At 43.2% G+C, this 144,179-nt stretch overlaps 2 protein-coding genes and 1 pseudogene across 2 annotated transcripts; all 3 read left to right on the top strand.

The window, feature by feature from the left end:
- The first annotated feature begins 12,328 nt into the window (after nt 1-12,328).
- On the top strand, nt 12,329-22,306 carry LOC117047548 (cytochrome P450 2J2-like). Its single transcript, XM_033150825.1, has 7 exons — nt 12,329-12,477; nt 12,678-12,838; nt 16,191-16,368; nt 18,588-18,734; nt 20,024-20,211; nt 20,659-20,800; nt 22,085-22,306. The coding sequence occupies exons 1-7, from the start codon at nt 12,387-12,389 to the stop codon at nt 22,270-22,272; spliced, it is 1,095 nt and encodes a 364-aa protein (XP_033006716.1). The 5' UTR covers nt 12,329-12,386; the 3' UTR covers nt 22,273-22,306.
- A 26,103-nt stretch (nt 22,307-48,409) lies between these two features.
- LOC117047553 lies at nt 48,410-127,855 on the top strand (annotated as a pseudogene).
- Nucleotides 127,856-128,956: 1,101 nt separating this feature from the next.
- On the top strand, nt 128,957-143,672 carry LOC117046393 (the record flags this gene model as incomplete). The annotated part of the gene is made up of 6 exons (XM_033148194.1): nt 128,957-129,307; nt 129,397-129,604; nt 129,763-129,957; nt 131,625-131,749; nt 142,821-143,200; nt 143,327-143,672. Coding segments are annotated over exons 1-6 (1,605 nt in total), but the record flags the coding sequence as incomplete, so codon positions are not given.
- Nucleotides 143,673-144,179: the final 507 nt, after the last annotated feature.

Raw genomic sequence — 144,179 nt, 5'->3', positions numbered from 1 at the left:
GCATTTCCTGCTGCCAAAGAATCCTGCAGCGTGTTAAGAGTGTTGGGAATTGTAGCTCCATGAATGGCAAACTACAGTTTCTGGGATTCAGGGGTGTGTGTGATTTAGATGCTTGGTTGTGTACACCGTTATGGGTCCCCCCCATATACATAAATGGAAACATGTTGTTCTTCAGGTCTGTCTCCACTAAGGACCGTTGTGAGAGCAACATGTCCCCCACCCACTGCACATAATGGTGCCCTTCTGGAAGGGTCTGTCCCACCTTTTAGAGCCATCATTGCAACCTTCTTGCATAGATGTAAAAGACCATTGACACGGGAGGCGGCTTTTACAAAGTTAAAGGAAGAAGAGAAAAGAAGCCTGAGCAGCTATCTCATTGCCACACCTTGAGACATTGCTTAATAGTTGGCACTAAGGTGTGGAAATTATGTAAAAGGAGATCATGTCAACAAATATCCCTCACCCAGTGGATCAAAGTAAGTATTAGGTGAGGGGTAGGCAACCTAAGGCCCGTGGGCCGGATGCGGCACAATCGCCTTCTCAATCTGGCCTGCAGATGGTCCGGGAATCAGCGTGTTTTTGCATGAGTAGAATGTGTGCTTTTATTTAAAATGCATTTCTGGGTTATTTGTGGGGCATAGGAATTCGTTCATTCCCCCCCCCCTCAAAAAAAGATAGTCCGGCCCCCCACAAGGTCTGAGGGACGGTGGACCGGCCCATGGCTGAAAAAGGTTGCTGACCCCTGTATTAGGTGTTTTTGGAACAAAATGGAATTTTATTTACATACACACAATGAGGGTTATAGTTTAATGGTTTGTCTGATAAGGCACAACACTTTCAAACAAACACTCTTTACAGAGATAGCTACGGTAAGTACTTCTTTAAAATTGCCACTGTAAACCTTCTCTGAATAGACTAATTCCTCCTCTCTACATTCACCTCAGGGAAATAATCTGGGTTGCCTTGCCTGCTAATCCCTAATTTAGCCCTAACTAGACTCTAAACTGAACCCTATCTAGGCACTTTCCAAGCCCTAAATGTTGACTTAGAGCAAAGGTCCAAAATCATTGTCCCTTCCTGGCCAATAAACACAAAGGGACTGCGGTTGGAAAGGTAAGAAAAGTTTATGGTGCATGCTCTAGTTATCTCCTGCTTGGACTACTGCAATGCACTCTACGTGGGGCTACCTTTGAAGATGACCTGGAAACTGCAATTAATCCAGAATGCGGCAGCTAGACTGGTGACTGGGAGTGGCCACTGGGACCATATAACACTGGTCCTGAGAGATCTGCATTGGCTCCCAGTACGTTTCCAAGCACAATTCAAAGTGTTGGTGATGACCTTTAAAGCCCTAAACGTCCTCGGTCCTGTATACCTGAAAGTGCGTCTCCACCCCCATCATTCAGCCCGGACACTGAGATCCAGTGCCGAGGGCGTTCTGGTGGCTACTTCATTGCGAGAAGTGAGGTTACAGGGAACCAGACAGAGGGCCTTCTCAGTTGTGGCGCCCTCCCTGTGGAATGCCCTCCCATCAGATGTCAAGGAAATAAGCAGCTACCCTATTTTTAAAAGACATCTGTTTTTAATATTTAATGCTGTATTACCCCTTCATGGATCACTTGCCCTGAATGCTCACTAGAAGGACAGATCCTGAAGTTGAGGCTCCAGTACTTTGGCCACCTCATGAGAAGAGAAGACTCCCTAGAAAAGACCCTGATGTTGGGAAAGATGGAGGGTACAAGGAGAAGGGGACGACAGAGGATGAGATGGTTGGACAGTGTTCTCGAAGCTACTAACATGAGTTTGGCCAAACTGCGAGAGGCAGTGAAGGATAGGCGTGCCTGGCGTGCTCTGGTCCATGGGGTCACGAAGAGTCGGACACGACTGAACGACTGAACAACAACAATGCTGTATTGTTTTTAACACTCGGCTTCCTGTTTCCGGCAGTGGGAAATGGCTGACTCCCATACAATCGGACCTCAGCCGTGCCGATAATTCAGGGTCAATATGGGGGTAATTGGCCCTGGCAGACTCCCCAGGGTGGGGGAGGACTGTCTCGTAGACCCGCAGAGCATCCGTGATTGCCAACTTGCAACAAAATGCAAGTGGCAGGATGCTGGGTCCCAGAGCACGACACGGTTGGCACTCTCCGAAGTCACTCTCATAAGCCGGAAATATCTGTTTGATAAAATAATTAGATTTGGACAATAAACAGACATAGTCTGGACTGAAGAAGACTGAGAAAAAAACCTGCAGAACTGCACAGTCCCAGGTGTTTAAGCTCGGACTTCAAAGAGATTCTCATCATGGTGTTTAGATTTACGGAGCTGATTGGTACGTTCTTTGTTTTCTTCTCAATATCTACAATGGTTTTTCTACGCCAAGCCTCATTAAGGAACCCATTTTTTTAAGTACAGATGGACTTCTATTTATAATTAAGTATTTAATTGCACAGCTTTGCTTAGATTTGAAAGACTTGATAAGGATAAAAGAAGAAACAAGATGGCGCTTGTGGATGTGATGCAGCACGGAAAAGGAGAATTCCTCCCTTCTTCGAGAGAAGTGGGAAATAATTGCTAGCTGACTTTATAATGACTTGAGGCAATAATTTGGGGTAACACATAGTGAATCTGTTTGCACAATTTCTTGATTATGAATGAGAGAGAAGGCTTAATGGATATCTAGCAGCTCCCCCCCCCAACAAACAATGTGGAACAAACAATGTGGAAACCATTACGTCAATAAATTTTAATTGATAGGTTTTGACAACAGCCCGGATTGAAATAACTTGTCAGTTGCTGTGTCATTAAACTTCAAAGGATAGTTTTGGACAACAGCCCGGATTGGAAGATTGGAATGAAGTCAGGAAAAGCTGCGCCGGCAAATAGACAGTGGGAAAAAATATACACATACAAATAAAGCTGTACTTGATGGATGGAAGGATTTATGATTTCTGACAAGATTGAAAATCACGTAGCCAGGGACGGAGAACTTTAAAGCATTAAGATCAGAATGTGGAAAATATGAGAACAACAGAAGAAGGCAGGAACGAAGATTGGAGATATACTTCAGAGGTCCAGACTGTGGGGAGCCTGGAAAAATTAATAATTAATAGTTTGGACTGCAATTTGGTTGTTTTTTATTTTAGTTTATTGTTTTTAATTGGATTATGAATGGATTATATGTTAATTGGCTGTTTTTATTGGGAAATTAATAAAGATGATTTTTTTAAAAAAGAAAAAACACTCAATTGGGAGCTGCCCAGAGTGGCTGGGGAAAATCAGCCAGATGGGCAGGGTATAAATTATTATTATTATTATTATTATTATTATTATTATTATTATTATTTGGAATTTTGAATGAGTGCTGTTGGCAGCATGTATAAGAAATGAAAGAAAGGGGAAATCACAAAGGAGGAGTATACACAAGTAGCCAATGGTTGCAGGGGGAAAGTCAGGCTGGCTAAAGCTCAAAATGAGCTCGGGCTTGCAAGAAAGGTTAAAAATATTTTTGAAAGCTTTATTTGCTTATGTCTGAAGTAAGAGTAAGAACAAGCAAGTGGTGGGGAACATGGAGAAATGCTATTGGGTGACAGAGAAAAGGCGGAACTACTCAACACCTACGTTGCATCTATATTTACCCGAAAGGAAAGCGATGCCCAACCTGGTGATAACAGAATAAATGATGTAAGGAGGGAGCTGCAGCCCAAGATAGGAAAATAAGTTAGTAAGGGAACACCTCACTACTTTAAATGAATACAAATCTCCAGGGCCTGATGAGCTTCAGAGCCTTTGTCTATTATCTTTGAGAATTTTTGGAGAACAGGTGAGGTCCCTACAAACTGGAGGTGGGCAAATGTTGTCCCCATCTTCAAAAGGCGACGGGGGGGGGGAGACTCAGGTTACTACCGACTGGTGAGCTTGACATCGATATCAGGGAAGGTCTTAGAACAGATAACTCAGCAGTTGGTCTGTGAGCATTTGGAAAAAGTTGCTGTGATTACTAAGACCCAACATGGTTTCTCAAAAATAAGTCAAATAAATAAAGTAATTGAAGATTCTGCATTAAGTTTAAGAAAAAAAGATAATACAAATACAATGTGAAGAATTGGAAGTTGCTTTTATTTATGACTGTACAATATTGTTTTGTGTGATGAAATTAATTGTTTAATTTCCTTTATCCTTTTTTCTTTTATCTTTATTCCTTTTCTTATTCCTTTCTTCTTCCTTTTTTGATTTGACTTATGTATATTCACTTGTGTTTTAAATTAATAAAGATATATTTTTTAAAAAAATAAGTCATGCCAGCTCAACCTGTTTTATTTTTTTGATGGAATTACAAACTTGGTGGATCAGGTAAATGCTGTGGACATAGTGCATCTTGATTTCAGTAAGGCTTTTTACAACGTCCCACGTGATATTCTCATGAGGCAGCTGGTAAAATGTGGGTTGAACAAGGTAACTGTTAGGTGGATTTGTAGCTGGTTGATTTACTGAACCCAAAGAGTAGTCATTATTGGTTCCTCATCATTCTGGAAAAAAGTTACAAGTGAGGTGCCGCAAGGTTCTGTCCTGGGCCCGTTGTTGTTTAATGTTTTTATAAACGAATGTAGGAATTGAGTGGATACTCATCAAATTTGCAGATGAAACCAAACTGGGAGGGGTAGCTAATGCCACAGAAGACAGAATCAGAATTCTAAATGTTTGGAGAACTGGGCACAATCGAAACATTGTCACCCCAACTCACCCATCCCCCCCCCATCCCACCCACCTCCTTTCCCCCTTCTCTCCCTAATGTCTCAACAACCAAAACTGATTTGTAAAAATGTTACATGGAAAAAATACAAGAGAGACATTGCACACACTTTTGTAAATCAAGAAAACCTTTAATAAAAAGGGAAAAAATGAATTTCAATAGAGACAAACGTACACCCTTGTGTGAATTAATAAGCGTATTTTCTATCTTACTCATAATCCTGTTCTCAAAGCAAAAGTCAGTTTGATCATTTTTTATGTTTCAATGATGCAATCATTATGTCAGCAGCTACTGTATTGCATCATATTGTAGAATCCTGTCCAAGTGCTGTAGTGTATGGTGCAATCATTACATCAGCAGCTACAGCATTTCATCAGCTTTTGATCCGACCGCCGTTCAAGATGGATGTGACACCTAGGAAACGTACGAGGATCATAACTCTGCAGGAACACACAACTAAGACATATCGAGAGATTACTTCAGTGGTTTGTGTGAGTTTAGCAACTGTCAGCCGTGTCATCAAGTTGAAGCAGGAAACAGGATCGTTTTCTCCTAAACATAAAGTGTTGTTGTAAGAAGAAAACAACTGCTGGAGATGACGCTTTCTTGCTTTGACAAAGCAAAAAGGATCCCTGCAAGACGAGTGACACACTGAATGCGGATTTGAAGGAGAAAGAAACCCAAATCAGTTCCTCTACAGTTCGCAGGTGCCTTATTTCAGTTGGACGAAAAGCCAGAAGACCTGTCAATAATCAGCTTTTAACCAAAAGAAAGAAAGAAAAGCAGTATAAATGGGCTAAAAAGTACAAGGAATGGACAAAAGACCAGTAGAGAAAAGGATATGTGGGCTATATGCAAAAGTCGTCTCCGTGCAGTAGACTGTACGACTATGGAGAAGCTCATTCAGGCGCTGATTCAAGTGTGGTACAGGGATCCGAAAATCAACAGTGAATGTTTGAAACTAGTAGGCTCCATGCCAAACCGTGTTCAAATGCTACTTAAAAATAGCGGAGGTCATATAAGTTACTAATGTACGTATATGTGAGTTTTGTACATGTACATGTGAATTTTGTACAATAAACTACTAAATTCATCGCTTGTTTCAATTAATTCGCACAAGGCTGTAAGGTTCTGCATTTAGGAAGGAGGAACCAGATACACAAATATAGGATGGGGGACACCTGGCTTACTAGCAGTACATGTGAAAGGGATCTAGGGGCTTTGGTGGACCACAAGCTTAACATGAGTCAACAGTGTGATGCAGCAGCAAAAATCTAATGTTATTCTAGGCTGCATCAACAGAAGTCTAGTGTCCAGATCAAGGGAAGGAATAGTATCACTCTATTCTGCCTTACCCACAGAATCGAGAAAGAGCTATCAATCTGTCAATCCTTTCCGTGTCCGGGCCGGGTGAGCTTTCCCGAGACTCTGGCATGCTAACTAGTTATGCGACCCCCGAGCGGTCGGCGTCTATTCTGCCTTAGTCAGACCACACCTGGAGTGCTGTGTCCAATTCTGGGCGCCACAATTTAAGAAGAAGAAGAAGTTTGGATTTGATATCCCGCTTTATCACTACCCGAAAGAGTCTCAAAGCGGCTAACATTCTCCTTTCCCTTCCTCCCCCACAACAAATACTCTGTGAGGTGAGTGGGGCTGAGAGACTTCAAAGAAGTGTGACTAGCCCAAGGTCACCCAGCAGCTGCATGTGGAGGAGTGGGGACGCGAACCCAGTTCCCCAGATTACAAGTCCACCACTCTTAACCACTACACCACACTGGCTCTCAGAAGGATGTTGACAAGCTGGAACGTGTGCACAGGAGAGCAACCAAGATGATCAAGGGTCTGAAAACCAAGCCTTATGAGGAGCCCTTGAAGGTGCTGGGTATGTTTAGCCTTCAGTTCTATGTACTTTTCAAGGGAGAACAGAGTTAACCACCTCAGGACCAAGGAGGCTGCAAGAGCAGGGAGGGGGTGGAAGGGCTCAGGCTTTTCATTGCACCCATGGACAACGCTGGACTTTCAGCATCAGACGCTGCATGCTTTTCAGCACCCAATATGGGGAGCAAAAGTGGATGAGGGCTATTGCCTTCATGTCCTGCTGAGGGCTCTCCATGGACATTTGCACTAGAAAGGATTTTGGTGTGATTCAGCGGGGCTTTTTCTCATATTCATTTTTATTTCATGAACATTCAGTATGAAATTCTTTCCCAAATATATCAAAACAAAACCAACCACCCAATTTAAAAAAAAACAAACCCTTGATGTAGATCAAGTCAGGCAAAGGTTTCTGCCTGGTGCCTAAAGGTGTATGGTGAACATGGGTGGGGAAGGTCCCCCAAAATATTTTATTGGGGGGGGAGGTTGAATAGAAGTTGGTACCTACGCTTCTTACCCATCATTTCTCTAAACTATTTTAATATTAACAAACATTGACTTCCCTGTTTTGAGATAGAAGCCTTGACAAATAAAGAAGATTCAGAATCTTGGTGTAAATCAGGAATAAAAGGAGAACTAATTTTTATGAGGAGTGAAATTATTCAGGGGTGTTACTCTTCCACTTCCAAGCAGGCACCATGCATTTGGGTGAGTCCTCACTCTCCCAGATGAAGAGAGAGAGGGGGAGAGGGAGAGGGAGAGAATGTACACATACACACTTTGCTTTTCCTAAGGGTCTGGGTAAAAGTTGGATCCAGTACATATTGAGCAGAAAGAGGAAGTAGGAAAGACTATCACCCTTCCAAATTCCTCCTTCAGCTCTATGCACTCTTCAAGGGAGAAAAGAGACCAAGGAGGCAGCAAGAGGGGGGAGGGGCTGAAGGGCTCAGGCTTCCCATCGCACCCATGGGCAACACTGGACTTCCAGGATCAGACACTTCATGCTTTTCAGCACCCAATATTGGGGAGCAATAGTGGGTGAGGTCTATAGTCCTGCCTGAGAGCTTCCCATGGGCATCTGCACTAGTGAGGATTGTGGTGTTAATCTGGCAAGACTGTTCCCGCATACATTTTTATTTCATGAACATAGAATACACATTTGTGGCACAAAATCAGTCTCATACTAGCATAATTCTAATTCTAATTCATAATAAACACACTTCCTCTCATTTGAATGACCCATAAAAAATGCTTAAAGTGATGGACTCATCACAGGGCTAATTGGACAGGATGTCACAACACTTGTTGCTTAATTCTTTTTAATAATAGAGTATATAATAGAGTATATAAAGAGAGAGAGAAAGGTGCTGTTGTCTCTGAGGAAAGCAAAGAGGGCTTAGAGAGAGTTGGATGTAACCAGGCATTGTAGAAAGAATCAAGGAGAAATAGAAGACAGGGGAAAGATGGAGATATGGAAAAAATTTTATTGCTCTGCTGGTGGTTCTTCTGATTCTGCACTTCCTGAAACTGCTCTGGTCACACAGGCATTACCCTCCAGGACCTCTCCAGCTTCCTCTCCTGGGAGGTATATGGCGGACTGGGTTTAAGTTTCGTCCATATACTCTCATTAAGGTACTTGTTTCTTATTATAACTCAGTCTAATGTGTGCAATTGTTTTATCTATTTCCCCCAACCATTAAGATATTCAAGCTTAAACAATAGCCAGGGTTAAGATAGTAAATGCAATGGTCACAATTCAATACACAATTAAGGGTGATGAAACCTCTACATTTATAAATGACTGAATTTAAAATAAAACTGAATTCGATTTATATCATCCAAGGTTCAATTGCAAAAGAATTTTAATTCATGTTCAGGACACCCAGAATTTTTACAAACTACTTGCAGGTGTAATAAGGGCAAGAAAAAAAATAACTAAAAACTTAATATATAAATAAATAAGATCAAATAAAGAAGTCAGAGATTTTTGAATTAATGAAGTGAATTTGTTGATCTGAATTAGTTCATATTAGGCCATGAACGGGTAGCTGTAGCAGCTGCTATGCAGATATAGTTCAAAAGAACAGTGATGGAAGAACTTCAAGCTCTCAAATGTCAGTGGCACCTTGAATAATAATAATAATAATAATAATAATAATAATGATAATAATAATAATAATTTATACCCCACCCATCTGGCTGGGTTTCCCCAGCCACTCTGGGCGGCTTCCACCAGAATATTAAAATACAATAGTCTATTATACATTAAAAGCTTCCCTAAACAGGGCTGCCTTCAGGTGTCTTCTTCTGGTAGTTGTTTTTCTCTTTGACATTTGGTGGGAGGGCGTTCCACAGGGCGGGAGCCACTACCGAGAAGGCCCTCTGCCTGGCTCCCTGTAACTTGGTTTCTCGAGGTGAGGGAAGCACCAGAAGGCCCTCGGCACTGGACCTCAGTGTGCCAGAATGATGAGGGTGTAGACACTCCTTCAGGTATATTGGACCGAGGCCATTTAGGGCTTTAAAGGTCAGCACCAACACTTTGAATTGTGCTCGGAAATGTTTTTTTTATTTTTTTATTAAACAACAAAAACAGAATACACAATAATTTCAAAGCACACATAAAGAAAAAGATACAACCCGCACATAATTTGACGGTATTTAAAAAGAAGGACTAATCCTAAAAGGGGGTTCAGAGGACAAACGGAAAAAGGATAGAAAGAAAATAGAAAAAGGGGGAAGGGGAAGGAAAGATTAGGAAAAGGAAAAAAGAAAAAGAAAAAAAAGGTAGAAAGTCTAGATTAAGGTTACAACTTACAACATTATTACAATACAATTACATACGCTTGACTTCCGTTTACACTCTTTGTTTCTTTATCTTAACCCTTTTTCTCACACAGGTCTTGTTACATCCAATTTGGTCTTCTATTACTTTCTAATAATATGTTGATATTCAATACGTATATAGATTTCACCTTCCTATTGCCAGGAAATTTTGATGTTATTGTACTGGTTTAAGTAGTCAATAAAACCTTCCCATTCCTTTTGTGTCTTTTGATTGAATTTACCTCTCATTCTTCCCGTCATCACCGCTAACTGCATATATTCTGTCATTAAAGCTTGCCAATCATATATTGTGGGGTTATTCTCGTTCTTCCAATTTCTTGCTAAGAGAATTCTGGCCGCTGTAAGGGCATACATTGTTAACATTCTTTTCTCTGATTTAATTTCTGGAGGTAGTATTCCCAGGAGGAAGGTTTCTGGCTTCTTCTTAATAGAGATTTTCAAAAGTTTTTTTAATTCATTATGAACCTTTCCCCAGTATTCCTTGACTATGTCACATTCCCACCACATGTGGAAGTACGTTCCCAAACCACTTTTGCATTTCCAACACAAGGGTGACTGGTTTTTAAACATTTTAGATAGTTTAATTGGGCTATAGTGCCACCTATATGTCATTTTCATGACATTTTCCCTTAAATTGATACAAGCTGTGAATCTCATGTCTTCTTTCCACAGCTTCTCCCATTGTGTCATGAAAATATTGTGCCCAATATCTTGGGCCCACTTTATCATGGCACTTTTTACCAGTTCTTCTTTGGTCTCCCACTCTAATATCAGATCATACATTTTAGAGATATATTTTCCTTTGGATTGAATTAGCTGCATCTCGAATTTGGATGTTTCGTCGTCTTGCAAGGCACCACTGTATTTTCCCCATAAAGGTAAAGATAAAGGTACCCCTGACCGTTAGGTCCAGTCACAGATGACTCTGGGATTGTGGAGCTCATCTCGCTTTATTGGCCGACTGACCGGCATACAGCTTCTGGGTCATGTGGCCAGCACTGGCGAACCAGAGCAGTGCACGAAAATGCCGTTTACCTTCCTGCCGGAGCGGTACCTATTTATCTACTTGCACTTTGACGTGCTTTCGAACTGCTAGGTGGGCAGGAGCTGGGACCGAGCAACGGGAGCTCACCTGGTCGCGGGGATTCAAACCGCTGACCTTCTGTTCGGCAAGCCCTAGGCTCAGTGGCTTAGACCAAAGCACCACCTGCGTCCCCCCTTTTTCCATAATGGCCTTATTAACAACTCACTTTCCACCTTAGCAGTCTGCCTTGAAAATTTGCATCTGTCTTCTTATTAGAGGAGTATATTCTTTCTCACAATCAGAGAGTTTAGTAGTTTCGTTTCAATTTACAATTGGCATTTACACCAAAGGGACAAAGAGTTAAAAGTAATATAAAATGATAATTCTTAAGAATCAGAACATTTATCAGTTTAGAATATTTCTTAGTTGTGAACAATAAAAACATGATATTTGTTTTGTTTTGTTTTCAGCCGGTTAATAATTTCCAAGTAGACAGATCAGCTAAGTTGTAAAATCACAATCTCAAAAGTAATTAAAAGAAGGGAGGTTTAGCTAACCTAATGCTCTGAGAACTAACCTTCAGGGTTATTATGTGGTTTTTGGGCATGGTGGAGGTTCCTTGCTCTCAGTTACTCACTCCATCCAAAAGACTTATTGGTCTCCAACTCCACCATGTCAAGCAGCTTTCTTCAGAGCATCAGAGGTTAATCCCTTTGACCTCCCTATTTTCAAAAAGAGAATGTGAAAACCAAGATTCATATCTTGGCTATAGTTAATAACCACATAATCATCTCTGTCGATGGGGTGTTGACAGTAAACATTTAGTCAGCCATCTTTCTTCATGGAAGTCCCTTAACTGAACTGGGTTTGTGATTTGACTTTACTGCTAGTATTTAACATTATGAGAAAACTCAGGTGATACCTGCAAGTTCACACTTTGTTGCAGAAATTACCACTGTTGATAAAGATAAACCCAACCCCCCTGTTAGCTTTGCTAGGGATAATAGGTGAATCAAAGCAACATTTATTTCATTGGGAAATGATGAACTTTTTGCTGATAAATGCTTGCTTAGAAGAAGCTAAATGTTGACACTGTACAGCAGGGCTATCAATAGACTCGTGATATGCTCAGGTGTGGTCTGTTGTTCTGGCTGAGAAACTGATCTGCCAGGTCAGGGTGGCCAGAACCAAGATAAGTCCATTACCCTTCTACAACACCTGCCATCCATTCATCTACCAAATGAGAAGTGAAATTTGGTCGTGAAGATCTTCCGTGGAAAGATCTAAACTTGTCGACATCACACAAAAGTAAATTTATATCCTTGAAAACAGTGTGGGGGTTTGCTGGTGTTTAAAGTTATGAGAAAAGTCATGTGATATCTGCAACTTCACTCTTTGTTACATAAATGACCACTGTATCAGATACCAGTTTTCTCTTCAAAAATCAAAATGGCAGCGCTGCCGAGAAACCTCACTTTTTGCTGATACAGTACTGTAAAGTACAAGAACTTCTGGGACCACTAGATTTCCACTCTATTTGGGAAAGCCAAAGCTTTTGCATGAATCAGTGATGAAATTTCTGAATAATAAAAGGCAATAGAAAGTGAGGTTCTGATAGGCATGGTGTAAAGCAAGCAATGCTGGCCTGTTTCATAGAAATACCCATGTAATAAACTAAGACAGATTCCGCATCATCTTGTAATTTTTTGCTTTAGAGAGACCAAGCAGCTCTTACATGCAAAGGCATGAAATTCAGTAAACATTGTTTGCTCTGGGATGGCAACTTTTCACATTGATTTCTGTAATTATTTCTCATTGATTTTCCATAGGTATTGTATTATCAAATGGTCACACCTGGAGGCAACAGAGACGCTTTGGTGTAGTTACTATGCGGAAGCTGGGGCTGGGGAAGAAAGGCATGGAGCACCAAGTAGCAGAGGAGGCCCAGCAGCTCGTGGAGGTTTTTGCACGTTCAAAGGGTATGTGATTCTAGGTGATGGTGCTGTTCTGGCATATGGAGATATATTTGTGTACTACCGCTGTACATTTTAGAAAGGCATGTGCTATGTTTTTCTTGGTTCCTAATGGAGATCCCAGCAGTTTCTCTTGGTCACCATGAAATCCCACTCAGTATGAACAGGAGCAGCTGAACTAACATTAGTATAACTTTATTTTGCAGGACAACCGCTTGACCCCTCCATGCACATCAATAATTCAGTCTCCAACGTGATATGTGCTGTGGCTTTTGGGCACCGGTTTGCTCTTGAAGATGAAAGGTTCCAAAAGCTGATGGAAGCCATGGATTTTGGCCTAAAATTTTTATGTACCTTCATTCATGCTGTGAGTAGTCATTTCCATTCCTACTAAGCCAAACAGATCTCCCAAGGGCCTTAATACCACAGATCAGTATTCTGAAATCCATTCTGATAGAGGATAGAGGGTTGGAGAAGTGAGATCAGTTTAAATTAATCCCACAGCCTTATCAATTTCTCATGATTATCACTGAGATATTTTTTTTTAAAAAAGTATGTAGACTTTCTCTACCATAGGAGACTCTTTGGAGGAAAGATGGGATAAAAATGGAACAATGACCTTCAGAACAGGTCATCTAGAGCAGGGGTCAGCAAACTTTTTCAGCAGGGGACCAGTCCACTGTCCCTCAGACCTTGTGGGGGGCTGCACTATATTTTGAAAGGGGGGGGAAATGAACGAATTCCTAAGCCCCACAAATAACCCAGAGATGCATTTTAAATAAAAGGACACATTCTACTCATGTAAATACACACTGATTCCCAGACCGTCCACGACCCGGATTTAGAAGGGCCTTAGGTTCCTACCAATGGCCTAGAGCCCACCAAAGGGAACAGAAGTGAACAAAATAATCTTCTCAAAAAGGGAATTACATAATTTTGTTGCTTTTATGGAAAACTAAATGTGTCTACTCTCTACCGACTTAGCAGTGGCAATTATAATGGTGCCTATGGTGAGGCCCCTGCAGCTACCATCTTGGCTGGATTTTTTTTTAAAAATCATCTTGTCAGGGTACACCACGGTGTTGCTCATTAGTAACGACAGAGTCCTCTTACACCAAAGCTTACTTTATTGTGCATAACTATTTACAGTGCAGAGCTAGCTAAAAACATGACCGCTCAGTCACTTGCAGAATCCGGAAGTGCCCCTCTCCTGTTTCCCGCCTAGCACCAAAGCCTCGGCACCCTGAAGTGATGTCTTCTGTGTCCCCTGACCCCCCGATGCTGCTCTGGCGCCGGAAGCTGCAACTCCCCCTCTGATCGCCTCTGGCTGGCATTGCTGGGTCTCTGCCCAGTATCCCTGACCCTCGGCTCCTCCTCCTCTTCCACGGGAGAGCTCTGGCAATGGGTTTTGAGAGGAGCCAGATGACAGCAGTGGCTGGGGCTCACTGTAGCTGAGCAAGGCCTCCTCTCGAGGAGGTTCCCTACCCTGATCCTCCCTACTAGCAGGATCACCTTCCTTGCTCTCCCGCCCAGGCTCTCCTCATGAGTAGGACCTTCCCGCGGGCTCTCCTCACAAGGAGAAGGCAAATCCCTGACAATCTTTATTAATTTTCCAATAAAAACAGCCAATTAACATATAATCCAATCACAATCCAATTAAAAACAATAAACTAAAATAAAAAGCCAAATTACAGTCCAAATTATTAATTATTAATTTTTCCGGCCTCCCCACAGTCTGGACCTCTGAAGTATATCTCCAATCTTTGTTCCTGCTTTCTTCTGTTATTCTCATATTTTCCACATTCCGATCTTAACACTTTAAAATTCTCCGTCCCTGGTTATTCGATTCTCAATCATTTCAGAAATCATAAATCCTTTCATCCATCAAGTACAGCTTCATTTATATCACCTCCGTAAATCCAAACAATATGATGAGAATATCTTTGAAGTCCGAATTTAAACACCAGGGATGTTGCAGTTCTGCAGGTTTCCCCCCTTAATCTTCTTCAGTCCAGACTAGGTCTGTTTATTGTCCAAATCTAATTATTTTCTCAAACAGATATTCCCAGCTATGGGAGTGACTTTGGAGAGTGCCAGCAGTGTTGTGCTCTGGGACCCAGTGCCCCGCCACTTGCATTTTGTTGCAAATTGGCAATCTTGGGCAATCCACGGGTCATTGAGACAGTCCTCCCCCACCCTCAGGAGTCTGCCAGGGCCAATTACCCCCATATCGACCCTGAATAATTGGCACGGCTGAGGTCCAATCATATGTGAGTCAGCCATTTCCCACCGCCGGAAACAGGAAGCCGGATTTATTTTTTTAAAATGAAAGAGACTTGCAACTCAAGCACTATCCCCATTGCTAAGGAAAGCAGCTCCTTTCTGTATGACCCAACTAAACCCTATTTCCAAACTTAAGTTAAGTTCTCCACATTTCTACATCCATTTTTGATCTTTTTAAAAAAGTTCTCCTGTTGGAGACACAATTTGATCTCAGATGCTTCAACTTCATTTTGATGGACGGTTTCTAGTGTGAGCGACTCTGAGGTTAATGACTGTATACAGTAAATCTTCTTGTAAATACAACTACTGCATGCTGATTATCTAAGCCTGCAGCCTGCCAGTTCCCGACAGCTTGAAGCATCTACACTCTTTGCATCAGATGGCTGGGAGAAGCATTGAGATGACTGAAGAGAAGAGAGCAGCTGGCGGCATGGCTGGAAGGGCAGGGGTGACTGGCACTGAAGCAGATTCCTTCCAGGTACTGTGTCAGGAAATCTGGAACTTATATCACAGCCGAACATTTAGCAGGAGCTTTCAGTGAACAGAGCAAGTAGCTAGCAGAAGAACAACACAGGAGAATATCCAAGTCTCTTGTTGGACCTCCTCCCAAGTTTTCCAGAAAGATCTCGGACTATTGGACTCTCCGAATGGGGTTTCTGTGGTTTATGAAGATTAGGGAAGGGGAAGTCGTGACGATCGGGAGAGAGTGGGTTTTCTCATTAAACTTTTAGAGGGGGGAGCATGACATTGATGATAAGCGAGAACAGAGCCCTGTCTAATCTAGATGCCTAGACGGATCTAGGCATCTAGATTAGACACTATCTAGACGGATAGTGTGTTCAAGGATCCCATGTATGAGGTTGTTATTACCCAGAAGTTACTGAATTTGAAACAAGGAAAAAGATCGGTGGTGGATTATTGGACTGACTTTAACCTATGTGTCTAGCAGCTTAGATGGGAGAAGCTTCTTGCCGCAGAGTACAGGGCTGTATTAAATGAACATATATTGGACAATATAAAGAAGGCTGATCGCCGAATAATTGATGCTTTTGAATTATGGTGCTGGAGGAGACTCTTGAGAGTCCCATAAACTGCAAGAAAATCAAACCTATCCATTCTGAAGGAAATCAGCCCTGAGTGCTCACTGGAAGGACAGATCTTGAAGCTGAGGCTCCAATACTTTGGCCACCTCATGAGAAGAGAAGACACCCTGGAAAAGATCCTGGTGTTGGGAAAGATTGAGGGCACAAGGAGAAGGGGACGACAGAGGACAAGATGGTTGGACACAGTGTTCTTGAAGCTACCAACATGAGTCTGACCAAACTGCGGGAGGCAGTGGAAGACAGGAGTGCCTGGTGTGCTCTGGTCCATGGGGTTACGAAGAGTCAGACACGACTAAATGACTAAACAACAACCATCTGCTATCTTTCCTTTAGGTTTATGAAATGCTCCCATGGCTCATGAAACATCTCCCAGGACCCCACAAGAAGGCCTTGTCCTGCCTGGAGATGCTAGTTTCATTTGCAAAGGAGGAGACAGAGAAACATAAAGAGAATCAGTCTCTGCATGAGCCACAGGATCTCATTGATTACTATCTACTTCAGATGGAGAAAGTAAGTATGCTTTAAAACTGAATACTGCTCATCCAAGGAATCCCTGTTATGAGTGAATACTAATCTCTTGCCAGGGCACCAATACCCCCCCCCTAAATTTCAGCTGAAAATCCAATTGAGTCCCGTCCCCCCCATTCCCTCATAGTCATTTTAATTGCTGAAGTGGGTTGACATCCTTCCATAGGCATCTACTGAAATAGGTAGAAAAGGATAGGTATTTTCATAAGTCCAAATGCGAATGAGTATCTGCTTTGAAATTGTAGACCACTCATCCAAGGAATCATTATATTTACTGTTATAAGCGAATACTTATTTCTTGCTTGGAAACCAGTATCCCCCCCCCTTTTTTTTTTAGTCTCAGTTGAATATGGCATTGAGTTCCCTCCAAATATTTCTCATAGCCATTTAAGTTGCTAAAGTGGGTTGACATCCATCCATAAGTGTCTATAGAAATGATTAAGAAATGTGAGTGGAAAGGAGTGGAAACTTAAGTGTGTTAAGCGGTCTTGCTTTGGAGAATTCCTTCTGTACATAAATTATTTTGGATTGATGTTCATCTCACATTCAAATGTGCACTGAGAAAACAGAAAATCCCAAACAAAATACTCTTAAACTAAACTATGACTTCAAATCCCTGCCTCATCTATATACATATTCTAGAAAGGATAAAAAACATTTTCATCCTTCCCTCTTTGAACAATGCTTATCATGATGACAAACGAATGGTTAAATATGTTTAGTGGTAAGTACCATATTTCACCATAATTGTCACATTTTTATGCCAATTATTCTTTTCCAAAAAGGGGTGTGTGACGGGTATGTGGTGAAAAACCGAGATAAGACCATTATGCAAGGAGACAGCTTTTATTACCGAGCATACTTATGTTTATATTGCTCATTACTGGTTACTGTTTTTGGTGTGATTAGGATGCATGGAATAATCGTGAACAGGTAAAGGTGGTCCAAATCAGGGCAAGGCAAATTCATGCACACTGAGAATGCCCTGTGACTATTATGTGGTGAATGCTTTGGGACTGATTTTAAGGCTTGAAAAAAGGAGCTCGACTATTATGTGGTGTTGACAGTGAAATATGGTAGCACACATTTGGAATATCTGCTGCCAGAGTTTCCGTTGGATCCCCCTCTTAATGACAGTATTGGGTTATTATGCCAACCCACAGATTCTGAAATCTAGCACCAGCAACTACCACTGTAAATACAGGAGAATGTGTGTGGGTTTCTAATCATAACCAGCTATGAAGCACAGGGCCGGCCCACCCATGAGGGCACTGTGGCAGCTGCCTTGGGCAGTGGAATGCCAACAGGATGTATCTCTGGGGGTGTGCTACCTAGTCAGCTGCTAGTGGAGAAGCAAAGGGGACAACTTCTGGCAAGATTTCACCAAAATCTTCCAAGATCTCACCAAGCCCCCTGTTGTTGTTGCCACTTTGTGGGCACTGCTGTGCAACCCAGGTAAGGCAGGCGGCAGCAACAGTAGGGCAGTGGTGGCAGCACCTTCCCACTTCACCTCAGGCAGTGTAAGAGGACACCCCACCCCTCATGAAGCATATGTGGGTGGAATGGTAATAAGTGGGGGAAAGAAGATAAAGTAAGTGCTGAAGAACAGGTTGTAATGTGGGTAAATGACATTTCACTCAGGGTCTTGTGAAAGAACAATGTTAAACAACAACTGACGACCTCCTTCTACCGGTCCACAATAGAAAGTGTCCTCTCATATTGTACCACAGTGTGGTACGTTGGCTTGACAGCCACGGACAGAAATTCTCTAAAGAGGGTGGTGAACACAGCAAATGATATCAATGAGTATCCCCTGAGCCCACTAGATGACATTGCAAGGGATCGTTGCCTTAGGAGAGGGAGAAAAATTATCAGGGGTAATTCACACCCTGGCCAGCACCTCTTTAATCTTCTACCCTCAGGCAGGAGATATAGAAGTATAATCAGTCATACCAACAGGCTAAAAAACAGTTTCTATCCGTGGGCTGTTAGGCTACTGAATGGAAAATAATATAATGCAACTGACTTTTGGGGTTGGTGTGTTGTGCGACAAAAACAAAGAGTGCAATGAGATTGAGTGTTTGTGGGGGTAGGGAAGCTCGGTTAATTTCATTGTACACAGGTTGTACATTGACAATAAATGTATTATTATTATTATTATTATTATTATTATTATTATTATTAACTTTCCCCATTTTCAACACCAGAGCAAGAATGACCCAGAGTCCACCTATGATGAAGAAAATATTGCTCATTGTATTTCTGACCTATTTGTAGCAGGATCAGACACAATCACATGTTCTCTGAAATGGGCACTTCTCCTCCTGGCAAGTTATCCAGACGTCCAAGGTATCTTGAAGAAAGACCTGTGCAATGGGATCCAGGGCTTCCCTTGATCACTAGGGTGGAGCATAATTCTTTAAAGGTTTCATTTCAGAAAGAGTTAAAAGTGAATTTATGATGTTGAAGGCAAACCTTATTGAAATAAGCTAAATGTTTTTGACTTACATGTCTGGAAAGATCAGTTTTTCCCACCAATATTGTCCTACATATTTTCTGGAACCTAAAATCAAGATCAATAGAAGCAAAAATGGAAAATGCCTAGAATGCCCTCTCCCCATAGGATGTTTCCAATCTATGATTACAAGGACAGGAAGAGATGTGGGTCTGAATGTGTGGTGGAATTGGGATTGGAGTGGTTTGGGGCAGTGGATGGGACTCCATTGTGAAACTAAAGTGAGCCAATGAAAGGTTTTCTGAAGAAATGGTTTAGTGTAGCAATGGCAACGCAGTGGTGATGAGTCAGTCACTCACCTGCAGTCTAAGGCACCTCTTAGGGGTGTTGCGAGCATGATAAGCAGGGACTGGGGGAAACCATGAACCTTGCCCTAAATTAATTGAATGAGCAGAATAGTCATGTAACAAAATGTCTCTAAGACGTTTATAGTTGGACATGAGTTTAATGGCAATGATCCGCCATTTGTAATCATGGAAGCCTACAATTGTAGGGTTGGAAGGAACACCAAGGGTCTTCTAATACAACCCCCGGCAATGCAGGAATCTCAAAACATGCTTCCCCATCCAGTTTGAAACCATACCACAACCTGCTTAGCTTTTCCAATCTACTAGCAGTTTCTTGATTCAACAAATGTACAAGAATGTTCCTGATGTGAAATAAGTGATTGAGCCTCATTCCTCCCTCTCTGTGCTCCACTAGATGAGAGACATGGGTGGCGCTGTGGTCTAAACAACTGAGCTTCTTGGGCTTGCTGATTACAAGGTTGGCAGTTCGAATCCCCACAATGGGTTGATCTGCCACTGCTGTGTCCTAACTTCTGCCAATGAAGCAGTTTGAAAGCACGCCCGTGCAAGTAGATAAATAGGTATCGCTGTGGTGGGAAGGTAACTGGCATTTCCATGTGCTCTGGCAATCGTCCCAGTGTCCCGTTGCACCAGATCTAGATTGGGGAAGAAGCATATACCCTGACAAGCTCCTTGGAGAAAAAGGTGACCTATAAATGTAAGAAACTGGGACTCATTCACAAAGATTTATTGAATGTGTTCAAGGGAAATAAATGTCCATCTGAAATAAAATGCAGTATTCAAAATAAACCTTCTTTTTCCATCATTTTCTTCAGATAAAGTCCACAAGGAGATAGAAGATGCTTTAGGTTCTTCTCACTCAATCTGCTATCAGGATAAGAAGGAATTACCCTACACCAATGCTGTGATTCATGAAATACAGCGCTTTAGATCTATTGTTCTTTTTGGGATCCCTAGGCAATGTACAAAGGATGTGAAGCTGTGTGGTTTTCTCATTCCCAAGGTATAAAAGTATGATACAGCTGCACTCCTGTAGCCCAAGAGCAAAGAGCAGCAGAAGGTTGCATATTGAGAGATGCAGCCAGCCATACAGGAACTTCCTGTCTAGTCAAAAATCTGAAGGGCAAGAGCAGGAACTCCACCTGCAGACATGTTTCACCATTGGCAAGTGCCATTCCACAGGGCATTTGGGGCAGGGGAGGAGCATGTAGTGGCCAGAGGTCTCAGCCTGGCTGTGAGCTTTCATTTTAAAAGAGGTGGGGGGAAGGCCTTCCTGAGTACCTGCCTGTACAGAAAGTTTTTTAAGTTGATGAATAAAAAGCCACACCCCCCCCAACAAAATGTTTTAATTCAGATTGGCCTCTGCAACGATTAGTCCTGAGACAGTTCGGGAAAATCCAGAAATGTATTGATCTGAATGCATTCCAATTCAATTGTTTCTTATTTGCAGGGGACTATTATTTTCCCTAATCTGCGCTCTGTTCTTCTTGATCCGACACGATGGGAGACACCTGCAGAGTTCAACCCAAATCATTTCTTGGACAAGGATGGACAATTTGTGAACAGAGCAGAATATCTGCCATTTGGTGCAGGTAAATGCAGAAGACCAAGCTATATTGTGATCTGTAGATGTGCTTATTGTTTTGCTTTCAGGAAATGACATCATCATCAGCACATGAGGGAGTGGGCCAGAGCAGAAGCAGCGTCTTTCTGGCTGGAGTGGGGCAAGGCAGTGGCAAGTTAAGGGGATCTCTGGGTTGGTGGCCTGGGCTTATCTGACTCACTGCTGCACTTCAGCACGCCAACTTGTTGGTGCCTTAACACAAAGTCCTCCCCCCTTACATACAGGTGTAGGGCTAAGCCTCCACTGAATTTTAAGACCCTATCTATATTGCTCTTAAGAAAAGTTATTTAGCAGAAAAGTAAAATAATAATACTAATACTAATACTAATAATAATAATAATAAAGTTTCCCCCCACATTGTTTCCAACACTTACAGAAAGTCCCTATGCATAGTAAAGTTCACCACAGGCAGGATGGACCTCCTTTTTTCATCCCACCATCTTGCCAAATTAAATCCAAATCTCTTTTTCTTTAGGTATCCTTTCTTTAGCTTTTAATTTTCAGTGGAATTATCTCTTTTTACAATTCAGAGCCTGAGACTTTTCATCACAAGGTAGCGATGGATCCTAGCACTTACGACTTGATCTCGTCCTCTCCCCCTGCACTTTTCAGAGTGGGTGGGGGACAAGAGAGCTTACTGAGACTGCAGCCAGACCCCCCAGCACCCAAAAGAGTATTTTGGGGTTTTCCAGGGGTGAACAGAGCCAGTGTGGTGTAGTGGTTAAGAGCGGTAGACTCGTAATCTGGGGAAATCCAAACTTCTTCTTCTTCTTCTTCCTTCCCCTAAAACCATTGCAGCAATCAAATATGTCCCAGAGAACTAGCCTCACACTCAACAGCCATTCGCAAAAATCCAGAAGTCCTCCAAAGTCTAAGCTTAACCCTTATTCTGTGCACAGAAAAGTGAGCCCTCCCATCTCTCACTTGGAAGCTACCGCTTCTTCCCCTGGCTTCTAGCCCTGGGATATCCTCTTTACCCTGCCCCTCACACAGGGCACTTGATCTTCAGTTCATCCCCTTCCTGATTGTATGAGCAATAGAAGATAGGGAACTTCAAATTATAGAACAAAACATAACAAGAACAAAGAAAGGTTAGCACTGACCAGGCTGGGAAATTGACAGCAGCCTTGATAATTTCCCTATCCTAACTATTTCTAGTTTGCCAAAGTGTTATGTGGAATGTTTATAGCAACAAAACAATGAACATGGGAAAGTAAATTATTGCTCACTTGCTGCTTTGTCTCCTCCTCAGGATCTCGTGCATGTTTGGGAATGCAGCTGGCAAAGACTGAAATATTTATCTTCCTGACCAGCCTGCTGAGGGCATTCAGCTTTCAGATGCCAGAAGGAGTCAAAGAACTCAATAAAGAGCCTATAATAGGGATTACAACACATCCCCATCCTTATAAAATCTGTGCAGTTCCACGCTGCAACACATAAGAAAATAGGAAAATATTAGGGGCTGCACCCCTGCTTCCTCAGTGACCCCTTTGCCACTTCTGCCACCTGAACCCACTAGCATTTCCCCTTCCCTTCCCATCTCATCCCATGCAACTACTGAGGTCTCTTTTCACCTATGTAGCTCCATTTCTGAAGCCCTCATACAGGGAATCCATTTCAATACTGGCCTGAGTGCTGGAGGAGAGAGTACGCTTTGCACGCTCACAGGCGGTGCGGAGTCTTCGAACAGCTCACTTGTTTTCACTGATGTCCTTCTTGTGTATGTGCTTGAATTCAGCAATGAAATGGTTGACCATTCTGTTGTCAAAGTCTTCCCCACCCAAGTGGGTGTCACCTGCAGTTTACTTTACTTCATGGTCTGCCAGCATCATTCACCACAGTGAAAAGCCAGTGCTTCATATCAGACTGGATAACAGCATCATCAAATCTACGGCCGATCAGACGCTTTGCGTCAAAGACAGTGTTGGTGGGGTTCATTGCCACCTGGTTCTTGGCAGCGTCACCAATAAGCCTCTCTGTGTCAGTGAAAGCAACATAGCTGGGAGTGGTCCTGTTACCCTTGTCATTCATTTCTGAAGCCACTTCTCTCTTATCTTCTGCAGCTCTGCTTTGCATCCATTTCCCCCTTCACCCCATCTCCTCCTTTTCTTCAGGCCCTTTCATGCCCCTGCTTTCATCTTCATCCCTACCCCCATGCCTCCTTACTCCCTCCATTTTGGCAGCTTCCTTTGCAACCCCATTCTTGCCCTCACTCCCTTTTCCCCACCACCTCCCCCCTACTTTTCTCAAATCTCCCTTACACACACATTCCCTCACCTCCTCCTCTCTCCCTCTTCTGCAACCCCCTTTCAACACACACCCCATGCTGAGTTGTGTTATTGTATAAGATGAGTAGACTCCTAAGAGCAAAACTGTCAGCTTCTCCAGCTGAAGAAGGTTAAGTTCCTTTGATGGATACTGTACATGTATAGGCATTTGCTTGTTAATAAAATATATATTCTAAATCACTACATTGAACCTGGAACTTCATGTTGAAGGCAACACATGGTATCAGGAGTGAAATACATTGTGTGGGGGCACTATGGAATATATGAAGGCTTCACATGCTTTATCACAGCTAAGCAATGGAAGAGGGTGAAGTTTAAAACAGATGCTCCCCTGACTTCCACTAACCCTTTCCTTCAATGGCAGAAGTTTGAGTAAAATGGAGATGAAAGAAAACTGAGATAATGGTGGCTTTCTAGCAAACCCTAGAATAATGGAGGGATGGAGGAACACCGAACAATATATATATATATATATATATATATATATATATATATATATATATATATATATCCTTTTAACAAAGAGAAACATCAGAGATGGCTACAATACAGAAGTAACCACCAAAAAGCTAAAAAACAGAAGAATAGGGGCTTCCGGTTTTGACCGTGAACTGAGGAAGGAGTGAGGGACCAGCTCGGAAGAGAGGTCTTGAGCTTTGCAGGCATAAAGAGACTCACTAGGGCTCCGTGAGTCTCGAAACCCAAAGGGGTATAATCTTTGGGGACAGGAGGAGGACCCAGCTGCGTTTGGAGCATCTCTCCTGCTCGGAAACCAGACCTGGCAAGTATGAGGGTCTGGCAGGAGTAGGATTGTAGACAGAAATGCTGGGGGTTCATACTTACCTGCAAGGTGCTTCCACAAACTCCAACAGGGAAGCGGTGAAGCATTCCGTAATAAAAAAACTAATTATTGGATTTTTAGAGGAGAAAAGAGCTCTAAATTGGTACAATAACCTTTGTAGACAACTCTGGAAACCGGGAGAGACTGAGCTACAAACATTTCAGAAATTCTTCCTAAAGCAGTCTGCTAAAATGGCGCCTGAGTAAAAACGCTAGTGAAAGCTAGAAAGCAGATTCGTCAAACTCTACTGAAAAGGGGCGGGGGGATTGAAAAAAATGGAAAAGGTAAATTTCCTGGGGAAAAGACTTGGAGTAAGTCTACAGAAAATAGATGAATTTCGAATATAGAAATAAAAAGAGGTTTTGACTAAATAGAATAAGAACTACCGGTAGGCCCCTTTGGACGGAATCTACCTACCAGAACAACACAGGAGGTTTACCTAACTGGCTTCCAAGTGTCGCCTGAGTAAAAACACTAGTGAAAGCTAGAAAGCAGATTCATCAAACTCCATTGAAAAAGGGGGGGGGGGGACTGGAGAAAAGAAAAAGCCAAATTTCCAGGAAAAAGACTTGGAGTAAGTCTTCAGAAAACAGATGAACTTTGAACATTGAAATAAAAAAGGCTCTGATTAAACAAAATAAGAACTACCGACAGGACTCTTTGGATGGAATCTACCTACTAGAACAACACAGGAGGTTCACCTAACCGTCTTCCATGTGATATATTCCACGATATACACGGTGAAAGAATACAGGGACTCAACGGGCAAATAAAGTAAAATTGCACTGCGCTGGTTAATACATTACAGATAGTTGTAAACACGGCTGGTGTTGGAAGTGAAAAGCTCCAGAATTTTATTGATATACAGAGAAGAACTTTAACCAGTGGAAGAGGAGAAAGAACTAAATGCTAGGGTGAGAAGTAACAAGGAAAAGAACTTTTTCCATTAAGCGTGTGGGGGTTATATATTACTTCTGGCTCTAGAAACCCTGTATTCTTGTAACTAGTGTAACTAATGCAATTAACTGATTTAAGGTTAATTAAGATATATAAAGAGAACTTGAAAGCTGAGAAGGGAAGGGAACAAAGACAGAGTGTGACCTCTAGAGGGGAGCAGGTGTATAATAAGCATTAAGAGTATTTAGAGTATTATAGAGCAGATTAAAGGAGCTGAGTGCAAACATGTCTCAGAAAGGAGTTAAAGTGCCAATCTTGGGTTAAAGAAGATTATGTAATAGAGGGAGAGAGTGATTTAGCGAAAATCCTAACAAAAATAAGAGAAATAAGAAAAGAGAATTTAGAAATAAGAAAAGAAGTAAGAGAAAGTGAAAAGAACTTGGGAGAGAAGATAGTCGAGGTAGCAAATGAATTATCAGGACAAATAAAAGATTTAAAAAGCAAAATACAGACAGTTGAGGAACAGATGAAGAAGGTTCAAAAGGAGGTGAAGGAAAACAAGAAAGAAGGTGGGAAATGAAAGAACGGATAGAAGAACTGCCTAAAATACAGGAAAGTACGCTGGATAATTTGGCTTTTTTAGAAATGAGCCAAAAATCATGTAATTTGAAAATTAGGGGACCGTCAGAAATGGAGGGAGAAAACCTAAGGGGAAGATTAATCTCTGAGCTAAAATATTGGGGATGAGGGAAGAAGCTATAGAACAGAATATCAACGTTTTTAGAATAAAACCTGAACAATTTCAGTCAAAACAAAAGAGGAAAAAATACCAGGGAAACTGTTTGATAACTCTCAATAGAACAAAGGGACACAATTCTGAGGGAATGCAGAGAACAAGATTGGATCATTGAAGGGAAAATAGTTCTGCTACACAAAGATGTTCCCAATCGGTTTTTATGCAAGGGAAATAGCTGTAAAGATTTTACTAGGAATTTGATGCCTAATAATATAAGGTTTAGATGGGAATACCCAGAAGGGATTTCCTTCTACTATAAAGACAAGAAATTTAAAATTAATTCTGAGTTAGAACTGAAGAAATTCACAAGAAAATATAAGGAATTAGGTAAGCCGGAAAGAGGAGACCCAGAAGGGGAAGAAGATAAGGACGAAAAAGAGCAGGATATTAGTGAGGGAGAGATCTAAGATAAGAGTAACATAATAAAATATATTTAAATAAGCAGTAAGATGGTGGTTAAACTAATTTCTTGGAATATAAAGGGAATGAATGATAAGGCTAAAATAAACCGAATTGCGCATGTACTGATAAAAATGAATGCAGACATAATTTGTCCACAAGAGACACATGTAACAAGAAAACATAACAGAGTTCTAAAAAACAAGAGACTTGGAAATGTATTTACCTCTTCAGATGTACGGAAAAAGAGGGGTGTTGTGTTATGTGTAAGAGATAAATATAAAGCCCAACAACTTTTTAAAGACGAGGAGGGGAGAATTTTAGGCGTACAGATATAATTAGAGGGGGGATCTATATTCGTTGTAGGTGAGTATGCGCCGAATGACAGAAAAGTGGAATTCTGTAAGAAATTAGATGAAATCCCGACAGAATATATAGATTGTAAGTTGGTTATGATAGGTGATTTCAATGGTGTAACATAAACTGAAATGGACAGATCAAAAAAGGGAGAAAAAACAATTCAAGGGAAATTACCAAAAGCTTTTGACTTATTAATAGAAAATCACGAACTTATTGATGTATGGAGGACTAGAAACCCAGTGACTAAACGGTTCACTTTCTTCTCTAAACCGAATCAGAGCTGGAGTAGGCTAGATCAAATGTGGATCTCCAAGATATTAACACCAAGGGTGACAAAGGGAAAGATATTACCAAAATCTCTGTCGGACCACAACGCAATATCTGTGACGTGGAATTTGAAAGAACAGGGCCAATACAGATGGAAAATGAATGAATATTTATTAGACAATGAAGAAATAAGGGAGAGAGCGGGAAAATATTTAAAAATTTACTTTGAACTAAATTTAGATAAAGGAACACCAATAAATACAGTCTGGGATTCTTCCAAGGCTGTGATGAGGGGTTTCCTCATTCAACAGAACTCCATTTTAAAACGTAAAAGGGAAAATGCTATTCAAGAATTAATGAACAAAATAAGGGAAATAGAAAACCAGATGGCTAAAAAACAAGCTTACAAAATATTACAGACCCAATTCAATGCAAAGATAAACCAAGAAGTAGAGTGGAGAATCAAACTATTAAAACAAAAGACTTTCAAGACGGCTAATAAGACAGGCAAATGGTTAGCATGGCAACTAAAGAAAAAACAAAATCAAAATGTTGTAACTAAAATAGTTGAAAATAGGGTTATAATAAACAAACCTAAAGAGATAAAAGAGGCTTTCCATAAATTCTATAAAGAATTATATAAGGCACCCACAGAAGATAGGGAGAAGATAGAGGAATATACAACAAAATAAGTTAAAGGAGAAAGCAAGAGAAGAAGTCATCAAATTAGAAAAAGAAATTACAAAAGAAGAAATTTTAGACGTAATAAGACAAGGGAAAAGTGGGAAAGCCCCAGGTCCAGATGGACTTTCAATGAGATATTATAAGAAATTGAGTGAACAAATAATAGACCCTATGAAAGAGGTAATGAACAACATAATGAATGAAAGGATCTTACCAAAGACATGGGAGGAGGCGTTCATCACCTTGATTCCTAAGCAGGGATCTGATATTACTAATGTTAGGAACTACATACCCAATTTCCCTGCTAAATGAAGACTACAAGCTGTTTGCGAAAATATTGGCCCAGAGACCCAAAATAACCTTGAACAGACAATTGCATATGGACCAGGCAGGCTTCTTACCAGGGCGTCAACTCAGAGACAACATGAGGAATATAATAAATATAATTGAATATGTAGACAAAATAAATAAATAGGCTGCGTTAATTTTCATTGGTGCTGAGAAAGCATTTGACAATGTGTCGTGGGCCTTTATGAAGAAGAACCTAAAAGAAATGGGTTTTGGAGCAAATATAATGAGGTGTGTCGAAGCTATACACACACATCAGAAGGCAAAACTTATAGTAAACAGTGAATTAACAGAATATCTCCAGATCTCAAAGGGTACAAGGCAAGGTTGCCCGCTGTCCCCCCTGTTGTTTATTAGCGTATTGGAACTATTGCTCGAAAAGATAAGAAATACTGAATTAATTAAAGGTATAATGTTGGGCACAAAAGAATACAATATTAAGGCCTTCACAGATGATATAATGTTAACTTTGCAAGACCCTCAAACATCATTAGCGGAAGCACTGAAAATTATAGAGGAATATGGAAAGGTGGCAAGACTGAAAATTAATAAGAACAAGACAAAAATGATGACAAAAAACTTGAGAGGACAACAATTACAACAGCTACAAAAGGAATCAGGAATAATGATGACAAAAAAGGTAAAGTACTTAGGTATCTGGCTAACCCCAAATAACATAAACCTATTCAAAGACAACTATGAACTTACATGGAAGGAGGTTAAATGAAAAATGGACATTTGGAGCAGACAAGCTCTCACTGTGGGGAAGAATAGTGGCCGTTAAAATGACAATTCTACCTATGATGCTGTTTTTGTTCCAGACTATCCCTATAATAACAGGCCAAAGTAAATTTACAGAATGGCAAAGGGCTATTTCCAGATTTGTGTGGCAAGGACAGGGGCCCAGAATAAAATATAAGCTATTAACAGCTAAAATTGAAAGGGGAGGTTTTTCACTCCCCGACTTTGAGATTTACTTTGAGGTGGCCTGTTTAACTTGGCTGGGAGAATGGGTGAAACTGTCCAATACGGATATTCTAGACCTGGAAGGGTTTGAAAACGCATACGGGTGGCACGCATACCTGTGGTATGGAAAGGCGGAGTCACATAGGAACTTTCTAAACCATGTCATTAAAAAACCACTCTATGAGGTCTGGAAAAGATATAAAGATTGGTTGGAGAGGAAGACCCCATGGTGGCTGTCCCCGCAAGAAGCGCTTGCAGTTAAGAAAACAAACATGAAAAGTCAATGGTTGGCTTACAGAGAACTGCTGGTAGAAACAAATAAGGTGACTAAGATCAGAGAGTATGATGAGTTAAAAGGTAAATTGGGGAGCTGGCTAGATTATCATCAAATACACGATGTATATTTAAAAGATAAGAAAACAAAAGGTTTTGAATATCAAAACTCAGTATTAGATAAAACACTGGTCCAGAGTAATACCAAACCACTGTCTAGACTATACGATTTCCTACTTGAATGGCACACCAAAGATGAAGAGATCAAGGCAGTAATGACAAGATGGGCAATGGATATAGGATATAACTTAGACTATGATAAATGGGTTAAACTATGGACCTGTGGAATAAAATTCACTGCCTGTACGTTGCTAAAGGAAAATCTGTACAAGATGATGTACCTTACACCATGTAAACTATTTAAAATGTATAAATCAGGTAATAAGAACTGTTGGAAGTGCAACAAGGAGGAAGGAGAGTTTTTTCACATGTGGTGGAAATGTGAGAATGTTATAAAATACTAGGATAGAATTTACAATGAACTAAATAAAATTTTCAAATACACTTTTAAGAAAAGACCAGAAGCCTTCCTGTTGGGAATGGTAGCTGATGACGTTAAGAAAAGCAATCAAAAAAAAATTTCTGTATGCAACTACAGGGGCAATATTGTTACTAGCACAGGTATGGAAGCAACAGCAAATACCTTCAATAGAAGACTGGAGACAAAAAAATGAAATATGCAGAAATTGCTAAATTAACAGGAAGAATCAGACAATAAGATGAGGCAATTTTCGACAGGGAATGGAAGAAATGGCTTGGAAAACTCAGCCAGATGGGCGGGGTATAAATAATAAATTATTATTATATTATTATTATCTGTTCCTAAAGCGCATAAAAAGTAGTTTGAAAGAGGCTGGAAAAGAAATACTTCTCCAAATAGTAAAATTGTATGTATCTGGCTTTCATTCAACCTTAAGTAGATCTCCTCAGAGAGTAATAGATAATTTGAGGAATTCTAAGAAGGATCTGAAGGACAGATCCTGAAGTTGAGGCTCCAGTACTTTGGCCACTTCATGAGAAGAGAAGACTCCCTGGAAAAGACCCTGATGTTGGGAAAGTTGGAGGGCACAAGGAGAAGGGGACAACAGAGGATGAGTTGGTTGGACAGTGTTCTTGAAGCGACTAGCATGAGTTTGGCCAAACTGTGGGAGGCAGTGGAGGATAGGGGTGGCTGGCGTGCTCTGGTCCATGAGGTCATGAAGAGTCGGACACGACTGAACGACTGAACAACAACAAGAAGCGTTTTGACTGTATGACCAAAGGGAAAATGAAATAGTAAAAGTATGACCCATGACGGTGGCGGCGACCTGGAAATCATTACGTTCAGTTAAGCAATCTTGCCATAGTGATATCCCACTGTGTGGGAATTATAGACCCCGACGTGATAAGCTGAACACTCACTCAAAGGCAGGGTAAAGCCTTCTGGATCCACAGCTCAAGAGCTCCCGGTGAGTATGCAGACATTAGGAAATCAGGTATAGAAGCATGCAGAAAGTTTAGTCATTAAGATTTTTAGTCAGGCAGGAATTCAGGAAATGATTCTCATAGCTAAATCTTTTGTTATGGGATGTTTTCATGCAGGGATGCTATTGAGAAGATGGGTCATTCATTCAGTAGATTTCAAGGCACCCCCATCAGATTTCTCACTCCCAGAAAAAGGGGTCTCTCCCCCTTCGCTCTCAAAACTGCAGTTAGAGCCTCAGAGAGATTATTTGCTCACAGGAGATTGGAAACTCACCCCTCCTCCTGTGCCATTAGTCTCCGAGGCAACAGTTTTGCCAGCTAATTCTCCAGGAGCAATTAGAATGGGTTTTAGGACAGAGCAATTGATAGGGACGCTTACTGCTATGGAACTTGTTTCATGGGTTGTAGATGCCCAGGGGCAATTTCGGTATCAATGGGCTCCTGTATCTTATCAGGTTTTGAGAGAGCGGAGGACAAGCTTAGCCGAAACAGGCTTGCATTCCCTTCGCTCTCAGATTTGCAGGTAATGTCAGCATTTCAGAGAGCTAAGTCATCAGTTTCTTCTCTAAAGGAGTCAATGAGAGCTGAGGCACTGAGATTCAGGAAAGGGTTAAAAGCAGAGCTTCAGTCTTTCTGTGCTATGCAGGTAGGAGTGTCTTGAAAAGGCAAGGAGGAAGCAGGGCAAGCAGACAGCTGGCAGGAATTGTTTAAGGGAATTCTGTTTGTTGGTTTTGATATTATTGCTTTTGTTATTGTTGCTGCTGCCAGAAGCACATGGTAGCCAATCCCCCTTGCTACCTTTGTTCTGTAACACCTGGCCCTTTAAGAAAGTTATTTTGAAGAAAGGTTTTTGTTGGGCAATGCAAACGAGGGTGGCTGAGAAACAAAGGCAGCTTCCCCCTCCCCTCGTGTGAGTGGGGGGGAGAGGGCTAGTTTTGAAATGGCATGGTTTGGCTTTTCCCACGTGTTTGAATCTCTTTGTTTGAATTTCTCTTAAATTTCTTTTAGACTTCAAAGTTTCTGATTGGTTGCTATTAACTGAAAGGCACATTCAGAGAAATTTTCATTTTAGGGGACCCTGAGGCAAGGCAGAATAAGGTTTGGGAAACCTTCCTTTAAAGAGATTGCAGGATAGGTGAGAAGGAGCTTATAGGAATGGTAGTGTAGGAATAGAATTAATTAGGAAGATAGATTTTCCATGGGGTTGTTATTCTTATGCCATCTCTATTAAAGGGACTCTTGCCAAAACATATTTATTAAATGGCAGGTCTTTTTGAGGTATGCTAATCTCTGCCAAGCAGCGGCCCCCAGATTGGCCCATTAAAGACTCAACTTCAGTCTGGGGTATCTGAGGAACTCAAAAGGCACATTGCAGTCCTTCCCATTCATGTTAACTTGTGGGGAAGGGACTTAATGAAGCAGTTTAATGAAAAGTTACGTAGTAATAAGTTAATTGTAGATGACTAGAGTTTAGTAAAAAGTTATTTATAGATAATTAGAGAACAATCATAGGTCTTTCTAAGCTCACTGCCTACCTTTAGTGTGATGTTTTACAGACTCTATTTGAGAAAAACAGTTACAGCATTAATCAGGAGAAGTAATTAATTATTAAAGCATTGGCAATTAATGATATTTAGCCTTTCACTAAATTTTTGTAAATATCAGGCAAGTAAAGATTGTTACAATGTGATTTTGCCTGATCCTAATTTGATTACAAGCAAGCTTCCAGGTAATTTTGAGGATTGTTTTTTCACCGTTCCATTGTGTAAAGTTTTACCACTAGGCATGCTTTGGCACAGGCTTTGAAACGCCATCTAGAGGTTTATCTGGTGCATTACAAGAGTTTTGCACCTGGATGGCTGGAATAAATTTTGAACAATTTGGCTTAATTTTAGTTTGCAAATTACTCCTGAAAAAAGTTCAGCTGCAGAAGTCATTCTTATATTTGGCCTATAAACATATTCTCATTCACAGATACTACAAATTAAGGTGGCAGATTCTCTTTTCTTATTTTCAGTTATTCTATTCTTTTGTTTAAAGCTTTGAGATTTAAAAGGAATCCAGCAGAACTGGTTTTTAGCAGACCTTGTTGGTTAACATCAGTAACACAGGCAGTATTTGAAAGGGTTAATGCCAGGATGGCACAGCATTGTCTTTAATCCTCATCTCCATAGCTGGCCAACAACAGGAAATTCAGAAGCACAGGCAGCAAAAGAGAAAGGTTTTTGCTAATTTAGAATAGATTTCACTAGTGCATACACTAAGTTTTATTGTTAATATTGTAGTATATTTAAAATTAGAGAGAGTGAGATAAAGTTTTGATATTTAGATTTAGTTGATATAGTGATCCCTCTGCCACTGAGGGAATAGGAGAGAATGGTTTATACAATTGCAAACAGTTTTAACAGATTATGTGGAAAAGATTTCTTATCATAATTCCATCAGATCCTCATCTGTTTGCTTTTGATCTAATTAAGTTTATTCTATAATTGCACAGCAACCTTTACAAGATGCTCTTATAATTTTTTATTGATCGAGGTCCAAGAATTAGCTGTAGTAACTTTAGCACTTCAAGAATTCCTAATGCAGGATATTAATATTATTTTAGATAGTATGTTTGTCAGGTTATTTGCTTTTCTTTCAGTATCTATATCACACCAAGCATAGCTGAAAATCTTTTAAGTTTGTTTCTAACATGGTAACAATTATTACAAGCATGCAGTTGCCAGTTTTATGTGGCTCATATTAAATCCCACCATGGGACAGTCATGCCATGTTTCACCAACATGCAAAAAGAGTTGGAAAAAAAAGGTTTTAGCTTCCTTTAGAACATGCAACAGCTATCTTAGAGCAGTGTCTTCATTGTTCTCAGACTGCACCATCATCTTCTACTGGTTTAAATCCCAGAGGGTTTACAAGCAAATGTAATTTGGCAACACAGTATTTTTCCTTTGTTTTCTTTGGACACATTCTCATTATATTTGGACAACTCCTCAAGAAAGGAGAAGCCACAAGGCAAGTTCTCAAAACCTGCTTACTGTAGTCATAATTTTGCAGAGTTTTGTCAACAATTGGATGGTAATGTATATTAAGCCAAATTTGGAACCGGAGCTACTATACAAAGATGAGATTGGCAGGATACTAATAATCAAAATCAAAAGTCAGGGAGAGGAAATAATTGTAATTGGAATATATGCTCCTAATGAAGGAAAGGCAGAATTCTTTAGAGAACTGGAGGGGAAAATGTTGGAGTACGTTGGAAAGAGAATGATACTCATGGGTGACTTTAATGGAGTAATCGATCCAGAGATAGACAGATCATCAAGTAAAAAAGGGAAAAAAGAGGGGAAACTACCACGGAGCTTTTTTGAATTGGTTAAAACTATGGATTTGGTGGATGTATGGAGATTCAAGCATAGGTCTGAAAAGGACTTTACATTCTTCTCAGAACCAAACAATTCGGCTGGTAGGATTGATGCTATTTGGACGACAAAAGAATTAACTGCAAGGATAGGAAAAACAGAGATCCTAACTAGAACTATATCAGACCACAACCCAGTTTTGTTGATATTAAAGGGAAGAATCCAGCAAGAAAGAAGAAGGTGGAGATTAAATACCACCTTACTGAACGATGAGAACGTTGTAATCGGGGCCAAAAAAGTAATGGTGGAATATTTTGAACATAATTGGAACAAAGAGGTTAATAGACAGACAACCTGGGATGCAGGAAAATCAGTCATGAGAGGCTATTTCATTCAACAAAATATTATAAATAGGAAAAAGAAAGAGGAGAAAAAGAATAAAATAACAGAGGAATTAAAAAAGAAGGAGAAAGAATTGAATAAGGATCAGAGGAATGAGAAATTGAAACAAGAAATTAGATTATTAAAAATTGAATATTCCAACATAATAGATCAAGAACTAGAATGGAATTTAAAAGCAATGAAACAACGCTGCTTTGAATTTGCTAATAAACCAAGCAAATTCTTAGCGTGGCAGCTGAAGAGAAAACAAAATGAGAGGTTAATTACAAGATTAAAAACTGAAGGAAATTATATTGATGATCCTAATTTAATAATCCAAAGTTTTGTAAAGTATTATGGAAACCTGTATAAAAAAGGAGAACAAAATATAGAAGATATGGAACAATTTCTAGCCACTCACCAATTACCAACTATTACAGAAGATAAAATAAAAACACTGAACGCCCCGATAACAATAATGGATATTAAATATGCAATAAAGAAATCCAAAACAGGGAAAACACCAGGCCCTGACGGACTACCAGCTGAATTCTATAAAAAGATAGAAGATACAATATGCAAACAATTAAAAGAACTATTTAATGAGGTTATAGAAAAAGGGGATGTACCGAATTCGTGGACAGAAGGATTCATAACATTAATTCCAAAACAAGGTGGAGACCCAGAACAGATGACAAACTATAGGCCAATATCGCTGTTGAATAGTGATTATAAACTTTTTACAATAATATTGGCAAATAGATTAAAAGAGGTTTTGAAAGATACAATACATTATAATCAAGCGGGTTTTCTGCCGGGAAGATACATCCAAAATAATACCAGAAACATCATTAATATCCTAGAATACCTGGAGTTTAATCACAATAAACCAGCAGCCCTAATGTTGATCGACGCGGAAAAGGCGTTCGACAACATCTCATGGGAATTCATGAAGAAACAAATAAAATTAATGAAATTAGGAGAAGAGTTTGAGAGAGGGATTGGAGCAATTTATAGCAAACAAAGTGCAAGCCTAATAGTCAATGGAAACATCACAGAAAAAATTGTAATTGAGAAAGGCACGAGACAGGGATGTCCCCTCTCCCCATTATTATTTATATTGGTGCTGGAAACTCTTCTAAATTTAATCAGAAATAATGAAAAAATTAGAGGAATTAAAATAGGTGCAACGTCTCATAAAATCCGGGCATTCGCGGATGATATAATAATTTCTACAGAAGAACCTCAAGAGAGCATTCCAGCAGCATTGGAAACGATTAATATCTTTGGGAAGCTAGCTGGATTTAAGTTGAATGAGAAAAAAACAAACCTTTTAATTAAAAATATGGGAATAGAAGAAGCCAAAAAATTACAATCACTAACTGGTCTGGAAATTAAAAATAAGGTTAAATATCTGGGCGTGTGGATCACACCAAAATGCATCAATCTATATCAGGATAATTACATCAAGGCATGGAATGAAATAAAAACCAATATGGAAATATGGAATAAGCTGTACCTCTCGTTAACAGGGAGGATAGCTGTGGTAAAAATGAACATTCTACCTAAGATGTGTTACTTATTTCAAACCATCCCTATATTAGGAGGAATGGATTGTTTTAAATTATGGAGGAGAGATATATCCAAATTCATCTGGAGTGGAAGAAAACCAAGAATAAAACACCAGATCCTTATAGATAAAAAAGAGAGAGGTGGTTTTGCTCTCCCAGAATTAGAGATATACCATGCAGCTGCCGCCTTAACATGGCTAAAGGAATGGATAAATCTGGAGAACTCTGAAATACTAGAATTGGAGGGGTTTGATAACCGCTTCGGGTGGCACTCCTACCTGTTGTATGGGAAGGTAAATGCCCATAAAGGATTTTTAAATCACATCATAAGAAAGTCTTTGTTTAAAACCTGGACAAAATACAGATGGATGTTGGAACCCAAAATCCCACTATGGACATCGCCAATTGAAATAATCACGGCCAAGAGAAAGAATATGCAGGGCAAATGGGCAAGATACAGGACACTAATAAAAGAGGAAAATGGAAATATTGTATTAAGGGAATACAAAGAGATAAGCAACCAGCTGACAGGATGGTTACAATACTTCCAGTTGAATGAAAGGTTTAAGATAGATAGAAAGGAGGGGATAGCCAACGAAACATCCAAATTCGAGACGCAGCTAATTCAATCCAAAGGGAAATATATCTCCAAAATGTATGATCTGATACTAGAGTGGGAGACCAAAGAAGAACTGGTAAAAAGTGCCATGATAAAGTGGGCCCAAGATATTGGGCACAATATTTTCATGACACAATGGGAGAGGCTGTGGAAGGAAGACATGAGATTCACAGCTTGTATCAACTTAAGGGAAAATGTCATGAAAATGATATATAGGTGGCACTATAGCCCAATTAAACTATCTAAAATGTTTAAAAACCAGTCACCCTTGTGCTGGAAATGCAAAAGTGGCATGGGAACGTACTTCCACATGTGGTGGGAATGTGATATAATTAAGGAATATTGGGGAAAGGTTCATAATGAATTAAAAAAACTTTTGAAAATCTCTATTAAGAAGAAACCAGAAACCTTCCTCTTGGGAATACTACCTCCAGAAATTAAATCAGAGAAAAGAACGTTAACAATGTATGCCCTTACAGCGGCCAGAATTCTCTTAGCAAGAAATTGGAAGAACGAAAATAATCCCACAATATATGATTGGCAAGCTTTAATGATAGAATATATGCAGTTAGCGGTAATGACGGGAAGAATGAGAGGTCAATTCAATCAAAAGACACAAAAGGAATGGGAAGGCTTTATTGACTATTTAAACCAGTACAACAACATCAAAATTTTCTGGCAATAGAAAGGTGAAATCTATATATACGTATTGAATATCAATATATTATTAGAAAGTAATAGAAGATCAAGTTGGATGTAACAAGACCTGTGTGAGAAAAAGGGTTAAGATAAAGAAACAAAGAGTGCAAACGGAAGTCAAGTGTATGTAATTGTATTGTAACAATGTTGTAAATAGTAATCTCAATCTAGACTTTCTACTTTTCTTTTCTCTTTTCTTTTTTTCTTCCTTTTGTTCTTTTCCCAATTTCTCTTTCCTCCTTCCCCTCTTTCTACTTTCTTTATAACCTTTTTCCGTTTGTCTTCTGAACCCCCTTTTAAGATTAGTTTTTCTTTTTAAATACCATCAAATTATGTGTGGGCTGTATCTTTTTCTTTATGTGTGCTTTGAAACTATTGTATATTTTGTCTTTTGTTGTTTAATAAAAATATTTAAAAAAAAAAGGAAATTTATTATTAATTTGGAATATATTGAGAGATTTCACAGCACCTTAAAGGCTGATTTGGTTAAAATTAAAAGGAAAAAAGTGGAAATGGTTTCCCCGCAAATCAGGAAAGGTAGCTGAAGTTCCAAAGTTCTAAATTTAAACATTACAAATTTATTTAAACATTACAAATTTATTAATTCAAATTTATTAGCTCCAATTGGAAATCATTTTGGCCAATTCCCAACCACAGGGGAAATGGGCGGGGCTACGTTTTGTGCTTACTTTTGCAGATTTAGTTTGGTTCCAGTTCACTGCGTAAACAGCCCGCTGCGTGAAACCATGGAAAGATGGATTGGTGTCAGGATCCAATGTTCCACCTGACGCCCAACCTAGCATCACTGCAGATCCAGGATCCAAGACTCGCACTCAAACCCGATGCTCAACCTGGCTGCACTACAAATCCATGACCCACAGAGAGCCACTACAGCATCATCATGTCACTTGGGGACAAATAAAGGCTCTCTCATCACATCATGGCAGCTTTTACTTGTCTACCACTAACTCGTTGCAGACACATGAACATAACTATGTACAACATTAATGTGTCAACAACACGTTTATAGAAGACACCACCCCTCCGTTGAGGAACAAGTTTATTTTGTTGAACTTTTGACACAGACATTAAGATATTGAGCCCTCACTTTCTGAGAGACTAAAAAGTATTCTTATTGCTAATTGTTTCATTGTTTGATGCAAAGTTTACATAGGGTTTTATATAAAGTTTATGTTTGTATAATGTTTCATATGAAAAGGTTTACAAGGTTAATGCAATTGTTGCACAAGTTTTGCCTCATGACATACACATTATGCCCATAAAAGCGGCATTCCTTACCCTCTCACAGAAGTGACTTTCCACGCTTGACACAGATATGCTGACACCCTTGCTCATCTAACTGATTTGGCCTTTTGCATTTAATAAATTAAAAAGGGGGAGATGTGGGAATTATAGTTTAGCCAGGCGTTGGCATACCACGCCGCTCTTGTCTAGATAGAATAATTAGAATAATTAATATACAGTGTTGGCATACCACACTAAATTAGGTAAGCTACAGAGCTTCATTTGGCATACCATTTGGCTCTGTGGGCACCAAGTTGGGAAACATATGTTTAGGCAGAGCAGGAGAACAAAGGAATAGGTGGAAAAGTACTGGAGATCATGAGGTGTTTAGAGGAGGGGGTGAGTGATAGAGCTGTAAGCATGCATCGGGTCACGTACTCAATGAAGGGAGGAAAAGGGTGTGCCATTGGGAGGGGCTTTCCATATTTGGTATCAGAAGGCACACCTTTCCTTATTTGGTCTTTGGAGTTCTCTATGTATGTTAATGGTTAACTTAGCTGTGAGTTTTCAATAAAAGGAGCCCCCTAGAATGCTCTGGGCGGCCTTCCCTTCACATCATCCTGTTCATCGCGTCAGTTAATTTCCTACAAGCAACAATATCTAATATTGGTTTTAATATCTAAAATTCCATAACAACACCACTGTAGTTGGCAAGGAACTTTAGCCAAGTGGTTAGACCTGCCTTCACTGATTTTGGTAGATGGATCCATTGATGCAGGGCATGAAGACTGAAGGTGAACCTAGCTAGATGAGCACAAAAACCTGTCCCAGGGTAACCAAATGGCAGGCAAAGTTCAAATGCCCCAGGAGCGATTGTACCTGATGAAGCATAACTTTATTCCAGGGAAGCAGCTGTGTAATGATCTCAGTAAGGGTGGTGAGCTTGTCCTGGGGGAGATGGGAGGACTGGGCCAAAGTGTCCAACTCGATGCCCAGGTAAGTAATGTAGTAACTGGCCCCTCCGTCTTATCTGCGGCCAAGGACACACCCAATTCTTTTGCCAAGGAAGCCAGACCCTTCAAAAGATGGCTGAATGTGGCGTCATTGGCTGGCCCCAAAAGCAAGTCATCAAGATAATGAATCACCCTGGGCTAGCCAGTCTGAAAATGCAACACCCAATCGATGAAAGTACTGAATGCCTCAAAGGTGGTGCATTGAATAGAGCAGCCCATGGGCATAGCATTATCTATGTACCAGTTGCCTTCAAACTTAAAACCTAGCCATCAAAAATCATCAGGGTGAACTGGAAGAAAACGGAAGGCGGGCTCAATGTCACACTTCACAAGCAATGCCCCAGGGCCAAATTTCCACACAAGTTTGATGGCAGGGTTGAAGGAGGCATATTTTACTGAGCAGAGCTCTGACAAGATTGCGTCATTCACCGACCCCCCCCCCCTTAGGATACGAGAGTTTGTTAATTAAGCAGAATTTGCCTGTGGCCTTCTTTGGCATGATACCCAGCAGACAGATGTGCAAACCGGGAAAGGGCAGGGAAACGAAAGGCCCCACCACACGCCCAAGCGTGATTTCTTTTTCAGTTTTCTTCCACACAACCTCTGGCATTTCCCTGACCAATTTTTTTATTTGGAGGACATGGGTGGTGCTGTGGGTTAAACCACAGAGCCTAGGGCTTGTCGATCAGAAAGTCGGCGGTTCGAATCCCCATGACGGGGTGAGCTCCCATTGCTCGGTCCCTGCCCCTGCCAACCTAGCAGTTTGAAAGCACGTCAAAGTGCAAGTAGATAAATAGGTACCGCTCTGGCGAAAAGGTAAACAGCGTTTCCGTGCACTGCTCTGGTTCGACAGAAGCGGCTTAGTCATGCTGGCCACATGACCCGGAAACTCTACACCGGCTCCCTTGGCCAATAAAGCGAGATGAGCACCGCAACCCCATAGTTGTCTGCCACTGGAGCTAATGGTCAGGGGTCCCTTTACCTTTGGAGCTAAGGGGAAAGGAAACCAGAATTCTGAAGGCATGATTGAAACCATTCCAAATGTGTTTTTCCACCTCGGAATTTGAGTATTGGTCAAGTAATCGTTTGAGGGAATCACGTTTAATAGGGGTGTTTGCAAGCAAGAAGCAACTATTGTTTACATAGGCCTTGCACTCCCTGATTCACAGCTGCACTGGCAGCTCCCCAAGCATGGAACCCCCACCCCCTCAAGAGGGCTGTCTACCCATATTGCAAGAAATGTGGAGGGGCACGCCAAGGCAACACTCATTCATGGGGAAATTTGCAGTTCGATCTCTGGCAAGCCCCTTGGTTGAATTCCCAGCACACCTTGCGATGAGTGTCATGCTTGGGGGTAAACTTCAGATACTTAACATCAAGCTGTTTGTTGTTAATGTTTGAGGCCACAATCTTAATCCATAAAGGCTCACTCACCTGATCCCATCTGGTCCTGGATAAGTGGGAAGCCTCCTGGCGGAATTCTGCATCATAAGAAAGTGCAGGAGCTTCTCCTGCCAATGCACACACCTCCCCCACATTTTTGAGGTAATTGAGTAGGCCACAGGTGCCACTCCTGCAAAACCATGAAAACCCTTGAGTCAGTTGGCAAGGACCTTTCTACTCAAGGTGCCCTGTACCTATGCTTACCAGAAGAGCGCCTCAACTCTCCCTAACCCAGGATATCCTCTGATGGCACCAATTTGAATATGTCCACATAGTGCCCATTCAGAATTTTTGCCCTTCAATTTAGGGGTCAAGTGAGAGCCAGGAACATCATCCATAGTGCTATGGGTGGATTTTTTTATTTTTATTTTACAGCTTCTACAAACACCGGCTCCCTCGGCCAGTAAAGTGAAATGAGCACTGCAACCCCAGAGTCATTTGCGACTGGACCTAATGGTCAGGGTACCTTTACCTTACCTTAAAAAAATGCACCATTCTTCCATTATAGGGTTCCCCTGAACCTCTTACGGTGGGAGTTGGCTCTCCTCTCCCAGCATCAGTCAGGGAGCCCCCCCAAAAAATTCTCCCCTTCACCCCAATAGCGATCTAGGGATGCTTCATTTGACATACCTGACTAATCATCACAAGAGTCAGAGTCATCCTTTCGGCTTTTCTTTCCTTTTCTGCCATGCTTCCTTCACTGAAATCCCGAAATCCCGAACCTTTCCATATTTGCCACCCATTTCATTTTCCCTAAGAGAGGCAACACTGCCAGCACCAGAATGCTGTAGCTCCCTGTCACTCATACCTGCTAGATGTCATCCCACTTCTTTTCAGGCAGCAGGGCTAAAGCTACCCCACATCTCAGAACTGAATGAAACCATTCCACTTCCTTTCTTATTTTCCCCACTCTGAGCTGTAAAGGAGACTGGTGTATGTTCCAGGTTTTAGTTTCAAAGAATAGAATAATAATAGAATAGAATAATAATTTATTGGCCAAGTACATTTTTCAATATACTCGGAATTTGCTTTGGCTACATTACAATGTAAATTTACAGAGCAAGAGCCGAGGCTGCCCTTCTTGGCGCCTCTTAAGATGTGTTGGTGAGTGTAGGCCCGCCTCCTAGGCCTGATGGAGTTGGCCAGAGGAGGGAGCGGTCTTCCCACTCACAGCAGCAGCAACAGCAGCAATGTTCCGGAGGCTTCTCTGGAGCCTCTTAAGCTGTGGCAGTTGAGTGTAGGCCCGCCTCCTAGGCCCGATGGAGTTGGCCAGAGGAGGGAGTGGTCTTCCCACTCACAGCAGCAGCAACAGCAGCAATGTTCCGGAGGCTTCTCTGGAGCCTCTTAAGCTGTGGCAGTTGAGTGTAGGCCCGCCTCCTAGGCCCGATGGAGTTGGCCAGAGGAGGGAGCGGTCTTCCCACTCACAGCAGCAGCAACAGCAGCAATGTTCCGGAGGCTTCTCTGGAGCCTCTTAAGCTGTGGCAGTTGAGTGTAGGCCCGCCTCCTAGGCCCGATGGAGTTGGCCAGAGGAGGGAGCGGTCTTCCCACTCACAGCAGCAGCAACAGCAGCAATGTTCCGGAGGCTTCTCTGGAGCCTCTTAAGCTGTGGCAGTTGAGTGTAGGCCCGCCTCCTAGGCCCGATGGAGTTGGCCAGAGGAGGGAGCGGTCTTCCCACTCACAGCAGCAGCAACAGCAGCTGAATATAGGAATATTTACTCTATGTCCCCTGTGTGCCAGGAGTCAGGCATTTAGTGTTGTTTGCCTCGTGCTGTAGAAAATTACTCCAGCAGAAAATCAGCAGACATTATCACTGCTAGCTTACAAACTTTCCAAAGGTCAGATTCATGTACTTTTGCCTACAGCATTCAGAAAACATTGCACAGGCAGTAGAACTTGGCTTAGTTACAGACAGTGGAAAAAGTTCCTAAATAATTGGTATAGGAACAGAATAGTGTCTTGTAAGAACCATGTGGTCTGAGCTTGGAGCAACCTCTATACACATTGATTACCCAGTAGGTAGATTAGGCCTGATTACCCAGTTCCTTCCAAGGTGAGGTAAGCCTGGCAGGACAGTTTACTCTATGGTCTTAACCCCTTCATGCATTAATTAGACTTAAGGATGTTATCCCACACGTGTTTTATTGTATTTGTATATAGTGTTGTACACCACCTTTATTTTGTGAGTGGGTGAGATAGAAATGTTTTTGTTAATAAATTGTTAGAAAGTTTAGACTGCATTCCTTATCTGAGAATTCCCACCTGAAATCAAGAGGGCTTCCTTCTGTGTGGATATATAATGTACACTCAGTTGCATTGTTAGTTCTGGTCTTTGAGGAGTCATTCTGAGATTACAATTTAGAGATTGAGTTTTTGTCTTTTTTCCATAAGAGAACAGAGACTTATTGTACTCTGGCTGACAGCGTCTCTGCAAAGTCTCCGGCAGACCCTGTAGCTGGAGGTTCTAGGAGCTGCCCTTGGAATATTAAGTTTGCAAAAAATTATATGGCTCTTTCCTTATTATTCCCACCCCACCAGAGTGTATGTTTGATGAGCAGCCCAACCTGAACATCCTTGCCCTATGCTGGTGCTAGAAACAGCCTTTCCCCTCAAAGGCAGATTGTATGGCTTATTCCACCATCACCCTTGAGAACCTTGCAGAGCAGCTGAAAATTAAAAGAAACCCTGCAGTGCTCAGTTTCAGTTGAACACCAAATAAACAAGTAAACCCAGAAACCTTCACACAGAAACCGGGGGTGATACAAACGGTAAGAGATATTTGGCATAATATACAATTCTCATCTGGGAAAAGTTATGGAGGGAAGATTTAAAATTCACAGCATGCTGTATATTGAAGGAAAACTATAGGAAAATAGGAGTTGATAAAGATGATGGACTACACCAAAATTGTGAAAATAACAGGAAAGATTAGAAAACAAGAAGAAAAACTTTAATAAGGAATGGGGAAAATATATGTTACATTGGAGAACACTGTAAAAAAATTAAAAACATTGGCAGCATTGTAAAAACACTTGTAATGTAACAAGAACTATGGTAAGAATGGAATTTTAGGAAGAAATGGAAAACATTTTATGATGCAGTTGAAAAAGACTAACAATGGAACCCATGGAGGGGTGGCGGGAAGTCCAAGGATTCAGAGAATGCTATGTGTTTATGATTATGATGATTATTTGAATGTAAATGTTAATTGTAAAATTGAATAATTTAAAAAATGTGTTTAACTGAATCACTTCATTGATGTGTCCAGATCCAGTACTGCTCTGGAGGATAGGACTCAAATCAGTGGCTTCATGTTACGAAAAGAAGATTCAGAAATAAACATATGGAAATACTTTCTGACAGTAGGAGCTATTAGACAGTGGAACGGTCTCCCTCAGAAGATTGTGGACTCTCCTTCCTTGGAGGTATTTAAGCAGAAGTTGGATGGCCATCTGTCATGGATGCTTTAGCTGAGATTCCTGCATTGCAGGGGGTTGGACTGGATGGCCCTCAGGGTCATAGCTGTCAACTTTTCCCTTTTCTTGCGAGGAATCGCATTCGGAATTAGGGAATTTCCCTTTAAAAAAAGGGAAATGTTGACAGCTATGCTCAGAGTCCCCTCCAGCTCTACAATTCTACAATTCACTGGGACCCAGGTGAATGCCATGGACTAGAACTAAATGTAGAGACCCACTGGGATCAGCACAGCATGTAGGCATTTCTGATCATACCTTGCTTTCAAGAACCCGATTTACAAGGATTAAGAAGACCTGTGCCATTCAAGAAGGCCTGTAATGGGCCCACAGTACCAAATCAACATGGTAAATTAGAATCTGATCTATAATATGAAAGGCCACAATGGAGGAGGTGCAATATTAATAATCATCAAAATCTCTTTCAAACGTGGAAGTCCTGTCCCACAATGAAGTAGTAACCAGAGTTGTAATTAGTACAATCTCTGTTTCTCATTGGAACATAATGAACCATGAGTCAAGCACATATGTTATGGGCACAAGTCCATATGGCAGGGATCATTGAGGATTTTGAGGCATGATGGCATGCACTGGCAGAACACCAAGGAATGGTGGGAGGTACCACCTGGGGGAATTCCCAAGGGATAAAGGCTGAGAGCCCGGGGATTGGGGGTCAGACAGGGACAGTGTGTGGCAGAGAGAAGTGAAGAAGCAGAAGCAGATGCAGAAGTAGGAGATAGGAGAGGCGAAGAGGCAGAGATGAGTCAGGCTAGTGAAGGAGCCAGGGTGTCTCCCCCTCCTACTGCAACAAGTTCCCCTCTCCCAGTGTGTCCCAGGACCAGAAGAGGTATGAAGAGGAAGGAGCAGAGAAGGGCAATTCAGTGGAGTCTCAGATTGCTTGGAAAGGACCTTGGGAAGGATGAGATCTAAACAGCTGTGGGAAGGAGGGGACTTTCACCCTCCACATGGGGGGCAATACCTACTGAAAAGAGCTGCTGTGGCTTGGCACCTGTGAGCAGGTCTTGCTTCTTCTAATACTCTAATTATTCTAATAAGAGTTATCTTCTAGTAAAGAGTTGTTATCATACTCTATGTCAGGGGTCACCAAACTTACCTGGCCTTGGGCCGGTTCCACCAGCGCCGATCACGTGGCGGGCCAGAGGGCAGGGGAGCGCGCACCCACATGCTATTTCCAGCACACTTTCGGGTTGACAAAGTGCTGGAAATAGCTTGTGAACATGCGCAAGCATCACTTCCGGCGCAATTCTGGGTCGGCGGAGCACCAGAAATAGCCTGTGCATGTGCGCACGGGCCTCTGCATACCAAGAAGTGCGCCGGAAATGATGCTTGCTCATGCACACAAATTATTTCTGGTGATCCGCTGACCCGAAAGTGGGCAGTCACGCTGTGCCGGTAAGAGCGCGGGTTGGCGGCGGGTGCAGGATAACTGAGTCCCTCGGGCCACATCTGGCCCACGAGCCTTAGTTTGGGGAAGCCTGCTCTATGTGGTTTATTGCTGGGTGGCTCCCTGGCACATAGCTAGAAGGTCAGCCAGGCACTCATAAGGGCAGACCTTGGAAAGGCTACTTCTACCCATGTCAAGCAGCTGAGACTCGAAGATGGCTTAGAACCTCCCAGACTTAGAAGTTCTGCTCTCTGATCTGCACCACTAAGGTCTGTCATTTTGATGGGAACCAGTGGCAAATGACATTATCACTGGTGGCCCCACACTTGAATGCTTCTTGACCCACTTTCTTGCAGTTCTTAAGCAGTCTCTAAAAACTATTTTTTTTATCCCACTAACCTTTTATCAGTTTCATTCCTTTTTATGGTTTTATTTGATGCTGCTCTTATTATGGTTATTCCAGATCCATTTCTAATCTGGGTTTAGGCCCAGATTTGGCACACAAACTGCTTGGGTCGCACTGTATGGTGACCTCTGTGGGGAGTGAGACAGTGGAAATGTGCCTCTGTTAATTCTCCTTGACTACTCTTTGACTTTCTAGGCCATCAAGACTGCTTCCTCCACCCTTCCCCTCCACTGCAGGAGGAGGGAGAGCCTCTCAGCCTTCTACACCCCCTGATTGTTGTCACAATGGGTGGAGAAGGTCCCCCAAAGATTTTATTTGGGGGATCGAATTGAAGTTGGCACCTATACTCAGGGGCATAGCAAGGGGGGATGTAGGGGGCATACGCCCCAGGTTCCATAATCGAGGGGGTGACAAATTATCAAGGAGCAATTACTGCCCTACTAGGGCGGTTCCTAAAAAAACCTTTTTTTTAAAAAAAATGCCTGCTCCAAAGGTCTTATCTTACTATATGGAGTCTCCTTCTTTGGAAGTCTTTAAGCAGAGGCTTGACAACCATCTGTCAGGAATGCTTTGATGGTGTTTCCTGCTTGGCAGGGGGTTGGACTGGATGGCCCTTGTGGTCTTTTCCAACTCTATGATTCTATGATTCTATACTAGGGATTATGACATTTCATGCATATTGGTTAATATCTTGACCCTCCTCCACCAAAATAGCTGTTTACTTTGCTGTTTTCCTATGTTGTGTTTATTTTCCGAGTCAGTCTTCCACTTTTGGAGGAACCAGAGATGTCTTCTCAATCTCCGGGCAAAGCTCTGTAATTTATATGCTTGTAATAAAGCGTACTTGCTTTGAAACAACCCAGACGTTGTGGGAGTTTAATTGCTGGCACGAAAGGTACACACACCGTTGTGCAAGAAGAAGTAAGAAGTAAGAAGTTTGAAATAACTCTGCTAAAGCACTGGAGAAGCAGGAGAACGTAGAAGGAAGCATAGCTGGACACCACTCCAAGTGCTAAACTGGTTCTGAGGCTTTTTCCAGTTAAAACCAAAAGCCATTTTTGCAGGGGGGGAATCAATGGGGCGGTGACAAGAAATTTTCTGCACCGGGGACCACCTGACCTTCCTACGTCTCTGCCTACGCTTCTTACCCATTGTTTCTCTAGGCTTCTATCTCTAAACATTTTATTCCCTTTTTAGAGATAGAAACCTTGACAAATAAAGAAGATTCCAGAATATTGGTGTAAATCAGGAATAAAAGGAGAACTAATTTTTATAAGGAGTGAAATTATTCAGAGGTGTTACTCTTCCACTTCAAGCAGGGAATCACCAACTGTTTAAAGCCAATGAGCACATTTGGAATTTTGAATAAGGAGGGAATATATGAATTAGTGAATTTAGTGTCGTGGGAACCATGCATTTGAGTCAATGCCCACTCTCCCATATGAGCACCCTCCAAGAGAGAGAGAGCCAAAAAGGAATCAGAAAGAGAGAATGTACACATGCACACTTTGCTTTTCCTAAGGGTCTTGGTTATTTTATGAATATTTGGTACAAAATTCTTTCTCAAATATTTGTGTCACAAAATTGGTCTTAAGATAGCCTGGATTCTATTTGCAATTAATATGAATCAGACATAAAAAGCAAAGACATCACCTTGCCGACAAAGGTCCGTATAGTTAAAGCTATGGTTTTCCCAGTAGTAATGTACGGAAATGAGAGCTGGACCATCAAGAAGGCTGATCGCCGAAGAATTGATGCTTTTGAATTATGGTGCTGGAGGAGACTCTTGAGAGTCCCATGGACTGCAAGAAGATCAAACCTATCCATTCTCAAAGAAATCAGCCCTGAGTGCTCACTAGAAGGACAGATCCTGAAGTTGAGGCTCCAGAACTTTGGCCACCTCATGAGAAGAGAAGACTCCCTAGAAAAGACCCTGATGTTGGGAAAGATGGAGGGCACAAGGAGAAGGGGACGACAGAGGATGAGATGGTTGGACAGTGTTCTCGAAGCTACTAACATGAGTTTGGCCAAACTACGAGAGGCAGTGAAGGATAGGCGTGCCTGGCGTGCTCTGGTCCATGGGGTCACGAAGAGTCGGACACGACTGAACGACTGAACAACAACAACAATGAATCAGACATCCTCTCATTTGCGTGACCCATATAGGAATGATTATAGTGTTCGATTGTTTTACATGACTTGCAATCACATTCCAAGGGTACTTGCAAATGATGTCACAACACTTGTTGCTAATTTGTTTTTAATCACTGAGCATATATAAACAGAGAGTACTGCTGATGTCCTGAGGAAAGCAAAAAAGCCCTTAGAGAAAGAGAGTTGAACCTAACCAGGCAACCTAGTGAGGATTAAGGAGAAAGAGACAGCAAGAGAAGGATGGAGATATGGGCATTTTTTATTGCTCTGCTGGTGGTTCTTCTGATTGTGCACTACCTGAAACAGCTTTGGTCACGCAGGCATTACCCTCCAGGACCTCTCCAGCTTCCTCTCGTTGGAGCCATATGGCTGTTAGGATTGAAGATTCATGAAAATACTTTCGTTCAGGTACTTATTTATTAGTAATAACTCAGTCTGATGTCAGCAATTGTTTTTTTCTATTTCCCCCAACAATTGTGATATTTAAGCTTAAACAATAGCATGGGTTAAAATGGTAATTGCCAACTACAGATCAAAAATATTTATTGCACAATGTTAAACTGGGGAAGGAGGAGAGAACACCTTCAAAGGAAGAATGGTTTATGAAAATCTTGGAATATGCAGAGATGGCAAAAATTGATAAAAGATACAAATTTAGCATCTTTATAAAAAGTTATTTCCCCTATGCAGAGACCACAGTGGGGTTTGAAGTGTAAGAAAACAGCAGAATATATTAAGAAACATGTTAGAGAGGATGAAATTAGATAAGATGGAACTTTAAAATGCAATTGTATGTAATTCAAGTTATAAACAATGATTTTGGGTGAGTGGGAAGTCACTTGTTTTGTTGAATTGGAATATAATTGTTGTGTAACAAACACAACTTTCTATATGGAAAAAAGAATAAAATATAATTACAAAAAAGACTGACCACATTCATTCATGGCAGCCTCTCAACAGGTACAAACCTGCATGTGCTACTCAATTTCTGAAGCCTGGGGGCGTTTTCATCTTGTTTACTCAAACTAGAAGCACTTATTTAAAAAAAAACAACCCACAACAATTTAAATACCAAATTCTTCTTAACAGATCTCTGCAGTAAACTAGGGCTTCCATATTTTGGAAACCACCAAAATTGTTGAGTTTCCCCCCGATGCATTGCCATACATCCTGGTGCCTGAAACCTGACCCAATGCTCTAGCCCAGCCTATGGCAACCTGGTACCCTCCATATGTTTTGGACTATGATGCTCATCTGCCCCAACCACCATGGCCAACAGTCAACAATGATGGGAGTAGCAGTTCAAAAGCATCTAGTGGGCTACAGTTTCCACATCCCTGCACACAAAATAATTGTGGGAAGATCATTTTCTGGCACAAGAGAGCTGGTCACTATGAAGTGCCTCTGCTGCTCTGATCCGAAGCAGAGGCAACATGGACAGCAGAGAGTAAAATAAATGGGTTGAAAGGGAGGGAGGGAGGGGAGGAGGAGATGACAGAAAGAGAACTGCACATATTGTGAAGCTGCAGAGGTGAGGGAGACTGAAGCTCTCGTATTAAGTTGAAATATCCAACTACGTTTTTTGAACTCATCATTCATCTCCTCTCTTTTGACCCAAATGGCAGCTGGGAAAGCAATATGGAAATATTTTCACCCTATGGATAGGACATCTACCCATTGTACTGCTGTCTGGATTCCAAGCAGTGAAAGAAGCGCTCACTGAACACTCTGAAGAATTAGACGAGCGGCCAGAGACTCCTTTCCTTAAGGCTATAGCAAAAGGAAAGGGTAAGTACTGGTAGTGAAGAATAAGAATTTCTACTGGTATTTTCCCAAGAGAAAACATTTAAAGGGCTGTCCAGAAAAAAAAATTCTCTATTATTGTTGTGCTAAAAAGGAAATGGCTTACTTAGGAGCCAACACCTAGGGGCAGAGGTCCCTTCAGTGCCCCCCTAAAATATTTGAAGGGACCAGGCTCCCCCTAAGTTCATGGTAATTGCCATTCTAATGGTGGGCATGAGCCACACCATGTGATTGATTATGTGAGGTGGGGCTCACTTGCCCCCTTCCCCATATTTTATTCAAGTTGGCACCCCTGATGGATCCCAACTAGCAAGTGCTCTGTGGAAGTAGCAATTGGACTGCACTGTGGTTAGATTCAACTACAGGTAGAAGTTTGTTGCCTGTTGCAATTGTAATGCATTTACTATCCTGGGCCTCAGTGCTGGATAAAGAGCTTGAACTCTGAGTTCTTTCTGCTGAAGGCTTTGATGCCTACATCAGATTGGTACCTTGCCAAGGCACAGGTTACAAGCAGTAGCAATTTCATAAGAGGCAAAGATAGACAGATAAATACCAGATGACTCTCGGAGACTGGTGCCTGCATGGGCTTGATGAGGTGGTGGGCTGGATGAGGGCCAATAAAGTGAGTCTGAATCCTGGTAAGATGGAGGCATGTTGAGTGGATTCTATACAATTGTTCAGTTTACTGCTATGGATGGGGTTGAACTCTCCCTGAGAGAACAGAGTCATAGATCCATCCATAGCTCCTGGATCCATCTTGGCTGCTTGAAGCCCAGGTGACCTCTGTGCCTTCTACCAGCTTCAGCTAGAAAGGCAGCTTTGGCTAGTAAGACAGCAAAAGTAGTTTCTGGATCAGGATAGCCTACCTACTGTCATCCATGTGCCAGTTATCTCTAGGCTGGATTAGAAAATGTGCTGTATTTGGGGCTGCCCTTGAAGCAGCGTCTGGCAGAGGCGTAGCAAGCCAAAGTGGTACCCAGTGCGGATTTTCAACCCCCCCCCCACATCCGCCCACACCCCTTCAAGTCACAGTGAGCATTTCGCGTTCCCCCACAATGCTTTGTGGTACCTCATTTGCATACATGTGTGGGCGGATGGTACCCCAGGTCCAGGTGGACTGAGTAAAGCAAGCACAGCTAATGCTTTTGCAGTGAGTCCAAAGTCCAAAGCCACTGGATTTGCTCTGTGAAAGATCCCTGTAACGAGATGAGCGTATATGTATATAGTAATACTTAAATAAGCAAAGTATACGAGAGCAGAATAGCTCGAAAGCACTTTTAAAAAGTTGTAAATTAATCCAAAGGAAAATAATAACTTAACAAACTTAACAAATGAGTCTGGTTACCAAAAATAACTACCAAAACAACCTTGACGAGTCGCCGGCTAAAAATCTCGTTTCACTGTAATGATCTATCAGTTTCCTCAGAAGGGAAAAAAAGAAATTATATTTTGTGTAACTCTAGACAGCTTTGTTGTTCTTCAGTTGTTCAGTCATGTCTGACTCTTCGTGACCCCATGGACCAGAGCACGCCAGGCACGCCTATCCTTCACTGCCTCTCGCAGTTTGGCCAAACTCATGTTAGTAGCTTCGAGAACACTGTCCAACCATCTCGTCCTCGGTCGCCCCCTTCTCCTTGTGCCCCCCATCTTTTCCAACATCAGGGTCTTTTCCAGGGAGTCTTACTTTGTGCCCCCTGAGAAGGCAGTGCCCTGGTGAAATGTGCCAGGCTGCTGGGTGGAGACCTGGCTGGGCAGAGCTGTGCTTCTGTGGTTCTTCCCAGCAGGAAGGAAAAAGCAAACTGTGTGCTGTGTAAGCACTGAGCAACTTATGAGTTGTGGGGTGGGCATGCTGAGAGTCTCCCCTGGAACCATGCAACCCCCCCCCAGCGACGCCCCTGGGGTCTGGCAAAACATGCAGTGACTGCTCATGGGGGCAGGACATAGCCAGCAATATGCCACTGGCTGACAATTAGCTAACTTCAAGGTGCTCGTTGGACAAACAGCCTATACAACTTGAGATCAGTATATCCTCTTCCAATAAGCTTTTCAGTTTAGATCTTTCTCTGTTTTGCTTCTTTCAAGCCCTCGCTTCCTCTGAGAGGATGCGTGGGATATAAATGTAGTAATAAATACAGTTAAACCTCAGATCTTGAACGCCTCCATTTTCGAACATTTCGGCTACCAGATGCCAAAAAACTCGGAAGTAAATGCTCAGTTTTTTGAATGTTTTTAGTGCATTTTAGTGTTTTTTGAATGTTCAGTGCAGGAAGCTCCTGCAACCAATCGGAAGCCCCTCCTTGGTTGAATGGATTACGTTCAACAACAGAGGTTTGACTATTACAATAATAATAATACCGTATTGGCCCGAATATAAACTGCAAACACGGTATAAATTCACCATTGATGTACTATGTTCTTGTCAAGTGTATTTCTGCAGGCCAGGAGGAAAAAAGCCTCAGCTTCTCCGGGCCGAACACCAACAACCATAAATTCTGCCTGGCACTCTTCTCCTGCGTTGCTTTTGCTGGCCGTTTCCTTTTGCAGAGTATATGCGCAGCTAGATGTTCAGAGTGAAAAGTTTTGTCTCAAATAAAGCTTGTTGAGACAGATGCTCTAATCTAAAGCATTTTTATTGTACAAGCAAAGAATAAACAGTTTAGTCAGGAGAGCACTCCATTGTTGCTTCCTCCAGCCTACAGAAACACAACAGCAATAAAAACAATATACACAAAGTAACACCCATGAGTGGGTGGAGCATCCAGTGTCAGAACGTACTTCCTGTGGTGCAGAATTCACCCTCAATAGAAACCCCGTCTGGCAGGACCAATAGAAGTAGTAACTGGTTGACACAACACATTATATATTAAAAACAGCGTGGAAAAATTGGCTGAATTAGTTTTGTTTGTTGAAACTTTTTGGCATACTAATGAACCCAAATAAATAAATAACAAAAAAGGAAAATTTAAAAAAAAGGGAAAAGGGAAAGGGAAAAGAGAGAGAAATGATAAAGCCCTTTCTCAAAGGTAGGTCTTACCTCTTGTCTCACACAGAAGGGAGTGGACCCTCCCAGCTCTCACCTGGGTGCTTCCCTTTCTCCCCCTAGTCTCACACCCTGGGATATCTTTCCTTCTCTGCCTCTCACACAGGCCAGCTATCACCTTTATGTGTGTACCCTCATTAACCCAGGGCAGAGGACAACACATAACCAAACAAAACATAAGCAAAAGCAAAACAGATAAAAGAAGACAATAATAATAATTAAAATGTGAAGAAAGAGAGAAATAAATACAGACAACTTTAGATTCTTCATCTGTAAATTATATATATATGTACACACACAAACACACACATAAATACAGAAAGAGAGAGAGAGAGAGAAATTGCTCATTCCAATATGATATCCAACTGTATTCCAGGATAATATCCAGCTATTCCTTGTTCTGCTAGGTGATATTTTTCCCATCTTCAGCCCCAGACATCGCTAAGTGTCAAGAAATTCTCTGCTGTAGTCATATATATATATATATATATATATATATATATATATATATATATGTGTGTGTGTGTGTATATATATATATATATATATATATATATATATATATATATATATATATATATATATGCGTGTGTATATATATGTGTGTGTGTATATATATATTTATATATATATATGTATATATATGTATATATATATATCTATATATCTATATATATCTCCATCCATAGTTCTTTACTTGTTGTATATTCATTATTTTACACCCAGTTTAATTTCTTGTGATCCCCTTTCCTGTAGGGAAATATAGCAAGAGAAAAAAAAAAGCCCTTCCATTTCTACCACTTCCATTTTTTCCCAATAGCATCGCCAGAAACTTGATGGATTTTTCCTCTAAATTCCCTCCAAATTGTACCCAGAATGCTTTCTGCATCGTCTTGTAATTCTCTGCTTTAAAGAGACTAAGCAGCTCTTACATGCAAAGGCACGAACTTCAGTAAACATTGTTTCTTCTGAGATGGCAATATTTTCTTTGATTTCTGTAAGTAATCATTTCTCCTTGATTTTCCATAGGTATTGTATTATCAAATGGTCACACCTGGAGGCAACAGAGACGCTTTGGTGTAGTTACTATGCGGAAGCTGGGCCTGGGGAAGAAAGGCATGGAGCACCAAGTAGCAGAGGAGGCCCATCAGCTCGTGGAGGTTGTTGCACGTTCAAGGGGTATGTGGTGAGGGGTGATGGCATATGGAGATGTATTTGTGTACTACATCTGTCCATCTTAGAAAGGAATGTGATTTGTTTTTCTTGGTTCCTAATGGAGATCCCAGCAGCTTCTCATGGCCACCATGAAATCCCACTCTCAGTATGAACAGAAGCAGCTGAATTAACAATTTTGTTGTTTAGTCGTTTAGTCATGTCCGACTCTTTGTGACCCCATGGACCAGAGCATGCCAACAGAGAACTAACATTAGTATAACTTTATTTTGCAGGACAACCACTTGACCCCTCCATGCCCATCACTAATTCAGTCTCCAACATCATATGTGCTGTGGCTTTTGGGCACCGGTTTGCTCTTGAAGATGAAAGGTTCCAGAAGCTGATAGAAGCCATGTATTCTGTCGTAAAATTTATCAGTACTTTTTGTCATATTGTGAGTAGTAATTTTCATTCCTACTAAGCCAAACAGGTGTCCCATAACACCACAAATCAGGGCCTTAATACCACTAATCAGTATTTTGGAATCCATTGTGATAGAGGATAGAGGGTTGGAGAAGTGAGATCATGAGTAAACATGAGTAACAAAACTTTGTTCACCATAGGAGACACTTTGGAGGAAAGATGGGATAAAAATGGAACAATGGTCTTCAGAACAGGTCATCTAGAGCCCACCAAGGTGAACAGAGGGGGACAAAACAATCTTCTCAAGAAGGGAATTCCATAGTTTTGTTGCCATCATGGAAAACTAAATGTGTCTAGTCTCCACCCACTTAGCAGTGGCAATCATCATGGTGTCCATGGTGAGGCCCTAGCAGCCACCATCTTGGCTGGAATTTTTTTAATGAAAGAGAGACCTGCAACTCAAGCACTATCCCTACTGCTGAGGAAAGCAGCTCCCTTCTGTATCACCCTTTCCCCATTTTGGTACACACCACTTGACTGGGAAACTACAGGCAACTGTGTATCAGCATATAAGGTGCATTTGGAACAAGGAATTTCATTAGTGTGAGCAGTTTCTGCGCTCTGGGCACAGTACCATGCCTAAGATTTCAGATTAAAACTGCAGAATGGAAGGAAAGGAGGAATTTTTTCTGCCTCCTCACTTCCAGCCACTCTGTTTAGACTAGTGAAGAGACCCTCTTAAGAATATTAAGGGGTCAGTTAGGCGCAGCATGGCTTTGTTTTTTGTTTTGCAGTCTTCAGATGAGGACTAAACCATGTGAAAAATGAATATGAGATTTTAGCTGCAGTTTTCAGCTTTGTATTCTTTTTATTAAAAAGGCACACCTAAACATTCCATTGCTGCACCTATAATCTAGGTTTAAGGTGCCATTTAGCTCAGAGAGTTCATATCTCAGTTTCTAACACTGCTTTATATTAGTGCAAGTTTCATTTTCCAGCTCCTTATGTATTCAGAAAATGTAAGTACAGTGGTACATTGGATTAAGAACATAATTCGTTCTGGAGGTGCGTTCTTAACCTGAAACTGTTCTTAACCTGAGACACCACTTTAGCTAATGGGATCTCCTGCTGCTGCTGCGCTGCCAGAGCACGATTTCTGTTCTTATCCTGAAGCAAAGCTCTTCACCAAAAGTGTTATTTCTGGGTTAGCGGAGTCTGTAACCTGAAGCGTATGTAACCCGAGGTGTAACTGATCATTAATGAAAAAACAAGGAAGGAGAAAAAACATCCTTCTTCAACGTTTAATTTTTTGAGAGGAAAGACCAGCATTAAATGACTGGTGAACTGGGGGATTTAAGAACTAAAATTATTAATTAAAAATTGGAGAAGTGTACATTTTGAACGATGACTGTCTTTCCATTTGTGTATTAGGCAAATTTGCTTTTAAATGTGAAGTGACTTGAATCCCCCCCCCATCCCTATTCTCCACCCACCTACCAGAAAAGGCCACTAACATGTTTCAGGAGGGGTCCTGTGATTGTGCCCAGTTTTGGAATGATGCCTGGGAGCTGGGAAAATATTTTGAGCCATAGTTTTCTTACACATTTTCAGCTAGGGATAATTCACAGAATCCAATCATTGTGGGATTCCAGAGAAGCTATAGACACCTTCCTCCTTCTTAGTGAGACTCAAACTAATATGCTAGCCCTGAAGAATAATGCGGATCATGTTTTTAAAATGCTAACCCAAAGCACAAACAATGTGACCAAGCTTCCTCATGCTAATGACAGCATTTCTGCTATCTTTCCTTTAGCTTTATGAAATGTTCCCATGGCTCATGAAACATCTGCCGGGGCCCCACAAGAAGGCCTTGTCCTCCGCAGAGAAGTTGATTTCATTTGCAAAGGAAGAGATAGAGAAGCATAAGGAGAATCTGTCTCTGCATGAGCCACGGGATTTCATTGATTTCTATCTGCTTCAGATGGAGAAAGTAAGTACAGTGGATGCTTGGGTTGTGAACGTGATCCGTGTGGGAGGCATATTTGCAACCTGCAGCATTCGCAACCCGCAGTGCCGCGTCTGCACATGTGCAAAGCATGATTTGGTACTTCTGCACATGCTCATAGTGCGATATAGCGTTTCTGCGCATATGCGTCCACCGAAACTTGGAAATAACCAGTTCTGGTACTTCTGGGTTTGGCACAGAGCACAATCCGAAAAAACGTAACCCGCAGTGATTGCATCCCGAGCCTGGTATGACTGTATCAGCTTTGAAGCTGAATGCTGCTCATTCAAGGAATCATTATATTCCCTGTTATAATTGACTACTAATCTCTGGCCTGGAAATCAGTATCTTTTTTCCATCAATATGCTGATAACACCCAGCTTTATTTGTTGATGGACAGCCATCCTGACTCGGCTCTGGACACTCTGACCAGATGCTTGCAAGCATTTTCCCACCTTCGCCATGCTAAGCAGCTGGTCCCTTACCTTTCTCGCCCTGATCTGGCCACAGTGATCCATGTGACGGTCACCTCCAGGCTCGATTATTGTAATTCACCCTACGTGGGGCTGCCCTTGAAGCTGACCCAGAAACTCCAGTGGGTGCAGAATGCCGCTGTGAGGCTCCCGGTGGGACCACATTCATCCAGTGCTATGCCAGCTGCACTGGCTCCCGGTGGAGTACAGGGTCAGGTTTAAGGTGATGTTTTTGTTATGAAAACTTCCCGCTTGAAAAACAACATGCACAAGCCAGTAAGGCTAAACCTACTTTATTGTAGATAAAGTGCAGAATATATATATCTGCGTAGCAGCTCATAATTCAGAGCTGTCTGTTAAAGCGTCCTGCATCTCCTGACGCAGAACAGAAAGTAAAGAATACAACAGTAAATTACAATGACATCACATGTGTGGGGGCTGGTATCGCTGCCGTGATTCCCACAGTGTGAATACATGACTCATCAGTCAAGTGACCTCGCTTCTTGCAGCTCGGCTTGTAATAATATCACAACATCCTCCCCCGATATTAGACAATGAAAGAGCGGCAAAAGTTAAGGCATCATTAAGAGAAGTAAACAAACAGTTATCATATACACAGTATGAATCTGTTGTCTTTGTTCCATCCTTGGAACTCTCTGAGACTGGTTCTACCAGTTGGAGCCTTTGATAACCAACTCTCCAGGGGACCAGAGCGTTTGCTCTGTGTGTGTTGGCAGGAACAGTGTTGAACTTTGCAACCTGTTGCTGTGGCTTTCTCACATCTGTGAAACGAGCCTGAGTGTCTCTGTTTTGAGTGCAAACTACAGCTACATTTGCAACAGCTGAGATTGCAAACTCTTTGTAGTAGCGTTTGGGCGCCTGACCCTTTGTTACTCTCTCAGATCTACGCACAAGATGTAGATCTTCTTTGCTGAGTTTCTCCTGAACAGGACTTTTTGGAGAAACTTTACCAATCGTAAACAGTGGCTCTAAAGATCCTAGCACATCTTCTTCATCTGATGGCCTGGAACTAGCATGTGTTCTCTCAATGACAGTTTCACCTGTGTCGGAACTAGCCGTGGTTGAGCTTGCACTGCTACTGCTGGTGTCAGTATCCTCATATGTATTGACATCAATGGGAAAGCTTTGGAGAACCTGTGTCTCCGGCTTTACAGTAGGTTCTACCTCCTGAGTAAGAATTACTGTGTTAGAGGAAGGCAATAGAACTCTGTATTGACCTTTCTCATAGCCCATAAAGATGCCTTGGATGGTTGTCCCTTCAAGTGATTCCACCCACATCTGAGAACCAAAAACCTTAAGATGCTTAACAGAAGGTTTTCTGTGAAACAGTATCTCATAAGATGAGCATTCCATTCCTTTTGAAATACTCCTGACCCAAGCATATGTGAAGGCAGATAGGCTTTCAGCCCAATTCTGTTCAGACAGCTTTGCACTTAACAATTGCGCCTGCATACCCTCACGTAATTCTGTGTTAATTTTAACACACAAATCATTGTTCCACGATGATTGTCTTACAGCAACTTTGTGCTGAATGCAATGTTGACTTAGGAACTCCTGGAACTCCTGTGAATCAAACACTGGTAATTGATTAGTATACAAACATTCAATTTTGCCATCATGCATGAAATCTATCTTAGCACAAAATTCAGTGAACTTGGCCAAGACTTGCTGTGGACTTTTCATAGTGTAAATCCAAGAGAATTTAGAGAAATGGTCAGACAGCAATAAATAACAGTTAGCTCCTGTGGCAAAAGTCCTATTACATCAGCAGAAACCTGCTGGAAACATCTTGTGACCTTTTCTCTGCGTGGCTGTTTGGTAGTCTCCTTGGACTTAGCAGCACCTGCAAGAGAATAAGAATCAACAACATCAAAACAACAGTCAGTAGAATCAAAAGACAGCAAGAATAGTCCATCTTTGTTCTTCTGAGCTGTAAGGATAACTTGTCCATCCTTTGAAATTGTGCATAGCCCTTTGCGTAGTCTGAGCTCGCAGTCCTTCTCGGTAAGCTGCGGTACACTTAGCAGGTTGTAGGCAATTTCTGGCACATAGAGAACGTTGCTTATAGATAGCTGGAGACTCTGAAGATAAACAGTTCCAACTCCAGTCGATTTCAGGTGTGTTCCACTCACCTGCAACACGGTGGAGTCCAGCTTCTTAAAAGTCTTAAACAAACGCTTGTTTGCGGTCATGTGGTGCGACGCTGCTGAATCAATAACAAATGCTAGGTTAATGTCAATGTCAGTGTCCTGCTCCTGCATGCCTTGTGTAAGCAATGCAACTGTGCGCCCTTTGGAAACTTTGGCTTGCGCCTTGCCTGTAGATCCACCTGCTTGTTGGGTAGATCCTTTCTTGGGCCTTCTGCAGGTCTGGAAACTGTGCCCTCTTAAACCACAGTTTGTGCAGCGTATGACTTTAAGAGCTTGCACATGCTCAGTTGGACCACTAGGTGGGGTAGAGGACGCTTCACTCCCCCTTCCATTAGCCTCATTTTGAGCAGCACAACGATCTTGCTCATTTAGCAAAGTTGAGAAGACTCTGGCAACGGTTAAGTTTTGAGCATCCAGGGCACCTAGCTGTGATGCAATAGCACTATAACCGGCATGGAGGCTATTCAAAACCATGAAACAAAACACGTCTTCGTTCAAATCCACGTTGCGTTGTGCAAGTTCACTTCGCAATTCTTTCATGTGGTTAAGATGCGAACGCAAATTGTCTCCCTCCTTTAGCCTAAGGTTGGTGAGACGTTGGAAATGCAGCATGGAACTCCCTGCCGCAATCCTTAAATGTTCATTTTGCAAAACAATCCAATAATCATTAGCGTGAACCAAATCCCTGACGTGTATTAACTGAGATTGGTCAAGATGCAAAACAATGGTTGCCTTCGCCTGATTGTCCCTGTTTAGCCATTGAGGGCCAGGGAAAGGTGGAGGTGCATTAGTCACAACATCAAGCAAATTTTGCCTCGTCAGGACCGCCTCCATCTTGATTCGCCATGTCTGATAATTTTCATCAGTAAGCATTGGACAAAGGGAGCTGCTGCTTTGCTTGCTATCCTTTGCCATTGTGGCGAAAAAACAGGCTTTTTACTCTCTGACTTCAGAAAGCAATTAAGCAAACAAACCTAGCCTTCTGAGGTTTATTGCCTTGTAAATCAGTCGTCCGGTTACTCACAGTCCAATTAACGCGTCGTCATCTCACAGCGGGAAATGGCACTCCCCCGGAATTCCAGAACGCTGTTTAAGGCTGCTTTCTTTGCCGGCAAACATCAGGCAGAAGTCATCAGAGGTCCGATGTCTTCGAAAACCAGCCAAACTCTGCTACCAATGTTATGAAAACTTCCCGCGGGGGCAAGTTGAGAGACTGACCCCCAAGGCGGACGAAGCTTCCATGCCCTCTGGCTTCAGGAGTCCAGGGGCACAAGGGTAATATGCGATTGTTTCCCAGCTTGAAAAACAACATGCACAAGCCAGTAAGGCTAAACCTACTTTATTGTAGATAAAGTGCAGAATATATATATCTGCGTAGCAGCTCATAATTCAAAGCTGTCTGTTAAAGCGTCCTGCATCTCCTGACGCAGAACAGAAAGTAAAGAATACAACAGTAAAGTACAATGACATCACATGTGTGGGGGCTGGTATCGCTGCCGTGATTCCCACAGTGTGAATACATGACTCATCAGTCAAGTGACCTCGCTTCTTGCAGCTCGGCTTGTATTAATATCACAACAGTTTTAACCTTTAAAGCCCTATACAGTGGTGCCCCGCTAGACGAAAATAATTCGTCCTGCGAAAATTTTCGTCTAGCGGGTTTTTCGTCTAACGAAGCGGCAATTACAGCCGCGCTTTCGCTAAACGAAAAAAAAGACGAAAATTTTTCGTCTTGCGAAGCAGCCCCATTTACTTTTTCGTCTTGCGGGGCAGCTTCCGCTAGACGAATGCCATTCGTCTAGCGAGTTTTTCGTCTAGCGAGGCATTCGTCTAGCAGGGCACCACTGTACAGCCTAGGACCCTTGTACTTATGGGACCGGCTCTCCTGGTATGCCCTGTGGAGGACCTTATGGTCTGCAAATCTTGAAGATCCCGGGCCTCAAGGAGTTTAAACTGGCCTCAACCAGGGCCAAGGCCTTTTTGGCTTTGGCCCCAGCCTGGTGGAACACTCTATTGCAGGAGACCAGGGCCCTGCAGGAATTGGCATCTTTCTGCAGAGCCTGCAAGCTGGAACTGTTCCACCTCGCCTTCAGTCCAGGCCCAGTTTGACCCCCCCCTCTATGGGACCCTGTAAGTTACCTCTTTGGCCCTTCTATTGGCTGATATGGGACCAACATGGATAGCTGGCCCTGATGAATACTTGAGGTTCCTGACCCCTATGGTTGTAATTCATGGGCAATCATTTAATTTTATCTTGATTCTAATTTTTTTAGCTGTATTTTAATCAATTGTTTTATTGTATTTTAATGTATTTGATATTTGGTGTTAGCCAACCTGAGCCTGGTCTTGGCGAGGGAGGGCAGGGTATAAATAAAAATTTACTTACTTACTTACGTGTCATTTTCCCCATTTTCAACACCAGAGCAAGAATGACCCAGAGTCCACATATGATGAAGAGAATTTGGCTCGGTGTATTTCTGAGCTCTTCATAGCAGGGGCGGAAACAACCACCAGTTCTCTGAAATGGGCACTTCTCCTCCTGGCAAATCATCCAGATATCCAAGGTGAGAGAGGAAAGTAAGGGCTTCTCTTGATCACTAGGGTGGAGCATAATTCTTTAAAGGTTTCATAACAGCGAGTTTATGATGCCGGTTTTGAAAGGCAAAACATTATTGAAATATGTTAATGATTTTTACTTCCTTCTCTGGAAAGATCAGTTTTTTCCACCAATATTTTCCTACATAGTTTCTGGAACCTATAAATAACAGAAGCAAAAATTTAAAATGCCCAGATTGTCCTGTCCCCATAGGACATATCCAATCTCTGATTACTGGGACAGGAAGAGATGATGGGTCTGAATGTGTGGTGGAATTGGGATAGAAGAGGGTTGGGGCAGTGGATGGGCCTCCGTTGTGAAACTAAGGTGAGTCAATGAAAGATGTTCTGAAGGAATGGCTTGGTGTGGCAACGGGCAGTGGAGTGGTGATGAGTCAGTCGCTCTAAGGCACTTCTTAGGGTTCTTGCGAGCATGATAAGCTGGGACTGGGGGAATCCATGGGCCATGCCCTAAATTCACCGAATGAGCAGAATAGCCAAGTAACAAAATAAAATGTCTCTAGGGAGTTTATAGTTGGAGATGAGTTTAATGGCAATGCTCTGTCATTTGTCATCATGGAAGCCTACAATAGTAGGGTTGGAAGGGACCCCAAAGGTCTTCTAATACAACCCCCGGCAATGACCTGGAAAGCTGTCTGTAGACAAACACTGGCTCCTTCGGCCTGAAAGCACAATGAGCACCACACCCCATGGTTTCCTTTGATTGGACTTAACCGTCCAAGGGCCTTTTACCTTTACCTTCATATGAGTGATGCTAGCCAAAAATCAATTCAGGAAATGAGGATTAATGAAACTAAGTATGAAATATTGAGGGCAGGGGATGGAGTATATACACACACGGGGGGGGGCAGCCTTGATCCCAGCCCTTCAGCACATCCAGTCAGCTCTGGTAACCAGAAACAGCTGATATTAGCTTCACTTTCAACCTTTCAACCTTGGGATCTAGAGTGGGCAAGAACCATGTACACTGACTTGAGCTCCTTGGAGGACCAGATGGGCTATAAATGCAAGAAACTGGAGTCATTCACAGAGATTTATGTAATATGTTCAAGGGAAATAAATGTCCATCTGAAATAAAATGCAGTGTTCACAATAAACCTTCCTTTTCCATCATTCTCTTCAGATAAAATGCACAAGGAAATAGAAGATGTCATAGGTTCTGCTCACTCAATCTGCTATCAAGATAAGAAGAAACTGCCCTACACCAATGCTGTGATTCATGAAATGCAGCGCTTTAAATATGTCGCTTTTTTTTGGGTTCCCTAGGCAATGTACAAAGGATTTGAAGCTGCGTGGTTTTCTCATTCCCAAGGTATAAAAGTGTGATACTGCTGCACTCCTGTAGCCCAAGAGCAAAGAGCAGCAGAAGGTTGCATATTGAGAGATGCAGCCAGCCATACAGGAACTTCCTGTCTAGTCAAAAAACTGAAGGGCAAGAGCAGGGGCTCCATCTGCAGACATGTTTCACCATTGGCAAGTGCTATTCCATGGGGCATTTGAAGCAGGGGAGGAGCATGTAGTGGCCAGAGGTCCGCTGGCAGAGGAAGAGCAGTGCAGGGAAAGCGCACCACTGCCAGCAGTGCAATCCCAGTGGGGTTCCATTGTGGCTGTTCCCCCCCCCTCACTGGGTGCCACACCTGCTGGCAGCGTGCCACGCCTCCAGGATGCATGCCAGCCCCACACTCGCCTGCTCTCTGCCCCCCGGTGCCGAAGCATGAAACTCCCCCACAGCAGAGGTCTCAGCCTGGCTGTGAGCTTTCATTTTAAAAGAGGTGGGGGTGGAGTCCTCTTGTTTTCCTTCCTATTCAAAAAGCTTTTTTATGTGATGAATACAAAGCCGCCACCCCCCGAAAAATTAATAAATAGATCAGATTGGTCTCTGCGATGATTAGTCTTGGGTTAGTGTGGGACAATCCAGAAATGTTTTGATCTGAATGTATCCCAAGTCAATTGTTTCTTCTTTGCAGGGGACTATTATTGTTCCTGATCTGCGCTCCGTTCTTCTTGATCCAACACGATGGGAGACACCTGCAGAGTTCAACCCAAATCATTTCTTGGACAAGGATGGACAATATGTGGCTAGAGAAGAGTATATGCCATTTGGTGCAGGTAAACACAGAAGTTCAAGTGATGTTGTGATCTGTAGATGTGCTTATCTGTCTGCTTCCAGGAAATGGCATCAGCAGCAGCACATGAGGGAGCTGGCCAGAGCAGAATCAGCGTCTTTCTGGCTGGAGCGGCACTGCTGGTCAGCAGAATGGGGCAAGGCAGTGGCAAGTTAAGGAGATCTCTGGGTTGGTGGCTTGGGACCAGAGGCGTAGCTAGGTGATCTTGCGTCCCTGACAGAACTGTCCAGATTGCACCCCTTAGCCATGGCAAAATTAGCTCTTCTTTCTGCCTCTCCTCCAACCCACCCACCCCCATTCAATTCCTCACACACTTCACCTTGTATTGAATTCTGTCACAGAAAATCTAATGTTTAATTTATTGTTTCTTAATGAAAGGTTTCATCAAAGAAAATGACATTATGATGGGAGTTGACAATTTTTTAATGTAATTAAGTGGTAAAAACAATACGCAAATAGGCCTAAATGAAACGTACAATAAATATCATACTGATTTGTTCCACAATGATAACTTTATATCATAATAATATATGATACAAAATGGCATTACTTTCACAATATCTTCCACACCACTAGTTTGAATCATGCCTATAAGAGGTGTGACAAAATGTTAGGCTAAAAAGCAACCCTATCAGACAGCTTACAAAATGCCTAAGTTTAAAATGAATTGCATTACACTATTGTAGACATACTTCCAACTCTTTCGAAGAAAAGAACTGTTGCTAACACAGATAAAGCATTTACCTAGATAGTTTCTGACAGTACCCAGTTCTTTTGGAGTATTCTATGATACTTCACATAACAAAGCAGACCAAAGTATTTTTTTTATTAAGAATTTATAAGATTTTCCAATTAAGAAACCAATTAAAACCAATACAATACAATACATGGTTAAACACTCCAGACTCCCCCCTCTCCCACCGAGGGGAGCAACGAATACAAAACCCCCCTCTCACAGAGGTAGTAAAAATCATTTTACATTTAACCACATATTTTCCAAATCATGGCATGGAACTGACCCTCTTCCTAGGCCAGTTAATTAAATTCCAATCATTACTTCTTACAATGACCTCCTCATTCCCCCCCCTTACTGATTTCCAAATTATCACATAATTCTAGATTTTTATCTTTAACTCTAATTTAAAATCCATCTCATCATTTTTTCTAGTTAACATTTCTCTACCTCCGCCTCCAAGTACTTCTATATTTTCTCATTATCTTAACCAAAATTTTCATATTACTCGTACTCCTCCCTCCCTTATGGTCCCAGAATTTATCTTTCAAAGCATTGTCCGTAATCGCAGTGTCCATATCCAATTGTCATAACCATAATAAGATACAATTTCATTTTAAATTCAAATATTTTACCCTATACCCTCCCTTTTGAAAAACCCGCCCCATGAGTCAAAAATGACAGAATCCTGTAACTGTCCATCTAGTCGCAGACCTGTAGTCTTTTCACAATCAAATGGCAGCTGGAACCAGTCTTTAACATTGTCACATTCTTCTTGTATAAAAACTCCATTTGGTATGTCCTGTTCCAATTCCTCTTTTTCAGCATTGTCGGTACTCCCTTCTTCCTTTTCCTTCTTTTCTGGTATAAAATCCTCCAAGTTGTTCTCAGTCTCAATCTCCAATTCTTTATGTGAAGTTGACTTCAGTCCTTCTGCCAATTGCCCAATGCTGCTAATTCCCACGGTTACTTGCTGCAAAAGTTCCAAGGCTTGTTTTACAAACTGCGAGGACCGTTTTCCCTTTGTCATCTCAAGGTCGAGTTTCAACTTGCTAGTCACAACAATTCATTACTTGCTGCGTAGATCCTTACTGCATTAGTACGCCATCTTTTTACACATCTGAAGAAGTGTGCATGCACACGAATGCTCATACCAAGAACAAACTCAGTTGGTCTCTAAGGTGCTACTGGAAAGAATTTTCTATTTTACTCTAAGTAAAGCTTTGTTGACTACCACCCTATTTTCTGTTCGTATTGTAAACGCTGGACTCTCCCCCATCCCTCTTTCTCTGTGCAATGGCTATTCCACCCTGCAAAACAATATTTCTATCCACATCACATGAGGAAAAGCATAAACAGCAAGCAATGCTGTTTGCACTGTGCAGTTCCGTATAAATAGATGGAATTCGGAAACAAAACCTTTCCTTGTCTCAGAATGGCTACTGGATTGCTTATGAGCTCCCCTGCTTGGAATGTTTCATTTCAGAGAGGAGATCACAGGCTGATTTGTAACTTAGCCAGTTTTCGCGAGGGCACGGTTGGCGTGTCCGCAGAAGTCATGCACCGAAGCATAATAACTTAACAGTTGATGTTCAAGGCAAATCTCCACTCTCTCCTCTCCTCTCCTCTCCTCTCCTCTCCTCTCCTCTCCTCTCCTCTCCTCTCCTCTCCCGCCCCCTTTTCTTTTCATTCCCCATCCAAGCGCTCGATCCACCCTTGGAGCGAATGCCCTGCACTTTCTGTTACCCCAAGGGAATGATTCAGCCGTGCGATTGAAGCCTGCATTCTTCAGAACTTGTGCAAAAACCAGGAAGTGAGAAAGGCAGAGGGGTGGGTGGAGGCTGGAGGGGAGAGAAGCACTCTTAAGCAGCCAGGGAAGCAAGCAGCGTCCCTGGTACCGGTGGCAGAAGCAGCAACAGAAACCCCTATGCCCGGGATTCCGAATGGTCCGTTCCAGCTGAGGTGGGAAAGCCAATGCGCTGTCCGAGGGAGCCGCACTGTGCTCCTTTCCCCTCTGCGGGATGCAGCTGCTGCTGCTGCTACTGCTAGGGAAAGAGAAGGTGACATATTTTTAGCCTAAGTGCACTTAAAACTGTGGGGCCTCCATCACTTACCATCTGGACCTCCCTACATTTGCCACCCCTGCCCTGTCCCTGAGAGAGGCAGCACTGCCAGCACCAGGATACTGCTGTTCCCTGTCACACATCACCCTTGAAAGTCATCCAACGACTTTTCAGGCAGCAAGGCTACAGCTATCTTTTCATGGGATATTATTTAGCCTGGTTTGAAAGCACACTCAGAACTGAGTGTGCAATGAAACCATCCCACTTCCTTACTTTGCCCACTCTGAACTCAAAAGAATATTATTCCTGCAGAAATTCAGCAGACATCCTTACTGCTAACTTACAAATTCTCCAAAGGTCAGATTCATGTGCTTTTCCGTACAGCATTCAGAAAGCATTGCATAGGCAGTAAAACTTGGCTTAGTTACAAACAGTGGTAAAAACTAAATAATTGGTATAGGAACATTAGAGTGTCTTGCAAGAACTGTGTGGTCTGAGCTTGGAGCAACTACTACAGACTTCTTTATCCAATGAGCTTCTTAGTTTGCCTGAGGGAGAACAAAGGTCTGAATACTATTCCTACCAAAGTGAAGTAAACCTGGCAGAACAGTTTACTACATGGTCTTAACCCCTTTCTGCATTGCTGGTTTGGACAGTTGACCAAAGTTTTCATTTCATTTTTTTAAATCAAGTTTTATTGAAAGTTTTAACTTTAAGTCACAATAAAAATCATACTAGGGAAAATAGAAAAATCATACAAAGGAAAATAGAAGAAACATGAGGAAAGAAAGAAAAGAAGAAAAGGAAATTACCAAGTCCTCTATCAAAATTAAATATTCACCCTTATTCTGCACACAGAAAAGTGAGCCCTCCCAGTTCTCACTTGGGAGCTAGACCATCTTACCGCGGCTTCTAGCCCTGCGCAATCCTCTCTGTCCTGCCTCTGACCACGCTGGGAAATTGACAGCAGCCTTGATGATTTCCCTGTCCTATTTCTAGTTTGCCAAAGTGTTATGTGGAATGTTTATAGCTACAGAGCATTGAACACAAGAAAGCAAACTATTGTTCACTTGCTGCCTTCTTCTTGTCTCCTCTTCAGGGGCTCGCATTTGTTTGGGAATGCAGCTGGCAAAGATCGAAATATTCATCTTCCTGACCAGCTTGCTGAGGGCATTCAGCTTCCAGCTGCCAGAAGGAGTCAATGAACTCAATCAAGAGGCTATAATAGGGACTACAACACATCCCCATCCTTATAAACTCTGTGCAGTTCCCCGTTGCAACAGATAAGAAAATAGGAAAGCATTAGGGGCTGCACCACTGCTTCCTTCACTCAGTGACCCCCTTTGCCACTCCTGACACCTGAACCCCCTAGCATTTCCCCTTCCCTTCCCTTCCCATCTCATCCCATGCAACTACTGATGTCTCTTTTCACCTTTGCAGCTCCATTTCTGAAGCCACTTCTCTCCTATTTTCTGCAGCTTTGCTTTGCGTCCATGTTCCCCTTCACCCCATCTGCTCCCTTTCTTCAGGCCCTTTCATGCCCCTGCTTTCATCTTCATCCCTATTCCCAGGCCTCCTACTCCCTCCTTTTTGACAACTTCCTTTGCACCCCCATTCTTACTCTCGCTCCCTTTTCTCCTGCCCCCTGCCCCCCCCACTTTCTTCAAATCTCCCTTACACACACATTCCCACACCTCCTCCCCTCTCCCTCTTCTGCAGCCCCCTTCCAACACACACCCCATGCTGAGATATGTTATTGTATCTTTTACATGAGTAGACTCCTAAGAGCAAGACTGTCAGCTTGTCCAGTTGAAGAAAGTTAATTTTCTTTGATGGATACTGGACATGTGTGCTTGTTAATAAAATATCTCTTCTAAATCAGTACATTGAACCCAGAACTTCATGTTGAGGGCCACATATGGTATCAGGAGTGAAATCCTTTGTGTGCAGGCACTATGGAATATTTGAAGCCTTCATATCCTTTATCCCAGTTAAGGAATGGGAGAAGTTTAAAACAGACGTTCCCTTGACTTCCACTATCCTTTGTTTCAATGGCAGAAGTTTGAGTAAAATGGAGATGGAGGAAAACTGAGATAACTGTGGCTTTAAACTCTAGCAGAACCTAGAATAATGGAGGGATGGAGGAACACTGAGCAAAATGTTGTTGTTGTTCAGTCGTTCTGTCGTGTCCGACTCTTCATGACCCCATGGACCAGAGCATGCCAGGCAGGCCTATCTTTCACTGCCAATCTCATGCAGTGCTTATTTTCTAAAGAAATATTTGGGGGTACTCTCATTTTGACTCAAGAAAATCGGGAAAAATAAATACAGTAAATGGACAAAAGTACAAAGATTCACGAAATGTTTAGGGGTATGTGTACTCCTGCATACCCCCAGATTTTTTAAATAAAATATTTCTACCCCACATATCTGGCTGGGTTTCCCCAGCCACTCTGGTCAGCTTTGAATAGAACATTAAAAAACAGAATAAAACTTCAAACATTAAAAAAAAACTTCCCTAAACAGGGCTGCCTTCAGATGTCTTCTAAAAGTCGGATAGTTGGTTATTTCCTTGACATCTGATGGGAGGGCGTTCCACAGGGTGGGCGCCACTACCAAGAAGGCCCTCTGCCTGGTTCCCTGTAACCTCAATTCTTGCAGTACTCTGTGTGTGTGTGTGTGTGTGTATAGTAACAAAGAGAAACAGCAGGGATGGGTACAGAAGCAACCAGCCAAAAGCTAACAAAACAGAAAAATGAAATGGAAAGTGGAATTATAGAGGACAAAGAGACTTTGGATGAAATGGTGGAGCTGGAGGCAACAGATGGTGTAATGAAGAAGTCCTTCACAAAAGGTGTCTGGAGAACTGAAACAGCTAAATGGCACAGTTGTGATGTTGGAGGAGTGGAAGTAAGCCATGGATGAAGAGATGAAGAGACATCCTAAGTTTGCAGAGATAGAGTTTTTTTTTTTAATGACAAATTGCTGACAAAGGTTATGAGTCCAGTTACAGGTAGGTAGCTGTGTTGGTCTGCCATAGTCAAAACAAAATAAAAAATAAAAAAATTCCTTCCAGTAGCACCTTAGAGACCAACTAAGTTTGTTCTTGGTATGAGCTTTCGTGTGCATGCACACTTCTTCAGATACAGTACACTGAAACAGAAGGTTATGGACTCAGTCATGGCCAGCAGATGGCGATAGAGAGCAGTAAAAATATTTTGAAGTCAATCCCAGAAACTAGCAACTTAAACTCAGTACAGTAAAGGATGTTCATACACATGGGCGTACTGGGGGGGGGGGGGCAGGGCGGCAGCCTAAAATGGTTAGCGGCAGCCTAAAAGGGAAAAAAGCTCAAGACTGGTCTTTCTCCCCCTCCCCAAATCTCAATAACAATTGAGCTCTTCCGCTCTTGCAGAGACACAGTTGGCCACTGTGTGTGTGTGTGTGTGTGTGTGTGTGTGTGTGTGTTGTGCTGGCTGTTTTCCTCTCCCTCATGCCGACAAAGAGCTGGCATGCCTATCAGAGACCGGATCCTAGCCTGCACCCTGCTTGGTCAAATGGGGATGCAGGCTGAGACTTGGGCAGTGTCAGGGGGCGAATCCATCGTTGCCGGGATTCATGGTTGCAAGGGAGCTTGGCAAACTGAGTTCATTTGCATGGTGAGTAGTTCCTTTGCGAGGACTGAGGATCCTGGGAAACTGAGTTTTTCAGCCGTTTGGGGCTTTCTGTTTTGGGGGGGGGGAAGTTTTTCTGTTTTTTGAAGCTGTTTTTGTTTTTGAACCTGAACGACCATGGCTCCCCCCCCCCCTAGTTTTGATCCTGGGTATGCCCCTGTTCATACAGATTCACCCCCTTGATCTATGTCTGTTGAATTTCCTGGCACAACTTAGTCTCAAAGTTTAGTTCATTAAATTTTACTTTTTTATAGTTCATTAAATATTTACTTTTTTCCCCAAAAAGGCCTTTCATTGGTGAAACTTTCCAACTCAAAATTCTGAATATGTGGCTTGTTTCCTGTTTATACCTGTGAATTTTCACTTACAACACCTTCACTTGATAAGCCTTTCATTAGTAAGCCAAACGTTACCCTGCTCTTGGAAGACAGGGAAGTCCAAAAACTGCATGCCAAAACACACTAAGCGGTGTCTCAGTCAGTGCTTTTCTCAAGGAGAGCAGTAACTGCTGCTCTTTTATTTTTTATTTATTTTTTATTTTTTAATTTTTAAAAAGAAACTTTATTGAAATTTTAAATTAAAATATACAAATCCATAAAACAAGTTAAGAAAAACACACATACTAATCAAAACAAGCAAATCTTACTCCCATAACCCCTCCCCCCTCTGACTCCCCTCCAGCAACATTTCTTCTTCTGTCATAAATCCTTTTCTCAATATGCATTCTGTATTATCATTCTTTATAATACATTTTCTTACCCTATTAATCTCTTTATTTCCCCTTTATTAATCTCCATATCTCTTAATCTAGACATGCAAGCACATCGTCCCTTGAGTAATGTTTGGCCATATATTCCTCATAACATATCCGTTCATTTTTAAAATTTTGCTTTGATGTATTCCTTATTACCGCTGTTAATTTTGCCATTAATAGATACTCATTCAATTTACAGATCCATTCCTGTTTCGATGGTACCTTTTCATCCTTCCACTTAGCTGCTATAACTACCCTGGCTGCTGTACTAGCATATAAAAATACTTTTTCCTTCCCTTTTGGTATGTCTTCATCTATTAAACCTAACAAATATGCCTCAGGCTTTTTCATTATTGACTTTTTCATCATTTTTTTCATTTCCTCATGAACCGCTAGCCAGAAAGATTTAATTTTCTCACACCACCACCACATATGCATCATAGTTCCTATTTCCTTATTACATTTCCAACACATGTTGCTTTTTGATTTATATATTCTGGCTATCTTTACCTGTGTTAGGTACCATCTGTAATACATTTTTATGAAGTTTTCCTTAATATTATATGAAGCTGTAAATTTAATAGTTTCTTTCCATAATTTGTCCCACTGCTCAAGATAAATTACCGAATTGACATCTTTTGACCATTTTATCATTACTTCCTTCACTCCCTCATCCCAATCCTCTTTTAATCCTTTAGTCACAGGAGTCATTCTTTCAAGATGTAGCTATTCAGTTTCTGGGTCAGACAGGCGGCCTGTCTTTTCCCATTCTGGATACACATACGCAGTTACAGTTCAAATGTCTTCCAGGGAGGGGGAGTTATGTGTGTTTAGGCAGGCATAGGCAAACTCAGCCCTCCATATGTTTGGGGACTAAAGCCACTGGTGGAGGAACGGGGGGCAGGGGTAGCGCAGTGCCCCCTGCACCATCGGGGAGGGGGGTACCATCACGCCCCCGAGAATCACCATGCCTCCCCACCGTGTTGAGCACCATGCCCCAGCAGGCGAGGTGCCCCACCCCCAGGTAACACACAACACCCTGCGGGTGGCATGCCAAGCCCCCAGGATGTGCAGCCCGCCCCTCACGGGGCAGTGTGCCATGCCCTCAGGACATGTACCACGCCCCAGCACGTGAGCCAACCACACCCCTGCCCCCCCCATGCCAGAGCATGCAGCTTCGCCACTGACTACAACTCCCATCATCCCTAGCTAACAGGACCAGTGGTCAGGGATGATGGGAATTGTAGTCCCAAAACATCTGGAGGGCCGAGTTTGCCTATGCCTGGTTCAGGGTATCTTATGAGCTTTTCTAAACACAGCTATGGGCTCTGAAACCTATCCCTCCTCCTTATATCCCTTTGATGCTTTTCATGGTGAGAAGGCTAAGGGTGTGGCAAAAAAACTGGTTACCTCCCCCAAAAAACCCCTAATGCAGCTGTTTTTACACTGGATTTTTATCCAGACAAATTTCTTTCTTTCTTCTGCTTGTCACGCTACAATAAAAAAAACAACTGCAGAGCAGAAAGAGACCCCTGAGGGTCATTCAAGCCATCCTTCTGTAAGGCAGGGAATGCCAACCAAAGCATCTTTTTTATGTGAACTGCCCTGAGACCTCCAGGTATACAGTGCAGTGGTATATTGCGGGGATTCGGTGCTGGAGCTTCCCGTGTGTGAGTCTAGGCCACCCACACACGGGATACCAGTTGCTGGGGAAATGCGGCCAGCGTTCCACGTGCGTATTGACACGGGCGCCGGCCAAGCCTCATAACCTGAAGTTGCGTGAGTAAGTCGGAAATGATGATGCCTCGGAAATGAATGGATGCCTCGAAAATAAATGGATGCCTCGAAAATAAATGGATGCCTCGAACTAACTTGAAGTTACTTGCGACCTCCTGTACCATTACCAACGTAAAAGCAATTAAACTAAGGGCAAAGTTAAAGCACTAAGGTGAAACCCCTGACGTTTTTCAAAATTAAATAAAAACCTTTTCCCCAATAAAGACAGACACCAATATATATTTTATGGCTTTGGCTGACCCGCATAGGCTCTTTACACTTTGCTGTTCCTAGCCCTATGCTAAGGTTCCCTAAACTCTCAGTCCCTGCACCGCCAAATCTTCCGCAATACTAAACTAAATAAAACTAAACCGCCAATTCTTCCGCGATCTAAACCTAAGCTAGGTCTAAGGGCTATCTAACCTTCACCGCCAAGTCTTCCGTGATCTAGACCCTAACTACCACCTGCACGCGCTTCCAACCCATCCAGCCCATCCAACCCTCAGCCCCAAAACCCTTAAACTAAACTAAACTCCAAAATAACCTAAATGAACTGAACTGCCTAAGCGGGGAGCCTCAGCCTTTTATTGATTACCAAGAGTGACATCACGATTGATAAATTTACCAATGAGATCGCTGTTGCTGCCCCCCAAAAAGGCGGGAAGCAGAATAAACGTCCATTGACAACTTCAAAAACCTCTGGAACTATACTTTTTGGGCGGAGTGATCTTCAGTGGCAAAGCGCTCACTGAGTTCACTTTTACTTTCGTTTTAGAACGGAAGGATACTAAAAATAGTACCTAAATAAACCATTAATAAACAAATAACCGCGGATCTTAACGGATCCACGAAGTGTATTCCGACAGTATATAATTTCAATAAATAGTAGTAGTAGTAGTAGTAGTAGTAGTATAATTGAAGGCAAATTCCCATTTCTCCTCAGACAATCTCTGATGAAAGCCTTCAATGAAGGAGAGTCCACACTCTGGTTAAATGTTCCAGCAAAAGTGGATTATTTAACTTTTACTAGAATGCTATTCTTTCAGCTCATGCCACTTGTGCTTCCTGTCTGTTCATTCTCTGGGACAGAAACTTCAGGGTTGGGGGTGTTCCAAGAAAACTGCTTGGATTCTTGACCAGGCAACAGTTGAGATGTGGAGCAAACGAATTAGCCCTGGGCTGAATGAAACTTGCTGCTTGCTGTTGGCAAAGCACATTTGCAAAGCAAATTTCTCATGTACACTTTATCATGGCAAGGGGGGAGGATTCAAGATGGCGACGAGGAGTGCAGCTTAGTCAGCCTCGCCACCCGTAATCAAGACTTTAAACTTTTTCTAACCCCTTCAGGAATCCTTTTTTTTATAGTTTTATAGTTTTAATGACCTGCTGACTATCTTATCATCCCACTACGGTCTTTGTTTTCGCCTCCCTAATTGCCAACTTATTGCTTTATTGGCTCATCGTCCTGTGGCCGACGGCGTACCACTGATTAAGCTGCTCTGCTCTGCAGCGAATGTTCAAAGAAGAACTAATTGCGTGTCGAGGTCCTCAAGCCACCCCCCAATGATTAAACACAGAGACATAAATTTTGGTTTGGGTTTTTGGCAAATAATTTAGGGCCACAACTTTATTAAAATACAAATTTGGTGAGTGGTTGCGTAGGCATTGGTTCAGACTATCTGTCCAAACGGGACAGCTGCTGACTTCAGTCAGCGTCGGGAGAATGCAGCTGGGGAGAGTTAAGGAGGCTGGGGACGAAGCCTCCCCCTCACCAGCGGTCCCGGGGGCTCTGCCTATGGCCCTAGCCCCAGACCTGGGGTTCGGACAAAGCAAAAGAGTCGCCGGATTCCTTTAACGGAATTCCCTGTACCAACATAAACATGATTGTGGAGGTGGGGCCTCACCATCCGAGCAATCCAAAACATAACCAATGCCTAACCGCCAACCTTACAAGTTGTGACAAGTTGCTACTGCAGTAGGCGAAAACCATAAGGCAACCACTAATCAGCCAGATGGAAAAATTCCTACTGGGCCCCTGCTACAAAGCAGACGACCCCATGACAGGCAGTTGCAAGGTCAAAGCAGAGGCCTAAGAAAACAATGGGGGGGCGGGTGGGTGATCCGAAGCTCGAAGCCAAGAGGGGGATCACCCTGCGTGCAGAGGATTATAAAGGACGCTGACCTGTCCATCACAAATTGCTACATCTCACTTTGCCCAGTAACTCCGCCTGACCAATCCTGACTAAGGCCAGCGTCCAGCCACTCCCTACAGGTCAATTTAGTGTCTTGCCAGGCCCCGACCGCAACACGTGCTCTTACTCAGGGTAGAACCCGATTTGCGTGTCGAGGTCCTCAAGCCACCCCCCAATGATTAAACACAGAGACATAAATTTTGGTTTGGGTTTTTGGCAAATAATTTAGGGCCACAACTTTATTAAAATACAAATTTGGTGAGTGGTTGCGTAGGCATTGGTTCAGACTATCTGTCCAAACGGGACAGCTGCTGACTTCAGTCAGCGTCGGGAGAATGCAGCTGGGGAGAGTTAAGGAGGCTGGGGACGAAGCCTCCCCCTCACCAGCGGTCCCGGGGGCTCTGCCTATGGCCCTAGCCCCAGACCTGGGGTTCGGACAAAGCAAAAGAGTCGCCGGATTCCTTTAACGGAATTCCCTGTACCAACATAAACATGATTGTGGAGGTGGGGCCTCACCATCCGAGCAATCCAAAACATAACCAATGCCTAACCGCCACAGAGCCAACGGCTCCCGCCAAAACCACTCAAAAACGAAGCCCAACCTTAAGGCCCTCAACTATTGCCGCCAACCACAAATCATACCCCTCAGGGGAAAGGTGAACGCCATCCCTCCGAAACAGGGAGGCAGACTGAATAGTGATGCCAGGGTGCGGAATGTCCCAACCTCCCAGGGCACGGACCGTTTGGACCGCTAAACCATTGACCCGCTTGCGTGCCCTCTCAACCGCTGCCGGGGATCGAGCTCCCCGCCAGGAAAAACGTTGCAAAAGGTGTGACCACACCAAAATAGTGTCGGGCAGGCAAGCCCTCAGGGTCCGCAAGTCGCCGTGGATGAGCCGGCGCAAGGTGCGGCAATCAGTCCTGGGCAAATCATTCCCTCTCAATTGCAAGAGCAGAACGTCAGGGGGACCCAACCAAAACACCCTATTCTCAACCAGGGGAATGAGCTCATTCCAAAGCATGCCCCGCTTGCCCAACCAAGTTACCCGGACCAGGGGAGAAAGTCCAAGATGCTGAAAAAGCCCCGACTCCCGTGCTCTGGCACTGGCCCAGTGCACGATGCTGTGTCCAACAATCCAGACACGGATGGGAACGGGACCTGGAAACAGAAATACAGCAGTATCAATTCAACAATCATGGCCGAGGTCTCACATACCCCTTAAAGGCTGCGGACCTCCACCTTCCGATTTCTTTAATTCTGTCCGCCGACAAACCCCAATGAGCTGCCGTTGTCGCTGCACCAATGCGAAATGAATGGGGGGCATAATTGTCGGCCGGGACACCGCAGGCTGCAATTGCCTTGCGCATGACCCCAGCGAACTGATGTCTGGTGAGAGGAAGGGAGTTGGCGTGCACCAAAAATGGGCCATCCCCCACCGGCCGAATCGCCAGGTACTTACGCGTATCCCGGACTGGGCAGGGGCCTGGATGCCCCGTCGCAGGCAAGCGAACGAGGGTCCCCCTACCCAGCTGGTCGGTCTTAGAATACCTGATAGAAACGACTACCTCGGTTGGTGACAGAGAAACGTCAGGCAGGGCCAAACCCCTACGACCGGCTGGGTTGGCTTCCGAGACGACTTCACCTACCCTCAAAGCACCAAAAAATGATAAAGAAAATGCCGCTGCGAACAGCCGGGCCTCATACCTAGACCAGCAGATGCGCTTCAACTGTGAACGCATGGCGGTCAGCAGGTCAAAGGAAACTGGGAGCCTCCCGGGGGTCCTAAGCGGGCCCATCCTACCCCAACCCTTGAGGGCCTGTCGTACCAAAAAGGACGCACAGGGGTCCACCTCATAAAAGGATTTTCCAAAAAAGGAAATGGCAGCCGCCTGAATTCGAAGAGTCTTGGGGGCCCTGCCCTGCTGAAAAAGGAAAGCCAGGTACTCCAGGACCTGGGCTGTTGTGGGGGGAACTACTGACGAGGCCGACCCTGACTGGCGAATGAAATTATTGAAATCAGCCCAGGCCTTTTTGTATGACCTGAGTGTAGAAGGGGCGGCGGACGCCGCTACTCCTTGGAGCACTAGCTGTTGCCAAGGCTCCACAAGTGGACCGGGAAATGCTCCGGAAGCTCCCGCGCCTCTGGGGCCAAGGACCTGAACCGCTCGACCTGGAAACGGGACAGAGCGTCAGCAATGTCATTAGAAATACCTGGGACAAAGCGGGCCGAAAAAACTATGTTGTGCCGGAGACAATGCAAAACAAAAACGCGCAATAGGGCAGACACCCTCGGGGAACGCGACGACTGCTTAGCCAGGACGCTCACCACCGCCTGGTTGTCAGTCCAAAAACAGACTCGACGATCCCTGAACTCCTGGACCCATAGATGAACGGCAACCGCTATGGGAAAAAACTCAAGAAACGTCAAGTCTCGCGTGATATCTTCCCCTAACCAGTCCTCCGGCCATCGCTCAGCGCACCAACGGCCCTTCCAATAGAGGCCAAAGCCCAGCGAGCCGGCAGCGTCTGAGTGAACCTGAAAATCGTTGCGGAGGTTCAAGACTTCCTGCCACAAAGATATCCCGTTGTATTCCTGCAGGAATACCAACCAGTTCTGAAGGTCCTCCTTCACGTCCTTGGGCAAACGAATGTAATGGTGAGGTGCTCTAACGCCTGCCGTGAGCCTTGCCAAGCGAGAACAAAACGGTCTCCCAGGCGCAACTACACGGCAGGCAAAGTTCAAATGGCCCAGCAACGACTGGAGCTGCCTCAGAGTCAATTTGGTAAGAGGAAGGACTCCCTCTATCACCTCCTTGAGGGTGGCGATTTTATCCGCTGGCAGGCTAGACGTCTGGGCGACTGTGTCTAGCAAAATGCCTAAGTAGACCAGCCGGGTAGTCGGGCCCTCGGTCTTAGCCGCCGCCAACGGGACGCCCAGCTCCTCTGTGAGCGATGCGAAGGCTTGCAACAGAGCCACACAGTCGCCAGTATCCGGCCCCGATGATAAAAGAAAATCATCGAGATAATGGGTCACGCCAGGAAGACCCGTTTTGTGACGAAGAGCCCAGTCCAGGAAGGTGCTGAAGGCCTCGAACGCCGCACAGGCTACAGAGCAGCCCATGGGCATGGCCTTATCTACGTAATAGGCACCCTCAAATTGAAACCCCAGGAGCCAAAAGTCCTGTGGGTGAATGGGCAAAAGGCGAAATGCAGACTCCACGTCGCATTTTGCCAGAAGGGCCCCGGGGCCAAATTTCCTAATTAATCTAATCGCCTGATCTAGGGTAGCATATTTCACTGAACAAAGTTCCGACGGAATCATGTTATTCACCGAGGTGCCCCTCGGGTGTGAGAGGTTATGGATCAAGCGGAACTCACCAGGGGCCTTCTTGGGCACTATGCCCAGGGGGGAAAGATGTAGCTTAGGAAATGGAGGAGCTGCGAAAGGGCCGGCCATGCGTCCCAACGCGATCTCCTTTGCTATCTTTTTCCTAGCTACTTCCGGCAACTCCCTCACTGCCTTCTGGTTCGCAGAATTCCGAGCCACTGGGTCCGAGGCCACGGGAATCCGGAAACCATGGGAAAACCCTTCCCGCAGGTAGGAAGCTGCCGATTGATCAGGGTAAAGGGACAACCAACGCAAAAGGGGCTGAAGGCGAACCGGGGTGGGCGCCAATTCAGTGAGGGCATCAATTGGAGGCGGCGGGTGGGGGCTGCGGGGTGGACTTTGCGGCCTTCTGGGCGCCTCCTTTCCCCCCCCGAAAGGACCGCCCGCCCCGAAAGCACGAGTTTATCGGGTGCGGCCCCGCGCACCTTTCACAGATGTGAGGGAAGGGGCAGACAGGGCGCTGGCACGTCCCTTTGTTAAATGCCCAGCAGCAAAACCTGCGGCCCGACTGAAGTGTGGGTTGTTTAGTCCTGCCCTGCTCAGGGGCCTTCTTGAGAACGTGGGGCGCCACGTAGGTGGACCAGATGTCTATGTCCCTGCGATCCCAGCGGGCCGACGGGATCCGATGAGCCCTGGTCCTAAACTTTTTGTCATAGGTGATGGCCGCCGTCTCGCCAGCCATTGCATACGCCATGCGCACGATGGACTGGTAGACTAGAAGATGGAGTGCTCTCCGCGGATAAGAGGCCGAAACCACCCCAGCAAAGACTTGGAAGCAGTCAAGCCAGCGCTCAAAAGTCCGCTCTGTCCTGGCCGCACCCGCCCGTTTTCTGGATGGAACAACTGTTCTCTCCAGATCCGGGCGCCCATCCTCGGGTGGGTCCAACTTGAAGATGTCGACATATCGACCCTCAAGAATCCTATTCCTGATTTTTGAGGACAGGTGACTGCCAGGAATTATGTCCTTTGCCCTATTGGTTGATCTGATGGGATCTGGTACTGGGACGCCTCCCTGGTACTCCAATGGGGCCCCATACTTTGCCCTATGAGAATTGGCCCGCCTCTGCAGGGCCCAGCTGGGGAGGCCTGGGGTCGACTCACCAAAGCCCCAGTAAAGCCCACTGTCCGCCCCCTGTTCCCCATCGGAACTGGAAGAGGTTGTACCTGAAGTAGACAAGGAATCCGCATCCCGTCTCTTCTTGCCACGGTGCCCGCAACAGCGCTTGCGCCGACGCTTCCCTCCGGCCGAAGTCTTGGACCGCACTGGAAGGCTGTCTTCCACTGAGGAGTCGGAGGCTGGCTCTAGCTGAGGAACTCCCACGACCACAGGTGCTGGGGCAAGTTGGACTGGGGCTGCCAAATCCGGCCCTGGCGGAAGGGGGTTGCTCTGGCTCCTCCCGGCACGCCTGCCAGCAACCGATTTGTTGCGACACTTCCTGGCCGGCGCCACCCCTGGTTGCGATGACTGGACGTCCGCTGTCGAGGCCACCTGCTGCGAGACCTGGGTTGCTGGACCTGTGACAACTGAACCAACAGAAAGGCGTGAGGCAGCAGATGCTCTCTTTTTCCCTATTCTGGGCTGCTTCCCCCGCTTCTGTGTGGGCTGTGAACTGCCCGCCACCTCCTGGCTGGGGGTCACCGCAACCTGAGTCTGAACCGGCGCTGGGGACGGGGGCAAGACCAAAAAGGGCTCGGCCATCCCCGACACCACCCCCGATGGGGGGACAAAGTCCTCATCGTCGCTAGAAGCCGACGTGGCTTGGAACTGCTGCTCATCAGGCGGGGGAAAGTCCCCCTGGGAGGTACCCTGCGGGGTTGAGCTACGCATGAGACCTTCCATACCCGATTCGAAGCGAGCCAACGCCGCAGGATCACTGGCCAAAGTGGCCATAAACGCTTCTACGCGACCTAAGGTAGCGCCAGGCGTGGAGGAACGCAAGGCCTGAGACGGTCCACGAATCTTACGTTTCGACGTCACCTCGACCTCTACTTGGGTAGAAGCCTCCTTTTGCGCCATCGTGCCTGACGGTCAGAAGACTGCTGGGTGCTGCTGCAATTCCACTGGAGCACCCGAGCAATTATTTTCTTAAAGCCGTGCAATACCAAACTGGCCACTCGGGGCACCAGCGGGATGCAGCACAAAAAACCAAAAAAAAAAAAAAAAAAAACTCAAATTGACTGTAGCTGCAGTAACCACCTGCAGCCACCAGGTGGCAGTGCACCGGTATGAGCAAGACCAAAGGAACTCTTGGCTGGTGCAGTGCAGCAATCGGCCACTAGAGGCCAGCCAAGAGCACCAAGAAGCAAAGAGGGAGGGGGAGGAGGGGGAGCGCACTCACAAAATGGCGCTCCCGCCAGGAAAAGCAGCCCCGCGACGCCGATCGCGGGGCTGGGAATCGCCGGCAGGGCCTCCCTGCAAGCCCCTGCCGGGCTCAGGAAGGGCTTTCAGGCTGGGAGGCAGGGAGAGCGGCGGCTGAGGTGCCGGGAGAAGCCCGGGGAGCCGCCGATCAGCTGTAGCGCGGGCCAGGCCTTCCCGGCCCCGCGCTAGCCGCAAGAGGCCCAGGCAGGCGGCAGGAGCTAGCTGCAGGCCGTGCAATCGGCCGAAGACCCCAGGGACAGAGGGGGCCGCCGCGCTAATCAGCGGCGGCCGAAACCAGCCACCGCAGGGACCTGCAAGCCCCCCGACCCAGGTAAGAGAGCGAGGGGGGGAGGGGACAAGCGGCAAGTGTGCGGCCGAGCTCGGGGGGTGCCCCAAACGCCGGCGCACGACTGAAGGAGCCCGGCGATCGCCGCGGCTCAGCGGCAACAGGAACGGTTGCTCCACAGGGTGTACGGTCCTGCGCTGCAGAGACCGCACGGATAACCAGGAGCGCAGGGGAGGAAGCACCAATGCGAAGGCTTCCTCACGAGGAGGCCGCGCTGCCTCTCGCCACGGCAAGAAGGCCGGGCCTCCGGGCAACCCCCACAGGCAAGCCCAGCGAAAAGAGAGGGCTCGGAGGGGAAGGCTGGGCTGGAAAGAGGGCGCACGAAAAATGGGGTCTGCAAACTTGCCCTAGATAACTAAGGAGAAGGGATGTGGGGGTTGGTGGGGGGTGGGGGAAGGGGGGCGAGGGAGACGAAGGGGGGGATACTTAAATTCGAAGAGCAGGGGAATAACGGGGGCAGTGGGGAATTAACAGGCAAGGAGGCTAAGAAAAGGCAATCAGTAAGAGGGTTATCAGATAGCGAAAGCAAAAGAAGCAATACAACCGTAGTCTTAGCTCAGCGACCGGTGTGATCCGAAGCTCGAAGCCAAGAGGGGGATCACCCTGCGTGCAGAGGATTATAAAGGACTCTGACCTGTCCATCACAAATTGCTACATCTCACTTTGCCCAGTAACTCCGCCTGACCAATCCTGACTAGGCCAGCGTCCAGCCACTCCCTACAGGTCAATTTAGTGTCTTGCCAGGCCCCGACCGCAACACGTGCTCTTACTCAGGGTAGAACCCGATTTGGGGAGAAAGACTTACAGAAGCCTCTGCACAGTCAAAGGTGAGAAAGCCGGATCGTAGGTGTAAACTGGTGGAGAGATACTCTTTAATAAGACAGCCAACAGTATCACGGCTAAAGCCTTAAAACTGCAAATCTGAAATAAAGAGACCCCAGCAATTGCTACCAACTATTTACTCTCTGTTCCCTACCCTCCGCCCCCTACCCAAGATGGTCCTCACCAGAAAGCACTGTAAGGATATGGGAATTGTGTTAACATCACCCCAGGATGAGAAGGGGCCCCAAAGGAGGCAAAGTAAAATCACCAATTATTTCTCCCACAAAGAAGGGGACAAGAGCGCCCAGAGTGAGCTCACTTTAAAAGAAGTCACCCCCTCAGCACTGGATTGGTCAATCCAATGCAAAGACCTACAAACTGAACATGAAAGCACAAGCTATTCTATGAGCCTGGCACAGGAACTTGCTCTAGCCGAGAACAACATGACAAGTAACTTGTTCAATATTAAGGACATTAAACCTCAAAAATCACCGCAAAAACCCAGGAAAAACCACCAAGGACATCAAGGACACTGGCCCATAGTGAGTGCTGATAGTACGGAAGAGCAGGGTGACCAGTTGCAGAACCAGCTACAACAGATTTGCACGGACCTTCTCAATATTAAAAACTTTTTAGCAGTAACAAATGGGTTACTCCTGACGCTTGTGGACAATTTTAAACAGACAGATAGAGTACCAGATCACGTCCCTGAGGCAGATGCTAGAACCCATACATTATGCAATGTCAAACCAAGCAAGAGAAGACCCAAAATGAAGAAAAGTAAAAATATCAAAAACATAAAGTGGTTCAGAAGAACCCAACACATTAGCAAAAATCAGCTCCCAAGCTCCATGTATCAAGAATGGATGGAACCTGGTCCTAAACCCAAAAAAGATTGTATTCGCAAACTATCCTAAACCGCTGAGCCCCTGCATAGGGATAGACCGTGTGAAACATCTGTTGACTATCATAAACGGTATCTTACCGGGGGTAGTTAAGCAGACGATCTATAGAATATCTATATCAAGACAATCGGTACGAGCCCTGATTACCTTTACTGATTACAACACGGTTAACTTTATCCTGAGAATAAGGAATCTATTTAAAAAGAAAAGAACAGAATTATCAAGAATCTTTGAAAACAGCTCCACCAATCTCCCTACTGGCAGCCAAGAGGGAAAGGAGGACAGGAGCAGAAGAACAAAAAGGTAGAGCACATCAGCAACAAAATAGGAGTCAAGCGCAAAAGCGGGAGCATGCAGAATACGTTGCACTAAAACTCAAGAAGGAAGCCACTGCCCCTCCAGAGAGTCTATCACACTTGAGTGCCAGAGAGGACTCTGTCTCCTCAGAAGAGGATGCCTTAATAAATCGATTTTGGACATTACAACTGCCAGCTGAAACTGAAATCCTGAAAAGACTGGACACACTGAGAAGCAGACTGGTCAGAAAGGAGGACCATGACAAGACTACGGAGGGCCCATATATATGGCCCATATCCCCTAAGTGCTCAGTGGATAAGAGGACGGTGGGTGGCTCCTTCAAATGCGTAGATTCGGAACTTCAAGTGCAGCCCCTACTGGTCTATGAAAAGGCAGAATTAAATCAGGCGACATCCCCGAGTGCATGGATCGGCTACCTTAAGCTCTCCCCCAATGAAACAGTTACTCCCGAAACTTCAAACCCTATACCAAGAGCAAAGGTATACCACCCTCCTATGAAGCAGATGCCCACTGACAGATCCAACGGGAGTGTTTTTTTAGACACAAAAGGACTGTTGGACTGCGTGGAATGGATGAATTGACACCACAGAGGGGCCGGGAATTAAAGCTGCTGTCCTGGTATATCGCAGGATGGCAAGCAAAGAAAAACAACCAACAATTTATAACATTCCTAAAGCAATACGATATTATCTTCCTGCAGGAGACTTGGCACAATGATCCCATCTTGCTTAATGGCTACTGCTGCCACTCTCTGCCCGCCACGCCATCCCTAAGGGGAGGCAGGCCAAGCGGAGGCCTAGCCAGTCTTGTCTCCACAGAGTTAGAACACTCCCTAAGGGTCCTACCAAGCTGCAATTCACTAGCAATGGCTGTCTTACTCAATCTAAGGAAAGAAGCATTATTGTTGGTCAATGTCTATCTGCCCCCCTGTAAAAAGAAATCCGTAGTTAAAGCCAACTGGGAAGAGCTGGAAGCGTTCCTAGAGCCCCTTGAATTCTCCTATCCATCCACCCCAATTATAATCGGTGGGGACTTCAACGCACGCATGGGAACAGATGATCACAACCTATACAGTCAATATAACCAGATCCAAGACCCTGGAAACACAACAGACATAGGTCTCACACGACTCTCCAGAGACAGTTGATGTAACTACTCGGGGCTATGCTTAGCCCAGGTTGCAAAAAGAAGGGAATTGACTATATTAAATGGCAACAAAGTAGGGGACCACCCAGGGGAATATACCCACTTTTCGAAGGCGGGAGGAAGCGTCATAGATTATATATTGATATCAATATTTGCCTATAACCAGTCTCTGCAGAGGAGGTAGCGAAACTAATTGCACAACTCAAGAACAACAAAGCTCCGGGCATAGACTATATACCTGCAGAACTCCTGAAGGCAAATATAGGCTGGTGGGCCCCCTTATTGGCAAGAATGTTCTCCTACATTGACTCTACAGGCATAATCCCCGACTGCTGGGCAGAGGCAATAATCATCCCAATCTATAAGAAAGGACCCACATCAGACCCGGAAAGTTATAGGCCCATCAGTCTCCTCCCTATACCCAGCAAATTATATGCCAAACACCTTTACATTAAATTAATTAAATTAATTAACTGGGTGGAATCCGAGGCAACTCTGGCGGAGGAGCAAGCCGGGTTTAGACAGGGCAGAATGACAATAGACCACTGCTTTGTATTAGCACACCTCATCGATAAATATGTCAAAAAAACAAACAAACACGTGGGATGCTATACGCGGCCTTCATAGACCTGAGGGCGGCCTTCGACTCAATTTCACGAGTCATACTTTGGGCCAAACTTAATGCAACTAGCATTAATAAAAGACTATTGGGGTTGATAAATTGCCTTTACAAAGATACCAAGCTTTATGTAAGAACATCACTTAATGGGCAACTCATCGGCCCTATTACAGCCACCAAAGGGGTCAAACAAGGTTGCATTTTAGCCCCGGCCCTATTTAATTTATACATCAATGACATGATCAACTGCCTAACAGCCCCGGAGTTCCATGCCCCCAAATTGGCTGAAAAACCAATTTCAGCGCTCCTGTATGCGGATGACGCAGTTCTCCTTTCACGAACTAAAATTGGCCTCAAAAGATTGATGAGGGAATTTTCGGCTTACTGCAGGAGAGAACAATTGGTGGTGAACTGCCAGAAAACTAAGGTTATGGTGTTTGCTAGGAGACACAGAACACACAGATGGGCAATGGATGATCAGATAATAGAGCAGGTCAAGGTCTTCAAATATCTGGGAATCGTCTTCCAGTCAACAGGGTTGTGGGTGGCACATCAAAAATATGTCAGTGAAAAAGCATCCCAAAGCGCTAAGATTCTGTCGCCTTTTCTATACAAAGGGAGGCAGGTATATCCCAGCAGCCTTAGAGGTATTCCAAGCAAAACCTCTGGCACAATTACTTACAGGGCTCCAATTTGGACGGGGAATCAGTGTAGCATCCTGGAAATGGTCCAATCAAAATTTCTAAGACAGATCTTTGCGGTTCCACCATGCGCACCAAATGCGGCTCTACGCCTTGAGGCCAGCCTTCCATCTGTTGAAACACGGACTTGGCAAAGAACATTAATTACTGGCTCCGTCTAAATCTAAATCCATCTGGGCTATTGCATCTAGTCACACAGGATGTACACAAAGCTCATGGGAAAAGGCTGTACACCAAAAACTCCTCTCGTGTGGCTTGCATGCACAGCATTTACTCACAATGGGCCTATCCAAGGCAAAAAGCCTCATAAAACAGCGCCTGAAGAATATCGAACAGCAAAATAACCTGGCCATCATTAAGAAATTCAGTGCATGGTACATTCATCTTCCCCCCTCCTACCTGGACTCCCAGGCGGCATACCTGTCCAATTTAACTATTCCAAAATATAGATGAGCTTTTACGTTGGCCAGATGAGATATGCTACCTTCCGCTGTTCTTGAGGCCGATTGTCAAAACACCATTCCAGAATCAACTCTGCCCCTGTGGAGTCGGTAATGTGGAGACTGTATCACATGTACTCCTGTCTTGCCCCTTACTTGAGGGAAGAGATCGTCATGCCACTTATACTCGCCATTCCGGGCCGCTCGCCCGAGGACATACTGTTTTTCCTCCTGGCAGACCAGAATACCCAGACAACGGAGAAGGTAGCCAGATTTGTTGAGAGGGCCATGAAATTGAGGCTGCCAGCTGAATAACAGTGCGCCCTCATAATTAAGATCTCATTATTCTTGTTTTAATTGTGCCGAATCCCGATTCAGCTCATTTTATTGGTTATATATGGTTTTTATCAGTATCTGTAATATGTGTCTTTCTGATGCAACGGCCTGTGGGCTATGCAAATAAATAAGTTTGTTTGTTTGTTTATCATGGCAAGACATTGTCATGTCTTCTGTTTCACAATTTTGGGGCTGAAAAAAATAAAAGTGTAAAACAGTTTGCTTTTCTGAAACTCTTTGCAACAACACTGTCTCTTTCACTTGGGGTCTTGGTGGACAACAAGCTTAACATGAGTCAGCAGTGTGATGCAGCAACAAAATGCTAATGCTGTTCTAGGCTGCATCAACAGAAATACAGTGGTGCCTCGCAAGACGAAATTAATTCTTCCGCGAGTCGTTTCGTATTGCGAAATTTCATCTTGCGAGACACCACTGTACTGTAGTCATAAAGTAAGCCATGCAGTACAGTAGCATGTTTTTTCCACATTTTGCGAGAAATAAGCCATAGTGATAGGAGCAAAGGAGAGTTCCTGCATCCTCTCTTTCTCTCCCTGCACTCGCTGGAGAATGCGCTCCTCCCTCCTGCCGATCAGCTGTGAGGCGCAGAACAGGCAATTCACCCATTGTCGCCTCCGTGGGCCCCTTCTCCCACGTGTCTGATTGCTGTCTCCCTTGCTTTTACCAAAGGCATAAAGAAGCCTTTTAAAACCCTGCTGCAGTGAGGGCTTTTTCCTTCTCGCTGTTTAACATTTTGTAGGTAAAGGACGGGCAGGTTACGTATCACACCCCATTTTTCTGCTGGCTCTATTGTTCCTTGTTGTTGCTGTTCAGTTGTTCAGTCGTGTCCGACTCTTTGTGACCCCATGCACCACAGCATGCCAGGCACCCATATCTTCCACTGCCTCTCACAGTTTGGCCAAACTCATGCCAGTCGCTTCGAGAACCTGTCCAACCATCTCATCCTCTGTCGTCCCCTTCTCCTTGTGCCCTCCATCTTTCCCAACATCAGGGTCTTTTCCAGGGAGTCTTCTCTTCTCATGAGGTGGCCAAAGTACTGGAGCCTCAACTTCAGGATCTGCCCTTCCAGTGAGCTCTCAGGCTGATTTCTTTAAGGATGGATAAGTTTGATCTTTTTGCAGTCCATGGGACTCTCAAGAGTCTCCTCCAGCACCATAATTCAAAAGCATCAATTCTTCGGCGATCGGCCTTCTTTATGGTCCAGCTCTCACTTCCATACATTACTACTGGAAAACCATAGCTTTAACTTTACGGACCTTTGTCGGCAAGGTGATGTCTCTGCTTTTTAAGATGCTGTCTAGGTTTGTCATTCTTTTCCTCCCAAGAAGCAGGCATCTTTTAATTTTGTGACTGCTCCTTAATTGCTACCATTTACCAAGTCAGCAAACTTCTGGTTTCTATCCTGCTGGCTCAATTGCTCCTTAATTGCTACCATCCTGTATTTTAACATTTGTTTGGGAGCCGCCCAGAGTGGCTGGGGAAGCTCAGCCAGATGGGTGGGGTACAAATAAATTATTATTATTATTATTATTATTATTATTATTATTATTACCATTTACCAAGTCAGCAATCTTCTTTGTTTTCTATCTCTTAGCATTTTCTGCCTTCATTTTTGTGTTGCGAAGCACGACCATAGACAAATTTGTTTTGCGAGACACCTAAACAACCGTAAAACCATTTCATCTAGCGAGTTTTTCATTGTGCGAGGCATTCGTCTTGCGAGGTACCACTGTATAGTGTCCAGATCAAGGGAAGTAATAGCTACATTTGTAAAGATAAACTTATTATATGCATTATAACACTATGACACCAGAAGGCACAGTGGAGTCCCATTTTTCGCCAAAGGAACTTCCATGTATGACATTTACAATGCGTTTAAGTGGAGAAGGATATCAGTAATAAAAATTGGGGAAAAACCTGATGATATAAGATTTAGTAACTGATTGGTTACAGCATCACCACTTAAATGATTATTCAAAATGAATAAAAAACGGATTTAATAAGGAAATTTCAAGGTTGGAAAAAGATTTACTGGGAAATAATGTGAAGTTACTTTCGAAAATGTATAAACTGTTGCTAGAATGGTATGCCAAAGATGAATAAGTTAAATCGGTAATGATACAGTGGGCAAGGGATATTGGGCTAAATATAAAATTCTCATCTTGGGGAAAATTATGGAGGGAAGATTTAAAATTAACAGCATGCTGTTAGTTGAAGGAAAACTATATGAAAATGATGTATCGTTTGTATCTAACACCTACTAAATTAGCCAAAATGTATAGAATTGCTATAAATATTTTTGGAAATGAAAGAGAAAGAAGGCACCCTCCACCATATGTGCAAGAAAACAAAAGCAATTTGGGAAATGATATAAATGAGTTGGGAAAAATACGTTTAAAATAACCTTTGTGAAAAAAGAAGCTTTTTTACTAGGAATTTAAGGTGCAGAAATACCAAAGGAGCAGAAACAACTATTTATGTATATGACAGCAGCGTGGATATTTTGGCCGAGAGAAAGAAAGAAGATAAAGTCCATACCAGAAAGAATGTTTGATAAAGATGATGGACTACGCTGAAATGGCAAAATGACCGGAAAGATTAGAAACCAAGAAGAAAAACTTTAATAAGGGGAAATTTATAAGTTCCCTTGGAGAACACTGTGAATAATTAAAAACATTGGCAGCATTGTAACAACACTTGTAATGTAAATGTTAATTTAAATGGAATAATGATGATGATGATGATAAATGTGTTTAACTGAATCTCTTCTTTGATGTGTCCAGATCCAGCCCTGCTCTGGAGGGTAGGACTCAAACCAGTGGTTTCATGTAACAAAAAGAAGATTCAGAAATAACATACGGAAAAACTTTCTGACAGTAAGAGCTATTTGACAGTGGAATGGTCTCCCTCAGGAGATTGTGGACTCTCCTTCTGTGAGTCAAGCAAATATGTTATGGGCAAGGGACCATATGGCAGGGATCATTGAGGGTTTTGAGGCATGATGGCATGCACTGGCTGAATATCAAGGGATGAAGGCTGAGAGCCCAGGGATTGGTGGTGAGTCAGAGAGAGTCTGTGGCAGCGAGAAGTCCAGAAGCAGAAGCAGAGGCAGAAGTAGGAGACAGGGGCGGCCAAGAAGCAGAGATAAGTTAGGCAAGTGAAGGAGCCATGGTATCTCCCCCTCCTACTGCAACAAGCTCCCCTCTCCCGGTGTGTCCCAGGACCAGAAGAGGTATGAAGAGGGAGGAGCAGAGAAGGGCAATTCAGTGGAGTCTTAGATTGCTTGGAAAGCACCTGGGGAAGGATGAGATCTAAACAGCTGTGGGAAGGAGGGGACCTTCACCCTCCACTACTGCCTCATGGTGGGGGGGAAGCCTACTGAAAAGAGTTGCTGTGGCCTGGCACCTGTCAGCAGGCCTTGCTTCTTCTAATATTCCAATTATTCTAATAGAAGTTATCTTCTGCAACGGGGAGCTCCCGTTGCTCGTCCAGCTCCTGCCCACCTAGCAGTTCGAAAGCACGTCAAAGTGCAAGTAGATAAATAGGGACCGCTCCAGCAGGAAGGTAAACGGCATTTCTGTGCGCTGCTCTGGTTCGCCAGAAGCGGCTTTGTCCTGCTGGCAACATAACCCGGACTGTCTGCGGACAAACGCTGGCTCCCTTGGCTATAGAGTGAGATGAGCGCCGCAACCCCAAAGTCGGACAAGACTGGACCTAATGGTTGGGGGTCCCTTTACCTTTACCTTGAAGAGTTATTATTATACTCTATGTGATTTATTGCTGGATGGCTCCCTGACACATAGCTGGAAAGGTCAGCCAGGCACTCATAAGGGCAGACCTTGGAAAGGCTACCTCTACCCATGTCAACCACTGAGGCTTGAAGATGGCCTGAGAACCTCCCAGACTTAGATGTTCTGCTCTCTGATCTGCACCACTAAGGTCAATCAGCTTGATGAGTACCAGTGGCAAATTACATTATCACTGGTGGCCCCAAACTTGAATGCTGATTGACCCACTTTCTTGCAGTCCTTAAGCAGTCCCTAAAATCTATTTTTTATCCCTCTAGCCCTTTATCAGTTTCAAAAATTTTTATAACAAAATCGAAAATTCTTTCTAGTAGCACCTTAGAGACCAACTGAGTTTGTTCCTGGTATGAGCTTTCGTGTGCATGCACACTTCTTCAGATACGTATCTGAAGAAGTGTGCATGCACACGAAAGCTCATACCAGGAACAAACTCAGTTGGTCTCTAAGGTGCTACTAGAAAGAATTTTCGATTTTGTTTTGACTATGGCAGACCAACACGGCTACCCACCTGTAACATAAATTTTTATGGTTTTATTCGATTCTGTTCTTATATTCTGTTTGTTCACTTGGCGTTCTTGGAGGAAACTGATTTTGTAGCTCCATCTCCAATCCAAATTTAGGCCCAGTTTTGGCAGACAAACTGCTTGAGTCGCCCTGTATGGTGTCGGGAGAGACAGTGGAAATGTATCTCTCACTCCTTGACTTTCTAGGACTAGGTCATCAAGACTGCTTCCTCCACCCTTCCCCTCAACTGCAGGAGGAGGAAGAGCCTCTCAGCCTTCTCCACCCCTGATTGTCAACATTATTCATTCACAGGTAGGTAGCCGTGTTGTCTGCCATTCTCGAAACAAAATATCTGAAGAAGTGTGCATGCACATGAAAGTTCACACCAAGAACAACTTAGTTGGTCTCTAAGATGCTACTGGAAGGATTTTTTGTTTTGTTTTGATCATTCATTCATTCATTCATTCAATTACTATACCACCCTATACCGAAAGGTCTCAGGGCAGTACACATAAAATATCAATACATAAATGAACACAAAACCAATGACCCAATTAAAAACAACCCCAAAAGAGCCAGCATTTTCAAAAAGGGTATAAGATGTAGATCAAGTCAAGCAAAGGCCTGGTTCAAAAGGAATGTTTTTGCTTAGTGCCTAAAGGTGTATAGTGAACATGGGTGGAGAAGGTCCCTCAAAATATTTTATTGGGGGGGGGGGGTCGAATAGAAGTTGGCACCTGCGCTTCTTACCTATTGTTTCCCTAAACTATTTTAATATTAGCAAACAGTTTCTTCCATTTTGAGTCAGAAGCCTTGACAAATGAAGAAGATTTTGAATCTTGGTGTAAATCATGAATAAAAGGAGAACTAATTTATAAGGAGTGAAATTATTCAGGGGTGTTACTCTTCCACTTTGAGCATGGAATCACCAACTGTTTAAAGCCAATGAGCACATTTGGAATTTTGAATAAGGAGGGAATAAATGAATTAGTGAATTTAGTATGGTGGGCACCATGCATTTGGGTCAGTCCCCACTCTCCCATATGAGCCCCCTCCAAAGAGGGGGAAGGAGGGGGAGAATGTACACATGCACACTTTGCTTTTCCTTTGAGTCTGGGTAAAAGTTGGATGAAGTACATATACCGGTAGATCAGAAAGAGGAAGCAGGAAAGACTATCACTCTTTCAAATTCCTCCTTCAGCTCTATGCACTTTTCAAGGGAGAAAAGAGGTAATCTCCTCTATTTGCACCAGAGAGGATTTTGGTGTGATCCAGCGGGGCCTTTCTCATATTCATTTTTTTATTTAATGAACATTTGGTACAAAATGGTTTCCCAAATATTTTTGTCACAAAATAGGTCTTAAGATAGCCTGGATTCTAATTGCAATTCATATTAATCAAACACCCTTTCATCTGCGTGACCCATTATATTCTCTGATTGTATTACATGACCTGCAATCACATTCCAAGGTTTCCTGTAAATGATGTCACAACCCTCATTGCTTATTTGTTTTTAATAACTGAGTATATATAAACAGAGAGTACTGCTGATGTCTCTGAGGAAAGCAAAAAGCCCTTAGAGAAAGAGAATTGAACCTGACCAGGCAACCTAGAAAGAATTAAGGAGAAAGAGACAGCAAGAGAAGGATGGAGATATGGGCATTTTTTATTGCTCTGCTTGTGGTTCTTCTGATTCTGCACTACCTGAAACAGCTTTGGTCACGCAGACATTACCCTCCAGGACCTCTCCAGCTTCCTCTCGTTGGAGCCATATGGCTGTTTGGATTCAAGATTCATGAAAATACTTTCATTCAGGTACTTATTGTTTAGTAATAACTCAGTCTGATGTCAGCAATTGTTTTATCTATTCCCCCCAACAATTGTGATATTTATGCTTAAACAATAGCATGGGTTAAAATGGTAAATGCCATAAGCCTCCTTCGTCAGAAGCTGTAAGCAATACAAATAATAGTAATAATGAAGATAATATTAGTAATAATATTGAAAAGCACAAAACCATATAAAAGTTGAAAATACGTATTAAAAATTACTGATCAAAATATTTAGTTATACTGTTAAACTGGGAAAGGAGGGAGAGAACACCCTCAAAAGAAGAGTGGTTTATGAAAATCTTGGAATATGCAGGGATGGCAAAAATTGATAAAAGATACAAATTTGGAATCTTTTAAAGAAGACTGGAAACCATTTTCAGTCATATAAAAAGTTATATCCCATATGCAGAGACCACAGTGGGGTTGAAGTGTAAGAAAACAGAATATATTAAGAAACATGTTAGAGAGGATGAAATTAGATAAGATGGAACTTTAAAATGCAATTGCATGTAATTCAAGTTATAAACAATGATGTTGGGTGAGTGGGAAGTCACTTATTTTGTTGAATTGGAATGTAATTGTTGAATAACAAATGTAACTCTATATGGGAAAAAAAAAAAATATTATTACAAAAAATAAAATAAAATACTGACCACATAGGTCCACAGCATTCATTCATGGCAGCCTCTCAACAGGTACTAACCTGCATGTGTTATTTCTGAAGCCTGGGGAAGTTTTCATCTTGTTTACTCAAACTAGAAGCACTTATAAAAAACAATTTAAAGACTAATATACCTAATTCTTCATAACTGATCTCTGCAGTTAACTAGGGTATTCATATTTTAGGAAACCACCAAAATTCTTCAGCTTTTTCCATTGTGTTTCCATACATCTGGGTGCTCTCTCACATTTTGCTGATTCCTGACAGGACATGTCAGGAATTTTCCTGATCTATGGCAAGCATACAGTAAATGTTAATCTCCAAGTAATACTCTCACCAGGATTACAAGACCAGGGCTGTGAAATCAGCTTCAAAGAGTCATTTAGAAAGCACCAACTGCAGGTGTAAAAAAAATACTCAACCATCAGATATGAATGCATTACCTTTTAAAACATTGGAATTGGTAATAATCTCTAGCCCAGACATATATCTTCTTAACGCTTTGCCATATATATGTGTGGTGGCAATGTTTTTGTTGTGGGCCACCGTGAGTCTAAAACTTCACCCAGTGCTCTAGCCCAGCCTATGGCAACCTGATACCCTCCATATTTTTTGGACTATGATGCTCATCTGCCCCAACCACCATGGCCAACAGTCAACAATGATGGGAGTAGCAGTTCAAAAGCATCTAGTGGGCTACAGTTTCCACATCCCTACACACAAAATAATTGTGGGAAGATCATTTTCTGGCGCAAGAGGGCTGGTCACTATGAAGTGCCTCTGCTGCTCTGATCCTAGGCAGAGGCAACATGGACGGCAGAGAGTAAAATAAATGGGTTGAAAGGGAGGGAGGGAGGGGAGGAGGAGATGATAGGAAGAGAACTTCACATATTTTTGTATTTGATTTCTGTTGGAAGCCGCCCAGAGTGGGCGGGGTACAAATTATATTATTATTATTATTATTATATTATTATTATTATATTATTATTATTATATATTGTGGAGCTGCAGAGGTGAGGGAGACTGAAGCTCTCGTATTAAGTTGAAATATCCAACTGCGTTTTTTGAACTCATCATTCATCTCCTCTCTTTTGACCCAAATGGCAGCTGGGAAAGCAATATGGAAATATTTTCACCCTATGGATAGGACATCTACCCATTGTAGTACTGTCTGGATTCCAAGCAGTGAAAGAAGCTCTCACTGAACACTCTGAAGAATTAGACGAGCGACCAGAGTCTCTTTTCCTTAAGGCTATAGCAAAAGGAGAGGGTAAGTAGTGAAGAATTTCTACTGCTATTTTCCCAAGAGAAAACATTTAAAGGGCTGTCCAGAAAAAAAGATTCTCTATTATTGTTGTGCTAAACAGGAAATGGCTTACTTAGGAGCCAACACCTAGGGGCAGAGGTCCCTTCAGTGCCGCCCTATAATATTCGAGGGGACCAGGCTCCTCCTAAGTTCATGGCAATTGCCATTCTAATGGTGGGCATGAGCCACATCATGTGATTGATAATGTGAGGTGGGACTCATTTGCCCCCTCTCCCATATTTTATTCAATTTGGCACACCTGATGGATTCCAACTAACAAGTGCTTTGTGGAAGTAGCAATTGGACTGCACTATGGTTAGATTCAACTACAGGTAGAAGTTTGTTGCCTGTTGCAATTCTAATGCATTTACTATCCTGGGCCTCAGTGCTGGATGAAGAGCTTGAACTCTAAGTTCTTTCTGCTGAAGGCTTTGATGCCTGCATCAGATTGGTACCTTGCTGAGGCACAGGTTACAAGGAATAGCAATTTCATAAGAGGCAAAGATACACAGATAAATACCAGATGACTCTTGGAAACTGGTGCCTGCATGGGCTTGATGAGGTGGTGGGCTAGAGAGAACAGGTTCATAGATCCATCCATAGCTCCTGGATCCATCTTGGCTGCTAGAAGCCCAGGTGACCTCCTTGCCTTCTACCAGCTCCAGCTAGAAAGGCAGCTTTGGCTAGTAAGACAGCAAAAGTAGTTTCTGGATCAGGATAGCCTAACTACTGTCATCCATAACAAAATCAAAAATTCTTTCTAGTAGCACCTTAGAGACCAACTGAGTTTGTTCCTGGTATGAGCTTTCGTGTGCATGCACACTTCTTCAGATACACTGAAACAGAAGTCACCAGATCCTTAAATATAGTGGGGGAGTGGGGAGGGGTATTACTCAGAAGGGTGGTGGGAATGGGTGATAGGCTGATAAGTGTGGAAAACCTGTTGACGACTCTAAACGGCTGCAATTAGTCTTGCAGGGAAAGGCAAGGGGTGAGATGGCTAAGGATGGCTTTGTTATGTATAATGAGATAAGAATCCAATGTCTTTGTTCAAACCAGGTTTCTCCATGGTTTTAAGTTTGGTGATTAGTTGCAATTCAGCCACTTCTCTTTCCAGTCTATCTACTGTCATCCATGCGCTGCTTACCTCCAGGCTCATTATAGCTGATTTAGGGCTTCCCTTGAAGCAGCGCCTGGCAAAAAATGCATTGACTTCTCTGCTTATGGGGGCAGGACATGGCCAGCATGTTGTGCCACTGGCTGACCATTAGCAAAGTTCAAGGTGCTGGTTGAACAAAGAGCCTACACAACTTGAGATCACTATACACTCTTCCAATAAGCTTTTCAGTTTAGATCTTTCTCAGTTTTGCTTCTTTCCAGCCCTCGCTTCCTCTGGGAGGTTGAGTGGAATATAAATGTAATAATGAATACAGTTAAAACTCAGATCTCGAACGCCTCCATTTTGAAATGTTTCAGTTCCCAAACACTGAAAAACCCGGAAGTAAATGCTCAGTTTTATGAATGTTTTGTGGAAGCGAACGTCCGACACAGCCTCCACTTGAGAGCAGGAATCTCCTGCAATCAATTGGAAGCCGCACCTCAACTGATCGTATTACGTTCAACAACCAGGTTTGACTGTAATACTACTACTACTACTACTACTAATAATAATAATATAATAATAATAATAATAATACTGTTGTTGTTGTTCAGTTGCTGTTGTTCAGTCGTGTCCGCCTCTTCGTGACCCCATGGACCAGAGCATGCCAGGCACCCCTATCCTTCACTGCCTCCCGCAGTTTGGCCAAACTCAGGCCCGTCGCTTCGAGAACACTGTCCAACCATCTCATCTTCTGTCGTCCCCTTCTCCTTGTACCCTCCATCTTTCCCAACATCAGGGTCTTTTCCAGGGAGTCTTCCCTTCTCATGAGGTGGCCAAAGTACTGGAGCCTCAACTTCAGGATCTGCCCTTCCAGTGAGCACTCAGGGCTGATTTCTTTAAGAATGGATAGGTTTGATCTTCTTGCAGTCCATGGGACTCTCAAGAGTCTCCTCCAGCACCATAATTCAAAAGCATCAATTCTTTGGTGATCAGTGTTCTTTATGGTCCAGTTCTCACTTCCATACATTACTACTGGGAAAACCATAGCTTTAACTATATGGACCTTTGCCGGCAAGGTGATATCTCTGCTTTTGAAGATGCTGTCTAGGTTTGTCATTGCTTTCCTCCCAAGAAGCAGGCGTCTTCTAATTTCGTGACTGCTGTCACCATCTGCAGTAATCATGGAGCCCAAGAAAGTAAAATCTCTCACTGCCTCCATTTCTTCCCCTTCTATTTGTCAGGAGGTAATGGGACCAGTGGCCATGATCTGAGGGTTTTTTATGTAGAGCTTCAGACCATATTTTGCACTCCTCTTTCACCTTCATTAAAAGGTTCTTTAATTCCTCCTCACTTTCTGCCATCAAGGTTGTGTCATCAGCATATCTGATATTGTTCATATTTCTTCCGGCAATCTTAATTCTGGCTTGGGATTCATCCAGTCCAGCCTTTCGCATGATGTCTTCTGCATATAAGTTAAATAAGCAGGGAGACAATATACAGCCTTGTCATACTCCTTTCCCAATTTTGAACCAATCAGTTGTTCCATATCCAGTTCTAACTGTAGCTTCTTGTCCCACATAGAGATTTCTCAGGAAACGGATGAGGTGATCAGGCACTCCCATTTCTTTAAGAACTTGCCATAGTTTGCTGTGATCAACACAGTCAAATGCTTTTGCGTAGTCAATGAAGCAGAAGTAGATCTTTTTCTGGAATTCTCTAGCTTTCTCCATAATCCACCGCATGTTCACAATTTGGTCTCTGGTTCCTCTGCCCTTTCGAAATCCAGCTGGCACTTCTGGGAGTTCTCGGTCCACATACTGCTTAAGCCTGTTTGTAGAATTTTAAGCATCACCTTTCTCGTGTGTGAAATGAGCGCAATTGTGCAGTACTTGGAGCATTCTTTGGCACTGCCCTTCTTTAATAATAATACTGTATTGGCCTGAATATACACCATACATGCAATTAAGCTGCACCTTTAAAATTCAACTGGGGATAGTATACCCTAATTTATGCTACTGCCTTAAAATTAGGTTACAGGCTGAAAATTGCTGCGGTTGGCAGAATTGTAACTCCAAGCCAATTTAAGCCTTTGATCTTACAAGACCACAAAAGTTACTGTACAACTGCTAAAATCGCAAATCACTAATCGATTGCTACAATTCCACAGGCACTCATACCCGTAAATGGCAAATGAACAATCTCAAGCTTGAAAATTCAGCATTTCTAAGAAGCAAAAATCACTGCTTCTCTCGGCAAGCTCTTCCAACATGTTTTGGGCATGGACTCATGTAGCAATTATAACATGTGGACATATCTGCAATCACAGATATAGTGGGCAGTTACCATCATCATTATAAATTGTGAATTGCCTTTTGCATGTATGTCTCAAGGCAACTTAGAGAGATATAAAAAGGTTTAAAAGATTTTAAAACAATGCAAAGAACAACAATTAAATTTGTGTTAAAAACCATTCAAAGTATACACCTATTGAAGAGACCTTTTCACCCGACTGGAAAAGCTTGTTGAAACAAAAATGTCTTCCTTTTTTGGGTGGAAAGTACAGAGAGTGTGTGCTTGTCATATTCTGAATGCTGTTCCAAAGATCAGGGACAGTCACTCTAAAAGCCCCAATGTGAGTTACTATGGGACTGGCTTTCCCAACAATTCCCATCACTAACTCCACAGCCTGCCAAAGTTACCGTACAATTGTTAAAATCGCAAATTGCTGTTCAAATGCTACAATTCCTCAGGCGCTCACACCCGTAAATGGCAAATGAACATTCTCAAGCTCGCAAATTCGGCAATAAAACATTTTTTGTTTCCTTTTACCGCATGCCTGTTTCAGCAGCAATATCGTAAAAGCACATTTTTGTAAGGTTGCGAATTTAAGCCGCACTTTAACTTTCCACAGGTGGAGTGGGGTGGGGGGCATTCGGGCTAATACAGTAATTGGTAATTATATTTATTGTGGTGATGGGTTTGAAGAGTAACTCTTACTGGCTTGAAATCAACAGGGGGGCAGAAGAAAGGTGCAGGATTTGGAAACTAATGGGAGGCCAAAGCTGGGAAACTGAGGGGAGTAGTAACAGCTAACCGATATTGCACCATATACAAGTCATTAAGTACATGTGGTAGGATTATAGCATAATCCTGTTTAAGAGTAGACATGATGAAATTGCCTGACATGACTAATTTATGTTCATTAAGAGTGTAATGTATTGGCCTGAATATACACCATACATGCAATTAAGCCGCACCTTTAAAATTCAACTGGGGGGGGGGAGAGACTGTACCCTATCCTAATATAAGCTACTCCCTTAAGATTAGGTTACAAGCTGAAAATTGCTGCGGTTGGTAGAATTGTAACTCTGAGCCAATTTAAGCCTTTGATCTTACAAGCCCACAAAAGTTACTGTACAACCGCTAAAATCGCAAATCACTATTCAATTGCTACAATTCCTCAGGCACTCACACCCATAAATGGCAACTGAACAGTCTCAAGCTCGCAAATTCAGCAATAAAACATTTTTTGTTCCATTTTACCATATGAGGAAGCCCAGCCAGATGGGCAGGGTATAAATAATAAATTAATTGTTTCAGCAGCAATATCGTAAAAGCAAATTTTTCTAAGGTTGTGAATTTAAGCCGCACTTTAATTTTTCACGTGTGGAATTGGGGGAGGATGACTTATATTCAGGTCAATACGGTAATTGGTAATTACATTTATTGTGGTGATGGGTTTCAAGAGTAACTCTCACTGGCTTGAAGTCAACAGGGGGGCAGAAGACAGGTGCATGATTTGGAAACTAATGGGAGGCCAGAGCAGGGAAACTGAGGGGAGTAGAAAAGAGGCACATAGGTATTTGTGTACAGCATAGTAACAGTTAATTGATATTGCACCCAGTGGCGGAACTTCATTCTCCGGCACCGGGGGCAGAGAGCAGGCGGGGCGGGGCTGCCACATGTCCTGGGGTAGGGCGTGCTGGCCAAGGGGGTGGGGAATGCATACTGGGGGCAGGGCACATTTTCTGGGGGTGGAGCATGCAGTCTGTGGGGGCGAGGCGCCCAGCGTGGGTGGGGGGCAGCCATGATGGAACCCCACCGGGATCGCGCCAAGGGGGCAGTGCGCTCCCATCGCCCCCCCTTCCTCCACCCGATTGCACCATGTACAAGTCTTTAACTGCATGTGGGAGGATTATAGAGAGCCGCTAAGATTTGGTGCAGGCACCCCCAACCTTCAGCCCTTCAGATAATAATAATAATAATAATAATAATAATAATAATAATAATAATAATAATGATGATGATGATTTTGGACTACAATTGCCATAATCCTTGACCACTGGTCCTGTTAGCTAGGGATCATGGGAGTTGTAGGCCAGAACATCTGGAGGGGCACAGGTTGGGGGTGCCTGATTTAGTGGTATTCAAGGATAATTCTGCTTAAGAGTAGACATAATAAAATTGTCTGACACGACTAACTTAGGTTCATTAATTCTAATGAATGTACTGTGAGCATAATCTTACTTGAATACGACCCAAAGATCCCAAATTTTGTTGTAGGACGTGCTGCTTCGCTCACTCCTGTGAATGAATCACAATAGGCTTAGAACCCCCCACACACACACAACTGGCTCAGGATAACCCTCATCAGCAGAAGTGTGTAGAAACCTTTTTGAAAATATGATTTAATGATAAACGTGTGTTACAGCACAATTGCCAGCAATTTTATCAGCATCAATCATTCTGCGTAACATCAAAGAGCAAGAAGGCATGGCAGGAAGCCTGAGGAGCAAGTGCAGAATGTTAATGATAGAAAAAGCAATGGCTCCTTTCACAACAAAATCGAAAATTCTTTCTAGTAGCACCTTAGAGACCAACTGAGTTTGTTCCTGGTATGAGCTTTCGTGTGCATGCACACTTCTTCAGATACACACTTCTTCACAGTTAGATTTTCCCATCGGATATCTGTTTCATTCAGAGTGGCTATTCCTCATGCCATCAAATGACATATTTGTTTGGGTGTAGGAAAACCTGGCTTCAGCACATGTGAAGATTTGGTTGATTATGACATCTCTAAGAAGCTATGTTGTGATCTGTAGATGTGCTTATTTGTCTGCTTCCAGGAAATGACATCAGCAGCAGAACCTGAGGGAGTTGGCCAGAGCAGAATCAGCGTCTTTCTGGCTGGAGTGGCACTGCTGGTCAGCAGAATGGGGCAAGGCAGGGGCATGTTAAGGGGATCTCTGGGTTGGTGGCTTGGGACCAGAGCCATAGTTAGGTGATCTTGCGCCCCTGACAGAACTGTCCAGATTGCGTTCCCTAGCCATGGACAAATTAGCTCTTCTTTCCACCTCTCCTCCAAACCCCGCCCCATTCAATTCCTCACACACTTTACCTTATATTGAATTCTTTCACAGAAAAAAAACAATATTTAATTTATTATTTCTTAATGAAAGGTTTAATCAAAGAAAATGACATTATGATGGGAGTTGACAGTTTTTTAATGTAATTAAGTGGTAAAAAAATACACAGATAGGCCTAAATGAAACATACAATAAATATCATACTGATTTGTTCCACAATGATAACTTTAAATTATAATAATATATGATATAAAATGGCATTACTTTCACAATATCTTCCACACCACTAGTTTGAATCATGCCTATAAGAGGTGTGACAAAATGTTAGGCTAAAAAGCAACACTAACAGAGAGCTTACAAAATGCCTAAGTTTAAAATGAATTGCACGACACTATTGTAGACATCTCCTTCATGGATCACTGCCTTGTCGTGGCGAAGGGGCTTGAATAACTCAGGGAAGCTATGAGCTATGCCAAGCAGGGCCACCCAAGATGGACAAGTCATAGCAGAGAGTTTAGACTAAATATGATCCACCTGGAGAAGCAACTGGCAAACTACTTGAGTATCCCTGCCAAGAAAACTCCATGAACTCTGGCCAGGCGGGAGATCAGTTTTAAAGTCTTCAAACAGTTTTATTATTATAGTATTGAAACAAATTCCAGTTGAAATAAATTCCAGGACAAGGCCCTGTTTCGCTAATTCTTCATCAGCTGGAATGTTAAGAAATCCTACGATAGAAATAAATCTTATAATACTTATAAGTGCTTATATACATTATACTCTTTCGTGAAGCCATTAGTTATACAGTTTATACCAAACTAAATCCATAATTTACACAGTATATAACTAACAAAGACAGCTTACCTAGATTTTCATGTATTATAAGATTTATTTCTAATTTAGGATTTCTCCCGGCTGGCCAGAGTTCTTGGATTTTTTATTTTTGACTTCTGGATATCACCAAGAACTCCAATTTCTACAAGAAAACTCCATGGACAAAGACAACAGGCATATAAAAGTTATGACGCTGGAAGATGAGCCCCTCAGTTCAGAAGGCATCCAACATGCTACTGAGGAAGAGCGGACAACAAGTACAAGTAGATTCAGAGCTGATGAAGCAGCTGGGCCAAAGCCGAAAGGTCGCTCAGTTGCGGAAATGCCTGGAAGCGAAAGGAAAGTCCAATGCTGTAAAGAAAAATATTGCATAGGAACCTAGAATGTAAGAACCATGAACCTTGGTAAGCTGGATGTTGTCAAAAATGAGATGGGTGAGAATAAACATTTACATCCTGGGCATCAGTGAACTAAAATGGACGGGAATGGGCGAATTCAGTTCGGATGACTATCATGTCTACTACTGTTGGCAAGAATCCCGTAAAAGAAATGGAGTGGCCCTCATAGTCAACAAAAGAGTGGCGAAAGCTGTACTGGGATGCAATCTCAAAAATGATACAATGATCTCAATACAAATCCAAGGCAGACCTTTTAACATCACAGTAAAGAAACTGAAACATGGGCGTACCCAGGGGAGGCAGGGGGCAGCTGCCCCCCCCCAGAAGCAAATAAAATAAAATAAAATAATGAAATGGTTATCGGCAGCCTAAAAGGAAAAAAAAGCTCTCCTAAAAAAGCTCAACGACTGGTCTTTCTCCCCCTCCCAAAATCTCAATAACAATTAAGCTCTTGGCTGACACTGTGTGTGTGTGTGTGTGTGTGTGTGTGTTGCGCTGGCTGATTGTTGCAAGGGAGCTTTGGAAACTGAGTTCCCTTGCATGGTGAGTAGTTCCTTTTGCGAGGGCTGAGGATCCTGGGAAACTGAGGTTTTAGCCATTTGGGGCTTTCTGTTTGGGGGGAAAAGTTTTTCTGTTTATTTAAGCTGTTTTTGTTTGCAGTTTACATAATGTAGTCAGTAATCTAAAAACGAAACGAACCCCTAAAAAACGGAGCATTCCTCATCCCCAAAAAAGGTCAACAACTTTGAGCTGAACCCCAAAAAACGGGGGTAGATCACTGCTGAAAGTAGATCACAGTCTCTTGGGAGTTGGCCACCCCTGGTATAAGACATGTAACTAGAATAAAAATTTAAAAGAATTCAAGCAAATAATTGTAATAACTACCATAATAAAGCACTGCTATAATTATATATAATTTCCCTAAAATTTTGGTTTCATTTGCCTTTCCGTGCTGAAATGTCACAACCTGAACGACCATGGCTCCCCCCCCCCGGGTACGCCCTGAACTGAAACTGACCAATATATGAAGACTTACAACACCTTATAGAAATGAACACCAGGACTTCCGGTTTTGCCGCAACCGCGAACGAACGCGCTCCGCGAAAGCTGCAAGCTGGAGCGTTCGCCACGGAGTTTTTTGGGGTGCTGTGAGGGCTGCACGACCCCGAAAAGGCTTGAGGGGGTGACCCTCAGCCGAAGGATCCAGCGGTGCCAGAAGGGAACCCCGAATTCTTTTGCTTTGCGGTAAGAGAGCGGAGGGACCCGGCACGAGGACTAGAACGACTCCTGGCGAAAAAGCCCCGGAATTCGGAACGGCGAAAGAGCGGTAAAGCTTCCAACTTTATGCCACCCCTAGATCACTACCTAATCGGCATAATTTATAGACTGTAACAACAAACCCTGCCGATTAGAGACTGGATTTCGGAACTAAGGGGGAAAAGGGAGAAAGCGGAAATTATCCTTAATGTAATTGATCTCACTACAGACAACTAAAGGCTCAATCGATTAAAATGGACTATATATAAGAGAAGTACTGCGGTAAACCTCTTTTTTCCGACAAATATAAGGTGAAAAGGGAAAAGAAAGAAAGGGAAATAAAGGAGAGTGAAAGAGAAAGGAGAGAAAGACGCTATTTTTGTGAGACCCGGCAATCTAACGCTGACAAAGGAAAAGGAGCTTTCTGGTCTTTAACAAGCTTTAAGAAATTTAAAAGAGACTCTCTGACAAAAAATAAAGTATTTTACGTACGAGGAGACAAAGATGGAGCAGCGTGGAGTTTGCATGGGAGGGGAGATGTGTTGAGGAGGCAGAGGCAGAAGGAAGTGAGCAATAAAGAGACGGAGAAAGACCTTAAAGCAGAAGCCCAGTAAAGAAAGGGAAGCCTCCGAAAACAGCGACATCAGTGGCCACTAGTGGGACTGCAAGGAGAAAGAAATAAAAATAGAAAGGAAGAAAAAACAGCGACACAAGTGGCAAGAGGAGTAATTGCAGGTTGTCAAAAACTGGTGAAAAGAAACAAATAAAAAGAAACTAAAGGAATAAAGAAATTACAGGACAGAGACTGTATAATGACAACAATTAAAAAATATAATACAAGAAGAAACTCAGGCACAGAACAAGATATGGAAATTAAAGAGCTGATCCTGAGCCTAAGAGGAGACATAAGAGGGGATATAGGAGAAATGAAGAAAGAATTTAATGACTTAAAAGTGGAAGTAAACAACAACATGAAAGGAATTGAAGAAAAGCTAGACCAAATGAATGGAAGAATAGAGAGCAACACCAAAGCAATTACAGAATTGAAGACGCAAGTACTGGAGTTGACAGAGGAGAACAAGGGACTGGTAAAGACAATACAGGACAATAAAAACAAAATACAGATTTTGGAGGAGACTGTAAAGAAAGCGTTTAAGGAAATTAAAGAGTGCAAAAAGGAGGGAGACAGGGCAAGGAAGGAAAGGGAGGAGTTCAAAATAACTCAGGAGGCAACCTGGGATGCTATGTCGATGTTACAAATGCAAGTTAAGGGGAATGTTCTCAGATTCAGGGGTGTCCCAGAAATACCAGAAGGAAACCTGCAAAAAATAATTATTAAAGAGATAGCAACATGGTTAGAAATGCAGGAGGAAGTAGTGACTGAGGGTATAGAAACGGTGTTCAGGGTCAACTCCAAGAAAGCGAAAGAAAACAAATGGCCAGGAGACTGTCTGATCTCTTTTGAATCAAATAAGCTGAGAAACCAAATCTTACAAACTAGAAGGAGAAAGATTCTTAAGATAGAGGGAGGAAACATAATAGTGCTGAAGGAAGTTCCTCCTCGCTTATTGAGAAAAAGAGAGAGGTACCAATTCCTTACAAGAGCACTGAGGGCAAAGTCTATTGCCTTCAAGTGGGAATATCCGGAAGGAATATCCTTTAGTTTCAAAGGGAAGAGGAGGAGGTTTGATACACCAGAAGATGCTGACCTCTTTTTTGAAAGGTACAGGAAGGAATTAGGAGGTGAGAGACTGCAAATAGGAAAAGAACCCAACCCAGAGACAACGCAAGAAGAAAGTAGCTCTGAAAGTGAATAGAGAGTTTTAACATAACGGTGTGTAGTTTAATACAATAAAATGAATCTCAAAATATTATCATGGAATGTGAATGGTTTAAACAATAAGGTAAAAAGGAACAGAATAAGACACGTACTACTGAAACAAAAGTTAGATATTATTTGCTTACAAGAAACCCACATAAAAAGAGACCACAAAAGAATATTAATAGACCCAAAACTAGGAGTAGAATTCATTGCAGCGGATGAGAAAAAGAAGAGAGGGGTAGTGATTTATGTAAGACCCAACCTGGAGCCACAATTAATTTATGTTGATGAAGAGGGAAGAACGGTTATTCTCAAGATTACCTATAGAGGCGAGAATATATTATAGGATATATGCACCAAACGGGAAGAAAGTAGAATACTTTAAGAAGATTGAATCTAAACTGATGGAATTTGCCGAAGGGAAAATGGTGATGATGGGGGACCTAAATGGGGTAGCCAACCCGCAATTAGATAGAACGGGGAAAGGAAAAAGGAGAGGGAAAAAAATCAAGGAAATTTACCTTTAGAATGATGGGAAAATTAGATATGAAGACAGCTGGAGATTTCAAAACGAAATAGAAGAGAGTAAAGTGCACACGAGTGCAAAAAAAAACTGCAAGCAGAATAGAGCGCGATGGTTGTCAATAGATTATTGAATAGAATTAAGGAAATTAAAATAGAACCAAGGACATTTTCTGATCATAGCCCATGCTACTTCAATTGAGACCAGAATGGTCAACAGGATATAAGAAGATGGAAACTAAATAATGATCTGTTATATGATGAAAAAATTCTGGAAGGTGCAAAAAAAGAATTAGCGGATTTTTTCAAATTAAATAATGATAATCAAATGGAGCAAGGAATAATATGGGATACAGGGAAAGCATTTATCAGAGGCTACTTCATAAAACAGAACATCAGGAAAAAAAGGGAAAAGGAAAAAGAAAAAAAAAGAATAATGGAGGATCTGAATAAAAAAGAAAAGGAATTATATAAGAGCCCAAAAAATGAAAAACTAAGAAAAGAGATAAATATGCTAAAAACAGAATACAAAACTAAAGTAGAACAGGAGATGGATTGGAATTTAAAAATTTGGAACCGAAATAAATTCGAATTTGCAAATAAACCAAGCAAATTTCTTGCTTGGCAATTGAAAAAAAGAAAAAATGAAAAAATGATAAATAGAATAAAGATTGGGGATAAATATAAACAAACCACAGATAATAGTAGATAATTTTCTGAAGTATTATGAGGAATTATATAAGAAAAAGGAAGAAGATTGTAAAGAATAAATAATTACTTAGAGAAATACAAATTAGAGACTATTATAGAGGAAAAAGCAAAAGAAATGGATACCCCAATTACAGTACAGGAGATCAGAAATGTAATGAAGAAATGTAAACCCGGGAAATCACCAGGACCCGACGGATTACCGATAGAATATTATAAAAAAATGGAAGAAATAATGATAAATCCATTAAAAGATCTAATGAATCAAATATTGCTTAAAGGAAGTTTACCAGACTCGTGGAGAGAAGCATATATTACACTCCTACCCAAACAGGATGCGGACCTCGACCTAATGAAAAATTATAGACCGATCTCTCTCTTAAACAGTGACTACAAATTGTTTGCAGGGGTGATTGCAAATAGACTAAAAAATGTAATCAAAGATATTGTACACCCCAATCAGGCAGGATTTATACCAGGTAGACAAATCTCAAATAATATAAGGAACATAATAGATATTTTAGAATATTTAGAGTTTAAAATAGATAAAAAAGCAGCATTGCTGCTTTTGGATGCCGAAAAGGCATTTGACAATGTCTCCTGGGAGTTTATGAAAAGACACATGGAAAAAATTGGATTGAAAGATAATATGAGGAGGGCTATAGAGGCAATCTACAACCAGCAGAGAGCAAGGTTAATCATAAATGGGAGCGTAACGAATAGCTTCCAAATATCCAAAGGAACCAGGCAAGGGTGTCCTCTTTCACCCTTGTTGTTTGTAATGGTATTAGAGGTCCTGCTAAATAATATAGAAAAGAAAGAAAATTAAAAGGAATTGTAGTGGGAAAGAATACCTATAAGGTGAGAGCATTCGCCGATGATTAATAATTACGACACAAGAACCCAAAGAGAACATACCGATAGCATTAGATATAATCAAGGAATACGGAAAGGTGGCGGGGCTTAAAATAAATTATCAAAAAACTACCCTGATGACCAAAAATCTGAACAAAATTGAAAAAGAAGAACTACACAAATTAACAGGATTGGAAATCAAAAATAAGGCTAAGTATTTAGGAATAAATATAACACCTAAAAGTATCAATCTTTTTGATGATAATTATAAAAAAACATGGAGAGAAGTAAAGGCAAACATGGAGACATGGAAAAACTAAACCTTTCATTGTGGGGAAGAATATCGGTGGCTAAGATGAGTATCCTCCCAAAAATGCTATTTCTATTTCAAGCAATACCAATATTGGGGGGCATGAAAGTCTTTAAAGAATGGAAAAAGGATCTAGCCAAATTTATATGGAACGGGAAAAGACCTAGGATCAAGTTTGAATTACTGACTGACAGGAAAGAAAGGGGAGGGTTTGCCATGCCAAACTTGGAGTTATACCATGCAGCCGCAGCACTAAATTGGATAAGAGATTGGATAACTTTAAAAGATTATGAATTATTAGATCTAGAAGGTGTGGAAAACAGATATGGTTGGCACTCCTACCTACTATATGATAAGGTAAAAGTCCACAAGGGTTTTTTGAACCATTTAATTAGGAAATCACTGTATTTAACATGGATAAAATATAAGGGAATCCTAGAACCCAAAATCCCCTGTGGACATCACCAATAGACGTGATAACAATTAAAAAGATAAATATGGAGGGAGGAAGGGCCACCTATCGAATGTTATTGGAAGAAAAAGAGAACGATCTGCATTTGAAAAAATATGAAGAAATTAAAGAACAATTAAATGATTGGCTACAGTATTTCCAAATTATCAAAGATTTATAATAGACAAAAAAGTGGTTTGGCAAAAGAAAAATCAAGATTCGAGAAAGAGGTAATCCAAAGCAAGGGGAAGTATATTTCAAATATTTACAACATACTGTTAGAATGGGATCTAAAAGAGGAAGAGGTAAAATCTGTTATGGTGAAGTGGGCCCAGGATTTCGGGTATAATATATTAATGGAGCAGTGGGAAAGGTTGTGGCGGGTAGATATAAAATTTACCGCCTGCTACAACTTAAGGGAGCACATATTGAAAATGATATATAGGTGGCACCTCACCCCGGAAAAAATAGTAAGGATGTACAGGAATGGATCCCCATTGTGTTGGAGGTGTGGAAATGAAATTGGGTCTTATAAGCATATGTGGTGGACGTGTCCAGAAGTAAACAACTACTGGAACCAGATCTATGAAGAATTGAAAAAGCTGATAAAAACCAACTTTAAAAAAAGACCAGAAACATTCCTATTGAGTATTCTACCAGATGAAATTAAAAAAGAGAAAAGAGTTCTATGTATGTATGGTACCACAGCAGCGAGAATGCTAGTGGCTAGAAACTGGAAAAGCAAGGTTATACCATCTATAGCCGATTGGCAAAACTTAATGATAGAATACTTACAGTTAGCCAAAACAACGGGCAAAATAAGAGGACAGATGATTCAGGAGGTCTGGAAGGAATGGAGGGTATTTAAAGAATATCTAACAGAGAGTGGTTTAACTGAAATCCTAAAAGCAGATCTAGATTGAACCTTAAAAATCAAGTGGAGAGTATGAAAAGACAGTAAGAATAGGAACAAGAATTACAACTGTATGTTTTGTTGATGAAGTTAATTAAGAAATACAAAAAGGATAATTGGAAGTTTTGAGACCGAGTGTTATGAAGTGTTGTAAGAATAATTGTGGATATCTGTAAGATGACTGAAAGTATGAATGTAATGTATGTATGTATGTATGTAATGTATGTAATGTATGTTTATTTTTTAGCTGTGATGATTTTAAACAATAAAGAGATTGAGTGTCAAAAAAAAAAAAAAGAAATGACACCAAAGAAGGATGTTCTTCTCATTATAGGGGATTGGAATGCTAAAGTAGGGAGTCAAGAGATAAAAGGAACAACTGGCAAGTTTGGCCTTGGAGTTCAAAACAAAGCAGGGCAAAGGCTAATAGAGTTCTGTCAAGAGAACAAGCTGGTCTTCACAAACACTCTTTTCCAACAACACAAGAGACGACTCTACACTTGGACATCACCAGATGGGCAGCATCGAAATCAGATTGATTATATTCTCTTCAGCCAAAGATTGAGAAGCTGTATACACTCAGCAAAAACAAGACCTGGAGCTGACTGTGGCACAGACCATCAGCTTCTTATAGCAAAATTCCAGCTTAAACTCTGTTGTCTCCTTCTCCTTGTGCCCTCAATCTTTCCCAGCATCAGGGTCTTTTCCAGGGAGTCTTCTTTTCTCATGATGTGGGCAAAGTATTGGAGTCTCAGCTTCAGGATTAGTCCTTCCAGTGAGCACTCAGGGCTGATTTCCTTCCGAATGGATAGGTTTGATCTTCTTGCAGTCCATGGGACCCTCAAGAGTCTCCTCCAGCACCATAATTCAAAAGCATCCATTCTTCGGCAATCAGCCTTCTTTATGGTCCAGCTCTCACTTCCATACATTACTACTGGGAAAACCATAGCTTTAACTATACGGACATTTGTCGGCAAAGTGATGTCTTTGCTTTTTAAGATGCTGTCTAGGTTTGTCATTGCTTTCCTCCCAAGAAGCAGGCGTCTTCTAATTTCGTGACTGCTGTCACCATCTGCAGTGATCATGGAACCCAAGAAAGTAAAATCTCATCACACATTATATCCTTAAAAACAGTGTGGAAAAATTGGCTGAATTGGGTTTGTTTGCTGAAACTTTCATTCCAGAATTATATCCAGCTGTATACCAGTATAATATCCAGCTGTTCCTTCTTCTGCTAGGTGATATTTTCCCCCATCTTCAGCCCCAGACATTGCTATGTGTCAAGAATAGTCCTCTTCCATTCCAGTATGATGACTTTATCTCCCCCCCCCGAAAAATCCAACCATTCCTCCATGTTTGAAAAAAATAAATCCTTCATTTTTATTTAAACAGGAATCTCTCCGCTGTATTATATTATATTATTATTATTATATTATTATTATTATTATTATTATTAGTTACTTGTTCTATGTTCATTATTTTACAACCAAGAGAAAAAGAAATTCACTTCCATTTCTTCCACTTCCATTCTTTTCCCAATAGCATCACCAGAAGCTTGATAGATTTTCCCTCTAAATTTCCTCCAAATTGTACCCAGAATCCTTTTTGCATCATCTTGTAATTCTCTGCTTTAGAGAGACTAAGCAGCTGCTCATACCAAGAACAAACTTAGTTGGTCTCTAAGGTGCTACTGGAAGGATTTTTTTTATTTTTAATTTGGTTTTGACTATGGCAGACCAACACGGCCACCTACCTGTAACTGTTTCTTCTGAGATGGCAACTTTTTACATTGATTTCTGTAAGCAATAATTTCTCCTTGATTTTCCATAGGTATTGCATTGTCAAATGGTCATACCTGGAGGCAACAGAGACGCTTTGGTGTAGTTACTATGCGGAAGCTTGGACTGGGGAAGAAAGGCATGGAGCACCAAATAGCAGAGGAGGCCCATCAGCTCGTGGAGGTTTTTGCACGTTCAAAGGGTATGTGAGGATAGGTGATGGCACTGAGCTGGCATATGGAGATATTTGTGTACTACCTCTGTCCATTTTAGAAAGGAATGTGAATGCTTTCCTTGGTTCCTAATGGAGAGCCCAGCAGTTTCTCTTGGCCACCATGAAAATCCCACTCTCAGTATGAACAGGAGCAGCTGAACTCACATTCGTATAACTTTATTTTGCAGGACAACCACTTGAACCCTCCATGGCCATTGCTAATCCAGTCTCCAATGTGATATGTGCTGTGGCTTTTGGGTACCGGTTTGCTCTTGAAGATGAAAGGTTCCAGAAGCTGATAGAAGCCATGGATTTTTTCTTTACATTTTTATATACCTTCGTTCATTCTGTGAGTAGTTATTTTCATTCCTACTAAACCAAACTCGTCTCCTGTGGGAATACACTCCATGGGTGCCCCTGCACCTGCAATTATTTGTACCTGTTTGAATGTTAATTATGTGCACTATTTAACGTGTTCTTCGAGTAAAAGTAAAAGTGAAAGCAGGGCTCAGTAGGCGTCTTGCCAGTGAGATCCTCCGCTTAGACTTTTTGGCTCCAAAGGTTTAAACTTGTTAATGGTCAGTTTAATCTGCTTCCCGCCCTTTTCAAGGGCAGCAACAGTGTTCTGATTGGTAAAAGTATTGATCATGACGTTGCCTGTTCGTTGTCAATAAAAGGCTGCGGCTCCCCGTGTTGGGCGGGTTATGTTATGTTGGGTTAGATCAGTTATGTTCAGGTATTCGGGGTTAGGTTGGGTTGGAAGAGCGTGCAGGAGGTAGTAAGGGATAGATCGCGGAAGATTTGGCGGTAAAGGTTTAGCTAGCTTAGGTAGCCTAAAGGGATAGATCGCGGAAGACTTGGCGGTTAAGGGCCAGCTAGTTCAGATAACTTTAGAGCAGATAAGGTACAGAGAGAAGAAATAGCCCATGTGGGTCAGCCAAAGCCATCAAAAGAAACCATGGTTGTCTGTCTTCATTTCCTTTTAGTTTAAATTTTTGCAGTTTACTAGTGCTTTTATTTGGCCGTAGCTTTGGCCACCTTTTATTTGGGTACATTACTTCAGGGAACAGTTTAGGATGGTCGCAAGTGCTTGCAGGTATATCTATGAGGCACTATTCTTCCGAACGACTCACGCACGCTTCAGAATCAGCCTGGCGGACTACCTTCTTCATGGCGCGGTGTGAGTTAAGCTCCGGAATTACCGGCCGTCCCGTCCGCAGGCTTGGCCAGCACCCGTGCAAGGACGCACGTGAGACGCTGGCCACAGATCCCCCAGTAACTGGTATCCTGTGTGCAGTTGACCCTGTCCTGCACGTGGGAAGCTCCAGCGAAGAATCCCCGCAGTCTCCCAAGAGCCTTAATATCACAGATCAGTATTCTGGAATCCATTCTGATAGAGGGTTGGAGAAGTGAGATCAGGTTTAAATTGATCTGAGATAAGGGCCACTTCCATCTCACAGGCTAATCAATTTCTCATGATTATCATTGAGATAAAAAAACACGAGTAAGAAAACTTTGTCCACCACAGGAGACTCTTTGAGGAAAGATGGGATAAAAATGGAACAATGACCTTCAGAACAGAGGTGAAAAAAATAACCTTCTCAAGAATGGGAATTCCATAGTTTTGTTGCCATTGTGGAAAACTAAATGTCTCTACTCTCCACCCATTTAGCAGTGGCAATCATGATGGTGTCCATGGTGAGGCCCTTGCAGCCACTGCCTTGGTTGGATTTTTTTTTTTAATGAAAGAGAGACCTGCAACTCAAGCACTATCCCTACTGCTAAGGAAAGCAGCTCCCTTCTGTATCACCCTTTTCCCATTTTGGTACACACCACTTGACTGGGAAACTACAGGCAACTGTGTATCAGCATACAAGGTGCATTTGGAACAAGGAATTTCATTAGTGTGCGCAGTTTCTGAGCTCTTGGCACAGTAGTATGCCTAAAAATTCAGATTAAAACTGCAGAATGGAAGGAAAGGAGGAATTTTTTCTGCCTCTTCACTTCCAGTCACTCTCTTTAGACTGGAGAAGAGACCCTCTTAAGAATATTAAGGGGTCAGGTATGGGCAGCATGGCTTTGTTTTTTGCAGTCTTCAGATGAGGACTAAACCATGTGAAAAAGAGATTTTAGCTGCAGTTTTATGTGAGAGATTTCAGCTTTGTATTATTTTTATTAAAAAGGCACACCTAAACATTCCATTGCTGCACCCATATTCTAGGTTAAGGTGCCATTTAGCTCGGAGCTTTCATATCTCGGTTTCTAACACTGCTTTGTATTAGTCCATGTTGTATTTTCTAGCTCCTTATGTATTCAGAAAATGTAAGTAATTGTTCATTAATGAAAAAACAAGGAAGGAGAAAAAACATCCTTCTTCAAGGTTTATGTATTTTTTTTAGAAGAAAGATCAGAATTACTTGACTGGCGAACTGGGGAGTTTAAGAAATAAATTATAAATTAAAAAATTGGAGAAGTGCACATTTTGAATGATGGCTGTTTTTCCATTTTGTATTAGGCAAGTTTGCCTTTAAATGTGAACTGACTTGAAGTCCCCCCCATCCCTATTCTGCACCCACCCCCACCTACCAAAAAAGGCCACTAACTTGTTCCAAGAGGGGTCCTGTGATTGTGTGCAGTTTTGGAATGATGCCTGGGAGCTGGGAAAATATTTTGAGCCATAGTTTTCTTACATATTTTCAGCTAGCGATAATTCACAGAATCCAATCATTGTGGGATTCCAGAGAAGCTATATACACCTTCCTTTTTTAGAGAGAGAGACTCAAACTAATATGCTAGCCCTGAAAAATAATGCAGACCCTGTTCTTAAGTGCTAATCCAAAGCACAAACAATGTGACCAAGCTTCCTCATGGTAATGACAGCATTTCTGCTATCTTTCCTTTAGCTTTATGAAATGCTCCCATGGCTCATGAAACATCTCCCCGGGCCCCACAGGAAGGCCTTGTCCTGTGCAGAGATGGTGCTTTCATTTGCCAAGGAAGAGATAGAGAAGCATAAGGAGAATCAGTCTCTGCATGAGCCACAGGATTTCATTGATTTCTATCTGCTTCAGATGGAGAAAGTAAGTATCTGCCTGAAACTGAATGCTGCTCATGCAAGGAATATATAATATTCCATGTTATAAGTGAATATATAATATTCCCTGTTATAAGGCTCACCACTGCCTGGTCGCCAGACCAAACGCAGATCCGACGGTCACTGAACTCCTCAGTCCAGATGTGCACTGTTAGTACAATGGGGGAAACTCAGGAAAGGTTAGGTCACATGATTGCCTCGCCACACCAGACTTGAGGCCATGGCTTTGAACACCAGCCGCCCCTGAAATAAAACCCAAGGCAAAGATCCAGTAGCATCAGAATGAACCTGAAACACTGTGCAGGTTCAAGGTATCCTGCCATGGTGAACACTATTGCATTTGCTTAGGAGTTGCAACCACCGCATGAGATCCGTCTTCACCTCGCCTGGTAAGCGGAACGGAGGGACGGCCTGGGGCAACCACTTTGCTTGCAAAATTAAATTAGATGACCTGCCAAGATTGGATGTGATGAAGCATCACTTGCTTCAGAGGAAGTATTACAAAATAACTTCCCTCAAGGCAGACAGCTTCTCCATAGGCGAGCAGTATGTTCGAGGAACAATATCCAACAGGATCCATAACTACGTAAAAAGGGGGGGGCAATAGAGCCCTCTGTCTAATACTCTGCCAACAGGGCACACAGCTCCTCAGTGAAGGAATAAAGGTGTCCAGTAAAACTACGCCATCGCTGGTGTCCCATGATCCAGCCAGGAAAATAATCATATTAATGGGTCACCCCAATGAACCAGACTAACCAGACTAACTCGCCAAGCCCAATCAAAGACGGTACTAAAGGACTTGAATGCTGCACAGGCTATTGCACAGCCCATTGGCCTCTAATAATAATAATAATAATAATAATAATAATAATAATAATTTATTAAAACGGTCTCAGCCCAACTCCAGCTTATACAACAAATCACATAGCAAAACATAAGAGGGATACAAAGAGCATTACAGTGCAAATAAAACAGCAATTAAGATTAAATGTTGGCATGCCCCCACTGGTTGCCGTTAAAAGGGTCAGCCGTTAAGAAGCTCTTGTTTCCTACGTCTAATGGCAGATACACAAAATTTAGCTACATTGATCGTGATTTCGGGGTCCTTGTCATCTACCAAGGCTCTTAGACGTTGGGATTCAGGTTCATTCTTGAACTTTTGTAGGACCGGCGTAATGAAGGTCAACCGTAAGTCCTCATAGAAACAGCACATGTAAATTTGTTTCGACTTCCGGTGAGCCACATAGGCAGACTCGTGCCACATAAGGTTTACCCTCATATCTGCCTTGTAACAGGGCAGAGGGTAGCACATTAAATCTGGCAAGGGTGAAGGAGTGTCTATACTTAGATGTTTGTAATTTTGACAGATAGTTTGCAGGAGAGAACCCTCTTCCATAATCTCTTATTACTGCATGTCTGTTCATTTCTTTTTTTTTTTAACAGAATTTATTGACATTTTCATAATATAACACAAACCCAACCCCACACCTACAAATACCAAAACAAATACATATACACATAATGTCAGGATTCTTCTTCTTATCTATATACTTTGCATAAAAAAAAAATTTCTAGTTCTGAATCTTGACGTTTGACTTCCCCCGCCTATACACCTTCGGTTTTAAATCAATATACTATTATCTTAACAACTTTTCTCTATAAAAAATTTAACTTTACTTAAAAAGAAAAAACACCATTGTCTTAATCTTTGCGTTATAACCTAAATCTTAACCAAGTATTCTTATAGCTAAACTTATTTCTTCTATCCTTTATCATGCTGCTTATAACTTAAAATTCAATATCTCCTTACTTATTTAAAATAAACTTGTAATTAACAGACTTCACACTCCGATTTCGGATACCATGGCAGACCATTCAGATTATACATTTAAGGCTTCAACCCACTCCCCCTCTGTCCATTGTCTTTTTCTGTCTTTCTTCACAGCCAAATCTCCCATTGTCTTCCTCTGAGTGTCCACAGATCCAGGCAGCGTCCACCTCAAACCCAGCATCGAGCCTCAGGGCGTTCCACATCTCCATTCTGGGCGATTCTTTTGCTCCTTCTTCTTGTAGAAATCTTAATTCCATGTCCCTTGCCCCCGAGCTGCCACCTCGGGGTCTGGATATTGTAAATTTTCCTGTTTCAGGTTCCTTTTCCATTCGCCCAGCCATTTCCGACCATCCTCCAAGCGCCCCTCCCAGCTCTTTGCCAAGGCTTGATTCCATTGTGTAGAACTTTTGAAAAGCCTCCTCTGTGGAAAGTACATCCTTTTTATGAATAATTCCACTCAAGACCTGTAGTTTCCGATTAAGCAATTCCATCTGCAAAATAATAAGCATTTCCTCATCCCTTAAATCAGAGTTCGATGCCAGTGCGATCGCAAAGTCCAACATTTTGAGAGAGAGGGTGAGTATCAGATTTCAGTTCCTGTCTCTTCCTTCCTTTGTCTCAATTTTTCCCACGACAAACCAAGTCGCCGCCATTTCTCCGAAGCCGGAGTATAAAGACCAAAACTTCAAACGGAGATATTTTTTCCCCAATTAACCCCCGAAGGGAGATCTCAACAGACTCAGTTTTCAAATTCCAAGTACTTTCTATAATTGTTGTAGCAGCAGTCACTTAAAGGGTTAATCTCTTTCACCACTCGAAGGGAGGGAGGCGGGCTGCCTTTCTTCTTTCCCCCAGAGCATTCCAGGAATACAAAGAGTCAATCAATTACTCACAGCCTCTGGGTTCTTATCAGCTCCTTGATGACAGGTAGAACTTAGACGCTCATCACAGGCTTTGCCGCCGCATTTCCATCCCGGTTGGGGCATGTCCCCTATAGCCCGGCTCCGTAGTCCCTTCACCCCCACTCCCCCTTTACAGGGGGAGCGGGGGAAGGGTTCAGAGCCACAACGGGCACAGCCGGGGAGCCCAGGGCACGGGACGCTCTTCCCGCACCCCAACCGGAGCCCCGCTATGCGGCTGCAGGGCTCCTAACCCCCGGGATGAGCTGGGTGCTTCGCAGCCGAAGCAACCCACGACCACCCATAATGGCGTCAGCCGCCGGAAGCCCATGTCTGTTCATTTCACTCATGTGGTATTGTAACTCCATGTCCCAAATACGTTGGCGAACTATATTTCTAGCTTTCTCATATCCTGCCACTATCAGGGTCTGCGGAGAAAGCCCCAAACTTCTCAACTTTTCATACAAAGTATCTTTCCATTTAGATTGATGGGTATCTAGTAAGGTTAGAGGTGCCAGCCCAACCGGGAGGAAAAATAAGTTTTAGTCAATAATGCATCTTCATAATCCACAGCCGCGCAGTAATGGGAATTTGTCCAACTTCTAAGCAGACTGCTATACTGGATACACCGGGGGGGGGGGAACCCTAGCAGGCTGCGAAAGAATTTGGTTTGAAATGCCTCCAAAGGAGCAGAGCTTTTAAAACTGCAAATCTGGGATCTATATGTGAGTTGCGGTAGTATTTTTGCAGCATATATTTGGGAGGCTGCCGGGATATATTGACCCCCTTTCCCATTAAAAAAAACAACCTTATTATGGCTTTAGCGGATCTTCCTGCATTAGCAATGGTATTTTTAATCTGATGATGCCAGGAGCCCCTTTCCTGGAAAGTTATTCCCAGGTATTTAAAGGATGCTACTTGTTCAATCAGTTGACTATCAATTCTCCATTTATGTTTCCTTCTTCTTCTTTTTTTTAGAACACCATGACTTTAAATTTACTATAATTAATTATTAGTTGTTCAGTTTGGCAATAGTTAGTAAGTGCTCTCAGAAGTTTCCTTAAACCAACACAGGCAAAAGAAATTAAAACTGCATCATCCGCATATAGGAGAACCGGGAGGGGCATACCAGCTAATATGGGTGGATGGGCATTTTCTTTCATCATATTTTCAACTAAAGAATTAATATAGAAATTAAATAGTGTTGGCGCAAGAACGCAGCCTTGTGTTAGGGCGCCAACAAGCGGTCAGTCAGATAAGCCAAGGTCGAACAGTCCGGGTCAGAAGCCAGCTGAAGTCAAGTATCAGTATGGGGTCAGGAGAAGCCGAAGTCAGAACAGTCCAAGTCAGGAACCAGCCAAGTCAGTCAGGGAAAAGCCAGGAGCCAGGAACAAGCCGAGGGTCAGGAACAAGCCAGGAGTCAGGAACAAGCCAGGAGTCAGGAACAGAACGAGCAAGAGCAACCACGCACTCAGCATATCAGTTGCAGGTGCTAGTGAAGGGAGGAGCCAGCCTTTCTTAAGTAGCTGGCCTGCAACCACATCTCTTACGAGTTGCAGCTGCCTCTAATTGTTCCCTGTGTCTCTCAGCTCTACGCTCTACAGCTGAGAAGGGAGGAAGGGAAGGGCTGTTTCTCTCCTCACAAGGGCCTGATTCTGGCTCGACTTCCTCCTCCTCCTGTTCTGGTCTTTCCCCCTCTCCATCTGACTCTTCCTCTTCCGAGGAGTGCTGCCACCAGTCTTCTCCAGGTACGAACTCCTCCATTTCCCCAGGTTCTTCCGTGGGTGCAGCCTCACCAGGGGGGGGGGTTGCCACCACTCCTCCTCATCTGGCTCAACCCTGACACCTTGTTTGACCCCGTGATAGGTTTGAATTTCCTTGGTTAAATGGCCCCGTCGGTCGCATCTTACCCTGACCCTAGTATTTTCATATAAGCTGTGGATAAGACGCAGTAAGCGTCTATCTATGTTTGTGGTGCCTAGCTTTTCCCAAAGTCTATCCCTTGGTATTAAATCAAAGGCAGATTTAAAATCTATGAAAGCAGCATATAGGGAGCCACCTTTTCTTGAATATTTTTCCACAAGATGTTGTAGAATCAGGGCTTGGTCTAAAGTTGACCGATTTGCCCTAAAGCCAGCTTGCACTTCTGACAGGATGTGATCTCGTTCTATCCACTCTACTAGTTTGTCACATAGGTGGGCAGCATACGGTTTACTAATAATACTTAGAAGACTGATTGGCCTGTAGTTTGCAGGATCTGATCTATTTCCTTTCTTAAATATTGGAATGATAATTGCTAGGCCCCAGTCCTCGGGGATAAAAGCCGATTGATCTATACTAGTAAACAGAGCAGCTAGCACAGGGGCCCACCATTCAACATTGGCCTTAAGGAATTCTGGAGAGATGTTGTCTGTGCCGGGGGCTTTTCCAGGTTTAGGAGATTGGATAAGCCTATAAATTTCTTCAGTTGTTACAGGAGCCCATTCTGTGTCCATATCGCTCGAAGCTAGAGGCAGAGCCTGAACATGTTGAGCCTGTTGATTTGATGAGTATAATGATAGAAAATGGGCCTCCCAGGCCGCAGCAGGTATGACATAATCCATTTCAGTTGGGGAGTCTTGCCAACTATTTGCGATTATTTTTCAGAAAGTGGCTGAGTCTTTCCTTCGAGAGGCCTCAATTAGACACTGCCACTCCTCCCTTTGGGCCTGGAGCGTTTTCTTTTTAATCAATGCTTTGTAATTACGTTTTACCTCAAACCAATCTGCAGGGAGTGTGGGCAAATTCGCTAATCTGTAAACCCTATACTTATCCATCAGGCGGCGCTTCATAGTAACACATTCCTGGTCAAACGTGATGTATTTTTTGGGGTCAGATAAGGTTGCAGAGATGAGATCAAATCCTGGAACATGATTATTCTAGCTTCAGGACATGGTGTGTTTACGAGATTATCTCTTCTAGTAAGGAATATGTCCGAATGTAATCTTTCGGTTATTTCATCACTCAGTTTGTCGGACCATCTAACACGTGAAAACCTCAGCTCCAAGTTTGAGGATCTGGGGGCTTCAAGTTTATCAGAGCAGAATAAATCTTTCCTTACATCCAGAAGGAGGCAGAGCGTAGATGGTCAACCCTCTCCTCCACTTTGCATTCAAGAGCTCTATTCAGGAGGTTAAATGACACCAGAATATAATCGATGGTAGAGGCACCTACATTTGATATAAATGTGAATTCCCCGCAGTGCGCACCGTTTGCGCGGCTATTTAGTACAACCAGGTCCAGACACAAAAGGAACAGGCCAGCATAGTTACATCCCTTATCTTTTGAAAACCTGGGGGGGGGGGGTATAGGATGAGTTTCTTCCACGCTGGGAGGTAGATCGTGGAAGTGTGCGTATAATGCTTCGTCAGATTGACCAATTCTAGCATTTAAATCCCCAGCCATCAGCACTGCCACTGCAGGGGTTTGGTTCATCAGTCCAGCAACATATGATTCCAGCCTAGACCAGGTGTTTTTGGTAAGCTGTTTATCTCTTTGAGGGGGCAAATATGCATTGATCAATAGCAGGGTGCAGAATCTGCATCTCACCAATAATGCCATAGCCAGATGGCTCAATGACTCCATCTTTACTAAGGATGCCCTCAACCTAGTGGATATTAGAATGCTTAGTCCACCCTTAACTCGCCCCCCCCCCCTTTAGTGCTTGGCAATCCTGCAAGGGAAAATGAAGAGAAGCCATTTACATCTAAGTCCCCTGTTAACCATGTCTCCTGTAAGAAAACTATGTCATGGTTTTGGATGAACTTAACGAAAGATTGGTCAGCTGCCTTGTTTAGCCAACCTGCGATGTTCCATGATAAAAAACTAAGGTTGGCTTTACCAAAATCTAGTCTTTGTCAATTGTTTTTCAAAATACTTTTAAGGTTTACCCTTTTATATGGCGGCCGACTATCGTCCTTGCAAGGAAAACTGGCCAAATGTTCTATGGTTTCGGCTGGTAAATGTTGAATGCTCACATTGGTGGTCAGCGGTCCTTTGTTATACGTGGCCTCCTTCTGTGGGTAGTCCACCGGTACGTGGCTGTGGCCTAATTCCGCCTCGTCTAAGTACCTCATTTTGGCCCAGAAGCCTGGTGAGATCACCTTTGGGATGATTTTCCTTTTGGGGGGTGATGTGATATTCTCCTTTGCGGGTTGCGCCTTATTGATTGAAGGTAAATTCATCTCAGCCTTTATCTGAAGGTTTTGTGGTCAACAAGCCGCTGGGTTTTGTTCTTGTATGGGGGTCATTCTGGAGGAAGTCTGGCCCCCCTTTTTTTTGGTCATCTTCATTAATTTCATTAGTTATGACTCTCCCAACCAACTTGTTTCTTAACATTTCTAATCTTTTTAGAATTTCAGTTTGTATTAGAGGTGGAAATGTCCAGAATTGACTAATTAAGGTGTTTTCTTCCAAGGAAAAAAAGTCCTCATCCTTATTCACAGGGCATTGCAAATCTTGCGAATGCGCATCTTTCCTTTTTAGTTTTTGGAACTCTTGGTTCTGATGGTCAAGCCAGGCATTTGGAGGTTGTTTCTCTTTTCTAAAGTTTTCGTACTTAGCTTCCAGGAGGGGGCTCAGTGGTGCCTTATTTTCCAAAAATCTGAGTATTTTTATCCGTGCCTTTAAGAATATATATCTTGACCTGTAAATAAACTTGGCCATGTTTTGGTCTCTGAAGGTGATCATTGCTCTCACTGAGTAACCATCCTGGTGTAAATATTTTACGAAGGTAATGTCATTTGATTTTACTGCTCCTGGCAATATATCATTCAGAATGTTCAGGGAGCTCATTACTCAATATTTCCCTGTAAGGAAGCCCTTTGGTTTTGGAAAGTTTGTAAATACCAGTTTTTGAGAGTTTAGAATAGGTGCTTGCCAATCTTGTGAAGTATTGTCATCCCAGTTGAGTGTTGCATCTTTTCCACTGCCCAATTTACTAAGTGGTTTGCTGCCTTCGTTGTTAGGGACCACTTCTTCCCCCGGTATCTAGTTTACTGAATGGCTTATTATCGGGGCTCTGAGATGTTACTTCCGCCCTCCCATTTAATTCTAAACTCTGCTTCGGAGATTCTTCCTTAGCCATTGACTGTGGAGTTATCTTCTTTTCTCCCTTTTTGCCTTTCCCTTTATTGCCCCGCATAGCAGGTTTGTTTGCGCCCGGTGGAAGAAGATTGAATAGTTTCTTCCATTGTTTGTTTCTGCTACAGCAGCTTAGCTTTGATTTCCTTGTTGTTTTAATATTTTTACTTTTCTTTTCCTTTGCTTTAGATCTATGTCTTTGCAGTTTCTTATTTATTACTGGTTGGCTCGTCTCCGCTGGCTCAGCTAGTTTATGCACTTGGGGCGCATCGTTTGGCTCTATCTCTTTTAATTGTAGTGTGAAATTTTCTACTAAAGTCAGCAGTAACCCGTTTGTTATTGTTAAAAAGTTTTTTATATTGGAGAGGTCTGTGCATATGGCGCAGAGATGTTCCTGAAGGCAGCCGCCACTCAATTCTGTTTGAGTACACTTAAAAATAGGCATCTGGTTTTGTTGGCATATTGTAAGTTCTGCCAAAGACAGCTGATTCTTTGTGATAGAAATATTTCCCTCCCAAGATTTTTCAGCTAGGGCCAGTTCTTGCGCCAAACTTCTTTGGGGGTTAGTCTTTACAAAGTTTTGTTGAGGCTCTTTAGGGTGAGATGGCCAGTCAAAAACAATAAGTGGAGGAGGAATGACTTCATCAATAATTAGCTCATTTTGTTCGTTCTTGCTCTCCTCCTTCTTGGGGAAATAATTTATGATTTTGCTTTGTCTTATTCTAAGTTCCAGTTAGCTAATTAGCATGTCAGGCAAGACGCCCAAATCCTTACTTGTCTTTCTAGTAAGTACCATGGTGGATGATTATCATCAGCTTGGAGAAACCAATTTTCCCCGGGAGTGTCTGCCTTAGTATGCAGGACCAGTGGCTGTATCAGTCTGCCGTATTATGGATGTTATTAATGTTTAGATATTAGCTTGTAGGCTTTTTAATTCAACCTTACAACAGCTCTTCCTCACCTCCTTCGGAGCTTATCGCAGGGCCCTCCGCAAGTCGGTCTCGGGTGAAAGGGAGTCTTCGAGGTAGATATTTTGGTGTCTTTGAGGGGTTAGTAAAAAAGCAATATAATAAGCTCCATCCAAATGAAAGCCCAACCACTTTTTATGATGAATGGAGTATTGCATTTTAATGTTCTGTTGGGAGCTGCCCAGAATGGCTGGGGAAACCCAGCCAGATGGGTGGTGTATAAATAATACATTATTATTATTATTATTATTATTATTATTATTATTATTATTATTATTATTTATTATTCACCGCCTTCACTGGTTCTGATTTGAAAGAGAGGTAGAGCTGGGTATCATCCGCATACTGATGAACACCCAGCCCAAACCCCCTGATGATCTCTCCCAGCGGCTTCATATAGATATTAAAAAGCATGGGGGAGAGGACGGAACCCTGAGGCACCCCACAAGTGAGAGCCCAGGGATCTGAACACTCATCCCCCATCACCACTTTCTGAACACGGCCCAGAAGGAAGGAGCGGAACCACTGTATAACAGTGCCCCCAGCTCCCAACCCCTCTAGCTGGTCCAGAAGGATGTTATGGTCGATGGTGTCAAAGGCCGCTGAGAGATCCAGCAGAACTAGGAAACAGCTCTCACCTTTGTCCCTAGCCCGCCGGAGAATGGGTTAGGAAATGGCTAGGAAATGTGATCTTAAAGCAGTGGAAACTTAAGTGTGTTAAGGGGTCTTGCTTTGGAAAATTCCTTCTGTACGTAAATTATTTTGGACTGATGTTCATCTCACATTCAAATGTGGACTGAGCAAACAGAAAATCCTAAACAAAATGCTCTTAAACTAAAGTATGACTTTAAATCCCTGTCTCATCTATATACATATACTAGAAAGGACAAATATATTTTCATCTTTCCCTCTTTGAACAATGCTTATTATTGTGACAAAAGAATGGTGAAATATGTTTAGTGTTAAGTACCATATTTCACCATAAATGTCACATTTTATGAAAATTATACTTTTCAAAATAGGGGGGGTGCAACGATTATTTGGTGAATAACCAAGGCATGACCCTTAATCGAGGAAACAGTTGTTGTGAAGAAACATAATTATGCATATATTGCTTATGAATTGTTACTAACTCATTTTGGTGTGATTTGGATGCACGGAGAAATCGTGAACAGGTAAAGGTAATCTGACAAGATTTCACCAAAATCTTTCAAGATCTCACCAAGCCCCTTGTTGTTGTTGCCACTTTGTGGGCATTGCTGTGAAACTCAGGTAAAGCAGGCGGCAGCAACAGCCCACCCCTCATGAAGCATGTGTGGGTGGTATGGGAATAAGTGGGGGAAAGAAGATAAAGTGGGTGCTGAAGGACAGGTTGTAATGCATGTAAATGACATGTCACTTTCTGCATTTTCAACACCAGAGCAAGAATGACCCAGATTCCACTTATGATGAAGAAAACTTGGCTTTGTGTATTTGTGAGCTTTTTGCAGGAGGGTTGGACACAACCAACGGTTCTCTGAAATGGGCCCTTCTCCTCCTGGCAAATCATCCAGATATCCAAGGTGAGAGAGGAGAGCCAGGGCTTCTGTTGATCACTAGGGTGGAGCATAATTCTTTAAAGGTTTCATAACAGAAAGAGGTAAAAGGGAGTTTATGATGCAGGTTTTGGAAGGCAAAACATTATTGAAATAAGTTAATGTTTTTGACTTCCATGTAAGGAAAGATCAGTTTTCCCCACCAATATTTTCCTACATAGTTTCTGGAACCTATAAATAACAGAAGCTACTAACATGTTCTTGAAGCTACTAACATGAGTTTGGCCAAACTGCGAGAGGCAGTGAAGGATAGGCGTGCCTGGCGTACTCTGGTCCATGGGGTCACGAAGAGTCGGACACGACTGAACGACTGAACAACAACAACATAAATAACAGAAGCAAAAATTTAAAATGTCCGGAAGGTCCTGTCCCCATAGATATTTCCAATCTATGATTACTGGGACAGGAAGAGATGAAGGGTCTGAATGTGTAATGGATTTGGGAAAGAAGAGGGTTGGGGCAGTGGATGGGCCTCCGTTGTGAAACTAAGGTGAGTCAATGAAAGATGTTCTGAAGGAATGGCTTAGTGGAGCAATGGGCAGTACAGTAGTGATGAGTCAGTCACTCACCTGCAGTCTAAGTCACTTCTTAGGGTTCCTGAAAGCATAATAAGCTGGGACTGGGGGGAACCATGGGCCTTGCCCTAAATTCACTGAATGAGCTGAATAGTCATGTAACAAAATAAAATGTCTCTAGGAAGTTTATAGTTGGAGATGAGTTTCATGGCAATGCTCCGTCATTTGTCATCATGGACGCCTACAATTATGGTCCAAAGCACTGAGCCTCTAGTGCTTGCTGATTAGAAGGTCAGCCGTTCGAATCCGTGTGACAGGGTGAGCTCCCGTTGCTCTGTCGCAGCTTCTGCCAATGTAGCAGTTTGAAAGCATGCCAGTGTAAGTAAACAGGTAGTGCTGTGGTGGGAGGCTAATTGGCATTTCTGTGCGCCCTGGACTCATCACGGTGTCCAGTTGTGGCAGAAGTGGTTTAGTCATGCTCAGGGGCGTCGCTAGGGGGGTGCGGTGGGGGCGGTACGCCCCTAGTGGCAGGCGCGACAAGCAGCGGGTGGGGGTGACAAGCGGCGGGTGGGGGTGACAAGCGCCGGCCCCTCCCGCCACTCCCCACGCAACGCCGGTCACCCTGGGAGCAGCAGTGCTGCACGGACGGGGTGCTCCCTCGGCCGTGCGCTGTTGCTCCCGGGGCGACGGAGCAAGCGGTGGTGCATGGGGGTGACAAGCAGCAGCCCCTCCCGCCATTCCCAAGCGCTGCCGCTCCCTCCGTCACCCCAGGAGCAACAGCGCACGGCCGAGGGAGCACCCCGTCCGTGCAGCGCTGCTGCTCCCAGGGTGACCGGCAGCGTGGGGAGTGGCAGGAGGGGCCGGCGCTTGTCACCCCCACGTGCTGCCGCTCGCTCAGTCGCCCCGGGAGCAGCAGAGTCGGACCACCGCTTCCACAGTCTCCTTTTGAGCCGCAGAGCTTAAAAGCGGGCTCTTCGGCTTAAAAGGGGGCTGCAGAAGCGGCAGCGGCGCTCCCGGAAACGTTTCCTTTGCCGCCCTGGGTGCCGCGGAGCCTAGCTCCGCCACTAGTCATGCTAGCCACGTGACCTGGAAAGCTCTCTGTGGAAAAACCCTCCCTAGGCCTGAAAGTGAAATGAGCGAAGCACCCCATAGTCACCTTTGACTGGACTTAACCATCCAGGGGTCCTTTACCTTTACCTTTACCTTTACCTTTACCTTTACCTTTACCTTTACCTTTACCTTTACCTTTACCTTTACCTTTACCTTTACCTTTATATGAGTGATGTTAGCAAAAGATTAAGCGAAGAATCAGAATTAATGAAACAAATAGGAAATATTGAGGGCCGAGGGTGGAAATACACACACACACAGTCTTTGATCCCAGCCCTTCAGCAAATGCAGCCACCTCTGGTAACCCAGAAACAACTGAGATTAGCTTCACTTTCAACCTTTTCACACCTGGGATCTAGAGTGGGGAAGAACCATGTACACAGACTTGAGCTCCTTGGAGGACCAGGTGGGCTATGAATGCAAGAAACTCGGAGTCATTCACAGAGATTTATGAAATATGTTCAAGGGAAATAAATGTCCATCTGAAATAAAATGCAGTATTCACAATAATCCTTTTTCTGTCATTCTCTCCAGATAAAATGCACAAGGAAATCGAAGATGTCATAGGTTCTGCTCACTCAATCTGCTATCAAGATAAGAAGAAACTGCCCTACATCAATGCTGTGATTCATGAAATGCAGCGCTTTAAATGTGTCGTTTTTTGGGGGTTCCCTAGGCAATGTGCAAAGGATGTGAAGCTGCGTGGTTTTCTCATTCCCAAGGTATAAAAGTGTGATGCAGCTGCACTCCTGTAGCCCAAGAGCAAAGAGCAGCAGAAGGTTTCATATTGAGAGATGCAGCCAGCCATACAGGAACTTCCTGTCTAGTCAAAAATCTGAAGGGCAAGAGCAGGAGCTCCATCTGCAGACATGTTTCACCATTGGCAAGTGGGGGAAAGTCCTCTTGTGTCCCTGCCTGTACAGAAAGTTTTTACGGTGATGAATACAACGCCACCCACCAAAATAATAATAATAATAATAATAATAATAATAATAATAATAATAATAACTATTATTCAGATCAGTCTCTGCAATGGTTAGTCCTTGGGTTAGTGTGGGACATTCCAGAAATGTGTTGATCTGTATGCATTCCAAGTCAATTGTTTCTTCTTTGCAGGGGACTATTATTGTTCCTGATCTGCGCTCTGTTCTTCTTGATCCAACACGATGGGAGACACCTGCAGAGTTCAACCCAAATCATTTCTTGGACAAGGATGGACAATTCGTGAACAGAGAAGAATACCTGCCATTTGGTGAAGGTAAATGCAGAAGACCAAGTGATGTTGTGATCTGTAGATGTGCTTATCTGTCTGCTTCCAGGAAATGACATCAGCAGCAGCACATGAGGGAGCTGGCCAGAGCAGAAGCAGCGTCTTTCTGGCTGGAGTGGCACTGCTGGTCAGCAGAATGGCGCAAGGCAGTGGAAAGTTAAGGGGATCTCTGGGTTGGTGGCTTGGGACCAGAGCCGTAGCTAGGTGATCTTGCGCCCCTGACATAACTTTCCAGATTGCACCCCTTAGCCATGGACAAATTAGCTCTTCTTTCCACCTCTCCTCCAAACCAACCCCCCATTCGATTCCTCACACACTTCACCTTGTATTGAATTCTGTCACAGAAAATCTAATGTTTAATTTATTATTTCATAATAAAAGGTTTCCTAATGGCATTTTGATGGGAGTTGACAGTTTATTTACATAATTAAGTTGTAAAACAAAACAACACTCAGAAACGTACAAAAAATATCATGATTTGTTCCACAATGATAACTTTACATTATGATACTATATGATGTAAATTATCTGTTTTATTTGGTTGATATAAAGTAAGAAAACTATTATTATTATAATTCACAAGTAACAATTTGCAAATCCCTATTTACAAGAGTTGTTATTTGAAATATTTTTAAAGTGTCAAGTTAGGCCAACTCTGACTTTAAGTAGCAATCTCCTCAATGAAGTCTGAGGGGATTAGAACTTTGTTTTTCTCACTTTAATCAAAGAAGACTCAGTAATAATTTCATCAAAGTCTATTTTTGATGCTAGTTCATACTCGACGGACAAGACTGTCACACATCACCATTGAAAGCCATCCAACTTCTTTTCAGGCTGCAAAGCTACAGCTATCTTTTCATGGGATATTAATTAGCCTGGTTTGAAAGCACACTCGGAGTTATGTATTAAGATTGGCTGCAGTTCTCACTCAGGGCCACCAGTATGCAAATCAAGGATTGAAAACTGTCATTCTCTGATTGGTTAGTTAGTTGGAATTGGTTACTGTTACAAGTCACTTAGTATTATATAAAGCCGCCAGTAAAGCTGTTGTCAGTGGAACAAGGAGCAGTTCTAACTGCTGTAATAAAGAGATGTTGATCTAAAAGGGGTGTGTTCTTCATCCATCTTTCCCACAACTTAACACTGGTAACGAGGATGGGATCGGATGAAACAGGACACAGAACTGAACTACTGAGCTGAACACTCAAGAGCTGAGATATCGCTGAGGCTAGCATCCATTCCTCACCATCCAATCGGCATTGGAAACCATGGCTTCACTACTGCCTCTACCCTCATATTCTCCAGCAACGGAGTCCTGGGAGTCTTATCTTGAACAATTTGAATGCTACCTCGAGGCAAACGCTTTCACCGATCTGACAGACAGTCAGGAGACAGCTCTTTTCCTCACTGTCTGTGGCTCAGAAGTCTTCGAGACGGCTCAGGCTCTTGTTGCCCCACTTGCTATGCAGGCTGCAGCTTGGGACACGCTGATGGAGAAACTCAAGGGACACTATGCGCCCAAAATCTCCAGAATCGCTGCCCATCATGTGTTCCATCATCGAATCCAAATTGAGGGGGAGACAATCTGTGAATTTCTCTCAGGAAGACTGCATATCACTGTGAATTCTGGGACTTGGATGATGCCCTGCTGGATTGAATCACGTGTGGTGTGAGGGATGAAAAATTACAGTGCTGTTTCCTTGCCAAGTCCGATCTCACTCTCAAACATGCCATCGAGGAAGCCCAAGCCGTGGAGGCAGCGAAACATTCAACAACAGAGATCCGCAAGGGCAACAGCCCAACAATTCCAAAGAAACTGACCCCAGTCCACCATGGAGAGATCAGCGAATCCAAGAGCTGCTCAGACGAAGAGGATGACATCTGCCACATCAAGCAGGAACATGGAAAGGTCAAAGGCAAACAACGGACCAATCAGACTGTGTGCGTTGTGGTGGCAACCACCCTTGGTCCAAATGCCAATTCAGGGATGCCATCTGTCGACGTCGTTCTCGTAAGGGTCATATGGCAAGGGTTTGCCGCTCACCTATGACAGCAGATCCGCTACTGACACCAGGAAACAAGAAATCATTGGCAAGGTATGCTAACAAGGACTGCCACGCCTTCACCAACTACCGCTGTTCGGCCGAGCTGACAGTTGTCCGGGCTGATGGGTCTGAGCACTGGAAAATTTATGTCACCGTGACTATTGAGGGCAAACCATGTGACATGGAAGTTGACACAGGCTCTTCCCTGTCCATCGTCTCTTGGAGTACCATCAAAAGGTTGATTCCCAAAGTATCCAAGAAACAACTGGACTCCCACCACCTACACTTGAGAGATTATCAGGGAATTAACATTCCAGTTGTAGGTGTGGGGAGGTTCAGGGGTGACCTTCAGAGACTTTTGGGGGCCACTGAAGCTAGTTGTGGTCGATGGGAATCAGCCCAGCTTACTGGGACTGGACTGGTTTGCGTCCCTGGGTTTGGGAATTACAGGTATCCACAGCCTTCTTATTAGGGATATTGTCAACTGAAATTAAAAAAGAAGTAAGACCACTCTTTATGTATGCTACATCCGCAGCTAGAATTCTAATTGGAAGAATGAAACTATACCTACAAAATCAGAATGGCAAGTTAATTGTTAGAATATCTGCAAATGGCAAACATGACGGGGAGGGAAAGACGATATTCAACACAAAAAGTAAACCAAGAATGGATTATATTTAAAGAATATATGAAGAATTACTGTGATAGCAAAAACCTCCAAGCAGATCTTGAATGAGTCTTGCAATGTATAGTTAATATATTTAAAAAACAAATGTTTCTATTTACTCTTTGTCCTTTTTGTTTTTTATATTACATCAGGAAGTAATATGATAATACAATACTGTGTAAGATATAACAAGTATGATCTGGTTTGTTTGTTTTTAGAACAATCGGAAGTCTATTTTAGGTCATTGTATGTCTTTAAATTTTTTGATGGAGGAAGAGGTGACCAAATTGTAGTTTTCTTATTTCAGCATAAGGCATATATTTAGCTGAAGCTTGCTATTGTATAGGTTTATATCTTTCTTAATGTATACTTTTCAATGTATAATTCTTACTGTGAGCTGGTCAGTGCTGCTAAAAGGGGTCTCTCTTTCACAAAGGGGCCTCTAGCATTCCAAATCTAAATGCAGCTAAGTGAGAGGCTCTGGCATTCTAAATATGCTTTTCCCCTTCACCTAAAAACCTAAAGACCCATTAGTGCTCTTTCTGAGTGTCTTGCTCTACTAAGCACTTCAGATAGTAAGGAAGGCCTGAAGTTATCAAAATACAGGAAGGGAAGCAGGATAGATAGCCTGCTAGGAAAGCAGGCGACCCTGAGAGAGAGAACTCCTTATTGCAGGATTAATGCATTAATGCATTACCCAGCTAAAAGCATAGACAAAATATAGGAGTTTGAAAACTGTATAATAACTGCTGGAAAACTGACTAGTTTTGTACTTGATGGGTGTCTGAACACCGCAAGTGCCTCTGCATGCAGAAATAAATCTTTCTCCCTCTGAAGCCAGAAGCCTCGTGTCTCTTGACTGCTTCCATCATTTCTCGCTGGGCGCAACTCAAAGTACCCTGGGGGAGCAAATAAGGCTCCATTGGTATTTTTAAATTTCCCTTTTTCTAGTATGGGATGTTGATACATACTATAATATAGCACATTGTTGTATAAATTTGTGAAATATGTTCAATAAAGGATTTTTAGAAAGAAAGAAAGAAAGAAAGAAAGAAAGAAAGAAAGAAAGAAGGAAGGAAGGAAATTGACAGCAGCATTGATGATTTCCCTATCCTATGTCTAGTTTGCCAAAGTGTTATGTGGAATGTTTATAACTACAAAGCATTGAACAAAAAGAAAGTAAACTATTGCTCACTTGCTGCCTTCTTCTTGTCTCCTTTTCAGGGGCTCGCATTTGTTTGGGAATGCAGCTGGCAAAGATTGAAATATTCATCTTCCTGACCAACTTGCTGAGGGCATTCAGCTTCCAGCTGCCAGAAGGAGTCAAAGAAATCAATCAAGAGGCTATTGTAGGGTCCATAACACGTCCCCATCCTTACAAACTCTGTGCAGTTCCCCGTTGCAACACATAATAAAATAGTAAAATAGTAGGGGCTGCACCTCTGCTTCCTCCACTCAGCAACCCCTTTGCCACTCCTGACACCTGAACCCTCTAGCATTTCCCCTTCCCTTCCCTTCCCATCTCATCCCATGCAACTACTGAGGTCTCTTTTCACCTTTGCAGCTCCATTTCTGAAGCCACTTCTCTCTTATTTTCTGCAGCTCTGCTTTGCATTCATGTTCCCCTTCAGCCCATCTGTTCCCTTTCTTCAGGCCCTTTCATGCCCCTGCTTTCATCTTCAACCCTATCCCCAGGCCTCCTTGTTGTTGTTTAGTCGTTTAGTCGTGTCTGACTCTTCGTGACCCCATGAACCAGAGCATGCCTGTCTTCCACTGCCTCCCGCTGTTTGGACAGATTCATGTTGGTAGCTTTGAGAACACTGTCCAACCATCTCGTCACCTGCCGTCCCCGTCTCCTTGTGCCCAACATCAGGGTCCTTTCCAGGTAGTCTTCTCTTCTCATGAGGTGACCAAAGTACTGGAGTCTCAGTTTCAGGAACTGTCCTTCCAGTGAGCACTCAGGGCCTATTTCCTTCAGAATAGATAGGTTTGATCGCCTTGCAGTCCATGGGACTCTCAAGAGTCTCCTCCAGCACCATGCCTCCTTACTCCCTCCTTTTTGACAACTTCCTTTTCATCTCCATTCTTACTCTCACACCCTTTTTCCTGCCACCTCCCCCCACCTTTCCTCAAATCTCCCTTACAGACATTCCCACACCACCTCCTCTCTCCCACTTCTGCAGCCCCCTTTCAACACACACCCCATGCTGAGATATGTTACTGTATCTTTAAGATGATTAGACTCCTAAGATGGTTAAGTTCCTTTGATGGATACTGCACATGTATGCTTGCTAATAAAATATATATTCTAATCAGTACATTGAACCCGGAACTTCATGTTGAGCACCACACATGGTATCAGGAGTGAAATACGTTGTGTGGAGGCACTATGGAATATTTGAAGGCTTAAAACAGACGTTCCCCTGACTTCCATTATCCTTTTTTCTTTTTCTTTTTCATATAATTCTTACAAATATAAAATTATAGTAATAATAATAATGACAATTTATTATTTGTACCCCGCCCATCTGGCCGGGTCTCCCCAGCCACTCTGGGCGGCTTCCATAAAATATTAAAATACATTTAAAATATCACAGATTATAAACTTCCCTAAACAGGGCTGCCTTCAGGTATTTTATGAATGTCAGGTAGTTGTTTATTCCCTTGACCTCTGATGGGAGGGTGTTCCACAGGGCGGGCGCCACTACCAAGAAGGCCCTCTGCCTGGTTCCCTGTAGCTTTGCTTCTCGTAGTGAGGGAACCGACAGAAGGCCCTCGGCGCTGGATCTCAGTGTCTGGGCTGAATGATGGGGGTGGAGACGCTCTTTCAGGTATACAGGACCAAGGCCATTTAGGGCTTTAAAGGTCAGCACCAAAACTTTGAATTGTGCTCGGAAACGTACTGGGAGCCAATGTAGATTATGGCCGGGAGTGTGAGGGCCTGGGCCCCACCCCCTAGGCCAGGTGGAAAAAGCCTTGGAAGGGAGCAGGCCTAGTAATACCACGCAACACACATCCACAATTAAGATTCCTCCAAATCTCTGGACTTCCCACCTTCCCCTCCATGGGTTCTTTTATTAAACCTTTTCTACTGCTTCTTTATCTGTAATCCATGTTTTTTATAACTCCATTGTCTCCATAGTTCTCGTAACATTACAAGTGTTATTTCAATCCTGCTAATGTTTTCAACTGCTTACAGTAGTCTCCAAGACAAATTATACATTTTTCCAATTCCTTATTGAAATTTTGGTCTTTGCAGTCAATTTTCCCATTTTGGCATAGCCCAACAGTTTAATTTGCCATTCTTCTCTGGTAGGGATTTTATCTTTTTTTCTATCTCTGAGCTAACAGCATTTGTGCAGCTGTTGTTGCATTTATTTTTTAAAAAAAACAACCAGAGGCTTTTCTATAAAAATCCAGTGTAAAAACAGCTGCATGAGTATTTTTGGAAGTAGCCAGCTTTTTGGGAGACCATTCCAAGGGAGACTGTTCCACTGTCAAACAGCTATGGCTGTCAGAAAGTTTTTCTGTACATTTATTTCGGAATCTTCCTTCTTGTAACATGAAGCCATTGGTTTGAGTCCTACCCTGCAAAGCAGAGCTGGATCAAGACACATCAAAGAACTGTTTCAGTTAAACACGTTGTAAACTTCATACAGGGAAGTTCCATTGGCAAAACAGCTGTGTGAGGTTTTTTTTGGAAGTAGCCAGCTTTTTGCCACACCCTTAGCTTTCTCTCCATGAGAAGCATCAAAGGGATGGAGGGAGGTTTCTGAGCCCAGAATTGTGTTTAGAAAAAGCTCACAAGCAGAGGCGTCGCCAGGGGCGGCAAAGGGAACAGAGCGCCCCCATTGCCACCTCCTGCCATACAGGAGATGGGGTGACAGGCTGGCTGCATGCGCCGCAGGAATAACCCTAACCTCAACCTTGCCTGAGTGCGGCGGTGGCAGCCGGGCTGACTTACCTGCTCGCACAACAGGCGAAGTCCCAACAGACTGGAGGAGGGCAAATGTTGTCCCTATTTTCAAAAAGGGGGAAAGAGAAGACCCAAACAATTACTGCCCAGTCAGCCTGACATCAATACCAGGAAAGGTTCTAGAGCAGATCATTAAGCAAACGGCCTGTGAGCACCTAGAAAGGAACGCTGTGATCACTAAAAGTCAGCATGGGTTTCTGAAAAATAAGTCATGTCAGGCCAATCTGATCTCATTTTTTGACAGAATTACAAGCCTGGTAGATGAAGGGAACGCTGTGGATGTAGCCTATCTTGATTTCAGCAAGGCCTTTGACAAGGTGCACCATGATATTCTTGTAAAGAAGCTGGTAAAATGTGGGCTAGACAATGCTACCATTCAGTGGATTTGTAACTGGCTGACTGACTGAACCCAAAGGGTGCTCATGAATGGCTCCTCTTCATCCTGGAGAGAAGTGACTAGTGGGGTGCCACAGGGTTCTGTCTTGGGCCCAGTCTTATTCAACATCTTCATCAATGACTTGGATGATGGGGTTGAGGGCATCCTGATCAAGTTTGCAGATGACACCAAGTTGGGAGGGGTGGCTAATACCCCAGAGGACAGGATCACACTTCAAAATGACCTTAACAGATTAGAGAACTGGGCCAAAGCAAACAAGATGCATTTTAACAGGGAGAAATGTAAAGTACTACACTTGGGCAAAAAAAAAATAAAAAAAAAATGAAAGGCACAAATACAGGATGGGTGACACCTGGCTTGAGAGCAGTACATGTGAAAAGGATCTAGGAGTCTTGGTAGACCATAAACTTGACATGAGTCAACAGTGTCATGCAGCAGCTAAAAAAGCCAATGCAATTCTGGGCTGCATCAATAGGAGTATAGCATCTAGATCAAGGGAAATCATAGTACCACTGTATTCTGCTCTGGTCAGACCTCACCTAGAATCCTGTGTCCAGTTCTGGGCACCACAGTTCAAGAAGGCTCCTGACAAGGGAGAAAAGAGGTAATCCCCTCTATTTGCACCAGAGAGGATTTTGGTGTGATCCAGCAGGGCCTTTCTCATATTTATGAGACCCGTATTGGCCTCCAGAGAGCACTAAATAAACTGGAGCAATACTGCAAGGTGGAACAGCTATTAGTGAATTTCCAAAAAAACTAAAATAATGATATTCTCCAATAAAAGGAAAACACTAAGGTGGCAAATAGATAACCAACCTATTGAGCAGGTGACTTGCTTCAAGTATCTTGGCGTAATCTTTCAATCTTCTAGAAAAAACACGGCGCATATTAAATATACATCCTTGATAGCTCAAAGGAGTGTGGCCGCGATTGTAAGATATCATCGAACAACCGGGGGAAATTATATCCCGGCAGCCCTTAAGCTTTTTGCGGCCAAACCACTAGCCCAATTACTATATGGCGCACCCTTCTTGATAAATTCCAGATTGGATGCATACGAGAAAGTTCAGTCGGGTTTTCTAAGATCTATAACTCTAACCCCTAAATGTATTCCTAACGCAGCTTTACGACTGGAAGCTGGAGTGCAGGAAGTAGAAACTAAAGTATGGCAATCAGCTCTACAGTATTGGATAAGAGTGAAAACGTCCCCAAATGGTCTTCTCCCCTTAATCAATACTGATAGTTTTCAATCCACTTGGGAACAGACTATTCAAAAGAAATTAGCCTTGTATGGACTGCCGGTGGCGACTACTCTATCTATGGGAAGCGATAGGGCGAAAAAGATTATTAGGGAAAGAATCACTGATATCGACCGCCAAAACACCTTAACTCGTCTTCCCTCAACGTACAGACAACTGTATGAGCACCACCCAAACCACCCAGCTATCTACCTAAAGACGTTAGAAAACCTGAGACACCGATGGGCCTTTACTAGGGCTCGTTTTAATGCATTACCCTCGGCGTTACTAACTGGTAGATATCTTCAGATCCCAATAGAACAGAGGCTATGTCCTTGTGATCTCAAGGAAATCGAATCTATTAGCCACATTCTCCTATACTGCACTCTGTATCGAGATTTGAGGAAGGAGTTAATCGAACCCCTATTAAAAAATCTACCAGGCCGTTCAATTGAAATGCTGACTAGATACTTAATTGAGGACACCAACCCAGAGCGAACTATGACTGTAGCTAAATTTTGCTATCATGCGGCAAGACTGAGACGCGTCATGACATCTACTGACAACAGCGATAAAGCCGTCCACCAAGCCATAGCAGATAATACTTAAATGGAATTATCTCCCATTAAATTTTAGCTTAATTTTAATCTAACATGGGATCTGAAATAGTATTGTTAAAAGACGATATTTAAGAAATATTTATTTTATGTACTATCGTTTTATTTTCTCTTTTGCTGGTCTATGACCGTAATAAAGTTTGGTACAAAATTATTTCCCAAATATTTGTCACAAAACCGATCTTAAAATAGCTTGGATTCTAATTGCAATTAATATTGATCAAACACCCTCTCATTTGCGTGACCCATATAAGACTGATTATAGTGTCTTATTGTATTACATGACTTGCAATCACATTCCAAGGCTACTTGCAAATGGTACTGCTGATGTCTTTCCAAGGCTACTTGCAAAAGAGAGTACTGCTGATGTCTTTGACAAAAGCAAAAACTCCTTAGAAAAAGAGAGTTGAATCTGACCAGGCAAACAAGAAAGAATTAAGGAGAAAGAGACAGCAAGAGAAGGATGGATACATGGGCATTTTTATTGCTTTGCTGATGGTTCTTCTGATTCTGCACTACCTGAAACAGCTTTGGTCACGCAGGCATTACCCTCCAGGACCTCTCCAGCTTCCTCTCGTTGGAGCCATATGGCTGTTTGGATTCAAGATTTATGAAAATACTCTTGTTTGGGTACTTATTGTTTAATAATAACTCAGTCTGATGTCAGCAATTGTTTTATCTATTTCCCCCAAACAATTGTGATATTTAAGTTTAAACAATTGTTGTTGTTCAGTCGTTCAGTCGTGTCCGACTCTTCGTGACCCCATGGACCACAGCACGCCAGGCACGCCTGTCTTTCACTGCCTTCCGCAGTTTGGCCAAACTCATGCTAGTCACTTCGAGAACACTGTCCAACTATCTCATCCTCTGTCATCCCCTTCTCCTTGTGCCCTCCATCTTTCCCAACATCAGGGTCTTTTCCAGGGAGTCTTCTCTTCTCATGAGGTGGCCAAAGTACTGGAGCCTCAACTTCAGGATCTGTCCTTCCAGTGAGCTCTCAGGGCTGATTTCTTTAAGGATGGATAAGTTTGATCTTTTTTCAGTCCATGGGACTCTCAAGAGTCTCCTCCAGCACCATAATTCAAAAGCATCAATTCTTCGGCGATCAGTCTTATTTATGGTCCAGCTCTCACTTCCATACATTACTACAAAGAAAACCATAGTTTTAACTATACGGACCTTTTTCGGCAAGGTGATGTCTCTACTTTTTAAGATGCTGTCCATGTTTGTCATTGCTTTCCTTCCAAGAAGCAAAACAATAGCATGGGTTAAAATGGTAATTGCCATAAGCCTCCATTGTCAGAAGTGGTAAGTAATACAGATAATAGTAATAATATAAATAATATTATTATAAATACTGAAAAGCACAAAACCATATAAAAGTTGAAAATACACATTAAAAATTACTGATCAAAATATTTATTGTATACTGTTAAACTGAGGAAGGAGGAGAGAACACCCTCAAAGGGAGAATGGTTTATGAAAATCTTGGAATATGTAGAGATGGCAAAAATTGATAAAAGATACAAATTTGGAATCTTTTAAAGAAGACTGGATACCCTTTCCAGTCTATATAAAAATTATTTCCCATATGCAAAGACCACAGCGGGGTTTGAAATGTAAGAAAACAGAAGAATATATTAAGAAACATGTTAGAGAGGATGAAATTAGATAAGATGGAACTTTAATAGACTTCCGGAGTAGCAAGGACAGATCCTGAAGTTGAGGCTCCAGTACTTTGGCCACCTCATGAGAAGAGAAGACTCCCTGGAAAAGACCCTGATGTTGGGAAAGATGGAGGGCACAAGAAGAAGGGGACGACAGAGGATGAGATGGTTGGACAGTGTTCCCGAAGTGACTGGCATGAGTTTGGCCAAACTGCGGGAGGCAGTGAAAGATAGGCATGCCTGTTGTGCTCTGGTCCATCGGGTCACGAAGAGTCGGACACGACTGAACAACAACAACAAATGTGCTCCTGCTAATTCGAGACGGACCCAGCCCCTAGGGAGGTTTTTTTTTTAGCAACGGGAGGCGTATGTTGCCCCAGCTCAGGTGGGTTTCCTGAGCTCATGGTGGCACATTAAGGGGTTTCCTCAAATTAAAGGTCAGCTGACCAAAGCAACAGCAAAATAATAAACCAACCAACGTGGGGAGAACCTTGGCACATCAAGCGAAACTGCTCCCTGGTGCTAGCACCTCAGAACCTGGCGAGACAGCACTGAACTCTCCTTTGGAATGACATAAGATAAGGGGAGCCCCACCCCACCCCACCCCGAAAACAGATTTGTATTAAATAAATGAAACGCAGAATAAGAGACTTTAAAAGGGAAAGGGAAAGGGGTGGAAAGCGGGCGTTTAAACTGCTGCAGTATCAAATAAATAAAGGATTGCAGGGCTTCCTGTTTCCAGCGGTGGGAAATGGCTGCCTCCCATACGATTGAACCTCAGCCATGCCGATAATTCAGGGGGTAATTGGCCCTGGCAGACTCCCCAGGGTGGGGGAGGACTGTGTCGTAGACCTGCAAACCATCTGAGATTGCCAACTTGCAACAAAATGCAAGTGGCAGGACACTGGGTCCCAGAGCACGACTCGGCTGGCACTCTCTGAAATCACTCGCATAGCCAGAAATATCTATTTGATAAATCAAGTTCCACCTTGAGTAAGAGCACGTGTTGCGGTCAGGGCCTGGCAAGACACTCAATTGTGCTGTGGGAGGGGGCTGGACGCTGGCCTTAGCTGCAATAGGGTTAGGAGGTGTTGCTGGGCAAAGTTAAATGTAGCAACTTGTGATGGACAGCCCAGCGTCCTTTATAATCCTCTGCACGCAGGGTGATCCCTCTCTTGGCTGCGAGCTTCGGATCACCCCCCCCCCCCGTTTTCATAGGCCTCTGCTTTGACCTTGCAACTGCCTGTCATGGGGTCATTTGCTTTTGGGGCAGAGGCCCAGTAGGAATTTTTCCATCTGGCTGATTGGCTGTTGCCATTTGGTTTTCGCCTCCTGCAGTAGCAACTTGTCACAACTTGTAAGGTTGGCGGTTAGGCATTGGTTATGGTTTGGATTGCTGGAAGGGTGATGCCCACCTCCGCAATCATGATGATGATGGTACAGGGAATTCCGTTAAAGGAATCCGGCAGCTCTTATGCTTTGTCCGAACCCCCGGTTGGGGATAGGGCCGTAGCCAGAGCACCCGGGACCGCTGGGGAGGGGGAGGTTCAGTCCCCAGCCTTCTTAACTCTCCCCAGCTGGCATTCTCCCGACACTGACTGGAGGTCAGCAGCTGTCCCGGTTGGACAGATAGTCTGAACCAATGCCTATGCAACCACTCACCGAATTTGTATTTAAATAAAGTTGTGGCCTAAATTATTGCCAAATAAAGTTGTGGCCATTTGTCTTCAGTGCTTTGGTTGACATTCCCTGCATTACAGAGTGATGACCTAGATCTCTTCCAGCTCTGCCGTTTTTGTGTGTGTGTGTGTGTGTGTGTGTGTGTGATGACAGGCAGAAGAAATAAAGAAATTTGTCTGGATAAAAAGCCAGTGGAAAAACAGCCGTGTGAATTTTTTGGGAAGTATCCAGCATTTTGCCACACCCTTAGCTTTCTCTCCATGAGAAGCATCAAAGGGATGGAGGGAGGGGGATAGGTTTCAGAGCCCAGAGCTGTGTTTAGAAAAGCTCCTAAGTTGCCCTAAGCAAGCAGTCAGAATTCCCAGTCCCCAGAAGACATTTGAACTGTAACTGTGTATGTGCAAACAGAAGGGGAAAAGACAGCAGCCAGAGTTCTGGAGTACTGACCCAGAAACGGAATAGCTAGAGGCAAACAACCTACCTCTTGAAAGACTGACTCCTGTGACTAAAGGATTAAAAGAGCAGCAGTTACTGCTCTCCTTGAGAAAAGCACTGCGACACCACTCAGTTCGCATGCAGTTTTTGGACTTCCCTGTCTTCCAAGAGCAGGGTAACGTTTGGCTTACTAACGAAAGGCTTATCAAGTGAAGGTGTTGTAAGTGAAAATTCACAGGTGTAAAGTGGAAACAAGCCACATATTCAGAATTTTGAATTTGGAAATATCACCAATGAAAGTCCTTTTTGGAAAAAAAGTAAACATTTAATGAACTGTAAAAAAGAGTAAAATTTAATGAACTAAATTTTAAGACTAAGTTGTGCCAGGAAGTTCAACAGACATGGATCAAGGGGTAAATCTGTATGAACATCCTTTACTGTGCTGAATTTAAGTTGCTAGTTTCTGGGATTGATTTTAAAATCATCTTACTGCTTTCTGTCACCACCTGCTGGCCATGACTGAGCCCATATTTGTGATAAAAAATTTTTTTAAAAAAAGTCTTACGTAAATAGTTGAAGATAAATCTTTACTTGTCAGGCTGGCAACTAGCATTATTTGCATATAAATTAATGAATGCAAAATATTTCTCTCCCTTGAGCCCAAGAGAGGGTTCTGGCATGACAGCTTATATTCAAAATTCACTCTTCCTTCCCACCCATCCAACTGAATACAGTGGTGCCTCGCTAGGCGAAAATAATTCGTTCTGTGAGTGTCTTCATCTAGCAATTTTTTCATCTAGCGAAGCACCAAGGCAGAATAGCGGTTTTCGCAATGGAATTTTTTTTTTTTTCATCTTCGAGGCAGCCCCATTGACTTTTTCATCTCGCAGGGCAGCCTTCCGCAAGGGAATGCCTTTCGTCTAGCGAGTTTTTTTGTCTAGCGAGGCATTCGTCTAGCGGGGCACCACTGTATGTTCAAAATGATACACTGACTGGGAGAGGGGCATAAGGAAAGAGGCATACTTTGCATGCTTAAAATTTCTGGGCCGATTTCTAGCATTTCTGCTTAAAAGGTCGCAGGCCAAGATAGAAATACCTGTCCATCCTTATCCTGGAGAAGAGGAGTCTGAGAGGAGATATGAGAGCCACCTTCAAATATCTCAAGGGACTTCCAGAGGAAAAGAATACAGCTAAAGGGTATGGGCACCTTCAAGGTCCAGTTTAAGAAGTACACCAAGAATTTGAACCTCATCATAACTAAAGGCCCATTCACTAGCCTTCTAGGCCTAGCATGGTTTGGGCCATTAGGCTTAAGCATTTCAGGGCTTAATCCCCAGGGGCAGAATTCGAATCAATCTGCCAGGAGTTTCCATCAGTCTTTGATGGAATCCTGGGCCTATACAACGGACCCCCGATTTCCCTATGGCTGAACCCCACAGTGCAACCCATCCGGGTCAAAGCCCGTAGAGTCCCGTTTGCGCTGAAACCCAGGATCGATGAGGAGCTTGATCGCTTAGTCGCACAAGGGGTCTTAGAGCCGGTAGATTCGGGAACCTGGGAAACCCCAATTGTCACACCGGTTAAGCCGGACGGCTCAGTCCGTATTTGTGGTGATTACAAATGCACCCTGAACCGGGCCTTACAGGACCACGCATACCCGGTTCCAGTAGTGAACCACGTGTTAGCGACCCTGGCTGGGGCCAAGATTTTCGGGAAGTTAGATTTAGCGCAAGCTTATCAGCAGCTGCCTGTTGACGAGGCCACCGCAGACGCCAAGACAATCGTGACTCACAGGGGTGCTTTCAGGGTCAAACGCCTACAGTTTGGAGTTTGCGTGGCCCCAGGGTTATTTCAGAGCCTAATGGACCATCTCCTTAAAGGCATCCCCGGAGTCACACCGTTTTTCAATGATGTGCTGATTGCCGCATCTTCAAAAGAGGACTTTACCGCCAGATTACGGACAGTACTCCAACACTTCCAGGCAGCAGGACTTAAAGTAAAGCAGAAAAAGTGCCTGTTGGGAGTTAGCAGTGTGGATTTCTTGGGGTTCCGGGTTGACGCGGACAGCCTGCATCCAGCAGAGGACAAAGTGCGTGCCATTTGCGATGCCCCAGACCCAAAGAGCAAGTCAGAGTTACAAGCCTTCTTGGGACTTCTTAATTTTTACCATGCATTCCTGCCACACAAGGCAGCTGTAGCTGAGCCTTTGCACAGGCCCCTGGACAAAAAAGCACCATGGGTCTGGGGCCCTTGACAGGCCAAGGCTTTCCGAGGGGTCAAAGACTTGCTTGTGTCCAACTCAGTGTTGGCACACTTCGATGAAAAGCTTCCGGTGGTGTTGGCTTGCGATGCTTCCCCTTATGGAGTGTTAAGAAAAAAAGTCTTAGAAGGGCTGCATGTGTCTCACCCGGGAATTGTCCGGATGAAGGCATTGGCCCGTAGCTATGTGTGGTGGCCAGGCATAGATGCGGAGATAGAGGGTTGGGTGAAACGTTGCGAGCCCTGCCAGGTCTCTCGGCCGGATCCACCCAAGGCTCCAGTACAGTCCTGGGAGCCCACACAGTCCCCATGGTCCCGGGTGCATGTGGACTTCGTGGGGCCTTTTCAGGGCCAACACTTCCTAATAGTGGTCGACTCTCAGTCCAAGTGGCTAGAGGTGGTGCCAACCTCAACCGTGTCCACGAGAGCAACTATAAATGCGCTTAGGAAGCTATTTGCAACACATGGCTTGCCAGACACGCTGGTGAGTGATAATGGGACCGCTTTTACTTCAGCGGAATTCAAAGAATTTGTAACAAAGAATGGAATCTGCCACATTCGTTCCGCTCCTTTTCACCCAGGCACTAATGGCCAAGCTGAACGCATGGTCCGTACTACCAAAGATGCACTTAGGCGCATAGTGCATGGTGACTGGACTCTCCGGTTAGCGGAGTTCTTATTGGCCCAACACACCACCCCAAGCGTAGTAACCGGCCGGAGCCCAGCGGAGTTGCTTATGGGAAGGAGGCTCACTACCCTCCTTGATCATATGCACCCCGACCGGGCTCTTGAGCAACGGCCATCGACTGTGGTGCAGGGGGCTCCTAGAGGGTTCTTCCCGGGGGACACTGTGTACGTCCGGAACTATGGGCCCGGACAGGGTTGGGTCCCAGGTACCATTGCCCGCTGTACAGGTCCGGTCTCCTACGAGGTAGGGCTGGAGGGGGGTCTGGTTTGGAAGAGACACCTTGACCAGATCAGAACCAGGACATCTCCGAACAGGGAACTTCAAGTGGAACCAGAGGACAGAGAAATGGGTACTTTGGGAGAATCTGTGCCCAGGCCAGGGTGGGAACCAGATGGGCTGCAGGTGACCGAGTTGCCCCAGCAAGGTGACTTCAGGCCGGAGTCCTCAATGGTGCCATTGGCCATTACCCCTTCAGAGCTGGCCTCCCCACTTAGACCGCAGGTACCGGAGGAACCTCCTGGGTCACCCATTCGGGCACAGGAACCACGACGGTCCCAACGGGAGCGGAAAAGGCCAGCACACTTTGATGACTATGTTTGTCCCTTTTGTTAGGAAGATGGGGGGAGGAGTGTTATGTATTGGGTTTAACACATGTTATGATTCTAACCAATCGTAGAAGCGTAGGTGGACGAAAGTTCTAATGGCAAGCTCTGTCAACTGTCAACTGCCAACTGGCACTTCTTGTTGGGGCTTTCAGAGTGTGTTATTGTTTAATATGGGAGTGAGCTGTTGAATAAATGAAGTTACATTGGGCTTCTGACT

The sequence above is a fragment of the Lacerta agilis genome, chromosome 5 (genome assembly GCF_009819535.1).
Source record: "Lacerta agilis isolate rLacAgi1 chromosome 5, rLacAgi1.pri, whole genome shotgun sequence".
NCBI classification, from domain to species: Eukaryota; Metazoa; Chordata; class Lepidosauria; order Squamata; family Lacertidae; genus Lacerta; species Lacerta agilis.
Note: the sequence above shows the minus strand (reverse complement) of the source record. Positions and strands in the feature narration are given on the sequence as shown.

What these genes read in the sequence shown, in the direction of transcription:
- LOC117047548 (XM_033150825.1), top strand. Translation starts at nt 12,387, where the DNA reads ATGCGGAAGCTGGGGCTGGGGAAGAAAGGCATGGAGCACCAAGTAGCA. An exon ending in TATGTACCTTCATTCATGCT is followed by an intron (nt 12,839 to 16,190) that starts GTGAGTAGTCAT and finishes TCTTTCCTTTAG; the next exon opens with GTTTATGAAATGCTCCCATG. An exon ending in TCTACTTCAGATGGAGAAAG is followed by an intron (nt 16,369 to 18,587) that starts TAAGTATGCTTT and finishes CCCATTTTCAAC; the next exon opens with ACCAGAGCAAGAATGACCCA.